The sequence below is a fragment of the Oncorhynchus mykiss genome, chromosome 20 (assembly GCF_057628025.1).
Source record: "Oncorhynchus mykiss isolate SJ-2025 chromosome 20, ASM5762802v1, whole genome shotgun sequence".
Lineage (NCBI taxonomy): Eukaryota > Metazoa > Chordata > Actinopteri > Salmoniformes > Salmonidae > Oncorhynchus > Oncorhynchus mykiss.
This window is the reverse complement of record NC_143041.1, coordinates 47974501-48118679: the sequence shown is the minus strand read 5'-3', so window position 1 is coordinate 48118679 and position 144179 is coordinate 47974501. Positions and strand designations below refer to the sequence as shown.

At 41.8% G+C, this 144179-nt stretch overlaps 3 protein-coding genes across 16 annotated transcripts in view; 2 read left to right on the top strand and 1 right to left on the bottom strand.

Moving 5' to 3' along the window:
• LOC110492809 (netrin receptor UNC5B-b) overlaps positions 1-4378 on the top strand; it is a 71819-nt gene extending 67441 nt beyond the window's left edge. The window contains exons 16-19 of the mRNA XM_090211984.1: positions 2324-2473; positions 2568-2732; positions 3466-3644; positions 4077-4378. Coding sequence (XP_090068110.1) covers positions 2324-2473; positions 2568-2732; positions 3466-3644; positions 4077-4242 — 660 coding nt within the window. The 3' untranslated portion in view covers positions 4243-4378. The remainder of the gene's footprint in view (positions 1-2323; positions 2474-2567; positions 2733-3465; positions 3645-4076) is intronic.
• A 22585-nt stretch (positions 4379-26963) lies between these two features.
• Positions 26964-45323, bottom strand: LOC110499505 (prosaposin). Of its 2 annotated transcripts, XR_016489529.1 has the most exons (15): positions 44528-45323; positions 40745-40878; positions 40333-40407; positions 39262-39387; positions 38088-38312; positions 37601-37744; positions 37361-37417; positions 36081-37108; positions 34870-35016; positions 34550-34642; positions 32369-32552; positions 32097-32260; positions 30273-30353; positions 29982-30089; positions 26964-28492 (listed from the first exon to the last, which is right to left on the bottom strand). XR_016489529.1 is itself a non-coding variant. In XM_036956406.2 (14 exons), the coding sequence occupies exons 1-14, from the start codon at positions 44559-44561 to the stop codon at positions 28457-28459; spliced, it is 1608 nt and encodes a 535-aa protein (XP_036812301.1). In that variant the 5' UTR covers positions 44562-45323; the 3' UTR covers positions 26964-28456. The 2 variants fall into 2 exon arrangements, 1 of the variants encoding a protein (XP_036812301.1); XM_036956406.2 differs by lacking the exon at positions 36081-37108.
• Positions 45324-51357: 6034 nt separating this feature from the next.
• LOC110499507 (uncharacterized) lies at positions 51358-78789 on the top strand. 13 transcript variants are annotated; one of them, XM_090213148.1, is made up of 16 exons: positions 51369-51535; positions 54066-54124; positions 54354-54508; positions 55536-55594; positions 55760-55916; positions 58669-58805; positions 59768-59900; positions 61873-61989; positions 62632-62721; positions 66944-67206; positions 67297-67363; positions 68044-69174; positions 71331-71570; positions 72966-73099; positions 74394-74474; positions 76968-78789. In XM_090213148.1, exons 1-16 carry the CDS (start codon positions 51425-51427, stop codon positions 77124-77126), a joined length of 3093 nt encoding a protein of 1030 aa, XP_090069274.1. In that variant the 5' UTR covers positions 51369-51424; the 3' UTR covers positions 77127-78789. The 13 variants fall into 13 exon arrangements, 11 of the variants coding, with proteins under 11 accessions (XP_090069278.1, XP_036812292.2, XP_090069277.1 ...); XR_016489527.1 differs by having other exon boundaries at positions 51358-51535; positions 66944-67363; positions 74419-74474; XR_016489528.1 differs by having other exon boundaries at positions 51358-51535; positions 66944-67363; positions 71358-71570; positions 74419-74474; positions 76968-78673.
• Positions 78790-144179: the final 65390 nt, after the last annotated feature.

Below are 144179 nucleotides of genomic sequence, written 5' to 3'. Positions count from 1 at the left end.
GGAGCTATATACAGGAAGTACCAGTACCAGATCAATGTGGAGCTATATACAGGGAGTACCAGTATCAGATCAATGTGGAGCTATATACAGGGAGTACCAGTATCAGATCAATGTGGAGCTATATACAGGGGGTACCAGATCAATGTGGAGCTATATACAGGAAGTACCAGTACCAGATCAATGTGGAGCTATATACAGGGAGTACCAGTATCAGATCAATGTGGAGCTATATACAGGAAGTACCAGTACCAGATCAATGTGGAGCTATATACAGGGAGTACCAGTATCAGATCAATGTGGAGCTATATACAGGGAGTACCAGTATCAGATCAATGTGGAGCTATATACAGGGAGTACCAGTATCAGATCAATGTGGAGCTATATACAGGGAGTACCAGTACCAGATCAATGTGGAGCTATATACAGGGGGTACCAGATCAATGTGGAGCTATATACAGGGAGTACCAGATCAATGTGGAGCTATATACAGGAAGTACCAGATCAATGTGGAGCTATATACAGGGAGTACCAGATCAATGTGGAGCTATATACAGGGAGTACCAGATCAATGTGGAGCTATATACAGGGAGTACCAGTATCAGATCAATGTGGAGCTATATACAGGGAGTACCAGTACCAGATCAATGTGGAGCTATATACAGGAAGTACCAGATCAATGTGGAGCTATATACAGGGAGTACCAGATCAATGTGGAGCTATATACTGGAAGTACCAGATCAATGTGGAGCTATATACAGGAAGTACCAGATCAATGTGGAGCTATATACAGGAAGTACCAGATCAATGTGGAGCTATATACAGGAAGTACCAGATCAATGTGGAGCTATATACAGGAAGTACCAGATCAATGTGGAGCTATATACAGGGAGTACCAGTATCAGATCAATGTGGAGCTATATACAGGGAGTACCAGATCAATGTGGAGTGGTATGAGGTATTTGAGGTAGATATGTACATGAAGGCAGGGTAAAGTGACTAGACATCAGGATAGATAATAATACGGTATTTGAGGTAGATATGTACATGAAGGCAGGGTAAAGTGACTAGGCATCAGGATAGATAATAATAAGGTATTTGAGGTAGATATGTACATGAAGGCAGGGTATAGTGTCCTGTTCTAGACAAGCGGTAACTATAGCCTTTATCCCGGAACATATCCCAGTCTGTACATAACAGTCTTGTTTCTGATTCATCGGAACCACTTTCATATTAAGCGCGTCGATGGTACTTCCTGTTTGAGCTTTTGTTTGTAAGCAGGAAGCAGGAAGATCGAGGCATGGTGTGATTTGCCAAAGGGAGGATGAGGGAGGGCCTTGTATGTGTCTCTATGGGTAGATTGAAAGTGGTCCAGAGTTTTAGCTCCTCCTGGTGGTGCAGCAGACGGATATTTGTAGAAGTAAGGACAGTTTTAAGTCTCCCCACTCGTCCCTGCTGGTCATCTCTGAACATTTGAACATCTTGGCCATGTTCTGTTATAATCTCCACCCGGCACAGCCAGAAGAGGACTGGCCACCCCACATAGCCTGGTTCCTCTCTAGGTTTCTTCCTAGGTTTTGGTCTTTCTAGGGAGTTTTTCCTAGCCACCGTGCTTCTACACCTGCATTGCTTGCTGTTTGGGGTTTTAGGCTGGGTTTCTGTACAGCACTTTGTGACATCAGCTGATGTAAGAAGGGCTTTATCAATACATTTGATTGATTGATTGATTAATGTCTCCATGCCTCTGGGTGAATGTTTGTTCATGGCCCCATGCAGTTTGTTTGAGTGCCAAGGTGGTGTTGGCTTTGTGGAGCGATGTAGACAGCCATGATAATTATGGATGAGAATTTTTCTTGGTACCATGAGGTATTCTATATCAAGAGGCACAACTCCCCCTTTGGACTTGCCTGAGGCTGCCGTTGTCCTGTTCTGTCTGTCTTGTTGGCTAACTAGCTATCTATCCACATTCTATCTTCAGTATTGGTCTCTCTCTCTCTCTCTCTCTGTCTCTCTCTCTCTCCCCCCCCCCTCTCTCTCTCTCTCTCTCTCTCTCTGTCTCTCTCTCTCTCTCTGTCTCTCTCTGTCTCTCTCTCTCTCTCTCTCTCTCTCTGTCTCTCTCTCTCTCTCTCTCTCTCTCTCTCTCTGTCTCTCTCTCTCTCTCTCTCTCTCTCTCTCTCTCTCTGTCTCTCTCTCTGTCTCTCTCTCTCTCTCTCTCTGTCTGTCTCTCTCTCTCTCTCTCTCTCTCTCTCTCCCTCTCTCTCTCTTTCTCTCTCTCTCTCTCTCTCTCCCCCTCCCTCTCTCTCTCTCTCTCTCTCTCTCTCTGTAGGAGGTGTTGGAATTGGAGAGGAGTCTAGGAGGGGTGTTGATGGAGGACCCTAAACCCCTGCTGTTTAAAGACAGTTACCACAACCTGCGTCTGTCCATCCATGACATCCCTCACTCACACTGGAGGAGCAAACTACTGGCCAAGTACCAGGTCAGACACACACACAAACTCTCTCACACACACACACACACACACGCTCTCACACACACACAGTAATCTAATCTAATACAATGTCTTCCCCCAGGAGATTCCGTTCCACCACATCTGGAGTGGTGGTCAAAGACTCCTCCACTGTACCTTCAGCCTAGAGAGAGGCAGCCTGGCCGTGTCTCAGCTCTCCTGTAAGATCTGTGTCAGACAGGTGGAAGGAGAGGGACAGATCTTCCAGCTGCACACTGACATACAGGAGGTAACAGGGGGAAGGGTTTCACTGTAACACACTGACATACAGGAGGTAACAGGGGGGAAGGGTTTCACTGTAACACACAGACAGGTGGAAGGAGAGGGACAGATCTTCCAGCTGCACACTGACATACAGGAGGTAACAGGAGGAAGGGTTTCACTATAACACACAGACAGGAAGTAACAGGGGGAAGGGTTTCACTGTAACACACAGACATACAGGAGGTAACAGGGGAAAGGGTTTAACTGTTACACAGAGACACACAGGAGGTAACGGGGGGAAGGGTTTCACTGTAACACACAGACATACAGGAGGTAACAGGGGAAAGGGTTTAACTGTTACACAGACACACAGGAGGAAGGGTTTAACCGTTACACAGAGACACACAGGATGTAACAGGGGGAAGGGTTTAACTGTTACACAGAGACACACAGGAAGTACCTGTTGCATTCAGACTGCACCATTCTAAAGTGGGAGGACACTGACCTTAGCCCAGGACTTCGCCTCGGGGACTTTTAGGAACTAGTCAGTCACTGACTTCCTGCTGTCACTTGTTTTGAATATTGTAGTGACCGTTGGTTTCAGTTAGCCTGGGGTTAACAGAAGCTAGCCTTGGGCTAGTATTAACCCAGGGTTGAGGATAGCTCAGGGCTTTGTACATGTCAAAGCCCTGAGTCAGCTTTGTCCCGGATCCTAACTGCTATTTCTCTCCATCCACCCATCCTGACTCTACCTCCAGACCCTCCCGCCCTGCTCCCCTATCCCCTCCGGGGGTACCTGCCTGCCCTCCTCCCAGGTGGGGCCCTATGCCTTCCGTCTGCCCACCACCATACGACAGAAGATCTGTGCCAGTCTGGATGCCCCCAGCGCCCGCGGCTGTGACTGGAGACTGCTGGCTCACAGCCTGGACTTCGACAGGTGAGAGAGAAAATGTGTGTTTATAATTACCTGTGTTAAGTAGATCAGAAATGTTATACTTCCCTGTTTGTTATTCTGTCCATATGTGCTGTTGTTAACTCTCTCTCTCTCTCTTTGTCCCCATTTCTCACTCTCTCTCTCTCTCTCTCCACCCCTCTCTCTCTCCCCCTTCTTCTCTGTCTCTCTCCTCCCCTCCCCACCCTCCCTCTCCACCCCCATCTCTCTCTCTGTCTCTCTCTCTCTCTCTCTCTCTCCCTCTCTCTCTCTCTCTCTCTCTCTCTTCCTCTCCATCTCTTTATCACTATCCTCTCCTCTCTCTCTCCCATCCCTCTCTCTCTCTCTCCCCCTTTTTCTCTGTCTCTCTCCTCCCATCCCCTCCCTCCCTCTCCACCCCATCTCTCTCTCTCTCTTCCTCCTCCCTTCATCCCTCAGGTATCTAAACTACTTTGCAACAAAGCCCAGCCCCACAGCTGTTCTGTTGGACCTATGGGAGGCCTGTCACCAAGGTGACGCGGACCTGGTGTCCCTGGCGACAGCTCTTGAGGAGATGGGCAAAAGTGAGGTGATGGTTGTCATGATGACAGACGGGGACTGCTGATTAGTCAAGGGAGGGGGGGGGGGGGGAGAAAAAAATAAGTAGGGAAAGAATCTAGAAAGAAAACTAAACCAATACTTGCCTATGGATATGCACAAGGACACATACCCAGTACACACCTTGTGGACAGATCTATCACTCACAGACTACTAGGATGAATGATCTCACCTCTGTCCCATGGCCCATCTCCACTCAGTGTCCCCCTTCATCAGCCTCCCTATGCCCAGCACACACACCCCATCCTGGGCTAGCTCTGCTACCCGCTGCCCAGGCTCACCTTGAGGCCTACCTCCCTCTGCTGAAGGTGTAAAGTATGAGGTGTTTATTTGTACATAAACCCCACACTGCTTGAAGACCTTCAAAAATAGAATGCCAAGCACTCATGCAATCACACACACACACACACACACACACACACACACACAGAGTGAGCGGCAGGCAGTGCGGATCTGTCTGTCTCAAACCCCTCAGGCTTCGGATACGCGGACAGATCACAGACACATCTACAGCCAGATCACAGACACATCTACAGCCAGACCACAGACACATCTACAGCCAGACCACAGACACATCTACAGCCAGATCACAGCCAGATTCACAGACACATCTACAGCCAGACCACAGCCAGACCACAGACACATCTACAGCCAGACCACAGACACATCTACAGCCAGACCACAGACACATCTACAGCCAGATCACAGACACATCTACAGCCAGACCACAGACACATCTACAGCCAGATCACAGCCAGATTCACAGACACATCTACAGCCAGACCACAGACACATCTACAGCCAGACCACAGCCAGACCACAGACACATCTACAGCCAGGGTCACAGACACATCTACAGCCAGACCACAGACACATCGACAGCTAGACCACAGACACATCTACAGCCAGACCACAGACACATCTACAGCCAGACCACAGACACATCTACAGCCAGACCACAGACACATCTACAGCCAGACCACAGACACATCTACAGCCAGAGTCACAGACACATCTACAGCCAGAGTCACAGACACATCTACAGTCAGAGTCACAGACACATCTACAGCCAGATCACAGCCAGATTCACAGACATATCTACAGCCAGACCACAGACACATCTACAGCCAGACCACAGACACATCTACAGCCAGAGTCACAGACACATCTACAGCCAGAGTCACAGACACATCTACAACCAGACCACAGACACATCTACAGCCAGACCACAGCCAGAGTCATAGACACATCTACAACCAGACCACTCCTCTCTCTCTCTGTCTCTCTCTCTCTCTCTCTCTCTCTGTCTCTCTCCTCTCTCCTCTCTCTCTCTCTCCTCTCTCTCTCTCTCTCTCTCTCTCTCTCTCTCTCTCCGTCTCTCTCTCTCTCTCCTCTCCCTCCTCTCTCTCTCTCCTCTCTCCTCTCTCTCCTCTCTCTCTCCTCTCTCTCCTCTCTCTCTCTCTCTCTCTGTCTCTCTCTCTCCTCTCTGTCTCTCTCTCTCTCTCCTCTCTCTCTCTCCTCTCTCTCTCTCTCTCTCTGTCTCTCTCCTCTCTCTCTCTCTCTCTGTCTCTCTCTCTCTCTCTCCTCTCTCCTCTCTGTCTCTCTGTCTCTCTCTCCTCTCTCTCTCTCTCTCTCTCTCTCTCTCTCTCTCTCTCTCTCTCTCTCCTCTCTCTCTCTCTCTGTCTCTCTCTCTCTCTGTCTCCCTCTCTCTCCTCTCTCTCTCTCTCTCTCTCTCTCTCTCTCTCTCTCTCTCTCTCTCTCTCCTCTGTCTCTCTCTCTCTCTCCTCTCTCTCTCTCCTCTCTCTCTCTTCTCTCTCTCTCTCTCTCCTCTCTCTCTCTCTCTCTCCTCTCTCCTCTCTGTCTCTCTGTCTCTCTCTCCTCTCTCTGTCTCTCTCTCTCTCCTCTCTCCTCTCTGTCTCTCTCTCTCCTCTCTCCTCTCTCTCTCTGCTCTCTCTCTCCTCTCTCTCTCTCTCCTCTCTCTCTCTCTCTCTCTCTCTCTCTCTCTCTCTCTCTCTCTCTCTCTCTCCTCTCTGTCTCTCTGTCTCTCTCTCCTCTCTCTCTCTCTCTCTCTCTCCTCTCTCTCTCTTCTCTCTCTCTCTCTCTCTCTCTCTCTCTCTCTCTCTCTCTCTCTCTCTCTCCTCTCTCTCTCTTCTCTCTCTCTCTCCTCTCTCTCTCTCTCTCTCTCTCTCTCTCTCTCTCTCCTCTCTCCTCTCTGTCTCTCTCTCCTCTCTCTCTCCTCTCTCTCTCCGTATATAAACAGCTGGAGAGGTGTGTGGTCAACCCTGTTATGTTTCCAATAGGGAACCCTTTATCCTTCTTATTAAGTTTTTATCCATATTTGTGGATTGTTCTTTTTTTTGTCATTCGTTGATGTCATTACCGTTATACGATGTCATCGCTGTTATGATGTCATGATCATTAGACTGTGTTTTCTCAGTTGTGTTTTATGATGATTACTGAGCTGTTTCTGTCGCTATACTGTACAATGGTAACACAGAGGAGACACAGTACAATACAGTGATATTGGTTATTGAGTTCCCTTTGGTTTTATTCTAGTAAAAGCCACAGTGGAGACATACAATACACTAGGGGCACAAAGGAGGAACCATCAATTGTGGACAACAAAACAAATTGTTTGCTTATATGATTGGTCATTTTCAATACTGTGTCTGTACTCTTCTCAAAGTGGTTGAAACTAATCTGTAAAACAAAAAACACACGTTTTGATTTGCTGTGTTGACATTCTACTTTGCTGTGTTGACATTCTACTTTGCTGTGATGACATTCTACTTTGCTGTGTTGACATTCTACTTTGCTGTGTTGACATTCTACGTTGCTGTGTTGACATTCTACTTTGCTGTGTTGACATTCTACTTTGCTGTGTTGACATTCTACTTTGCTGTGATGACATTCTACTTTGCTGTGTTGACATTCTACTTTGCTGTGATGACATTCTACTTTGCTGTGATGACATTCTACTTTGCTGTGATTGAGCAGAAGGGAGGGAGGCCTGTCTGTACTGGTATTGATGGGAGAAGGATTTAGCATATTTGCAGGTTAATGTGGCCTTGTATTGAACTACTGGCAGCAGTGGAGCAGAAACTTGACCTTCAGCTTTTCATGCCGTTTCCCTTTACTTGTTTCTGCCTTTCCATCTCTACCTGTCTGTTTGTTGACCTCTTTTAGTCATTCTCTTTCACTCTTTCCATCTCTACCTGTCTGTTTGTTGACCTCTTTTAGTCATTCTCTTTCACTCTTTCCATCTCTACCTGTCTGTTTGTTGACCTCTTTTAGTCATTCTCTTTCACTCTTTCCATCTCTACCTGTCTGTTTGTTGACCTCTTTTAGTCATTCTCTTTCACTCTTTCCATCTCTACCTGTCTGTTTGTTGACCTCTTTTAGCCATTCTCTTTCACTCTTTCCATCTCTACCTGTCTGTTTGTTGACCTCTTTTAGCCATTCTCTTTCACTCTTTCCATCTCTACCTGTCTGTTTGTTGACCTCTTTTAGCCATTCTCTTTCACTCTTTGATTTCTATCTGTCTCTCTGTCAACCTTCTTCTCTTTCTTCTTCTCTTTGTTCGTCTTCTTCTTCTTCTCTTTGTTCATCTTCTTCTCTTTCTTCTTCTCTTTGTTCATCTTCTTCTCTTTCTTCTTCTCTTTGTTCGTCTTCTTCTCTTTCTTCTTCTCTTTGTTCGTCTTCTTCTCTTTCTTCTTCTCTTTGTTCATCTTCTTCTCTTTCTTCTTCTCTTTGTTCGTCTTCTTCTCTTTCTTCTTCTCTTTGTTCGTCTTCTTCTCTTTCTTCTTCTCTTTGTTCGTCTTCTTCTCTTTCTTCTTCTCTTTGTTCGTCTTCTTCTTCTTCTCTTTGTTCGTCTTCTTCTCTTTCTTCTTCTCTTTGTTCGTCTTCTTCTCTTTCTTCTTCTCTTTGTTCATCTTCTTCTCTTTCTTCTTCTCTTTGTTCATCTTCTTCTCTTTCTTCTTCTCTTTGTTCATCTTCTTCTCTTTCTTCTTCTCTTTGTTCGTCTTCTTCTCTTTCTTCTTCTCTTTGTTCATCTTCTTCTCTTTCTTCTTCTCTTTGTTCATCTTCTTCTCTTTCTTCTTCTCTTTGTTCGTCTTCTTCTTCTTCTCTTTGTTCATCTTCTTCTCTTTCTTCTTCTCTTTGTTCGTCTTCTTCTCTTTCTTCTTCTCTTTGTTCGTCTTCTTCTCTTTCTTCTTCTCTTTGTTCGTCTTCTTCTCTTTCTTCTTCTCTTTGTTCGTCTTCTTCTTCTTCTCTTTGTTCTTCTTCTTCTGTCATTATACACGTGTTTTAACCATCTGCTTTCTGGTCAGGTTCTTCATGCTACTTCTTGCGTTGTCAGAATATTGTTGTTCCAATCATTACTGTCAAACACAGCAGGATGTCTGTGCTTATTGTTCAAATACTTTATATTTCTATCTACAGTACGTTAGGATTATTATCCCTAGAAGCCAAAAAGTATTCAAAAACTCTGAGGATGCATCCCAAATGGCACCCTATTCCCTTTATAGTGCACTACTTTGAGTCCTATGGGCCCTGGTCTAAAATAGTGCACTACTTTGGATGCTATGGGCCCTGGTCTAAAGTAGTGCACTACTTTGGGTCCTATGGGCCCTGGTCTAAAGTAGTGTACTATATAGGGAATAGGGTGCCATTTGGGATGCAGACTTTCTGAGACCACAGAAACCAAAACACAGGCACAGGTATATTCACTTTCTCTTCTCCAAGGAAATGATGAACCATTTCACTGTTGTTGTGCGAAATGAATGGACAGAAAATGATTGGTTGAACTCCGTCTGTCGGTGTGTGTCTCATGTCTCGACAGCTCTGTGTCATATCGCTGTACCTAAGCTACAGGACTATGCAAGTACAAACAAACAAAAAAACAGTGAATGTTTGGTTCCAATCCCTGAAATAGTATGTATATATATATTTTTATCTGTGAGAGTTCAGATCAAGGCATATAGACACACACAGGGGTGATGAGTTAAGTCCTCACTAAGGTGGTATATTCAATTAATGGGGCTTCCCTCTGTGGGAGTAACTATAGCTGACTGGATCAGAAGTGCTGACTATGGAATACAGAGCTACTAAGAAGAATAGAAAACAAGGATGAGGAGGAGGAGGATGACGATGAAGAGGAGGAGGAGGAGGACAATGATGATGACGAACATTTTGCTCTCCTTTAGGATCCTTTCCAACGGAAAAAGACATCTGAAACACAGACCGTGGAACCCTGAAGTACTACTGAAGTACTACTGAAGTACTACTGAAGTACTACTGAGTACTACAGAGTACTGTTCTCTCTCTCTCTCTCTCTCTCTCTCTCTCTCTCTCTCTCTCTCTCTCCTAAACCTTGAACTGTGTGATGCAGAGGTGAGGTTGGCTAGAAGTAGGGCTGCTCTTAGAGGCCGGTGTGCTATCTTCAGATCAGATGTCATGTTGTGCATCCACTGGTCCATTCTTTCCCCTGGGGGTGGGAGACAGCTGACGTTTGATGGAGCCCCCAAAAGGACTATATACCTAGAACTGCGTCTGCCTCCTCCACATTGCTGTCTGGTCAAAGAGAAAACAAGGAATACGCTTTTGATTATGACCTGAACCCCTGTCATTTTGTTACTAGAAAAACAGACAGACAGACATACATTTGTTTTCATTTAACTGTGTAAAACTGCCCATTGTGAATAAAGCATCTAGCCTTCTTAACCTGTAACTAAATATACTTTTTATGTAATAAATGATATTTCCTAGTTTAACGAGAACATCATTAATGTTGTCTGTAGTGGAGATTGAAAGTCAACATGTCAACTCAATCAGACACCCTTACATTTATATCACTCAGATACCATTACATTTATATCAATCAGATACCATTACATTTATATAAATCAGACACCAGTACATTTATATCAATCAGATACCATTACATTTATATAAATCAGACACCATTACATTTATATCAATCAGACACCATTACATTTATATCAATCAGATACCATTACATTTATATAACTCAATCAGACACCATTACATTTATATCAATCAGATACCATTACATTTATATCACTCAATCAGACACCATTACATTTATATCAATCAGATACCATTACATTTATATAACTCAATCAGACACCATTACATTTATATCAATCAGATACCATTACATTTATATCAATCAATCAGATACCATTACATTTATATCAATCAGATACCATTACATTTATACCACTCAATCAGATACCATTACATTTATATCAATCAGATACCATTACATTTATATCAATCAGACACCATTACATTTATATCAATCAGATACCATTACATTTATATCAATCAGATACCATTACATTTATATCAATCAGACACCCTTACATTTATATCAATCAGATACCATTACATTTATAGAAATCAGATACCATTACATTTATATCAATCAGATACCATTACATTTATATCACTCAATCAGACACCATTACATTTATATCAATCAGATACCATTACATTTATATAACTCAATCAGACACCATTACATTTATATCAATCAATCAGATACCATTACATTTATATCAATCAATCAGATACCATTACATTTATATCAATCAGACACCATTACATTTATATCAATCAGATACCATTACATTTATATCACTCAATCAGATACCATTACATTTATATCAATCAGATACCATTACATTTATATCAATCAGATACCATTACATTTATATCACTCAATCAGACACCATTACATTTATATCAATCAGATACCATTACATTTATATCACTCAATCAGATACCATTACATTTATATCAATCAGATACCATTACATTTATATCACTCAATCAGACACCATTACATTTATATCAATCAGATACCATTACATTTATATCACTCAATCAGATACCATTACATTTATATCAATCAGATACCATTACATTTATATCACTCAATCAGATACCATTACATTTATATCACTCAATCAGATACCATTACATTTATATCAATCAGATACCATTACATTTATATCAATCAGATACCATTACATTTATATCAATCAGACACCCTTACATTTATATCAATCAGATACCATTACATTTATATAAATCAGACACCATTACATTTATATCAATCAGACACCATTACATTTATATCAATCAGATACCATTACATTTATATCAATCAGATACCATTACATTTATATCAATCAGACACCATTACATTTATATCACTCAATCAGACACCATTACATTTATATCAATCAGATACCATTACATTTATATCAATCAGACACCATTACATTTATATCAATCAATCAGATACCATTACATTTATATCAATCAGACACCATTACATTTATATCAATCAGATACCATTACATTTATATCAATCAGATACCATTACATTTATATCATTCAATCAGATACCATTACATTTATATCAATCAGATACCATTGCATTTATATCACTCAATCAGATACCATTACATTTATATCAATCAGATACCATTACATTTATATCACTCAATCAGACACCATTACATTTATATCAATCAGATACCATTACATTTATATCACTCAATCAGATACCATTACATTTATATCAATCAGATACCATTACATTTATATCACTCAATCAGACACCATTACATTTATATCAATCAGATACCATTTCATTTATATCAATCAGATACCATTACATTTAAATCAATCAGATACCATTACATTTATATCAATCAGATAACATTACATTTATATCAATCAGATACCATTACATTTATATCAATCAGATACCATTACATTTATATCAATCAGACACCATTACATTTATATCAATCAGATACCATTACATTTATATCAATCAGATACCATTACATTTATATCAATCAGACACCATTACATTTATATCACACAATCACTAACACCGGGTGTTGGCCATGCATCTGGTTTGAGAGTGCTCCTACCCCCTGGTTTGAGAGTGCTCCCACCCCCTGGTTTGAGAGTGCTCCTACCCCCTGGTTTGAGAGTGCTCCTACCCCCTGGTTTGAGAGTGCTCCTACCCCCTGGTTTGAGAGTGCTCCCACCCCCTGGTTTGAGAGTGCTCCTACCCCTGGTTTGAGAGTGCTCCTACCCCCTGGTTTGAGAGTGCTCCCACCCCCTGGTTTGAGAGTGCTCCTACCCCCTGGTTTGAGAGTGCTCCCACCCCCTGGTTTGAGAGTGCTCCCACCCCCTGGTTTGAGAGTGCTCCCACCCCCTGGTTTGAGAATGCTCCTACCCCCTGGTTTGAGAGTGCTCCTACCCCCTGGTTTGAGAGTGCTCCTACCCCCTGGTTTGAGAGTGCTCCCACCCCCTGGTTTGAGAGTGCTCCTACCCCCTGGTTTGAGAGTGCTCCCACCCCCTGGTTTGAGAGTGCTCCCACCCCCTGGTTTGAGAGTGCTCCCACCCCCTGGTTTGAGAGTGCTCCTACCCCCTGGTTTGAGAGTGCTCCTACCCCCTGGTTTGAGAGTGCTCCCACCCCCTGGTTTGAGAGTGCTCCTACCCCCTGGTTTGAGAGTGCTCCCACCCCCTGGTTTGAGAGTGCTCCTACCCCCTGGTTTGAGAGTGCTCCCACCCCCTGGTTTGAGAGTGCATTCAGGAGGTGGCCGTTATTCATCCAGCAGCCAACAGATGAGATGTAAAGGTTATTATTGATTTGGTGTATTTTCAAAGTGTCTGATTGGGGGAGGGGGGGGGGAATGGAAAATAAAACCGTAATCTTTACGAATAAATGTTCTCCTGTTTAATGTCAACTCAGTGAATTTCCAGGTTTCTATCGCCAGGAGAGTGGTCGTGGGAAGAGGCTCCCCCGCCTGCATCAAAGGTTGTTGCTGCCGTTGCTACCAGATATGCACGCCTGCAGTATATTTTTTAATCCCTCGACCAACAGACCGAACCCCTAAACGATCGCAGGAGATTTGCCTGCTTGAAGCGGGGCTGGGAAACAGATCAATAACTATGGCTGGTGGATGGATGCCATTAAGAGGTGAATGTGATTTTTTTTAAGGGTATTTGTTTGTTGTTTGATACGGCTCGATTACATGCTGTTGTAATTATTGCTGCCAAGTCTGCGTCGAGCGGACCATGGCAGTCTGACTACATTTTGAACTAGTGAATTGAATGAGACCTCTAGTTTGGGGTGGGTAATCCCATAGTTTACCTTGATGTGTATGTTGTCTTCTCTTCAGTCTGTTAACCAGGACAGCATGTTGTCTTCTCTTCAGTCTGTTAACCAGGACAGCATGTTGTCTTCTCAGTCTGTTAACCATGACCGCATGTTGTCTTCTCAGTCTGTTAACTAGGACAGCATGTTGTCTTCGCAGTCTGTTGACAAGGACAGCATGTTGTCATCTCAGTCTGTTAACCAGGACAGCATGTTGTCATCTCTCCTCAGTCTGTTAACCAGGACAGCATGTTGTCTTCTCTTCAGTCTGTTAACCAGGAGAGCACGTTGTCTTCTCCTCAATCTGTTGACCAGGACAGCATGTTGTCATCTCTCCTCAGTCTGTTAACCAGGACAGCATGTTGTCTTCTCTTCAGTCTGTTAACCAGGACAGCATGTTGTCTTCTCTTCAGTCTGTTAACCAGGACAGCATGTTGTCTTCTCTTCAGTCTGTTAACCAGGACAGCATGTTGTCTTCTCTTCAGTCTGTTAACCAGGACATCATGTTGTCTTCTCTTCAGTCTGTTAACCAGGACAGCATGTTGTCTTCTCTTCAGTCTGTTAACCAAGACAGAATGTTGTCTTCTCTTCTCAGTCTGTTAACAATGACAGCATGTTGTCTTCTCAGTCTGTTAACCAGGACAGCATGTTGTCTTCTCAGTCTGTTAACCAGGACAGCATGTTGTCTTCTCAGTCTGTTAACCAGGACAGCATGTGTTCTTCTCAGTCTGTTGACAAGGACAGCATGTTGTCATCTCAGTCTGTTAACCAGGACAGCATGTTGTCATCTCTCCTCAGTCTGTTAACCAGCACAGCATGTTGTCTTCTCTTCAGTCTGTTAACCAGGACAGCATGTTGTCTCCTCTTCTGTCTGTTAACCAGGAAAGCACGTTGTCTTCTCCTCAATCTGTTGACCAGGACAGCATGTTGTCATCTCTCCTCAGTCTGTTAACCAGGACAGCATGTTGTCTTCTCTTCAGTCTGTTAACCAGGACAGCATGTTGTCTTCTCTTCAGTCTGTTAACCAGGACAGCATGTTGTCTTCTCTTCAGTCTGTTAACCAGGACATCATGTTGTCTTCTCTTCAGTCTGTTAACCAAGACAGCATGTTGTCTTCTCTTCAGTCTGTTAACCAAGACAGAATGTTGTCTTCTCTTCTCAGTCTGTTAACAATGACAGCATGTTGTCTTCTCTTCAGTCTGTTAACCAGGACAGCATGTTGTCTTCTCTTCAGTCTGTTAACCAGGACAGCATGTTGTCTTCTCAGTCTGTTAACCAGGACAGCATGTTGTCTTCTCAGTCTGTTAACCAGGACAGCATGTGTTCTTCTCAGTCTGTTGACAAGGACAGCATGTTGTCATCTCAGTCTGTTAACCAGGACAGCATGTTGTCTTCTCTTCAGTCTGTTAACCAGGACAGCATGTTGTCTTCTCTTCAGTCTGTTAACCAGGACAGCATGTTGTCTTCTCAGTCTGTTAACCAGGACAGCATGTTGTCTTCTCTTCAGTCTGTTAACCAGGACAGCATGTTGTCTTCTCTTCAGTCTGTTAACCACGGCATAATGTTGTCTTCTCTTCAGTCTGTTAATCAGGACAGCATGTTGTCTTCTCTTCTCAGTCTGTTAACCAGGACAGCATGTTGTCTTCTCTTCAGTCTGTTAACCAGGACAGCATGTTGTCTTCTCTTATCAGTTTGTTAACAATGGCAACATGTTGTCTTCTCTTCAGTCTGTTAACCAGGACAGCATGTTGTCTTCTCTTCAGTCTGTTAACCAAGACAGCATGTTGTCTTCTCTTCTCAGTCTGTTAACAATGACAGCATGTTGTCTTCTCTTCAGTCTGTTAACCAGGACAGCATGCTGTCTTCTCTTCTCAGTCTGTTAACAATGACAGCATGTTGTATTCTCTTCTCTGTCTGTTAACATTGACAGCATATTGTCTTCTCTTCTCAGTCTGTTAACCAGGACAGCATGTTGCATTCTCTTCTCTGTCTGTTAACAATGACAACATGTTGTCTTCTCTTCTCAGTCTGTTAACCAGGACAGCTTGTTGTCTTCTCTTCAGTCTGTTAACCAGGACAGCATGTTGTCTCCTCTTATCAGTTTGTTAACAATAACAACATGTTGTCTTCTCTTCAGTCTGTTAACCAGGACAGCATGTTGTCTTCTCTTCAGTCTGTTAACCAGGACATCATGTTGTCTTCTCTTCAGTCTGTTAACCAAGACAGCATGTTGTCTTCTCTTCAGTCTGTTAACCAAGACAGAATGTTGTCTTCTCTTCTCAGTCTGTTAACAATGACAGCATGTTGTCTTCTCTTCAGTCTGTTAACCAGGACAGCATGTTGTCTTCTCTTCAGTCTGTTAACCAGGACAGCATGTTGTCTTCTCAGTCTGTTAACCAGGACATTATGTTGTCTTCTCAGTCTGTTAACCAGGACAGCATGTTGTCTTCTCAGTCTGTTAACCAGGACAGCATGTTGTCTTCTCAGTCTGTTAACCAGGACAGCATGTGTTCTTCTCAGTCTGTTGACAAGGACAGCATGTTGTCATCTCAGTCTGTTAACCAGGACAGCATGTTGTCTTCTCTTCAGTCTGTTAACCAGGACAGCATGTTGTCTTCTCTTCAGTCTGTTAACCAGGACAGCATGTTGTCTTCTCTTCAGTCTGTTAACCAGGACAGCATGTTGTCTTCTCTTCAGTCTGTTAACCAAGACAGAATGTTGTCTTCTCTTCTCAGTCTGTTAACAATGACAGCATGTTGTCTTCTCTTCAGTCTGTTAACCAGGACAGCATGTTGTCTTCTCTTCAGTCTGTTAAACAGGACAGCATGTTATATTCTCTTCTCTGTCTGTTAACAATGACAACATGTCTTCTCTTCTCGGTCTGTTAACCAGGACCACATGTTGTATTCTCTTCTCTGTCTGTTAACAATGACAACATGTCTTCTCTTCTCAGTCTGTTAACCAGGACAGCATGTTGTCTTCTCTTCTCAGTCTGTTAACCAGGACAGCATGTTGTCTTCTCTTCTCAGTCTGTTAACAATGACAGCATGTTGTCTTCTCTTCAGTCCGTTAACCAGGACAGCATGTTGTCTTCTCAGTCTGTTAACCAGGACAGCATGTTGTCTTCTCTTCAGTCTGTTAACCAGGACAGCATGTTGTCTTCTCTTCAGTCTGTTAACCACGGCATAATGTTGTCTTCTCTTCAGTCTGTTAATCAGGACAGCATGTTGTCTTCTCTTCTCAGTCTGTTAACCAGGACAGCATGTTGTCTTCTCTTCAGTCTGTTAACCAGGACAGCATGTTGTCTTCTCTTATCAGTTTGTTAACAATGGCAACATGTTGTCTTCTCTTCAGTCTGTTAACCAGGACAGCATGTTGTCTTCTCTTCAGTCTGTTAACCAAGACAGCATGTTGTCTTCTCTTCTCAGTCTGTTAACAATGACAGCATGTTGTCTTCTCTTCAGTCTGTTAACCAGGACAGCATGCTGTCTTCTCTTCTCAGTCTGTTAACAATGACAGCATGTTGTATTCTCTTCTCTGTCTGTTAACATTGACAGCATATTGTCTTCTCTTCTCAGTCTGTTAACCAGGACAGCATGTTGCATTCTCTTCTCTGTCTGTTAACAATGACAACATGTTGTCTTCTCTTCTCAGTCTGTTAACCAGGACAGCTTGTTGTCTTCTCTTCAGTCTGTTAACCAGGACAGCATGTTGTCTCCTCTTATCAGTTTGTTAACAATAACAACATGTTGTCTTCTCTTCAGTCTGTTAACCAGGACAGCATGTTGTCTTCTCTTCAGTCTGTTAACCAGGACAGCATGTTGTATTCTCTTCTCAGTCTGTTAACAATGACAGCATGTTGTCTTCTCTTCTCTGTCTGTTAACCTGCCGCCCCTGCCGCTACCTGCCGCTCATGTTTTGCAACTACCAAGTAAAGAAGGGAGAGAACGTCCTCAACTCTTATCCTCTATATCAGGGCTCCCCAACCCTCTTCCTGGAGAGAGACCCTCCTGTAGGTTTTAACTCCAACCCTATTCCTGGAGAGATACCATCCTGTAGGTTTTAACTCCAACCCTGTTCCTGGAGAGATACCATCCTGTAGGTTTTAACCCCAACCCTATTCCTGGAGAGATACCATCCTGTAGGTTTTAACCCCAACCCTATTCCTGGAGAGATACCCTCCTGTAGGTTTTAACTCCAACCCTGTTCCTGTAGAGATACCTAGATATGTTGGAGAGCCCTGATGTAAACCTACATAAGGGTAACTCTCCAGTAACAGGGTTGGAGAGCCCTGATGTAAACCCACAGGAGGGTACCTCTCCAGTAACAAGGTTGGAGAGCCCTGATGTAAACCCACAGGAGGGTACCTCTCCAGTAACAAGGTTGGAGAGCCCTGATGTAAACCCACAGGAGGGTACCTCTCCAGTAACAGGGATGGAGAGCCCTGATGTAAACCTCCAGGAGGGTACCTCTCCAGTAACAAGGTTGGAGAGCCCTGATGTAAACCTCCAGGAGGGTACCTCTCCAGGAACAGGGATGGAGAGCCCTGATGTAAACCTACAGGAAGGTACCTCTCCAGGAACAGGGATGGACAGCCCTGATGTAAACCTCCAGGAGGGTACCTCTCCAGGAACAGGGATGGACAGCCCTGATATTAACCCACAGGAGGGTACCTCTCCAGTAACAGGGTTGGACAGCCCTGATGTAAACCTCCAGGAGGGTACCTCTCCAGGAACAGGGATGGAGAGCCCTGATGTAAACCTACAGGAAGGTACCTCTCCAGGAACAGGGATGGAGAGCCCTGATGTAAACCTCCAGGAGGGTACCTCTCCAGGAACAGGGATGGAGTGCCCTGATGTAAACCTCCAGGAGGGTACCTCTCCAGGAACAGGGATGGAGAGCCCTGATGTAAACCTACAGGAGGGTACCTCTCCAGGAACAGGGATGGACAGCCCTGATGTAAACCTCCAGGAGGGTACATCTCCAGGAACAGGGATGGACAGCCCTGATGTAAACCTCCAGGAGGGTTCCTCTCCAGGAACAGGGTTGGAGAGCCCTGATTTGGTGTAAATAAGTCAAAGCGCTCCTTGGAGCCAACAGTCGATTAGCCTGAGTGCCAGTCTGTTATCTGATGCCAACTCATCGTCATGTACGACTTGACAACGACGACGATGGATTTGGCAAAAGCACGCAAACAGATGTGGTCCCTCGATCACCACAAAGATTATTTTTAAAGGCCAGCACTCTCTTGACATTTTTCAATTCAAGTTTTTGTTTGAATGTTCCTCGTCTTATAGCAACGCGTCTTAAGTATTTTTTTGGTAACACTTGATATGAAGAAGAGCATACCTATAGTGCGTTATGACGTATTTTACAATGACGTTGACTGAGCATCTATTTCTTTCTCTGTAGCTACCAAGAAGATCAGCACTCACTTGAACATCAAATCAAATCAAATTTATTTATATAGCCCTTCGTACATCAGCTGATATCTCAAAGTGCTGTACAGAAACCCAGCCTAAAACCCCAAACAGCAAGCAAGCGTGTAGAAGCACGGTGGCTAGGAAAAACTCCCTAGAAAGGCCAAAACCTAGGAAGAAACCTAGAGAGGAACCAGGCTATGTGGGGTGGCCAGTCCTCTTCTGGCTGTGCCGGGTGGAGATTATAAACCTAGAGAGGAACCAGGCTCTGAGGGGTGGCCAGTCCTCTTCTGGCTGTGCCGGGTGGAGATTATAACAGAACATGGCCAAGATGTTCAAATGTTCATAAGTTGAAGCTTTGGTTTTTGTCCAGAATGGCACTCTATTCCCTATATATAGTCCACCATTTTTGACCAGGCTCCTCAATGTACCGAATAGGATCACATTTTAGACTTTGCAACCTTTAATTTCTATTATTTTGTATAGCAACAGGTCTTAATATTTTCTTTGTGTAACCTCCAGCCCAGAGACCACCTCCACATAGTCCTCTTCAGCCACGACCTCGCATCTCCTGGGTAGGATCTACGGGCCCAACGTGGTTCCACAAGACGACCTCGTGTCTCCTGGGTAGGATCTACGGGCCCAACATGGTGATCTCCTGGGTAGGATCTACGGGCCCAACGTGGTGGTCTCCTGGGTAGGATCTACGGGCCCAACGTGGTGGCACATGATGACCTCGTGTCTCCTGGGTAGGATCTACGGGCCCAACGTGGTGGTCTCCTGGGTAGGATCTACGGGCCCAATGTGGTTCCACAAGACGACCTCGTGTCTCCTGGGTAGGATCTACGGGCCCAACGTGGTGGTCTCCTGGGTAGGATCTACGGGCCCAACGTGGTGGTCTCCTGGGTAGGATCTACGGGCCCAACGTGGTGGCACAAGACGACCTCGTGTCTCCTGGGTAGGATCTACGGACCCAACGTGGTGGTCTCCTGGGTAGGATCTACGGGCCCAACGTGGTGGCACAAGACGACCTCGTGTCTCCTGGGTAGGATCTACGGGCCCAACGTGGTGCCACAAGACCTGGCGGAGCCCGTTGTCATGGTGATGAGCTTCTTCCAGACCTTAGGACTGGCTGTGGGCTCAGCTTTTCTCTCTGCTGACAGTACACTGTCTAAAGAGACGGGTGGAACTTGGAGACTGGCTGTGGGCTCGGCCACTACGGCATGTAATAAACTGACTTGACTGAAGACAGGATTTGAGACAGTGAGGAAGAGAACAAGTCCAGTTCAATTTCACCCCCCCCCCCCCCCCCCCCCCCCCCATGAAAAGATTGAACAAATATTATGGCTGAACTCAAAATGCTGGTTGATAAAATACCTGTATTTATGGGAAAGATGTTTGAAAAGGGTATTTTATTCCTAAATGATACTATAAATTGTAATAGTAGAGTTGTCTTTCATGGAGTTATCAGAATTGTATGGGAAGGTCTGCTCAATCCAAGAGTACAACCAATTGATTACCCCAAAACTGGATCAATACTGGAGGAGGCTGGTGGCAGCGGGAGGAGGTAGGGAACTGGTCTGTCTGCCCAATATAAAGGATCAATACTGGAGGAGGCAGGTGGCAGCGGGAGGAGGTAGGGAACTGGTCTGTCTGCCCAATATAAAGGATCAATACTGGAGGAGGCAGGTGGCAGCGGGAGGAGGTAGGGAACTGGTCTGTCTGCCCAATATAAAGGATCAATACTAGAGGAGGCAGGTGGCAGCGGGAGGAGGTAGGGAACTGGTCTGTCTGCCCAATATAAAGGATCAATACTGGAGGAGGCAGGTGGCAGCGGGAGGAGGTAGGGAACTGGTCTGTCTGCCCAACATAAAGGATCAATACTGGAGGAGGCAGGTGGCAGCGGGAGGAGGTAGGGAACTGGTCTGTCTGCCCAATATAAAGGATCAATACTGGAGGAGGCAGGTGGCAGCGGGAGGAGGTAGGGAACTGCTCTGTCTGCCCAATATAAAGGATCAATACTGGAGGAGGCAGGTGGCAGCGGGAGGAGGTAGGTGGCAGTGGGAGGAGGTAGGGAACTGGTCTGTCTGCCCAATATAAAGGATCAATACTGGAGGAGGCAGGTGGCAGCGGGAGGAGGTAGGGAACTGGTCTGTCTGCCCAATATAAAGGATCAAAACTGGAGGAGGCAGGTGGCAGCGGGAGGAACTGGTCTGTCTGCCCAATATAAAGGATCACAACCGGAGGAAGCAGGTTTTAAAATAGCATCAATAGGAAAGTATGTCAGCTTCATTTGAGGACCAGGATGTAGGCAACTGAGCCATACAGATTGCAAAATAGTTGGGAAGAGATTTTTGATGTACAGATTCCATGGTACAGGGTGTATGAGTTGATATATAAAACCATGCAAGATTCAAGACTTCGTGCTTTTCAGCTAAAATTATTATATGGAATTCTTGCCATGAACAAAATGTTGAATATTTGGGGCATAAAATCATCAAAGCTCTGCAGATTTTGTTGTGAGGATACAGGATCAATATACCATTTATTTTGGTATTGCCCTCAGGTAGTCTGTTTCTGGTCTCAGGTTCAGGAATGGCTGAAAATGCATCACATTGATCTAAAATTGACCCCAAAAATAGTACTGTTAGGAGATCTGGAGAGACCTGGTCAGTCAATTACTAATATACTAACACTCTTAGTAAAAGTATTTATCTTCAACTCGCAATCTGTGGATTCAATCCAATTGGATAGATTGAAATTGTACATTAAACATCATTGCAGAGTTGAAAGATATGTGCTGCGTAGAAACACGAAGAGGGTGGCCAGCAGAGATGGATGGGATGGGCTGAGGGAAGCTGAGGGTTGGGATGGGCTGAGGGAAGCTGAGGGTTGGGATGGGATGGGCTGAGGGAAGCTGAGGGTTGGGATGGGATGGGCTGAGGGAAGCTGAGGGTTGGGATGGGATGGGATGGGATGGGCTGAGGGAAGCTGAGGGTTGGGATGGGATGGGCTGAGGGAAGCTGAGGGTTGGGATGGGATGGGCTGAGGGAAGCTGTGGGTTGGGATGGGATGGGCTGAGGGAAGCTGAGGGTTGGGATGGGATGGGCTGAGGGAAGCTGAGGGTTGGGATGGGATGGGCTGAGGGAAGCTGAGGGTTGGGATGGGATGGGCTGAGGGAAGCTGAGGGTTGGGATGGGATGGGCTGAGGGTTGGGATGGGATGGGCTGAGGGAAGCTGTGGGTTGGGATGGGATGGGCTGAGGGAAGCTGAGGGTTGGGAGGGATGGGCTGAGGGAAGCTGAGGGTTGGGATGGGATGGGATGGGATGGGCTGAGGGAAGCTGAGGGTTGGGATGGGATGGGCTGAGGGAAGCTGTGGGTTGGGATGGGCTGAGGGAAGCTGAGGGTTGGGATGGGATGGGCTGAGGGAAGCTGAGGGTTGGGATGGGATGGGCTGAGGGAAGCTGAGGGTTGGGATGGGATGGGCTGAGGGAAGCTGGGGGTTGGGATGGGCTGAGGGAAGCTGAGGGTTGGGATGGGATGGGCTGAGGGAAGCTGAGGGTTGGGATGGGATAGGCTGAGGGAAGCTGAGGGTTGGGATGGGATGGGCTGAGGGAAGCTGAGGGTTGGGATGGGATGGGCTGAGGGAAGCTGAGGGTTGGGATGGGATGGGCTGAGGGTTGGGATGGGATGGGCTGAGGGAAGCTGTGGGTTGGGATGGGATGGGCTGAGGGAAGCTGAGAGTTGGGATGGGATGGGCTGAGGGAAGCTGAGGGTTGGGATGGGATGGGCTGAGGGAAGCTGTGGGTTGGGATGGGATGGGCTGAGGGAAGCTGAGGGTTGGGATGGGATGGGCTGAGGGAAGCTGAGGGTTGGGATGGGATGGGCTGAGGGAAGCTGAGGGTTGGGATGGGATGGGCTGAGGGAAGCTGAGGGTTGGGATGGGATGGGCTGAGGGAAGCTGAGGGTTGGGATGGGATGGGCTGAGGGAAGCTGAGGGTTGGGATGGGATGGGCTGAGGGTTGGGATGGGATGGGCTGAGGGAAGCTGTGGGTTGGGATGGGATGGGCTGAGGGAAGCTGATGGTTGGGATGGGATGGGCTGAGGGTTGGGACGTGATGGGCTGAGGGAAGCTGTGGGTTGGGATGGGATGGGCTGAGGGAAGCTGATGGTTGGGATGGGATGGGCTGAGGGTTGGGACGTGATGGGCTGAGGGAAGCTGAGGGTTGGGATGGGATGGGCTGAGGGAAGCTGGGGGTTGGGATGGGCTGAGGGAAGCTGAGGGTTGGGATGGGATGGACTGAGGGAAGCTGAGGGTTGGGATGGGATGGGCTGAGGGAAGCTGAGGGTTGGGATGGGATGGGCTGAGGGAAGCTGAGGGTTGGGATGGGATGGGCTGAGGGTTGGGATGGGATGGGCTGAGGGAAGCTGTGGGTTGGGATGGGATGGGCTGAGGGAAGCTGAGGGTTGGGATGGGATGGGCTGAGGGTTGGGATGTGATGGGCTGAGGGAAGCTGAGGGTTGGGATGGGATGGGCTGAGGGAAGCTGGGGGTTGGGATGGGCTGAGGGAAGCTGAGGGTTGGGATGGGATGGGCTGAGGGAAGCTGAGGTTTGGGATGGGATGGGCTTAGGGAAGCTGAGGGTTGGGATGGGATGGGCTGAGGGAAGCTGAGGGTTGGGATGGGCTGAGGGAAGCTGAGGGTTGGGATGGGATGGGCTGAGGGAAGCTGAGGGTTGGTATGGGATGGGCTGAGGGAAGCTGAGGGTTGGGTTGGGATGGGCTGAGGGAAGCTGTGGGTTGGGATGGGCTGAGGGAAAATGAGGGTTGGGATGGGCTAAGGGAAGCTGAGGGTTGGGATGGGATGGGCTGAGGGAAGCTGAAGGTTGGGATGGGCTGAGGGAATCTGAGGGTTGGGAAGGGATGGGCTGAGGGAAGCTGAGGGTTGGGATGGGCTGAGGGAAGCTGAGGGTTGGGATGGGCTGAGGGAAGCTGAGGGTTGGGATGGGATGGGCTGAGGGAAGCTGAAGGTTGGGATGGGATGGGCTGAGGGAAGCTGAGGGTTGGGATGGGATGGGCTGGGGGAAGCTGAGGGTTGGGATGGGCTGAGGGAAGCTGAGGGTTGGGATGGGATGGGCTGAGGGAAGCTGAAGGTTGGGATGGGATGGGCTGAGGGAAGCTGAGGGTTGGGATGGGATGGGCTGAGGGAAGCTGAAGGTTGGGATGTGATGGGCTGAGGGAAGCTGAGGGTTAGGATGGTCTGAGGGAAGCTGAGGGTTGGGATGGGATGGGCTGAGGGAAGCTGAGGGTTGGGATGGGATGGGCTGAGGGAAGCTGAGGGTTGGTATGGGATGGGCTGAGGGAAGCTGAGGGTTGGGATGGGATGGGCTGAGGGACACTGAGGGTTGGGATGGTATGGGCTGAGGGAAGCTGAGGGTTGGGATGGGAGGGGCTGAGGGTTGGGATGGGATGGGCTGAGGGACACTGAGGGTTGGGATGGGAGGGGCTGAGGGTTGGGATGGGATGGGCTGAGGGAAGCTGAGGGTTGGGATATGGAATTGGAGACAAGTGAGAGTGGAGTTGCTGTGTGGGAGATAGAATGATCGTCAAAGTTAAGTCGTTTTTTTTAAAGCTAAAATAAAACATAATAAAAAAGTACATTTGAAGGACACAAATGTCTTGTTAACAAACTATAGTTTTGGCAAGTCAGTTAGGACATCTACTTCGTGCGTGACACAAGTCATTTTTTCAACAATTGTTTACAGATTATTTTACTTAATCACAATTCCAGTGGGTCTGACGTTTACATACACTAAGTTGACTGTGCCTTTAAACAGCTTGGAAAATTCCAGAAAATAATGTCATGGCTTTAGAAGCTTCTGATTAGCTAATTGACATAATTTGAGTGAATTGGAGGTGTACCTGTGGATGTATTTCAAGGCCTACCTTCAAGCTCAGTGCCTCTTTGCTTTACCTCCTGGGAAAATCAAAAGAAATCAGCCAACACCTCAGAAAATCATTGTAGACCTCCACAAGTCTGGTTCATCCTTGGGAGCAATTTCCAAACGCCTGAAGGTACCACGTTCATCTGTACAAACAATAGTACGCAAGTATAAACACCATGGGACCATGCAGCCGTCATACCGCTCAGGAAGGAGACGCGTTCTGTCTCCTAGAGATGAACGTACTTTGGTGCGAAAAGTGCAAATCAATCCCAGAAAATGTCCTCTGGTCTGATGAAACAAAAATAGAACTGTTTGGTAATAATGACCATCGTTATGTTTGGAGAAAAAAGGGGGAGGGCCTGCAAGCTGAAGAACACCATCCCAACCATGAAGCACGGGGGCGGCAGCATCATGTTGTGGGGGTGCTTTGCTGCAGGAGGGACTGGTGCACTTCACAAAATAGATGGCATCATGAGGAAAGAAAGGTATGTGGATATATTGAAGCAACATCTCAAGACATCAGTCAGGAAGTTAAAGCTTGGTCGCAAATGTGTCTTCCAAATGGACAATGACCCCAAGCATACTTCCAAAGTCGTGGCAAAATGGCTTAAGGACAACGAAGTCAAGGTATTGGAGTGGCCATCACAAAGCCCTGACCTCAATCCTATAGAACATTTGTGGGCAGAACTGAAAAGGCGTGTTTGAGCAAGGAGGCCTACAAACCTGACTCAGTTACACCAGCTCTGTCAGGAGGAAGGGGACAAAATTCACCCAACTTATTTTGGGGAGCTTGTGGAAGGCTACCTGAAATGTTTGACCCAAGTTAAACAATTTAAAGGCAATGCTACCAAATACTAATTGAGTATATGTAAACTTCTGACCCACTGGGAATGTGATGAAAGAAATGAAAGCTGAAATAAATAATTCTCTCTACTATTATTCTGACATTTCACATTCTTAAAATTAAGTGGCGATCCTAACTGACCTGAGACAGGTAATTGTTACTAGGATTAAAAGTCAGGAATTGTGAAAAACTGAGTTGAAATGTATTTGGCTAAGGTTTATGTAAACTTCCGACTTCAACTGTACATGTAATAGTGCCAGACATGCACACAAACATATACAGTTGGCATTGCTGTTATGATTTTAGGAGTTAGTCCTGTTTCTTTGTGTATTTTATGTTAGCCGTTTTCCCCAGTCTTTTCCTTTTTTCTCTTAAGTTCATTCTCTTGGTTATTGGTGCATTGGGAGGGGGGGGGGGTGGAATTGTATTTTCCTTCGTGGGGTGGGGGTCTTCGGGGTTGGTGTTTATGTTTTTTTTTTGGTCTGGTGGGAGATGTCTGTCAACGTGCCCTTGAGCAGGGCATTGAACCTGGATGCATCTGTGTGTCGATCTGCTGGATGACGGGTATGAATGATGTAGCTGATGTAGCGGCTTCACTGCAAGTATAATCGTATGATTTGGATATTCAATAATAAGTCCAGTTCAAAACGTCAGCTATATAAAAAGGCCGAGGCTCAACCTATACTTGATACTATACTCCTATAGACAGTAATGTTACGCGTGGGGCCTTTTGAGCAGCAAACACCAATGTGTTCCATGATACTGCAGCAGGACCACGGAAACTTGATTCTCTCCCTACTGGAGCATTGGCACAATACGACATAGGATCTCTGCTGTTAGGAATCTCTGCTTAGCCGGTACACTGAGCTGAAAAGACATCTTCAATTTGGACAAGATAATAAAAGTGTTAGGAATCTCTGCTTTTTCACCACATGAGGATTGTCATCCTGGTTGTGATTAGTATCAGGCTAAAATAAGCAGGCAACACACCCGGTTCTCCCCATGGCATCTACATTCCCTCATTGTAAAAAAATAAATAAATCCAACCATCATTGGTAATTCTGCTCACACTGCCATCTAGTGGTGTCCAGCACTAATTACTCTAGAGGCTATAGGATATGTTTATTCATCCCCCCCCCTCCAAAGTACTGGTAGAGTTAATCATACAATCACATTTTCATTAGCTAAAACAATCTCAGTTCTTACGAAATAGGAAACCAAAACAGGGAAGAACTGCCTGAGCTTGACCAATAAGAAAACAGATTGTGGAAACATTTCACACTAATGAATACCACACATTAGATAACCACGTGGATTTGGGATCATTTTATTTCAGTTAAAATTGACCGATCGATTAGTTTCAGGCTGAACAGCGAGGCCGTCAGCCATTGATTATTGATCACAACAAGCTCTCCATCGTTACATTAGAAACATTGATTAGCATAAACAGGGTGAGGTCAGTCAGCACATTGGTTGGCTGAGTGGGACACTGCAAAACAGGCTTGACGGGGTGGGGGGGGGGCACACGAGCATGTTGCTAGAGATGTCTCCGTCCCACATGGCACCTCGTTCCCTCTATAGTGCACTCCTTTTGACCAGAGGGCATAGGGACCAAGGTGCCATTAGGGGGACAGGGCAGTGAGTCACATTTTAGACCACACCCCTTGGTGCTACAGTGGATTCGTCACCCACGGCAACGGACGAGCCAACAAAAATGTACACAGGTCGTGACTAAAAAAAAAAAAAAAAAAAAAAAAAACTGGCACCTTACTCCCTCTATCAAATGCACTACTTTAGGGACAAAGGTGCCATTTCAGAACCACCCAATTTAATAATAAAACTAAAGTATTCTACACAATTCAACAGTTTCTACAAACTAGAGATTTAAATTTGCTTTAAGGAGATGAGACTTTGTTAAACAGAAAACATCCCAGAAAGGTAAGATATATACCGTCACAGCAAGGGATGGTGGTAGGTAGGGCAACGAGTAGGCTAGAGGCTAGAGGGATGGTGGTAGGTAGGGCAACGAGTAGGCTAGAGGGATGGTGGTAGGTAGGGCAACGAGTAGGCTAGAGGGATGGTGGTAGGTAGGGCAACGAGTAGGCTAGAGGGATGGTGGTAGGTAGGGCAACGAGTAGGCTAGAGGGCAAAAGGTAGGTAGGGCAACGAGTAGGCTAGAGGGCAAAAGGTAGGTAGGGCAACGAGTAGGCTAGAGGGCAAAAGGTAGGTAGGGCAACGAGTAGGCTAGAGGGCAAAAGGTAGGTAGGGCAACGAGTAGGCTAGAGGGCAAAAGGACCCACTAAGACTCAACTGGAAGAATCCAAGCACTCTTTCACACAGACACAGCAGTATTTATCTTCTCGCCCGTCTGCTTCACGTACTTGAAATGGGCCAGTTTCTTGAACTAAGGAAGCAAGCCGTGCTTTTCAGTCCAGGACAAGGCTTAAACATGTGAAAATCGAAATCTTTACACAAACCAGGAATAGTAAAATAATCAGTACAGTATCGCTTTGGAGGTTTGTCCCAGTAACTAAAACAGTCAGGCAGGTAGATTCCCTCTCGAAGCCCCAAAAACCACCTCTTCCCCCACATGAACTGAAAAGGCGTCAACTCCCTCCTCTCAAACCTGCCTGGTAAATTAATTTAGACAAGAGCAAAAAAAAACATTAAATTCCACATGTTTTAAAAAAAAGAAGAAAAGTTTTATTTGATTTAAAAGTTAAGCAGCGCTAGTGTTTCTCCTTAATTTCCTAAAGGGTCCGAACGTTCAGGGAGGTCTTCTTCTCCACTTCTTCTCCTCCACTCTATTCCCACACGTGACGCCTGCAGTGTGCCACCGCCTGGGAGAGGAAAGACCAACAGGTTAGAGACCGCCTTTCCCTACGGAATAGTTCCTCCTTTAGTTTATGCATCTGCTGTGATAATAAATGTTTTAGACAAGAAAAATAAGATCTGGATGAGCAGTGCTTCCCAGCTAATCATAAATTAATAAAAGTTTCAGATAGGCATTTATCAAGGCAACCCTGGAATGAAACATTGATCACTGCTGTGAAGGAAATTATTTTTTTCTTTGTAAAAATCCCCAAAATAACTTCACAGATCTTCATTGTAAAGGGTTTAAACACTGTTTCCCATGCTTGTTCAATGAACCATAAACAATTAATGAACATACACCTGTGGAACGGTTGTTAAGACACTAACAGCTTACAGACGTTAGGCAATTAAAGGTCACAGTTATGAAAACTTAGGACACTAAAGAGGCCTTTCTACTGACTCTGAAAAACACCAAAAGAAAGATGCCCAGGGTCCCTGCTCATCTGCGTGAACGTGCCTTAGGCATGCTGCAAGGAGGCATGACTGCAGATGTGGCCAGGGCAATAAATTGCAATGTCCGTACTGAGACGCTGTTGTAAGGCAGACATCACCGACAACAAAAATCGCAACAAAATCGCCTATGGGCACAAACCCACCGTCTCTGGACCAGACAGGACTGGCAAAAAGTGCTCTTCACTGACGAGTCGCGGTTTTGTCTCACCGGGGGTGATGGTCGGATTCGCGTTTATGGTCGAAGGAATGAGCGTTACACCGAGGCCTGTACGCTGGACCAGGATCGATTTGGAGGTGGAGGGTCCATCATGGTCTGGGGCGGTGTGTCACAGCATCAAGCGGACTGAGCTTGTCGTCATTGCAGGCAATCTCAACGCTGTGCGTTACAGGGAAGATCTCCTCCTCCCTCATGTGGTACCCTTCCTGCAGGCTCATCCTGACATGACCCTCCAGCATGACAATGCCACCAGCCATACTGCTCGTTCTGTGCGTGATTTCCTGCAGACAGGAATGTCAGTATTCTGCCATGGCCAGCGAAGAGCCCGGATCTCAATTCCATTGAGCACGTCTGGGACCTGTTGTATCGGAGGGTGAGGGCTAGGGCCATTCCCCCCAGAAATGTCCGGGAATTTGCAGGTGCCTTGGAAGAGTGGGGTAACATCTCACAGCAAGAACTGGAAAATCTGGTGCAGTCCATGAGGAGGAGATGCACTACAGCACTTAATGCAGCTGGTGGCCACACCAGATACTGACTGTTACTTTTGATTTTGACCCTCCCCCTTTGTTCAGGGACACATTATTCCATTTCTGTTAGTCACATGTCTGTGGAACTTGTTCAGTTTATGTCTCAGTTGTTGAATCTTATGTTCATACAAATATTTACACACGTTAAGTTTGCTGAAAATAAACACAGTTGACAGTGAGACAAAGTTTATTTTTTTGCTGAGTTTGAGACAGCCAGTGAGCACATGAATAGTTCATGTTGCCTGTGTATTGACTCACGTTGCAGCGTTTCGCGGAGTCCATGTCCTTGCACCAGAAGGCGGGTCCCCAGCTACACTGCTCCATACCCAGAAGCCTTTGCACTGCCTCAGGACAGACCCCCAACTTCTGTAACCAGGGACAACCACACAGAGCGCACTGTTAGACAAGCATTCATAACCTTTGATGAATTCAACCAGGCAAGTCCTTTTTTAACCAACTCCGAGACAATAGATGTTATTCTAGAGTGTCCCCCTCATAACTTTACTCATCCCACACCTATATTAAAAGATATTGAATTCCAGTGCTCACCATGCAGACAAAGTCAGGGTCCAACATCTGCAGGAGGAGCTGAACCAGCATGGGCTCATACTGCTCAACCAGCTGGTCACACTGGAGGAGATAGACAGTGGTTAACACCAATGATAGAGAGAGAGATCTATACACACACCCAGTCAAGTTGACACACCTACTCATTACGGGGATTTTTGAGTTTTACATTTTAGAATAATAGTGAAGACATCAAAACTATGAAATCATGTAGTAACCAAAATATTTTATACTTGAGATTCTTCAAAAAGTAGCTACCCTTTGCCTTGATGATAGCTTTGCACTCGTGGCATTCTCTCAACCAGCTTCGTGAGGTAGTCACATGGAATGCATTTCAAATTAACAGGTGAGCCATGTTAAATTCATGTGGAATTTGTTTCCTTCTTAATGCATTTGAGCCAATCAGTTGTGTTGTGACAAGGTAGGGGTGGTATACAGAAGATAGCCCTATTTGGTAAAAGACCAAGTCCATATTATGGCAAGAACAGCTCTAATAAGCAAAGAGAAACAACAGTCCATCATTACTTTAAGACTTGAAGTTCAGTCAATAAGGAACATTTCAAGAACTTTTCTTCAAGTGCTGACGCAAAAACCATCAAGCGCTGTGATGAAACTGGCTCTCATGAGGACCGCCACAAGAAAGGAAGACCCTGAGTTACCTCTGCTGCAGAGGATAAGGTCATTAGTGAACTACAACTCAGAATGCAGCACAAATAAATGCAGTTCAAGACATTAACATCAACTGTTCAGAGACTGTGAATCAGGCCTTCATGGTCAAATTGCTGTGAAGAAACCACTGCTGAAGGACACTAAAACAAGGAGACTCACATGGACCAAGAAACACGAGAAATTGACACTTGACCAGATGAATCTCAAATGAGATTCTTCGTTCCAACCGCTCTTTGTGAGACGCAGAACAGGCTGATCTCTGCACGTGGTTCCCACCGTGAAGCATGGAGGTGGAGGTGTGATGGTGATTTAACTCAAGGAAGACTTAACCAACATGGCTACCATTCTGCAGCGATACACCATCCCATCTGGTTTATGCTTAGTGGGACGATCATTTGTTTTTCAACAGGACAATGACCCAACACACCTCCGGGCTGTGTAAGGGCTATTTGACCAAGAAAGAGTGCTGCATCAGATGACCTGGCCTCCACAATCACCCGACCTCAACCCAATTGAGATGGTTCGGGATGGGTTGGACCGCAGAGTGAAGGAAAAGCAGCCAACAAATGCTCAGCATATGTGGGAACACCTTTGAGACTGTTGGAAAAGCATTCCAGGTGAAGCTGGTTGAGAGAATGCCAAGAGTGTGCAAAGCTGTCATCAAGACCAAGGGTGGTTACTTTGAAGAATAAAATATATTTGAAAGTTGTTACTAAATTATTCCATACGTGTCATTTCAGAGTTTGCCTCCAATATTATTCTTCAATGTAGAAAACAGTAAAAATATAGAAAAACCCTTGTACTGGTAGTGTGTGTGTGTGTACACACACACACACACTAGATGACCGATAGGGGCACTGTGTTGAAGCCACCATGTCTCCATCTTAGAAGCTGTAGAAAACCCTTCATTAAGGCTTTACATTCATGCCAATATGGCCGACTGGTAGCGTCAAAGTATCAGTAATCCAGGGTTTGTTTGTGTGTATATACACACACACAAGCCATTGGATAACACACTGGAGGACAATAGACTATCGTGTCCAGGAAACACTTAACTGACAGATCGATCCCCCCATCGCTGTGACAAGCAGATACAATGGTCTCTTATTTAACCAGGATGGAGTCTCCCCAACTCACCTCGCTCCTCACGGTCTCCGGGACAAAGCTGCAGACTTTCCTGACTGCGTCTTCGATCTGTGCCTCTGTGGCATTCTGTTCCAGGATGCCGTCGATGTACTGCACAGCCACCTTACACACCTCACAGAACCCACCCGCCTCCACCCGGGCCATGTTCAGCACCGCTGAGAGACGGGGACAGAGTTAACTAACTTAATCTGGGCCATGTTCAGAAATGACACTTGCGTCTCGTTGTACCCCACATTCACTTCCTTTTAATGAACACTACTCACGGATGAAGGCGCGGCTGGCGTCCTTGCAGAGCCCCAACACGGTGCAGATCGTCTTCGGGTCGGCCTCCTGCACCAGCAGCTCAATGATGGCCTGGCCGTAGGCCTCAATCAGGTCCTTACACTGAACAGACAGGGAGGAGGGCAGCACAGCGCACACCTTCTCCACAGCACGCACCACATCTTGCTGAGAAGAGAGAGGGAAGGAGAGAGGGAAGGAGAGAGGGAAGGAGAGAGCACAAGGGTGAGACATGAACCCTACCATTTCATTTTACTTTTTTTCCTAATCAACCAATCCTATTCTGGCTCAACCAGTAGAGGACTTGGCCACCACTGGGACTAGTTGCCCCAGGTTCCTGTCTTTCTAGGGAGTCCCCCCGCCCCCCCCAAACAACACATCTGCATTGCTTGTCTTCAGGAGTAGGCCGGGTTTTTAATAAAAGCACTTCATGACAACGACCGTTGGAATAAGGGTTTCTATATAAAATAAATACATTTGATAATTCCGTTCATCTCCTAGTTTAAGTTATTGACTACACACTATTTATATACCGCTGACAGAATTCTGATAAGACAACAGCTTGGCTACCAAAATAGCTAACTAGACACAACGAGGTGTGTCACAGTCAACACTTCCCTCTGCTACAAACATCCTGCCATCTGTCAGAGTGACGTCGGTACAAAGACATTATTACAATAATAACATTGTTATTCCTGCGTGTCAAGGACTAACAAACACTTTGGTTCTGAGGGAAGTTTATGAAGACAAAATAAAAAACATTTAGGGTTGTGAGTGACTCACTTAAAATAAAGCAAATACATTCTGGCTGCACATTGCAGACAATAGTCTCTCCGTTCTGTTTTAGCACCATGGGGACTTTCTTTAAGTCACCTGCTAGGATTACTCTCTAATCGGATAGAAGTCAAAAGTTTTCCTCAAAACTGAAAGATGAGACGGATCCTTCAGATCGGGATATGGTGATCAAATCTCCCCTTTAAATAAGGATGAACATTTTTGTTGTTGTTGCATTGTTCAAAACTCGAAGGAAGGAAGGAAGGCAGAGACTAGCTGAAGAGCAGATCAACAAGTGCCCGGGCTCACAGAAAAATGCATTTGCTGACTTCAAGCACGCAAGTGCCTTGCTCAAGGGCACAACGGCAGTAGGTAGTATACAGGATATTGAATCTGGTAACCCTCTAGCTGCAGCCTAATCCCTGCAGAATTTCCCAGCAGGCAGCTCAGGGGGATTGAACCAGCAAACCTCCAGTTATCAAACCGATCCTGGAGTGTAAGGATTACAGAATCCAGATCATTTAATTTAAAAAAAATGTTTTAAAGTTGCCAAACTGACGAGACGCAAACGGATCAGAGTCATGATCAGCAGCGTCACAGGTCTTCATCATCCAGAATACCAATCAGAGTCATGATCAGCAGCGTCACAGGTCTTCATCATCCAGAATACCAATCAGAGTCATGGTCAGCAGCGTCACAGGTCTTCATCATCCAGAATACCAATCAGAGTCATGGTCAGCAGCGTCACAGGTCTTCATCATCCAGAATACCAATCAGAGTCATGATCAGCAGCGTCACAGGTCTTCGTCATCCAGAATACCAATCAGAGTCATGATCAGCAGCGTCACAGGTCTTCATCATCCAGAATACCAATCAGAGTCATGGTCAGCAGCGTCCCAGGTCTTCATCATCCAGAATACCAATCAGAGTCATGGTCAGCAGCGTCCCAGGTCTTCATCATCCAGAATACCAATCAGAGTCATGATCAGCAGCGTCACAGGTCTTCATCATCCAGAATACCAATCAGAGTCATGATCAGCAGCGTCACAGGTCTTCATCATCCAGAATACCAATCAGAGTCATGATCAGCAGCGTCACAGGTCTTCATCATCCAGAATACCAATCAGAGTCATGATCAGCAGCGTCACAGGTCTTCATCATCCAGAATACCAATCAGAGTCATGATCAGCAGCGTCACAGGTCTTCATCATCCAGAATACCACAAGCACATTTATAATACAGATCTCATAACTATCATTTATTTATTTTTTAAAAACAGTGTCTACTCCGGTTTGAACAGGAAACCCCTCCAGTACTTACACCAGTTTGCACCAGTCAGTGTTCTATAGCAGGTCAATGACTCGTGTGCCACACGGCAGGTAAAAACCTACCTCCGTTTTCTCATCCTGCAGCATGCTCTCCAACTCCTTCATCATGAACTCACACATGGCACATTGAGGGGAGTCACGGGCACGCACCATGTCCTATAGAAGAGACTAGTTAGTATAGCAATACCCAGTACCACATGAGCCAGACAATCGAGCTTCTTGGAAAGAGGAACACCCTTTACAGAAAATGGTCACTGGTGAACAGAGTACCTGCAATGTAACAGTGTCTTTGGCATAACGTGTTCGGTTCATACAAGTTTTCAAATAATCTGTGAGTATACAAACTGGCCAGTATCCTGACTAGTATCAGGAGGTTAACCTACCGTGGCAGGCTTGACAGCCTCCATCTTAGTGGCAGGAACCAGTTTGACAGCGGGGATGGTTTTGGCAGCCACCAGCTTCATCATGGGGACAGAGCTCTTCACATCAGCAGAGCAGAAGCCAGCAAAGGTACAGACATCCTTGGGTTGCTGGGGGGGAGGGGGGGGGAGAGAACGTCAGAATGGACACATTCATACCACAGAGAATACCCTGTTCCATAGGCCACGCTAGCTAGAACCCCTTCCACCAGTCCCCTGTTCCATAGGCCACGCTAGCTAGAACCCCTTCCACCAGTCCCCTGTTCCATAGGCCACGCTAGCTAGAACCCCTTCCACCAGTCCCCTGTTCCATAGGCCACGCTAGCTAGAACCCCTTCCACCAGTCCCCTGTTCCATAGGCCACGCTAGCTAGAACCCCTTCTACCAGTCCCCTGTTCCATAGGCCACGCTAGCTAGAACCCCTTCCACCAGTCCCCTGTTCCATAGGCCACGCTAGCTAGAACCCCTTCTACCAGTCCTAGGCCACGCTAGCTAGAACCCCTTCCACCAGTCCCCTGTTCCATAGGCCACTCTAGAACCCCTTCCACCAGTCCCCTGTTCCATAGGCCACTCTAGAACCCCTTCCACCAGTCCCCTGTTCCATAGGCCACGTTAGCTAGAACCCCTTCCACCAGTCCCCTGTTCCATGGGCCACACTACGTTCTAGAAACAGAGGCATGCATAGGGCAACATGCACCCAGATCAGATGGTTCCAGACACTAATGACGCAATAAGACACTGACAAACATGTTTGTGGCATGAAAAATAAAAAATAAAGTAGCAACAGCGCCATCTGCAGTCCAGCATGAAGACATGCACATCAAATACATTTCTAAAAGAAGACTGACAGCTTGCGACCTAAAATAATATTTACATCCGCCACAACTAAACAGACAAACACAGATGCAGATCTAGAGCAGTGGAGGTGAGTCTGAAGTAAGCAGCACTAATACACAGCCAGTGCAGGAAGCAGATGCTAAAGCTGTGGCCAGACAGATGGGAGTTATCCGTTGACATGTGTTTTTTGGGGGGGGGCGGGGGCAAATCTTCATGAATATGCAACTTGACCTTTCGCCAGAGAATGAATCCATAATACAAATTTTCATCCAAGTCACTGTGTGGCCACAGCCTCAAGGGTGAGAGACTCAAAGCTGAACACAGAGAGAGACACCTACCTGTTCCTAGAGACCAGCAGCAACCAGAAAAACCCCAGAGGGGGGTGGGGGGGGGGAAAGAGAGCAGAAAGGCAAATAAATGGATGGAGGAGGGGATGAGGAGAGGAAAGAATCTGTATATATAATTTATTATTATTATTATTTTTTAAATCAGCAGGCTAGGAGCTGTATGGGCTCAATGTATCTATTGTGCTGAACCAAATCACATGATCCTCCACCCCCCTGTTTCCCTTTCCTGTAACTACATCTCGGCCCAGTAGTGGGAAAAGTTTGCTCTTGCTCCATTTCACCCTGCAGTCTGTTTATTATCGGTCATGTGATATTCAGTGGTGAAGAAAATACCGGTCATACCAGAGTCATTTTCTATTATTAAATGGCTCAAGTAAGTCTCCCAGTAAAATACTACTTGAGTAAAAGTCTAAAAAAAAGTATTTGGTTTTAAATTTACTGAAGAATCAAAAGGCAAAGTAATTGCTAAAAAAAGATATACTTAAGTATGAATCATGAATCACGACATTCCAACACCGTTTACAGACTAAGCATTTGTGTTGTTCTCTGTTTAGTGAGTCCTCCAGATCAGAGGCAGTAGGGATGACCAGGGATGTTCTCTGTTTTAGTGAGTCCTCCAGATCAGAGGCAGTAGAGATGACCAGGGATGTTCTCTGTTTAGTGAGTCCTCCAGATCAGAGGCAGTAGGGATGACCAGGGATGTTCTCTGTTTTAGTGAGTCCTCCAGATCAGAGCCAGTAGGGATGACCAGGGATGTTCTCTGTTTAGTGAGTCCTCCAGATCAGAGGCAGTAGGGATGACCAGGGATGTTCTCTGTTTTAGTGAGTCCTCCAGATCAGAGCCAGTAGGGATGACCAGGGATGTTCTCTGTTTAGTGAGTCCTCCAGATCAGAGGCAGTAGGGATGACCAGGGATGTTCTCTGTTTTAGTGAGTCCTCCAGATCAGAGCCAGTAGGGATGACCAGGGATGCTCTCTTGATAAGTGTGCGAATCAGAACATTTTACTGTCCTGCTAAGCACTGTTGGGTGAATGGAGTAAAAAGTACATTTCCTTCTCTACATTCCTAAAGAAAATAAAAGTCTTCAAATATATAAATAGTAAAGTCAAATACAGATACCGCCAAAAAAAACACTAGTAATATTATGCAGATCTCCCGGCTAAATGAGGCCTAGTTATTAGTGCTAACTGTGGAACGTAACAGATCTCCCGGCTAAATGAGGCCTAGTTATTAGTGCTAACTGTGGAACGTAACAGTAGAAGAGTTACTCACCATGGACATCAGCTGCTGGACGATTAGAGGGGCATACTGGCTGACGTACTGCTTGCACTGAAACAAGAGGACAGGAAGTGGTACAACAAACGTGCTCTGCTAGCATCACAGATTAAAAGTAATGGGGGGGCGGGGGGTTGTATTTTGCTGTGCCCCTTGTTATAGAAACCAGTCCTCTAACCGGGTCAGAGACCACACTGGTTCTGGATCTGCAACTAACTAGATAACAAGGCCTCTCACCAGGTCAGAGATACCAGGCCCCAGCAGGTCACACTGGTCCTGGATCTGCTCGATCAGAGAGTTGACAAAAGTAGAGTTGCTCTTCGCCTCCTCCTGAGTGTCTGTGATGAACTTCACACAGTCCTCACACACGTCTCCAGACTCCTACAAGGAGACAGAAAACATTCACTAGGGAAATAAGGAATAGCAGTTACATCAACACGCACCCCAGTATGAATCAGTAGTAGTTTAAAGTTGCTACTGTGTTAGTGTTCAGTAGGGGGGAAATGTTTTGAAAACAGGGATGTACAGACAGAAATTGTCCAATGACAAAAACAGATTTCAGTTTCCTGTTGCGAAACAATTTGGTACTTTGTGCCCTACTGAACACAACCCAGATGCATCTAGATTTAGTATAATAGGAAGTCAAAGGCAGAATCACATGTTTCTCTCTCTCTCCCCCCCCCCCCCCAAGCCCTTTTAGGCACACAAGAACATGACCATGTACCTGTGCCGCGGCAGGTTCCTGCTTGGTGTTATCCTGCGCCTGAGGGTAGAGGAGCCCAGGGACGTTGAGGAGGAAGGGGGCGACCCTCTGGGCTAGGTCTACCTGGGGGATCTCATTGGACGTGAGCTGGGGGATCTCATTGGACATGAGCTTAGCCAGCCTGGCCAGAGCTGCCTGCTGGGAGTCACACAGCCCCATGGCACCACAAGCCACCTGAGGATCCTCCTGGGAAACAACAATCACCGTCCACTTTAGGTCAACAACGAGCTGCATCTCACTACACAGCATAAATAGACCCCTGGATCCTCACACTGCTACTGAGGGGGATGACGGCTCATAATAAAATGGTATCAAACATAGAAACTATGCATTTGATGCCTTTCAATTGGTTTTATTTCCAGCCATTATCGTGAGCCCATCCGCTCCAATTAAGGTGTAACCAACCTTCTGTGACAAAACAATTTAACTCCGGGTCAGTTGTCCCACTCCAGACCCAGAATAGGCCAACTCCTACATTAAAAAACAATCTACACTGAAAGGGTGTTTGTCCAGGAACTATCGATATGTATTGTTGTCCATCTGGTGCTGAAGCCATGGCAGGTTGAACTGAGAGGGATGAGGCCTTTTGGCCCGTTAGTCACAGGAAGCAGTCGAGGCCCACAAAGAACCGTCTGTCTGTGTGACCAGAGATCCAGCCAGCATCCTAAATGCCTCTCATTCAACTAGTCCCCCAGCCCACACAGACACTCTACTGTGTGGCCCCTTGAGTTTACAAACAGAGTCTGATAAGGAGAGAGTAATACATTTACTTTTCTACAGAGAGAGATCAACTCTGAATGCAAATCTAATGCCTAAGATGGCCCCTATGAAAGGCTAAAATCCATTAAGTGCATAGGATTGCATAGTGGGTCAATGCTGCATAGCGGGCCACAAGGTTGCTCTACCTCAGTCAAAACGTGAACCTTTATCCCACTCTAATTCATTCAGTAACAGATCTCTGTCCACGGACCAGACTGTATTAAAGTCATTTGAGAAGACGATATGGTAGACCCAGACATTCAGTCCACTTTTACACATCAGTTCAGCTGTCTACCATCTTAACACTAATAAGCATTAAAAATCACCACTTCATTCTTTATTTAACTAATGTTATTATATGGTGTTTGGTACGTACCAGTTCTCCAGTGATGATACCCATAAGGATAGGGTAGTAGCTGTCTACCAGCTCCTTACACTCTGCAGACAGATTCTTGTCAGGAACCAAGGCACAGGCCTTCTCCAGGTAGCCCAGGATCTCGCCCTGGAAACACACAGATCTCAGAGCCTCAGGAGACGTTGTTGTTGTTGTTGTCTGGCCTAACGTCTCCTCTGGGAGAACAACTACGACACCCTACTCAGAGGACTGTTGTGAACAATGGTAGCTATGGCCGGGGTATCTTACGAACTGGAAAACGGTTCTGGCATAAATGCACCGATAGTTTACGCTGGTTGGAAGAATGGTCAAATAAAAACAGATTAGTCAGTTAACAACAAATTCTTATAAACAATGACGACCTACCAGGGAACAGTGGGTTAAACTGCCTTGTTCAGGGGAACAGTGGGTTAAATTGCCTTGTTCAGGGGGCAGAACGACAGATGTTTGTTTACCTTGTCAGCTCTGGGATTTGATCCAACCACCAGGCTACCCCGCCTCCAACCACCAGGCTACCCCGCCTCCCACCACCAGGCTACCCCGCCTCCCACCACCAGGCTACCCCGCCTCCCACCACCAGGCTACCCCGCCTCCCACCACCAGGCTACCCCGCCTCCCACCACCAGGCTACCCCGCCTCCCACCACCAGGCTACCCCGCCTCCCACCACCAGGCTACCCCGCCTCCCACCACCAGGCTACCCCGCCTCCCACCACCAGGCTACCCCGCCTCCAACCACCAGGCTACCCCGCCTCCAACCACCAGGCTACCCCGCCTCCAACCACCAGGCTACCCCGCCTCCAACCACCAGGCTACCCCGCCTCCAACCACCAGGCTACCCCGCCTCCAACCACCAGGCTACCCCGCCTCCAACCACCAGGCTACCCCGCCTCCAACCACCAGGCTACCCCGCCTCCAACCACCAGGCTACCCCGCCTCCAACCACCAGGCTACCCCGCCTCCAACCACCAGGCTACCCCGCCTCCCATGGTAGAGCATGAATTTGTTTTCAGCGGCAAAAGTTGTGGAACAATCTTCATCCCCCATGACGCACCTCAGTAGCGTTGTCTTTCAGCAGCTGGTCCACCACAATCAACACCTCCTTACACAGGTCACACGGCACAGATTTCTGAAACGGAAGGAGGGGGAGATGATTAGAGTAACAAAACCCCAAGGCCAGGTTAAACAATGCCCACCTGTTGAGCCATTTACACAGTGAAAGACAAGGGCTTAGAGCAGCATTTACCCAAACTCTGTCGTCGTCCCCCCTGGGTGCACCAACGTTACCAAAACTGTCCTGCTCCCCCCCGGGTGCACCCTGGGGGAGGGGCCCAGGACAAAGCTTGGGTAACGGTGGTGCACGCTGGGGGAGGGGCCCAGGACAAAGCTTGGGTAACGTTGGTCAAGACCTTCTCTGCTCCTTCAGTAGCCAATAACTTGCTAGATACAGCAGGCTAGAATCTCACCATCTGGGGTTGGTTCCATACGTTCTGTTGGCAGTGGACCACGGCGCCACAGATAGAGGCAGTCTTCACATTGTGGCACCAGTAGGGAGGACCACGGGCACACTGTTCAGTACCCAACAGAGGGGTGGCAACGGCTATGAGGACAGAAAAAAAAAATCTAGCTGTTTATTTCAACGCATACCCATCTAACCACACTGTTGTCAGTGTGTTACACAATACTAGAAAAGTCACTGCCCCATTCTAGAATAAAACTGGGTCACATTTGACACATTGTCACTTAGCTCTTATCCAGAGTGACTTACAGTAGGCAACGAGAGCATAGATTTCCGTCCCGGTCCCCCGTGGGAATTGAACCCACAACCCTAGTGTAGGAAGCACCATGCTCTACAAGCTGAGCAAGTCATTTGTTTAGAAGTAAAACCTACAGTAAAACGGCAATAAACCTCAATGAATTTAGCCTTCACTGCTATAGGGGGAAAAAAACAGCAAAACAGTCTAAATAAATCCTAAGGAATAAGGTCTTGAAGTGTCCTATAGCTAGGAGACAAAGATCAAATATATTTTTAGCACATATTTACACCTTTTGTGTGTGTGTGTATGTGTGTGTGTGTGTGTGTGGGGGGGGGGGGGGTTACCTTAAGAAAACATCCATAAAAACAGTTTAAACCAGTAGCAGGTGACTTTCAGACAAGTCCTGTAACAACTTGGGGTTGTAGAAAAACAAAAAGTCACCTCTGTGCATAGAGTGGTCAAATTATTTTGCATAAGGGCGTCCCGAGTGGTGCAGCGGTCTAAAGCACTGCATCGTAAGGGCTCGGGGCGTCACAACAGCCCCGGGTTCTGTTGTCAAATAAACCAGCACCGTGATAGATGGTTAATCATGTGACAACAATTTCAGCAGACAATGACACAGATCACCTAGTGCTGCTGGAGCAATAGTCTACATACTGAGGCTGGACCCGTATTGAGTGGGTCATTGTGATAACAGCCTAAAGATAGATTGTAGATAGGACACAGCATGTGTTTAGTGAGCACAAAACATTCAGAAAGGGGGGGGGGGGCACTATCTGTACTTGTCCAATGAGAAACGCTAATTTTCCGTTGCAAAACCTTATCTACAGTACACCCTAGGAATCTAAGGCATTAGGAAACACGACTGAAACACTCCGTCATGTTCACATGATGATAATACCCACCCACCCACCCCTCCCTCTTCTCCTCAGCGGTCAGGTCACATGACTAGGCAGATAAAAACAAGCCATTGCTCAATATGATGTAATGGGCCTAGGCATCACAAGGACATGTTTCAGCGTTGTCGAACTCCCCAAAGAGCAAAGTCTTTAAGCTACAGTTTCAGTGAGTCAGCATAGATAACGTATAATTAAACAATAAGGCCCAATGGGTATGGTATATAAAACCCTACCCCCCCTGACAGCAGGCCTACTGAATAGCCTATGATGAACATCTTGTCTACAGAGCAAGAATGACTCCTAATGACGTAGGAGTGTCAAATCGCTATTCTCATAGTGAATGGAATTGTTGTGCTGTTAGCTTTGCAAACTGGGTGCTCTAAAACATTTCCCCAAAAACCAAAGGGGAACGAACACAAGAGCAGATGTATTGCAGAAATGGAAAATATGAGTAAGCATGTGACAAAAACAATTTAATGCTTAGTAAACAGGTGTAGATCAACACTAAAATGCTTACTTATGGGCCATTGTAATAAAGACCTTGTTCTTCTGACTTGCCCAGTTAAATTAAGGTTAAAAAAATATATATACACACACACGTGGTACCAGGATTAAATCAATGTGTAGGGGTCAAGGTAATTGAGGTAGCTATGTACATATAGGTCAGGATAAAGTGAGGAGGCAACAGGATATATAAACAGTAGCAGCAGAGGAGTCATAAGAGTTCCTGCAACAACAACAACAAAAGGGTCAACGCAGATAGAGGCTGAAGAGTAATCATATAACTGGCCGTGTCGTAAAGATAAGTGGATCGTCTACTAGACGGTCTTTATGTCAGTGTGATCCAATTCCAAAATACAACACAAGGAGTCAAGGAGGAAGAAGCTAGAAAAAGGATTAGCCATCGTCACACACAGCAACAATAAGCAACTCTCGATCTACTGACCAAACCAGGACGGACACAAAATGGAACTAGCTTGTGCACGTTTATTACAACAAAGCCCTTGTAACAATACTAGCCTATAGGCCTATACGGAAGTGAGTTTTGCTTCTCTAGAACCCAGTTTGTGTAAGGGGTTCTATAGGGGACGTGACAGACTGCATGATTGATTTATTGAATGTGTTCGGCAGTAATCAGCAAAAAAAAAAAAGACTCAAAGCGCTGGGCGATTAGTGCTTTTCTAGGTCAGACTGGTTTGATTTAAAAAAGAATAATAAGTGTAACAGTTTCGATTTCTTTGAACTTTAAATGCATTATGCAATAATGACCAATTGGAGCTTTTTCATGGAAATTCCAAAACCAAGGTTAATGAACATTCAAATGACAAAACATAGAAAATATTCCATTAGCTAGCCGGTCCACATTGGGTAGACATCAATAGAACAGTACATTAGACGGAGAGCATCCTGGCCCGTTACAGCACCGCCTGGTGTGGCAACTGGTCAGGCATCTGACCAGAGGGTCATGCATATTATTTAGTAATAAAAATTTAAAAAAAACTATATTTCTTGAACTGGATAGTTGGTTAAGGGCTTTGTAGGTAAGCAGTTCACTAAGGTCTATCTATACCTGTTGTATTCAGCGCATGTGACAAATACAATTAGATAGGACTGCATTTGTTTAGATGATAAACCCACCTTTTTCCACACACCTGTTCAAAACTGTTTCAGTTGTGGATGGATTACATCAAGAGTAGACCCTAGTCTTGTAAATGATTCTATTTTCTCTGCATTGTTGGGAACGGCCCGTAAGTACTGTTAGCACAAGATATAAATAAAAGACGGTGAATAGGAGAGCAAGTTAGAGGGAGTGTGATTGTGTAAGACAACAGAATCACACTTTGGTTTTTCCCATAAAGAATATGTGCATAAGAAAAGTGCAGACTCACTGTACACTTATGTTTGTTTACATAAATGGTGATATAACAGTTGTGCCATCCCTGCCATTTACCTGCGCAAACGGGTGTTAATGATTTAGTTATTTTCTAAAACAGGTTAGGTGAAAAGGAAAAACATTTGGCAGGGCTAGCTACTCTGCTTAGATAGCTAATGCGTCACACCAATGTCTGAGCTATAAAAATCTAAATAAAGTAGCTATCATGAGTTGCTTTGATATTATATATCGTGGCTTTATTTTTATTTTTTAAATTACTTTAACATTGTGTCCTTTGGCTAAAAGTTAAATCAACCGGACCACAGCTAACCTTGCCAGAGTACCTTGCTGGCTAATAACTCCCTGGTCAAATATCTAGTTAGTTAGCTATAGCAGCTAACAGGAAGTTACCTAACAGTACACTAGGTTACAGTGAAGTTAGCTCCGATTCATAACGTAGAAATAAGACAAGTTATCTAGTACAATTATCTAGTTACACATCTTGAATGTTCAGAAAGTGACGTTTTTGATCATTGGACGAAAATGTATTTAACCGTTGGTTGCTACAGTAACGTTAGCTAGTTAGCTGGCTAAGCTAACCTCGATACGTATTCTCTATACTACATATTTATCTATGATACAACAACAACAAAAAAATACAACTATGTACCTAGTTAACGTTACACTAATCAAGTCGTTTACCAATGTGTATCGTATTACCTGCGGAGATGAAAAACAAAGCGAGGTACAGCATGACTGCGCTGTTTATGTCCGGTTGAAAGCTGTTCTTGTTCTGGCGACTGTGTGAATTTGAATGGCGACTGTTCGGTTTTGAGCACTGCAATGCAGGGTGGAGGAGGAGGAGGAGCCTGTCCAGGGTCTGAGCACTGCACTGCAGGGTGGAGGAGGAGTAGGAGGAGCCTGTCCAGGGTCTGAGCACTGCACTGCAGGGTGGAGGAGGAGTAGGAGGAGCCTGTCCAGGGTCTGATCACTGCAATGCAGGGTGGAGGAGGAGGAGGAGCCTGTCCAGGGTCTGAGGACTGCACTGCAGGGTGGAGGAGGAGTAGGAGGAGCCTGTCCAGGGTCTGAGCACTGCACTGCAGGGTGGAGGAGGAGTAGGAGGAGCCTGTCCAGGGTCTGAGCACTGCACTGCAGGGTGGAGGAGGAGTAGGAGGAGCCTGTCCAGGGTCTGATCACTGCAATGCAGGGTGGAGGAGGAGGAGGAGCCTGTCCAGGGTCTGAGCACTGCACTGCAGGGTGGAGGAGGAGTAGGAGGAGCCTGTCCAGGGTCTGAGCACTGCACTGCAGGGTGGAGGAGGAGGAGGAGGAGCCTGTCCAGGGTCTGATCACTGCAATGCAGGGTGGAGGAGTAGTAGGAGGAGCCTGTCCAGGGTCTGAGCACTGCACTGCAGGGTGGAGGAGGAGGAGGAGCCTGTCCAGGGTCTGAGCACTGCAATGCAGGGTGGAGGAGGAGGAGGAGGAGCCTGTCCAGGGTCTGAGCAATGCAATGCAGGGTGGAGGAGGAGTAGGAGGAACCTGTCCAGGGTCTGAGCACTGCAATGCTGGGTGGAGGAGGAGGAGGAGCCTGTCCAGGGTCTGAGCACTGCACTGTAGGGTGGAGGAGGAGCCTGTCCAGGGTCTGAGCACTGCACTACAGGGTGGAGGAGGAGGGGCCTGTCCAGGGTCTGAGCACTGCACTACAGGGTGGAGGAGGAGCCTGTCCAGAGTCTGAGCACTGCACTACAGGGTGGAGGAGGAGGAGGAGCCTGTCCAGGGTCTGAGCACTGCAATGCAGGGTGGAGGAGGAGTAGGAGGAGCCTGTCCAGGGTCTGAGCAGTGCAATGCAGGGTGGAGGAGGAGGGGCCTGTCCAGGGTCTGAGCACTGCACTACAGGGTGGAGGAGGAGCCTGTCCAGAGTCTGAGCACTGCACTACAGGGTGGAGTGGGAGGGCTGCACTGGGTTTATAGCATGCCTCATAGTCAGGTGACTTCTGAGCCCGGACATGTGACGGTCTTGTCTGGGTCTATTTGATTGATCAGCGTTTACCTCAACAAATAAACATGTACTGTTCTCTTTTTTTTTTTGCCTTTGAAAAAATAGTTAGTAGATCACTATGTAAGGTATCATTATTGTAGTTATATGTAGACAAACATAGCCTACTCATTATTCACCCCCCCCCCCCCCCCCCCCACACACACACACACACACACACACACACACACACACACGACTAAAAAGGTCGCAGTTGTAAATGAGAACTTGTTCTCAACTGGCCTACCCGGTTAAATTAAGTTGAAATAAAAAATCAATCAAAAGGCTATAAGGTCTTTATTTCTCCACACATTGCCTGGATTGATACAAATTAGTAGCCTATGATAATTAAGAGTGCAATTAAAGCACATGATAAGATCACCGAGTCCTGTGGGTGATCACTGTATTCAAATATTTAACTGATCTAATGAAACTTGATTTGATTTCTACTGAGTGTTGGTACTCAATTTAGTGAATTTACATGCAAATAATCCAATTTTAACATACAGAGGAGTTTAGTTTAATCTTTGCATAGCCTTCCCCATCCTCTCCCCAGGGAATATGTAGGCCTACTACTGTAATGTATTTCTCCAAGGCTCTACATTTATTTTATGTGATTACGTTTTACAGGATGGATTGTGAGAGAGAGAACAGACACATTTCCTCAAATACAGTGCCTTGCGAAAGTATTCGGCCCCCTTGAACTTTGCGACCTTTTGCCACATTTCAGGCTTCAAACATAAAGATATAAAACTGTATTTTTTTGTGAAGAATCAACAACAAGTGGGACACAATCATGAAGTGGAACGACATTTATTGGATATTTCAAACTTTTTTAACAAATCAAAAACTGAACAATTGGGCGTGCAAAATTATTCAGCCCCCTTAAGTTAATACTTTGTAGCGCCACCTTTTGCTGCGATTACAGCTGTAAGTCGCTTGGGGTATGTCTCTATCAGTTTTGCACATCGAGAGACTGAATTTTTTTCCCATTCCTCCTTGCAAAACAGCTCGAGCTCAGTGAGGTTGGATGGAGAGCATTTGTGAACAGCAGTTTTCAGTTCTTTCCACAGATTCTCGATTGGATTCAGGTCTGGACTTTGACTTGGCCATTCTAACACCTGGATATGTTTATTTTTGAACCATTCCATTGTAGATTTTGCTTTATGTTTTGGATCATTGTCTTGTTGGAAGACAAATCTCCGTCCCAGTCTCAGGTCTTTTGCAGACTCCATCAGGTTTTCTTCCAGAATGGTCCTGTATTTGGCTCCATCCATCTTCCCATCAATTTTAACTATCTTCCTGTCCCTGCTGAAGAAAAGCAGGCCCAAACCATGATGCTGCCACCACCATGTTTGACAGTGGGGATGGTGTGTTCAGCTGTGTTGCTTTTACGCCAAACATAACGTTTTGCATTGTTGCCAAAAAGTTCAATTTTGGTTTCATCTGACCAGAGCACCTTCTTCCACATGTTTGGTGTGTCTCCCAGGTGGCTTGTGGCAAACTTTAAACGACACTTTTTATGGATATCTTTAAGAAATGGCTTTCTTCTTGCCACTCTTCCATAAAGGACAGATTTGTGTAATATACGACTGATTGTTGTCCTATGGACAGAGTCTCCCACCTCAGCTGTAGATCTCTGCAGTTCATCCAGAGTGATCATGGGCCTCTTGGCTGCATCTCTGAACAGTCTTCTCCTTGTATGTGCTGAAAGTTTAGAGGGACGGCCAGGTCTTGATAGATTTGCAGTGTTCTGATACTCCTTCCATTTCAATATTATCGCTTGCACAGTGCTCCTTGGGATGTTTAAAGCTTGGGAAATCTTTTTGTATCCAAATCCGGCTTTAAACCTCTTCACAACAGTATCTCGGACCTGCCTGGTGTGTTCCTTGTTCTTCATGATGCTCTCTGCGCTTTTAACGGACCTCTGAGACTATCACAGTGCAGGTGCATTTATACGGAGACTTGATTACACACAGGTGGATTGTATTTATCATCATTAGTCATTTAGGTCAACATTGGATCATTCAGAGATCCTCACTGAACTTCTGGAGAGAGTTTGCTGCACTGAAAGTAAAGGGGCTGAATAATTTTGCACGCCCAATTTTTCAGTTTTTGATTTGTTAAAAAAGTTTGAAATATCCAATAAATGTCGTTCCACTTCATGATTGTGTCCCACTTGTTGTTGATTCTTCACAAAAAAATACAGTTTTATATCTTTATGTTTGAAGCCTGAAATGTGGCAAAAGGTCGCAAAGTTCAAGGGGGCCGAATACTTTCGCAAGGCACTGTATAAGCCTACATCTGCTGACTGGGTGGTGTAAGCCTACATCTGCGTGCAGACTGGGTGTTGTAAGCCTACATCTGCGTGCTGACTGGGTGGTGTAAGCCTACATCTGCGTGCAGACTGGGTGTTGTAAGCCTACATCTGCGTGCTGACTGGGTGGTGTAAGCCTACATCTGTGTGCAGACTGGGTGGTGTAAGCCTACATCTGCATGCTGACTGGGTGGTGTAAGCCTACATCTGTGTGCAGACTGGGTGGTGTAAGCCTACATCTGCATGCAGACTGGGTGGTGTAAGCCTACATCTGCGTGCTGACTGGGTGGTGTAAGCCTACATCTGTGTGCAGACTGGGTGGTGTAAGCCTACATCTGCATGCTGACTGGGTGGTGTAAGCCTACATCTGCATGCAGACTGGGTGGTGTAAGCCTACATCTGTGTGCAGACTGGGTGGTGTAAGCCTACATCTGTGTGCAGACTGGGTGGTGTAAGCCTACATCTGCGTGCAGACTGGGTGTTGTAAGCCTACATCTGCGTGCTGACTGGGTGGTGTAAGCCTACATCTGTGTGCAGACTGGGTGGTGTAAGCCTACATCTGCATGCAGACCGGGTGGTGTAAGCCTACATCTGTGTGCAGACTGGGTAGTGTAAGCCTACATCTGTGTGCAGACTGGGTGGTGTAAGCCTACATCTGCATGCAGACTGGGTGGTGTAAGCCTACATCTGCGTGCTGACTGTGTGGTGTAAGCCTACATCTGCGTGCAGACTGGGTGTTGTAAACCTACATCTGCGTGCTGACTGGGTGGTGTAAGCCTACATCTGCGTGCAGACTGGGTGTTGTAAGCCTACATCTGCGTGCTGACTGGGTGGTGTAAGCCTACATCTGTGTGCAGACTGGGTGGTGTAAGCCTACATCTGCATGCTGACTGGGTGGTGTAAGCCTACATCTGTGTGCAGACTGGGTGGTGTAAGCCTACATCTGCATGCAGACTGGGTGGTGTAAGCCTACATCTGCGTGCTGACTGGGTGGTGTAAGCCTACATCTGTGTGCAGACTGGGTGGTGTAAGCCTACATCTGCATGCTGACTGGGTGGTGTAAGCCTACATCTGCATGCAGACTGGGTGGTGTAAGCCTACATCTGTGTGCAGACTGGGTGGTGTAAGCCTACATCTGTGTGCAGACTGGGTGGTGTAAGCCTACATCTGCGTGCAGACTGGGTGTTGTAAGCCTACATCTGCGTGCTGACTGGGTGGTGTAAGCCTACATCTGTGTGCAGACTGGGTGGTGTAAGCCTACATCTGCATGCAGACCGGGTGGTGTAAGCCTACATCTGTGTGCAGACTGGGTAGTGTAAGCCTACATCTGTGTGCAGACTGGGTGGTGTAAGCCTACATCTGCATGCAGACTGGGTGGTGTAAGCCTACATCTGCGTGCAGACTGGGTGGTGTAAGCCTACATCTGTGTGCAGACTGGGTAGTGTAAGCCTACATCTGCGTGCAGACTGGGTGGTGTAAGCCTACATCTGCATGCTGACTGGGTGGTGTAAGCCTACATCTGTGTGCAGACTGGGTGGTGTAAGCCTACATCTGCATGCTGACTGAGTGGTGTAAGCCTACATCTGTGTGCAGACTGGGTGGTGTAAGCCTACATCTGCATGCTGACTGGGTGGTGTAAGCCTACATCTGTGTGCAGACTGGGTGGTGTAAGCCTACATCTGCGTGCAGACTGGGTGGTGTAAGCCTACATCTGCATGCTGACTGGGTGGTGTAAGCCTACATCTGTGTGCAGACTGGGTGGTGTAAGCCTACATCTGTGTGCAGACTGGGTGGTGTAAGCCTACATCTGTGTGCAGACTGGGTGGTGTAAGCCTACATCTGCGTGCAGACTGGGTGCTGTAAGCCTACATCTGTGTGCAGACTGGGTGGTGTAAGCCTACATCTGCGTGCAGACCGGGTGGTGTAAGCCTACATCTGCATGCAGACTGGGTGGTGTAAGCCTACATCTGCATGCTGACTGGGTGGTGTAAGCCTACATCTGCATGCAGACTGGGTGGTGTAAGCCTACATCTGCATGCAGACTGGGTGGTGTAAGCCTACATCTGCGTGCAGACTGGGTGGTGTAAGCCTACATCTGCGTGCTGACTGGGTGGTGTAAGCCTACATCTGCGTGCAGACTGGGTGGTGTAAGCCTACTTCTATGCGTAATCAGGTGCACATCCTTACTCAACGTTGACAGGAGCGCTCCAAATAAAACGCAATTAATATTGACCAGGAATGGTCTTGTTTTGATTCATTGTATTTCTGAAGAACAGAGGAAAAGATTGCAGTGAGCCTCAAAAGAATCCGGACAACAGAAGTTTTCTGTTTTGAACTTTGGAGTAGAGCACCAGTCAAAGGAGTCATCTCAGGGGTAACGACAGATGTTCAGGTTGAATCCCTGACGAGAATTCCTGGTGTGATTAGTGCCCGGCGTCTGACCCCGCTTGGTGAATGGAGAAAAAAGATAAATAGCAAATACCTACATATGTGAACCTTGGTTAGGTAAGATACGCTGTAAGAGCTTTCGTCCCCAAACTATTACAGTGTAAGAATTGTAAAGGATTTGTCCATGTAACAAGTGTGTGCAGACAGACGGAGTATAATTGAAGAACGGTGTGTAGAAGGACGACAGTGTGGCAATTTTGGTGTGGATCATGATCCCGAGTTCCTGGAGTGCCCTGTAACAGTAAAGGAGATTGAGGTGGCAGAAGTTAGAGCGATGAATCAACTCTCCTATGTGGAGGTGATTCAAATAATTGAGAAAACAAGTGATGCTAGGGAAGATATGGTAGTGGGCGCACAACAGCCTGTGGTAAATGTTTGCTGCCAGGCAAAAGATACCCCGTTGTGTTAAAAAGGTGGATTTTGTGGCGTTCATTTCCACAGTTATAAACTGTACCACACAAGTCTCAAGGGGATTGACGAAACCGGACATTATTGTGGCCACGGTAGAAAAGTTTTTGGGACTGAAGGATTTTTACATCTGATGACTTGCAAGGGGTACTGGTGCCGGAAGACCCGCCCTCCCGGGTTCCCCTTGAGCTTGTTTACGGATCCGATCTGTTTTATTTTTATATTTTTTACATCATTTAAAAAAAATAAAAGTTTATTTTATTTATTTTTGGTATTTTGTTCCATTTTTGGGAATCCTGTTTCCATCCCGAACAGTAGGTGGCAGTACGCACATTAAATTGTGCGCTCGCCATCATACCATAGAAGAAGAAGACTTCCGCGTTTCTGTTCAGCACACAGGCGTGGTAAAAAAATGGCAGAACAAAATTCAGTGCCGAGTGATCTTTACAAGCATGTATATTCATTTCTACTGGAGAACAAGTTTACCAAGGCTGCTCAACACTTCATCAAACAAGCTAAAGTGGTAGGCGCCATATCCTGTATCTCTATTTAACGGTTGTTTTTGTTTACCGTTTAAGCTAGCTAGGTGAGCTAACGAGCTACGCAGGAGGTACACGCCGTGGCGTTAACACGTGTGACGCCAACCCACCAAGTTTGAATGAGAATGCACTTTTTTTATATATATTTTTAATGTTTGACGAGTGACGGGTGTATTTTTTTCTTTAAATGTTTGCTTTTTATCAATTGCTCTCGTTGAATTATTGGACCAACTACATAGTTAGTTAACGAACGTTGACATATTGAAATAAAATGTCTCTGGCTAGCCCGCAGGCTAAGAAATGCATTGATTCCTGCCCCGAAGAGCCTTGGTTTACAGACGACTTCTATAGCGTCCTTGATCAACCAAATCTAAACTAGTCGTCTGTAAACAATGGCTCGTTGAAGGACGAAGCAAAGAAATGGTTTGTAGTGATGTACAGGTTAACTCATAACCTGCGTGGGTTTAGGGTCATGACGTATTGTGTGGATTAAGGGTGGGCGTGCTGATTTAACGATACACACACAAATCCACAAATGTATCTTTCTTGTGGAATTTATATCTATACACTACATTTTGAATTTGTCTTGACTTATTTTTAGGCTGTATGGCATTAGTGCTGTAAACTTACACGCCAATCACTAAATACTTTGAGGAATTTGCGAACAATTAAGGACAATGTCTGAGTTTAATTCTGTAACAGAAAAACTGCGACATGGAAAGTTGAAGAGGGACAGAGAAGTAATGTTTGGGAAAGATTTAGTTAAGTGCTAAATGAGGACGATAGCCGTGAATGTTATGTATTTCGACAGTCACAAGAGAGGGACTTAAAATCGGCCTATGGCAAGTTCAGGGAACTTTAGTTTACTGTTCAGATGTGATAAATGGAAATCTGGACACTGACTGTAGGTCTTTAACCTCTCACCTTAATATTAACGCCTGTAGAATTAAACATTACTTGCAGTAAAATGATTCACCAAATGTAGGCAACATTTCAAATCAAATCCATTTTGACTCGGGAACAGGAGTGAAAAAAGTGTGATTTATTTCATCTTAAGAGAATGCACAGTTAGGGACCGTCTGTAAACGTGCTTTCTTTATCAGCATCATAAAAGCTGATAGTATTTAAACGTCATAAAATATTGCATCCAAGCCAAACTGAAATCTTATCAGAAACATGTCTGGTTGTTTTTACAGCTTTCTATTTCCTAACAACCGTTCACACTGATGATGTTTGGACATTTTGCACAGAAAATCTTTACTGTTTTTAGTTATTGCATTTTATCCCCAGTCCCTGAATGTCTCCTTGAAAGAAGCAGAGATGACAGAGAACTTTACCGATGTCAAATAGATTGAAGCATTCGTTTCGTTCTATTAGATTTTTTACATTATTGTGAGGAAAAGAGGTTGATTTTAGTCTTTTGGGGCAACATATCTAGTTTTTGACAAGTTGACTATCCAATAGCATCAAAAATGTCTGAAATTATAAGCAGAAACGTATCTAAATTGGCTCCCTCAAATCCTGCACCCCCTGTCATAAAATCCTTCTGCCGTCTCTGACTGGAGCCTACAGCGGATTTTCTACATCAAATCCAATTTTATTGGTCACATACACATGGTTAGCAGATGTTACTGGTCACATACACACGGTTAGCAGATGTTACTGGTCACATACACACGGTTAGCAGATGTTACTGGTCACATACACACGGTTAGCAGATGTTACTGGTCACATACACACGGTTAGCAGATGTTAATGGTCACATACACACGGTTAGCAGATGTTAATGGTCACATATACATGGTTAGCAGATGTTAATGGTCACATACACATGGTTAGCAGATGTTAATGGTCACATACACATGGTTAGCAGATGTTAATGGTCACATACACATGGTTAGCAGATGTTAATGCGAGTGTAGTGAAATGCTTGTGCTTCTAGTTCCGACAGTGCAGTAATATCTAACAAGTAATCTAACATTCCCCCAACAACTACCTAATACACAGGAAACCTAAAGGGGAGAATGAGAATATTTACATATAAATATATGGATGAGCGATGGCCGAGCGGCATAGGCAAGGTGTAATAGATGGTATAAAATACAGCATATGATATGTAAACATTATTAAAGTGGCGTTGTTAGCGGGTAATAGGATCGGATAGGGGCTTGAGATTTTCACCATCACATATAGCCAGGCGGTTGGGTTATTAGTGACTGGGTGAATAAATATCCCACACAACTAGTTTGTTGCTATCCAGATGAACTGAACGTGTCTGCCCTGGCATTGCTTGTTTTATGGATAGATTTGGATTGTAGTTGGAACATTGATAACATGACTTAATGGAAAACTTGACTAGTTGCGTTATGCCGGTCGATGTGTCTTCCATGCACGAGAAACTTGTTTGTAGCTAAAACATTGTTCAGCGTTTCTTCCTGTATCATGCAACACGATGGCTAGAAACCCGCAAATAGAATCAACTGATTTTGTTAACGATTCTTCCTTTTACAACAGCCACCCCAGAATGAGAAACAAGATGCCGGTCTGCTTGACATATTCAACTTCTGGGTGAAGTAAGTAGTTCGTACATCTAATTTCATTCCTTCAGTGTATTGTCCCCCACTTGGCGGGAATGACAACCTGTATATTACAATCCTCCATTTTTCCCAGAGTTCCTGGGGGCTAAACCATGAACCTCACGTACCTTTGTGTAATTTAGTGTAAATGGATCAGGTGGTTTTCTTTTTGTGGCTAGTTTTGAATGCCACTCACTGCTCTTGTTTGTGCCGTTCTCATTTTCAGGTCTCCTGAATCTAAGAAACGGAAGGCGCTGCCCAACGGTCCTGGAACAAGTGACAGGCCGTCTGCTAAGAAGGCAAAGACTGCGGAGAGATCCAGTGAGGAGTCGAGCAGTGATGAGGAGGAAGCTGCGGCGCCTGCCAAGGCCACACCCACAGGTTTGCGCTCGTCCTTTAAGTATATCCCATTTAGCAGACACTTTTATCCAAAGCAACTTAGGGTAGTGCGTGTGTAAAGTACATACGGTCTTTGGTATTATTGTCCGTAGCGACGTTTGCTAGTTAGGAAGCCAGCCCATTGAGAGAACATTGCATTGTGGGTTTTGTAGTCTTGAGCTGCAACAGATTTGCACAAAGATTATCCATGTTGCTAACCAACCTTATTATAACAAAAAAAAACATTGTTCTCACATATTAGTGTTATTAAACACTGTAGATTAAAGGAATGAGTGGTTTTGTTTGTTCGATTTGCTTAACGGAAACAATCTGGCCAGGTTATCAAGTTTTGAATGAGTTAACATGGCACAGGTTTGTCGTGATAATCGTAACACTATTGCACATGCAAATTATGTGACTTGTTAATAAGCACATTTGTACTCCACGTATTTAGGCCATAACAAAGGGGTTGAATACTTATTGACAAGATATTTCATCTTTTCATTTTGTATTTTTATTAATTTGTAATCATTTCTAGAAACATAATTCCATTTTGACATTATGGGGTGTTGTGTGTGTGTGTGTTGTGGGCCAGTGACACAAAATCTACATTGAATCGATTTTAAATTCCGACTGTAACAAGAAAATGTTTTCGAAAAAGTCAAAGGGCTGTGAATAGACCAGTGTTTCTCTAAATCATGTCCAAACAATTGAATTAGCCACAACTTGGATTCCAAGTTGGTGTTACACCTCAAGGATGATCCACAGGTGGATTCCAAGTTGGTGTTACACCTCAAGGATGATCCACAGGTGGATTCCAAGTTGGTGTTACACCTCAAGGATGATCCACAGGTGGATTCCAAGTTGGTGTTACACCTCAAGGATGATCCACAGGTGGATTCCAAGTTGGTGTTACACCTCAAGGATGATCCACAGGTGGATTCCAAGTTGGTGTTGGCGTGTCAGTGATGGGGGGGCAGAGTTGCCTTTTTTTGTTCTGTTCCATGATGAGGTTTTGTATCGTTACCAGCTACGGCGGCCGAGTCCAGCAGCAGCGACGAGTCCAGCGACGAGGAGGCCGCAGCGAAGGTACAGGAGCGCTGTGATGTCTTAACGACAACGTCACGTTAAAGGCCGATGCTGTTTACAGAGCTGTAGGAGGACGAAGGAACAAAATATTTGTGTGCCCCTCTGATGAAGGCATCTTGTTGTTGAAACATTAGTTTGAAATCTGCTCCTCTTCTCTGCTAACAGAAGCCTGCAGCAGCCAAAGCCTCAGTGAAGACCCCTGTCGCTGCAGCAGCCAAAGCCCCTGTGAAGACCCCTGTCGCTGCAGCAGCCAGGAAAAAGGACTCCAGCTCGAGCAGTGAGTCATCTGAAGATGAGGCTCCAGCTAAATCCCCTGTGGCTAGTGAGTACATTTAACCTAGCTAGTGAGTACATTAAACCTTTGTTTAACCATCTTTACGACAGGGTTTCTCAAACTTCTTCGGCCTGGGAGCCAAAATGAGAAATTCAGTGTTTTCCTGGGACCCACGCTCATGAAAACATAACCCCCTTTAGTGGGACATTAGTGAGACCCCCTCTTGACGGGGGGGATAGACATTTTTAGTTTTATTAAAGTTAATTTCCTGAAAAGATAAACAACGTGCTCGACTCCACCTAACATAAACTTAAATTGGGTGCTGGTGTATATAATCCAAAGAACAGAAGTAGCACAGCACTCCGGTAAATAAACTTAAATTGACATATTTTTATTGCCTCACGAACGTTTGGGGTTTGAGTCCTTCCTGAGCTAGGCCGTGGCAGTCAATGTCACAACAACACACAGGTAGGCTTCATGATACATTCCAATCAAGAGATCCCAACAGTTTAATTTCCTACAATTCTACCCATTTTGCCACGGAGCGGAGAGATTTTCTCTCTGCCACGGCTTAGCTGAAGAAAGACTCACACCCCAAACGCTGCAGTTTTTTTTACAGATAACTTATGCCGTGTTAATGATATCTGAGTGAGAGTGAATAACAAAATCAACGGGGGTCCCAAGAGGATCAGGGCCCCTGGACACAACCAAATTTCGAAATTGCAGCTTGTCTATTCTACTATTCTAAAGCAACAGTAAATTGAGGCCCTTTCCCCACTACGAGAGACGGAGTCTGAGGAGCGGCGTGGCGCACGATTTCTACTTTTCAATTGACATTAAAACTTGGATGGAAAATTACTGAGGACAATAGTGGATTGTATTGCTGCTCCTTTTTGGCATGTTTCCAATTTAAGCCTACTAGAAAGTGTTTGCCTTCAGGCTTGGAGGGTCAAAGGTCATTCCGCTACCCAAGAATAGTAAAGCTCCCTTTACTGGCTCCAATATGCGATCAATCAGCCTGTTACCAACTCTTAGTAAACTTTTGAAAGAAATTGTTTGACCAGATACAATGTTGTTTTACTGTTATCAAAAAGACTTTCAGCATGCTTATAGGGAAGGACGTTCAACAAGCACAGCACTTACACAAACGACTGCTTAATGGCTGAGAGAAATAGCGTGGGAGCTGTTTTGTTAGACTTTTGACATTATCAATCATAGTTTGATGCTGGGAAAAAATGGTTTTATACCGGCTGCGATATTGTGGCTAGAGAGTGACCTGTCTAACAGACCAGAGGGTGTTCTTTAATGGGAGCCTCTACAACATAATCCAGGCAGAATCAGGAATTCCTCAGGGCAGCTGCCTGGGCCCCTAACTTTTCTCAATCTTTACTAATGACATGCCACTGGCCTTGAGTAAAGCCAGTGTCGCTATGTAAAGTTGAAGTCGGAAGTTTACATGCACTTAGGTTGAAACTCATTTTTCAACCACTCCACAAATTTCTTGTTAAGAAACTATAGTTTTGGCAAGTCAGTTAGGACATCTACTTTGTGCATGACACAAGTCATTTTTCCAACAATTTACATACAGATTATTTCACTGTATCCCAATTCCAGCGGGTCAGAAGTTTACATGCGCTACGTTGACTGTGCCTTTAATAAACAGCTTGGAAAATTCCAGAAAATTCTGACAAAATTATGACATGGCTTTAGAAGCTTCTGATAGGCTAATTGACATAATTTGAGTCAATTGGAGGTGTACCTGTGGATCTATTTCAAGGCCTACCTTCAAACTCAGTGCCCCTTTGCTTGACATCATGGGAAAATCTAAAGAAATCAGCCAAAATTGTATAACTCCACAAGTCTGGTTCATCCTTGGGAGCAATTTCCAAATGCCTGAAGGTACCACGTTCATCTGTACAAACAATAGTACCTAAGTATAAACACCATGGGACCACGCAGCTGTCATACTGCTCAGGAAGGAGATGTGTTCTGTCTCCTAGAGATGAACGTACTTTGGTGCGAAAAGTGCAAATCAATCCCAGAACAAGAGCAAAGGACCTTGTGAAGATGCTGTAGGAAACAGGTACAAAAGTATCTATATCCACAGTAGAACGAGTCCTATATCGACAACCTGAAAGACAGCTCAGCAAGGAAGAAGCCACTGCTCCAAAACCACCATAAAAAAGCCAGACTACGGTTTGCAACTGCACATGGGGACACAGATTGTACTTTTTGCAGAAATGTCCTTTGGACTGTTTGGCCATAATGACCATCGTTATGTTTGGAGGAAAAAAGGGGAGGCTTGCAAGCTGAAGAACACCATCCCAACCGTGAAGCACGGGGGTGGCAGCATCATGTTGTGGGGGTGTTTTGCTGCAGGAGGGACTGGTGCACTTCACAAAACAGATGGCATCACGAGGAAGGAAAAGTATGTGGATATATTGAAGCAACATCAAGACATCAGTCAGGAAGTGGACAACCACATGGACAATGACCCTAAGTATACTTCCAAAGTTGTGGCAAAATGGTGTTGTCATCCAGAGTTCCATTTATTGTCTTAGCTGTAGCACGCTATTTGACTTACAGCAGGTTTTTAAAGGACTGAAGAATTAGGTCTGCTTTGTTTTCATTTTTGCAATGGCAAAAAAAATGATATGCTTGTACTGTCACAACCGTACTTGGGTCCGTGACCCATACTTTTTAAGAAATGCTGCTTTACGACAGGATCACAATTTTATAAGCATCTTTTCAATCAGTTCAGCTTCTTACTGTCTTACTGACTGTTCTTCTTGCTCTGTAGAAGGAAAAGCTGCAGCCGCGACCCCTAAGGCAGCCGCGACCCCTAAGGCAGGGACGACCGCCAAAGCAGCAGCTCAGAAGAAGGCTGAGACCAGCAGCAGTGAGGACAGCTCCAGTGAAGACGAAGCTCCCGCTAAGGTACTGAAACTGATCCACAACACACCACCACCTCACCTGAGGTGTATTCATTAGTTACACACCGTTGCAAAACATTTTGCACCGGAAACAGGAGTCTCTGTTGGAGAAATTGATGTAGGTCCCTGTTTCATTTCGTCTTCCGTTTGCATCCTAGTGGATACATCCCAGCACAGCTTTCTGTTTGGTTGTGTTTGCTTCCTAGTGGATACACCCCAGGACAGCTTTCTGTTTGGTTGCGTATGCATCCTAGTGGATACATCCCAGCACAGCTTTCTGTTTGGTTGCGTATGCATCCTAGTGGATACACCCCAGGACAGCTTTCTGTTTGGTTGTGTTTGCTTCCTAGTGGATACACCCCAGGACAGCTTTCTGTTTGGTTTCGTATGCATCCTAGTGGATACACCCCAGGACAGCTTTCTGTTTGGTTGCGTATGCATCCTAGTGAATACACCCCAGGACAGCTTTCTGTTTGGTTGCTTATGCATCCTAGTGGATACACCCCAGGGCAGGTGTTCAAGTTACCATGGGAGCTGTGTTGCCAGTTTCCATCCCTTCTTGTGGCTCAGTATCTCCTTGATCTGTCAAACCAGCCTTGTGTGCCGTGGTCATTCGATGCAGAAAGGGACTATATATTGTGGAGTGAATGTTGAATATTTTAGGGGGAAATGGAAGAAGGAAAAAAAAAAAAAAAAACTAGAACCGACTTCAACCGTGAAACTCATTCATAAAATATGTACATTGTAGATATTTTATGAAGATGTGTAATTACAAAAAAAAAAACTAAAATCTACCACTGCACTCTTCATATTTGGTTTGAGTTAAAATTCCTTCATTATTTTGTCACAACGGCATTTAAAACCACACATTTACGCCTTTCGGCTGCTATGCTTTCTTCAGTGTCTTCAAAGTCACCAGATAAGGGAAAGCTTTGCTTCCACTACTGACCCAGTCTCTCCTAACAGACCCCTCCGGCTAAGACCCCTGGTCCCGTCAAGACCCCTCCAGCTAAGACCCCTGCTAAGGCAGCCGAGTCTAGCAGCGATGACTCTTCTTCAGATGAAGAGGAGACTCCTCCCAGCAAGAAGGCCAAACCAGGTGTGTGTTCATGTCTAGTAGTATAAAACTGTGTGTTAATTATCTATCTGTATCTCTATATGCCTGATCACAGGTTATTAGGAGAGTGATTAGACCGAGGCTTATGACCAATAAGTAGGCTTATTGTTCGGCTTTGGAGCCGTTTACCCGCCTTGTTCTGCCGTGTACCCGCCTTGTTCTGCCGTGAAGCCGCCTTGTTCTGCCGTGAAGCCGCCTTGTTCTGCCGTGAAGCCGCCTTGTTCTGCCGTGAAGCCGCCTTGTTCTGCCGTGTACCCGCCTTGTTCTGTCGTGAAGCCGTGTACCCACCTTTTTTTACAGTTGAACCACATTCAGAAAGTATTCAGACCCATCGGCTTTTCCCACATTTTTACGTTACAGCCTTTTTCTAAAATGGATTGAGAATTATTTATTTATTCTACACACACTACCCCATAATGCAAAGCAAAAACAGTTTTAAAAAAAAAATTTTGCAAATGTATTAATAAATAGAAATACCTTATTTACAGAAGTATTCAGACACTTTGCTATAAGACTCAACATTGAGCTCAGGTCCATCCTGTTTCCATTGATCATCATTGAGATGTTTCTACAACTTGATTGGAGTTCATCTGTGGTATATTCAATTGATTGGACATGATCTGGAAAGACACACACCTGTCTATATAAGGTCCCACAGTTGACAGTGCAGGTCAGAGCGAAAACCAAGCCATGAGATCGAAGGAATTGTCCATAGAGCTCAGAGACAGGATTGTGTCGAGGCACAGATCTGGGGAAGGGTACCAAACCATTTCTGCAGCATTGAAGAACCAAGAACACAGTGGCCTCCATCATTCTTAAATGGAAGAAGTTTGGAACCACCAAGACTCTTCTTTGAGCTGGCCGCCTGGACTAACTGAGCAATCTGGGGAGAAGGGCCTTGGTCAGGGAAGTGACCAAGAACCCGATGGTCACTCTGACAGAGTTCCTTTGTAGAGATGGGAGAAACTTCCAGAAGGACAACCATCTCTGCAGCTCTCCACCAATCAGGCCTTTATGGTAGAGTGGCCAGGCGGAAGCCACTCCTCAGTAAAAGGCACATGACAGCCCGCTTGGAGTTTGCCAAAAGGCACCGAAAGACCATAAACACGATTCTCTGGTCTGATGATAGGTTGACAAGCGTCACATCTGGAGGAAACCTGGCACCATCCCTACGGTGAGGCGTGGTGGCAGCATCACGCTGTGGGGATGTTTTTCAGAGGCAGGGACTGGGAGACTAGTCAGGATCGAGGGGAAAGATGAATGGATCAAAGAACCTTGATGAAAACCTGCTCCAGAGCGCTCAGGACCTCAGACTGTGGTGAAGGTTCACCTTCCAACAGGACAACGACCCTAAGCACACAGCCATGACAATGCAGCAGTAGCTTTTGGACAAGTCTTTGAGTGGCCCAGCCAGAGCCCGGACTTGAACCCGATCAAACATCTCTGAAGAGACCTGAAAATAGCTGTGCAGCAACGCTCCCCATCCAACCTGGCAGAGCTTGAGAGGACCTACAGAGAAGAATGGGAGAAACTCCCCAAATACAGGTGTGCCAAGCTTGTAGTGTCATACCCAAGGAGACTCAAGGCTGTAATTACTATTTCATTTTTTTTGTTTATATTTCCTAAAACTTCTAAACCCGTTTTTGCTTTGTCATTATGGGGTATTGTGATGTCATTATGGGGTATTGTGATGTCATTATGGGGTATTGTGATGTCATTATGGGGTATTGTGTGTAGATTGATGTGGGGGGAGAATCATTTCATCCATTTTTAGAATAAGGCTGTAATGTAACAAGGTGGATTAAGTCATGTGGTCTGCATACTTAAGGTACTGTATTGATATAACACCAACTATTTCCTGCATTAGTTGAACCCCATGATTTACCAACAGCACACACACACTATTTGTTTTTAGCGCTCTGTTCATGCTGATGCCTCGTGTGTGTGTGTGTAGGTGAATACAGTGCAGTTCCACCCCCTGGAGCTGCCGTAAAGAAGGCCTTGGCTCCTACAGTGGCCAGCAAGGCCAAAAAGGACCGCTCCTCAGACAGCAGGGAGGAGGAAGTGTCAGGTAACAACTACTGAACCCCTGGGACGTGTCAGAATACCCATACTTGCTTTTTGGATATATACAAAAATAGTTTTTAGAGTTGTGAAAATTATTTTTGACTTTTCATCGAGTAGAGTTCCTGGCGTACTGTTGAGGAAGAGAATCGTCTTTTCTCCCTTATGACAACAGCTTATAATCAGGATAAGGGAAGCTATACTTCTATACCGAGAAGGTGTCATCTACACATGGGTAGTATGCTGATATTTGTTGCTTACTACTTGTGTTTTTAGTAAACAGTGCATTCTATGTAGTACTATTAGTAGTAGGTTTAGTAAGTGGTGGTGGCGGTTGTAGTGAGTTGCGGCTGTTTTAGTAGCAGGAGTCAAGACAGATTTTGGACAGTTCCCTCGTCTCCTTTTCTAAATGGTGATCCTGTCTGAACATTGAGTGCTCTGTGTCTTTACTAATGCAAAGCAGAACGTAACATTAGACAGCTTTACATGTGATACATGACTGTCTACCTACTTTCCTTTAGTTGAATGCACCGAATGCTAGTCTCTCTGGATTAGAGTCTTCTAAATGTCTAATGTCCGCTTTTATCATCAATAGCTAAAGCATCCCGATGAGCGATCTCTGACACTATGTTATTCTCCTCCGTTAAAGCGGTCCCTGTGAAGTCTACCCCAGCAAAGACTGTGACCCCTAAACCTGCTGCTGCTGCTAAGAAGGCCGAGTCCAGCTCTGAGAGCTCAGGTGGGTTCTGGACGTAGATTCTAAAGGTTCTAGACCTTGTTTTTAAAGGCTGTGGATTGTAATTGGCCTAGACCTAGGTTCTAAAGGTTCTAGAGCAGGGTTTCCCACCTTCAGTCCTCCAGGGCCTGGTTGCGTAAAACATCCTGTGTATTCCTTAACTCTTAGAACTACCCCTCCCGGATCCGGGAGAATTGTCATCAACTGACACTAATTAGCATAACGCAACGGACAAAAATATTACTAGAAAATATTCATGAAATCACAAGTGAAATATAGTGGAACACAGCTTAGCCTTTTGTTAAGGGTTTACCTTAAGGAATAATTTCCCCTTACCTCAGGAAATTGTTTAATTAAGGATGTTGCATAGAGCTGCTCAGAAATGTCTTTAGGATCATTTAAGGGTTTTATTGTAGTTTGAAGGAATGTACGGCAGATAGTCTCTGGTTGCCACGCAGTCGGGCTGTCCCCGATAAAAATAAAATCTTTGTCTAAAAAAAAATAATGTTAAAATGCAAATTTTTCCATATATTGACATATCCTATTTATTCTAATCAAATCAACTATATTCACTGAGCTTGTCTGATGCTTTAAGCACACTGTTTGGTTACTTAAGACACAAAAATGTTCTAGAGGGAGTCCGAGCAGCAACTGATTTGTGCCGGGCCGGACTCAGACTTCCTGCACCGTACAAAAACAAGTTTCCCGGAGAGCGGCTGACCACGACTAGTGCCCGTTGTCTCTCCTCACTGCTGCAGCGACCACCACAGAACATCAGAGTGTTTATCGCACAGCCTCCGTGTTGCTGACTCTGCAACATCATCACAGACAGTTCTATACTGAAAACGTCTGTTTACCAAAATCCGTCATTTGTTTAGGAGAAACATTCCCTCAACCCTCGCTCTCTTTACGTGACACATGTTCGTCGCACACACTTGACCAAAGACCTACTCACACGGGACCGGTATTGCTAGAGAACGTTGGTTACGTAATTTACTCCAGAATGTCTGTTATTCCGGAGGACGATTCCCGGCGGGATTACTTTTTCCCCTAGCTGCCCCCTGTAGTTATTAACCCCAGTACATGTACAGTTTTAAAGGAAGCCTGGAGGTTTTTACTCTTGGTGTGAAGATGCAGTACTTCCACATGTCCAGGTGATGGGGCCACACTGATAACTCCAGCTTGGTTCTCAAGTTTCCAAACCATACTAAACCTTAATTCCTTCAGTGTCTCCATAATATTTGAATTGATGAAGTGTGGATGAATCATTAGGATATTTTGGCGATCCGCAATAGATCCTAAATGCCATCAGATGGGAGCTCAACAGTAGATCCTAAATGCCGTCAGATGGGAGCTCAACAGTAGATCCTAAATGCCATCAGATGGGAGCTCAACAGCAGATCCTAAATGCCATCAGATGGGAGCTCAACAGTAGATCCTAAATGCCGTCCGATGGGAGCTCAACAGTAGATCCTAAATGCCGTCCGATGGGAGCTCAACAGTAGATCCTAAATGCCATCAGATGGGAGCTCAACAGCACAACTGCGCGTGGGATGCGTTTTAAGACTGAATGAGGAAGTTAACTTATAATTTTCTAAACCTTTAGGTCAGTTGTGTGCTGCTGCTGTTTTGCCATCTATGAACCGCAGGAATTGTATTAAATAAACATTCAATTCATACGCACAAAACATATTTACGAAAGCATTCGCTGTGTCGATTTGTCACATGTGGGCCAGGGTGCCACCAACTGGCGGACCACAAGCAATATTATTTGGCACTCCAAATTCATTATGAATATAAAAAAATAAAAATAAGGAAGTTACCCTACCTTTTAAAAATAAGGAAGTTACCCTACCTTTTAAAAATAAGGAAGTTACCCTACCTTTTAAAAATAAGGCAAAAGTTAAATTTTTATTTCATTCCTGAGACACCTTGCAACCGCAGTGCAATAGGAAGGGAACAGCATCTGGTGTTAAATATACCTCCCTTATGTCTGGCACAGCAACAGACAGAGAAAACCTATACTAATCGGAGTAATTGATTTAAACAATAGTCTTCATATTAATTTGACTTTACAAACAAACGAGGGCTTAATTGAAGTCTTTCTTCAGAGTCTTAAGGCCTTTATAAAATAACTGAACTGGCTGAAGTAGGCAATGAAGATTAACAGCATCTTTCACTATACAAATATATGGCCTAATAGAAGTGATTTGTTTTTATTAGACCTACTTACAATTAACTGGCTAAAAATGTAGCATCCAACATAAAACAATAATTTAAAAGGAAAAAAAAGGCGAGGTCTGAATGTTTATTGCCGTTATCAACAGAACAAACAGAAAATACTGTCGGCTTGAGACCTAAATATCCCTGGATAAACACTCACAATAATGTTAGTATTTACTAACTACAGTCGTATAGGAATATAAATGATTTCCCTGACTGTGTGTATAGCTTGTGGTTAACGCTCCAATGTTTCGGCGTCGGCCTTCTGTCTCGGGGCTGGAAGCCATTTTGAAAGTTCCAAGGTTTATAATGACGTCTGACATGGAATTATTTGTAAACTGCGACATTTTCCTTGCAAATAAGACAGTGGCTTGGGAAAAGATGGTACATCTCTCTTCCCTGACACTTTGATTTCCTTTGGTCAATTGTTTTTTTGAGAGCGACATTTTTCTGTTGCTAAACGTTCTGAACGAATGTTGACGGTGAAAAAGTAGTCTACGTAGACCTGTTTCCCCCACCACCAATCAACGCGCAGAGAAATGGACCAAATTTGCAAACACCTGTCAATCTCAGACATTTGTCTCAAAACACAGGGATGTCGATTAAAACAGGACTAGTATTATCAGAGGGGAAAAAACATTTTAGGTTATTATGGCTGGAATTGTTACTGTCCTGCCATGTAAAAAAAGATTCAAATGGAACAAAAATTACTGATGTGGTGTTTGGTGCTCGTGAGCATAATTACATTACCCGACCAAACAAATCCAGTCCGAATAGGGATCAGTAGGGCCTGACCTGGCCTGACAGTAGGGCATAACACATAACATTAAAAAAACTAACACATGCGACAGCAAAAAATAGATGCAGAGGATGGTAACAAACGAACTTGAAACGGGGAATATTTACAGGTTGCTCAGGAGGTAAAGGGAATGTTTGTGTGGAAAGTAAAACAAGAAGTGCTGAGTGCATATAATGTGCTGTATAGATTACAATATAATATTTCTGACCGTATGAAACAATGTAAACAACACAAATAAATTATAAGCATACCAGAAAATCTGTAATGTGTTTTTTTTAGTCTTTATTACAGCAAAGACTAAGAACAATTCTCCTTCTTTCGTGACGACCCGATTCACTGACTGAACATCTCTCATCAGAGACAACTTCTACATTGAAGACCAGGAGAAACGCATTGATTCAGAAGAACATAAGACATGTTTACTATAGTTACCAATGTGTCTGTATTACTTTCTAGCACGTCAAGCTAGCTGACAGAGTAGGTCTGTAGCCATTGTTTAGCTACATAGCTAGCTAGCTGATGAATGTTTTCCTTTTGAAACCAGGCCAGAGGAAAGCAACATTCACCTCCACAAATGCTATTTACAGTGATATTCATACTAAATGAAGCACTTAAGGGACCTAATGGGCCTTAACTTTTTCACTTAATTCACCATAAAATTCACCATAAAATGTTTTGTTCAACTGACTTAAAGTTGAGGTAAAAGATAAGTAGAATATTGACTTAAGATGTTTCATGCAACTGACCCAGTACCCCCGAGAGCCACCTCGGTACCCTCAATAGCACACATTTGTTGTCGTCCCGGACAAACGCACCTGATGCAACTCCATTGAGGGCTTGATGATTATTTGTTGAGTCAGGTGTGCATGTCTGCTGGTCTGCTGTTGGGGTTACTGGGGAAACTGTTCGTTTTAAAAAAGTTTTCCACATCTGGTTTGAATAACTAGACACAATCGTCAAGTACCTGGGGCGTATTCATTACACAGATTTTTTTTTTGTTTTTTTTTGCTTCCATTTGAGAAAAGTTTTGCAAAAGGAATGAAACGGCAGGAACCTAGTTGAATTTGTCCAATATAAATGTTCCTTCTAGTTGCGAAACGTTCTGTTTGGACTATTACAGCCCTGAGTTTGCATAACATTGGAGTTTTATTTTAAAGTTGAAGTTAACATCAGTCTAAATTCTTCTCTTGTTCCTCTCTTAAGACTCTACCTCTGAAGATGAAGAAGCAAAAAAGGCCCCGGCTAAGGCTGCCCCGGCTAAGGCTGCCCCGGCTAAGGCTGCCCCGGCAGAAGATTCTTCCTCGGACTCGAGCTCAGAGGATGAAGAAGAGGTGACAGTGAAAGTGGCACCAGCTAAGGCGACTCCTACGGGGACCCCAGGCAAGGCTGCAGAATCCTCCTCTGACTCAAGCTCAGAAGATGAGAAAGAAGCTAAGAAGCCTGTTGCCAAGGCCACTCCTGCCAAGGCCACTCCTGCCAAGGCCACTCCTGCCAAGGCCACTCCTGCCAAGGCCACTCCTGCCAAGGCCACTCCTGCCAAGGCCACTCCTGCCAAGGCCATTCCTGCCAAGGCCACTCCTGCCAAGGCCGCCCCTGCTAAGAAAGCTGACTCGTCAAGCTCAGGTAAAATAGACTAAATAGGACTCATTTTCAGAACTGACTACTAGAGAAGACTAAGTTCCAGACTCTTAACTCCTGTGTCATTGTCACGCCAATGAGTTGTGGTAAGACAACACAGAAAGATCTGGAACTCAAGCTGGGGAAGAACATGCTTGGCTTATTTCAATATCAACAGGATTTAAACAATGCAGTATGTTGCTAAACATACTCACCTTTTGGACGTCTGGATCTCCAGCTTCTCTGCGGTCTTGCGCAGGGCTTCTCTGCGGTCTTGCGCAGGGCTTCTCTGCGGTCTTGCGCAGGGCTTCTCTGCGGTCTTGCGCAGGGCTTCTCTGCGGTCTTGCGCAGGGCTTCTCTGCGGTCTTGCGCAGGGCTTCTCTGCGGTCTTGCGCAGGGCTAGTAGTTGGCTAGATAGACGTCACAAACACGAGAACTGTCAGACCTGACATCCATGTTGCTTTTATTCTCACCCTGTTTTAAGATGGTAAACTAAGCTGGAAGTTCACTTACCTTGTATGTAAAACATTGAGTTCTTTAACCACGGTTTTGTTGGCTGTTCTTGGTTCTTTTGTCATCTATATTTAGAGAAACACCGTGAAGCTTTTATATTATTAAAGTGTCTGGGATTGTAATATCAGACCTACGGACTAACTGATTCTGACATGTTCCCCTCGGTCCTGTAGACTCTGACAGCAGCTCTGAGGACGAGGCCCCTGCCAAACCTGCCACAGCTACCAAGAAACCTGCCACAGCTACCAAGAAACCTGCAGCAGCTACCAATAAACCTGCCACAGCTACCAAGAAACCTGCAGCGACCCCCAAGGTCCCAGCCAAGGCTGCTGCAGCTACCAAGAAACATGCAGCGACCCCCAAGGTCCCAGCCAAGGCTGCTGCAGAAAGCAGCTCGGACTCCGACTCTTCATCTGAAGATGAGGCTCCAGCTAAGAAGGCTACCCCGGCCCCTGTTACTAAACCAGCCTCCAAACCAGCCTCCCCAGTTGTTAAACCAGCTGCTGCAGAAAGCAGCTCGGACTCCGACTCTTCTGAAGATGAGGCTCCAGCTAAGAAGGCTACCCCGGCCCCTGTTTCTAAACCAGCCTCTAAACCAGCTTCCAAACCAGCCTCCAAACCAGCCTCCCCAGTTGTTAAACCAGCTGCTGCAGAAAGCAGCTCGGACTCCGACTCTTCATCTGAAGATGAGGCTCCAGCTAAGAAGGCTACCCCGGCCCCTGTTTCTAAACCAGCTTCCAAACCAGCCTCCAAACCAGCCACCCCAGTTGTTAAACCAGCTGCTGCAGAAAGCAGCTCGGACTCCGACTCTTCTGAAGATGAGGCTCCAGCTAAGAAGGCTACCCCGGCCCCTGTTTCTAAACCAGCCTCTAAACCAGCTTCCAAACCAGCCTCCCCAGTTGTTAAACCAGCTGCTGCAGAAAGCAGCTCGGACTCCGACTCTTCTGAAGATGAGGCTCCAGCTAAGAAGGCTACCCCGGCCCCTGTTACTAAACCAGCCTCTAAACCAGCCTCTAAACCAGCCTCCAAACCAGCCACCCCCGTGGTGAACAAACTAGCCCCAACCAAGGCCGTAGCCGAGAGCAGCTCCGATTCTGACAGCGACAGCTCGGAGGACGAGGTCGCTGCAGCCAAGAAGACAACCAAACCTACAGCCGCAGCCAAGACTCCTGCTTCAGCCAAGACTCCTGCTTCAGCCAAGACTCCTGCTTCAGCCAAGACTCCTGCTTCAGCCAAGACTCCTGCTTCAGCCAAAGCTGCAGAGTCCAGCAGCAGTGATGACAGCTCTAGTGATGAGGAAGAGGGTAAAGGAGTTTACATACTTCCCATTCGAAACAGTTTGTTCATATATTATGACGTTTTGTGACGTTTTTATCTTCGGCAAGTGTTTTTTAAAAATGTTTCTCGACATCTAGGCAAGCTGAAGTGGGTAGCCAAATTCTACGCTAGAGTCATTCACGGGTCCAAAAAGTTGTTCCAACGTGGAACTGGGGCTTTCCCCACCCGTACCTGATATGCATGAATACATAAAAAAAAAAAGATATACAGACCTGTTCCGAACAGACCCGAGGACAGCTAGATCCGTTCCGTATAGACCTGGTCGGACCAGTCCGATCCGAGGACAGCTAGATCCGTTCCGTATAGACCTGGTCGGACCAGTCCGATCCGAGGACAGCTAGATCCGTTCCGTATAGACCTGGTCGGACCGATCCGAGGACAGCTAGATCCGTTCCGTATAGACCTGGTCGGACCGATCCGAGGACAGCTAGATCCGTTCCGTATAGACCTGGTCGGACAGACCCGAGGACAGCTAGATCCGTTCCGTATAGACCTGGTCGGACCAGTCCGATCCGAGGACAGCTAGATCCGTTCCGTATAGACCTGGTCGGACCAGTCCGATCCGAGGACAGCTAGATCCGTTCCGTATAGACCTGGTCGGACCAGTCCGATCCGAGGACAGCTAGATCCGTTCCGTATAGACCTGGTCGGACCAGTCCGATCCGAGGACAGCTAGATCCTTTCCGTATAGACCTGGTCGGACCAGTCCGATCCGAGGACAGCTAGATCCGTTCCGTATAGACCTGGTTGGACCAGTCCGATCCGAGGACAGCTAGATCCGTTCCGTATAGACCTGGTCGGACCAGTCCGATCCGAGGACAGCTAGATCCGTTCCGTATAGACCTGGTCGGACCAGTCCGATCCGAGGACAGCTAGATCCGTTCCGTATAGACCTGGTCGGACCAGTCCGATCCGAGGACAGCTAGATCCGTTCCGTATAGACCTGGTCGGACCAGTCCGATCCGAGGACAGCTAGATCCGTTCCGTATAGACCTGGTCGGACCAGTCCGATCCGAGGACAGCTAGATTCGTTCCGTATAGACCTGGTCGGACCGGTCTGATCCGAGAGATGGACGCAGAAAAGTCGAAGCTACTTTATTAACCGGAGATGAGAAACCGTGAGGGAGCCTCTAGCTGACCACTGACGCAATGTTGTCGTTCAAAATTAACACATTAGGGAAGCCATAGAAAAAGGAATCTGGTTGAGATCTCATTCACTGCTCAATAGGGACGCATAGGAATGCAGAGCTTTCTAATTAAGTGTCCCTTCCTGATTGGATTTTTCTCAGGCTTTCACCTGCAATATCAGTTCTGTTATACTCACAGACAATATGTCTAAGCTGTCAATTATATGCATATTCTATTATCTGGTCCTGACAAAATAGCCTGTTTATTTTGGGAACGTTATTTTTCCAAGTGGAGGTAGAGAGGTGACGCACTAGCAGGGGTCGTACTGTGTAGCCTAACTTTTGCCACACAGAGGCTTTTGAGGCTCTACGACTAGCCTATTGCTGATTTGATGACCATATGATTGGCCAACTACAACAAGCAACACGTGCTACTCAAGTCAGTTGAAATTACATATTGACATCACCCGTGATAATCATATCAGATCTGACTTAGACTTGTGATAGGATTTTGATTTCTGGATCTGTATCTGCTCGGGTCCCGGATTGGGTTTTGGGGGACAGGTGGCTCCGTGAAGATCTCTAGTCTACGCCCCTTCGTCGTTGATTAGTCAACAGTAGGGAATTCTTCGTTTAACTGTTTGTCATCGAGAGACTACTCCTTTCTCAAAAACGTCAAACTTAATGATCGATTTCTTGAGTTCTTATTAATTCTGACTACTTTGAGGAAGTGTATACTGGCTACGGCGATATGGACAAGCGAAGGTCTTATAAGCGAGTATGCCAGCTAGACGCTGGCTGAACTGAAGCTGATGCTTTCAGAAGGCAGACTCTTTCTCATGGTGCCTCTTCACTGTGACTTAGTCCTACATGTATTTAATATATGTACTGTGTAGGCCTATCATAGCTATTTTATATTTTGAGGTTGATTTGTTAGTAAGCATTTCATTGCATTTGTATACGTATCATCAATTGAACCTTGAACCTTACAACAGCCTCGACTAAGAAGGCAGCTACCCCAGCCTCGACTAAGAAGGCAGCTACCCCAGCCTCGACTAAGAAGGCAGCTACCCCAGCCTCAACTAAGAAGGCAGCTACACCTAAAGCCTCCTCCACCCCTGCTGCCAAGGCAACAACACCGGCTAAGGCTGCCGAGTCGTCATCGTCCCAGGACAGTAGCTCTGAGGAAGAGGAGGCGAAAGCACCGGCAGCAGTCACCACTCCCATCACTAACGGTGAGCTTTGAACTCTAGAAGGTTCGGTCTGGAACCTGGGAATCTGGTCAATGGTCATTTCAATTCCTGATATTTACCCACCGATTCTTAAAGAATATAACTTATCAATTAGTGATGAGGGGGTCGATAGTTACATACTGGGATATTATTTTTAATGTATCGTTTTGACATTGCAATATTGTTTTTGTCCTAGTTAGCCTGCAGCAAATCTCGTGTTTATTTCTCCTTCGTTCATTTAAAAAAAAAAAAATGGGGAGCCAATTTGTTTCCAACACTAATTTCCACGACTAAACTTTGTTTTCTCTCTTGAAGATGTATTGTGAGCAAAATGTTTAAAACATCGAAACACAATAAAATCACAGTATCGAATCCCAGCACACATACAGTCGAAGTCGGAAGTTTACATTCACTTAGGTTGGAGTCATTAAAACCCGTTTTTCAACCAATCCACAAATTTCTAGATTACAAACTATAGTTTTGGCAAGTCCGTTAGGACATCTACTTTGTGCATGACACAAGTCATTTTTCCAACAATAGTTTTCAAAATAGAAGCCACTTCCTGGTTTGATTTTCCTCAGGGTTTCGCCTGCAATATCAGTTCTGTTATACTCAGACAATATTTTGACAGTTTTGGAGACTTTAGTGTTTTCTATCCAATACTAATATATATTAGCAACTGAGACTGAGGAGCTGGCCGTTTACAATGGGCACCTTTTCATCCAAGCTACTCAATACTGCCCCTGCAGCCATAAAAAGTTAAAGGCAATGCTACCAAATACACTCAATTAGTATGTAAACTTCTGACCCACTGGGATTGTGATGCTGAAATAAATAATTCTCTCTACTATTATTCTGACATTTCACATTCTTAAAATAAGTGGTGATCCTAACTGACCTAAAACAGGACATTTTTACTAGGAATACATGTCAGGAATTGTGAAAAACTGAGTTTAAATGTATTTGGCTAAGTTGTATGTAAACTTCCGACTTCAACTGTAGAATTGTGAGAGTCCCAATACATATCGTATCAGCACCCAAGTACGATGGTGATGTCCTATTGTGAAGTCCCAGCCCTACTACCAATGTCTTGTGAGTTTTTAGTATAGTTGTCTAATGTGTTGAGTGTCAGTTTACAAGGTCAAGGGAAATATATTTTACAATCATTTAACCAAGAGGGGTAAAATTGACTGATCTTGTTTTTGTGTCGCAGTAGCTCACCAGTGTCTTGTCTGGGCTGTTGAATCCTGCTGGGCTTTTTAGTTCTCCTTTTTAAATGGGGGGAAATCAGTAAACATTTCAGAATTCCTTCTCATGTCATCCTCACTAAGGTTTGAATTATTTTAGAAACAAAGGTTGATTATTTACAAGGACAGTTTCCTCAATGTCCCTCCCCAGGCAAGAGAAAGGGGGATGGAGAAGACTCGTCTTCTGAGAGCGAGGAGGAGGAGGAAGAGGAGGAGGAAGTAACGACGCCTAAAAACCAGAAAGTATTACCAGCACCACAGACTTACCCCAAAGTCTCTAAGAAGGTGAGACCCCGTCACACTGACTGGGGGTTCAGAGCTTGGATTGGCTGGCTGGCTGACGGCTGGCTGACTGGCTGGCTGGCTGGCCGGCTGGCTGACTGGCTGACTGGCTGACTGGCTGACTGGCCGACTGGCTGGCTGACTGCTGACTTGGCTGGCTGGCTGGCTGCTGACTTGGCTGGCTGGCTGGCTGCTGACTTGGCTGGCTGGCTGGCTGCTGACTTGGCTGGCTGCTGACTTGGCTGGCTGCTGACTTGGCTGGCTGGCTGGCTGCTGACTTGGCTGGCTGGCTGGCTGCTGACTTGGCTGGCTGGCTGGCTGCTGACTTGGCTGGCTGGCTGGCTGCTGACTTGGCTGGCTGGCTGGCTGCTGACTTGGCTGGCTGGCTGGCTGCTGACTTGGCTGGCTGGCTGCTGACTTGGCTGGCTGGCTGACTTGGCTGGCTGGCTGGCTGCTGACTTGGCTGGCTGGCTGGCTGCTGACTTGGCTGGCTGGCTGGCTGCTGACTTGGCTGGCTGGCTGGCTGCTGACTTGGCTGGCTGGCTGGCTGCTGACTTGGCTGGCTGGCTGGCTGCTGACTTGGCTGGCTGGCTGGCTGCTGACTTGGCTGGCTGGCTGCTGACTTGGCTGGCTGACTTGGCTGGCTGCTGGCTGGCTTGGCTGGCTGCTGACTTGGCTGGCTGCTTGACTGGCTGCTGGCTGGCTTGGCTGGCTGCTGACTTGGCTGGCTGATTGACTGGCTGCTGGCTGGCTTGGCTGGCTGCTGACTTGGCTGGCTGCTTGACTGGCTGCTGGCTGGCTTGGCTGGCTGCTGACTTGGCTGGCTGCTTGACTGACTTGGCTGCTTGACTGACTTGGCTGCTTGACTGACTTGGCTGCTTGACTGACTTGGCTGCTGACTGGCTGGCTGACTGACTGCTGGGTTTTTTGGTTCAATGTATTTGTTATGATGGCGTAGTCTCAGTATTCAGAAATGGGCCCTGACCTTGATGGCTCTGTAGCGCTACATGTTGGAGATGGATATATATATATATATATATATAGCCAACAACATCTATTGATGCCAGAACTACCATGCCAGCAGAATCAATGTTTGGGCCCATTTCTGAATGAATATATATTCACACTCACACGTGTGTTTGTAAATAAATGCTTTGGGCTGTAGAACAGAGGTGCATTGTGGTACTAACCGGTGTGGGGCGTTGTCAGATGCGGACTGAACTAAACCCCTCATTCTCTCTGTGACCATCTGTCTCACCGTCTGTGTGTCCCCCGTCTGTGTGTCCCTCCTCTAAAGATCAATGTACCTTTCCGTAGAATAGTAGAGGAGGAAATTGAAGTGGACAACCGTCTGGCCGACAACTCCTTCGATGCCAAGGTGAGTTTATCTACACTCCTCTGTCCCTCTGCCGTGTCCACGCCCCTCTGCCGTGTCCACGCCCCTCTGCCGTGTCCACGCCCCTCTGCCGTGTCCACGCCCCTCTGCCGTGTCCACGCCCCTCTGGCGTGTCTACATGAATCCAGCACTCACTTGATTCAGTTGTAATTTGTAAGGCTATTCTCTTGTACAGGATGTTGTAACACGTTGCTGCTCTGTGTGCTAAGCCCCTCATCCGAACGCCCATTACAGCTCTGCCAAGCGGTGAAACCTAGAGAGTTAACCATCTGTTTCTGTTTACGTTGTGTGCGGTCAGGTATGTGGATCAGAGCCACACCTGTACTGGAGAAATCTCAATATAATACAAGATGAGAAGCGGTTAGTTTAAAAAAATTGGATATCACATTTTTTTTTTTTGTGATATCCAATTGGTAGTTAGTCTTGTCCCATCGCTGCAACTCCCGTACAGACTCTGGAGAGGCGAAGGTCGAGAGCCGTGCGTCCCCCGAAACACGACCCACACCAAGCCGCACTGCTTCTTGACACAACGCCCGCTTAACCCAGAAAGCCAGACGCACCAAGGTGTCAGAGGAAACACACCATACACCCGGTGACCATGTGCCCGGCCCGCCAACAGTCGCCAGTGCGCCGTCCCATGGGTCTCCCGGTCGCGGCCGGCTGAAACGGAGCCTGGACTATAGAACCCAGAATCAGCTAACACTGTGATGCAGTGTCTTAGACCACTGCTCCAGTCGGGATGCCTTGTGGGTTAGTTTTATTTAACTGTCGCCATCTTGGTTGTTTGAACGATGGGCTAGATGGAGCTGCTCTAAAGTTGGATGTTAATGCAGAGGATCACTGAATGGCTGAAACAACATGTCACATCTCTGTCGTTTCAGGGCTAGAAAGTATATTTGTGTTGCTCGATCTTTACGCGAGGATGTCCCACCGGACACACAGTTCTGGGAGTCGGTCAGAAGACCTGTCAGTCAAAGGGCACACTTATGAATATTTGTCTCTCTGCCCACTCAGCCTTACTGATAGTTAGAGAATTAGCATTTCCCTGCCCACTCAGCCTTACTGTTAGAGAATTAGCATTTCCCTGCCCACTCAGCCTTACTGTTAGAGAATTAGCATTTCCCTGCCCACTCAGCCTTACTGTTAGAGAATTAGCATTTCCCTGCCCACTCAGCCTTACTGTTAGAGAATTAGCATTTCCCTGCCCACTCAGCCTTACTGTTAGAGAATTAGCATTTCCCTGCCCACTCAGCCTTACTGTTAGAGAATTAGCATTTCCCTGCCCACTCAGCCTTACTGTTAGAGAATTAGCATTTCCCTGCCCACTCAGCCTTACTGATAGAGAATTAGCATTTCCCTGCCCACTCAGCCTTACTGTTAGAGAATTAGCATTTCCCTGCCCACTCAGCCTTACTGTTAGAGAATTAGCATTTCCCTGCCCACTCAGCCTTACTGATAGAGAATTAGCATTTCCCTGCCCACTCAGCCTTACTGTTAGAGAATTAGCATTTCCCTGCCCACTCAGCCTTTCTGATAGTTAGAGAATTAGCATTTCCCTGCCCACTCAGCCTTACTGATAGTTAGAGAATTAGCATTTCCCCGCCCACTCAGCCTTTCTGATAGTTAGAGAATTAGCATTTCCCTGCCCACTCAGCCTTTCTGATAGTTAGAGAATTAGCATTTTCCCTGCCCACTCAGCCTTTCTGATAGTTAGAGAATTAGCATTTCCCTGCCCGCTCAGCCTTACTGATAGTTAGAGAATTAGCATTTCCCTGCCCACTCAGCCTTACTGATAGTTAGAGAATTAGCATTTCCCTGCCCACTCAGCCTTACTGATAGTTAGAGAATTAGCATTTCCCTGCCCACTCAGCCTTACTGATAGTTAGAGAATTAGCATTTTACATAGGATATTTAGAGGTACTGCAATGTCATCCTTAGTAAAAGAGCTCCAATATAAATTGTCGGTATTGTATTGATCCAGGGATGTGATCATGTCATTATGGGTATTGTATTGATCCAGGGATGTGATCATGTCATTATGGGTATTGTATTGATCCAGGGATGTGATCATGTCATCATGGGTATTGTATTGATCCAGGGATGTGATCATGTCATTATGGGTATTGTATTGATCCAGGGATGTGATCATGTCATTATGGGTATTGTATTGATCCAGGGATGTGATCATGTCATCATGGGTATTGTATTGATCCAGGGATGTGATCATGTCATTATGGGTATTGTATTGATCCAGGGATGTGATCATGTCATCATGGGTATTGTATTGATCCAGGGATGTGATCATGTCATTATGGGTATTGTATTGATCCAGGGATGTGATCATGTCATTATGGGTATTGTATTGATCCAGGGATGTGATCATGTCATCATGGGTATTGTGTTGATCCAGGGATGTGATCATGTCATCATGGTGCTCTTCGTGTTTTGACTCTTGTCTCTCTCTGTTCACCTCAGCGCGGGTCGGATGGAGACTGGGGCCAGAGGGCCAATGACGTGCTCCGCTTCACCAAGGGGAAGTCCTTCCGTCACGAGAAGACCAAGAAGAAGAGGGGAAGCTACCGCGGAGGTGCCATCTCCCAGTCCGTCAACTCCATCAGGTTCGACAGCGACTGAGAAACTAGTCATCATCATCATCATCACCCCCCTCCGACCTGATTGAGCCGAAACATCAACTGAACTACCTACAGCTGTGTTGACAAGACGGCCACACTGACAGCTGGCTACCTAGTGATTTTAGTTCATAAGTCTGTTAATCCTTTTTTTAACGGCTTTTTTATGGGGTAGAAGACGACACAAGTGGTCCTGAAAGGGCACCTTATTTGCTTTGTAGTGCTGTTGATCTGATCTAGAGCAGTGCACTACATAGGTAGTAGTGTGCTATTTAGGATGCTGTCTCGTGGGTCAAGGCTGCAGGGGGAGTGGTCTGTCTCTGTGCTTTAAACGTTGTACAGATTACTAAAGGGTTAATGTCCTTAGGCTGCATTTACAACCTATAGCCACCGGGTGGCGGTAGTAAGCCACCAATTCTGTTAAATATCCATTTAAAAGTGTAAACGGTTCTCAATTTTTTATTTTTTTTGCTTTTTCTCTCAGCCATTAATCTGTTGCTTGTTGTAGTATCGTCAGCGCGGTATCTTCCCCCTTCTGTCCAGTGTCTCCTCAGTATCAACATTTTGAAATGCTCTGTTGTTGTTTTATCGCGGTTTGGAGGAGGAGGGTTACTTGATTTTTAATGCAGACAAGGCCTTTTGAATGATGCCGTCCCCTACCAGATCTCACAACACCTGGATAAGTGTTAAACCACTGCCATGTGAACGGTCTGGAACGTGTCCGTCCTATAACATCCTCTGCAGTCTCACGGAGACCCATCACGGTTTAGATATGAAGGTTTTATGTACGTGTTTCACTCGTTGTAAGCCGGAGATCATCCAACTGTTGTTACGAGCTCTATAGTGTTGAAGGAACTCCCTGGGTCATGTTCAGTATACAAAACGTTTGGAAACAGGAGAACACACTTGTTGTACAAGTCCATGCAGTACCTTTTTCACTCAGTTATAAAACATTCCCCCCCCCCCCTCTACTGAACAGGATCTGGGTGTATCTGAAATGGTGCACTATATAGGGAATAGGGTTCCATAGGGCTCTGGTCTAAAGTAGTGCACTATATAGGGAATAGGTTTCTATAGGGCTCTGGTCTAAAGTAGTGCACTATAGGGCTCGGGTCTAAAGTAGTGCACTATATAGGGAATAGGGTTCCATAGGGCTCTGGTCTAAAGTAGTGCACTATGTAGGGAATAGGGTGCCATTTCGGGCGTCATCCTGGGGTTAATTTCTGCTGATGTGAGACTGCCCCCTGTCGGTCTGGTAGACTGCCCCCTGTCGGTCTGGTAGACTGCCCCCTGTCGGTCTGGTAGACTGCCCCCTGTCGGTCTGGTAGACTGCCCCCTGTCGGTCTGGTAGACTGCCCCCTGTCGGTCTGGTAGGTGGTTCATCATTGGCAGCTGAGGTACTTCTCTTGGCCCAGCAGCTTGATTGACAGCCGGAACAGCTAACCTCGAGGTTATAATTTTGTGAATTTAAATTTCCTGTTTCTACTCGAATGTAACCCCTTTCTTATTGAGTCTTGTTTATTATTGGAATAAAATACGTTTGTGTCCCAATTTCCTTCCTCCCTGCACATTTAGCAGTCATTTCCTTTTGACTTGTGAAGTTGAGCAACTCTTTGGAGCTCAATGAAATTAAATTAAAGGTTTGTTTAAAAATACAACCAACATAACCCTGAGAGTTGCCTCTGTTCTGTTCTCTGCCTCTGTTCTGTTCTCTGCCTCTGTTCTGTTCTCTGCCTCTGTTCTATATTCTCTGTTCTGTTCTATATTTTCTGTTCTGTTCTCTGTTCTGTTCTCTGCCTCTGTTCTATATTCTCTGTTCTCTGCCTCTGTTCTGTTCTCTGCCTCTGTTCTGTTCTCTGCCTCTGTTCTATATTCTCTGTTCTCTGTTCTGTTCTATATTCTCTGTTCTGTTCTCTGCCTCTGTTCTATATTCTCTGTTCTCTGCCTCTGTTCTATATTCTCTGTTCTCTGTTCTCTGCTTTTGTTCTCTGTCTCTGTTCCCTGCACCTTGGTTGGAGAGCGAGGTAGCGGCAGTGAATCCACCCTCAACGTTTGACCAGGACCATAACTTGGGGACAAAAGTCCACTCTAAAATGGGCAGTTTTGTCAAACAACACAGATGTTTCAAGTTGAGGAAGCGTGCAAAAAAACACATCAAGAAGCTGATTAAACAGCATGATCATTACGCAGGTGCACCTTGTGCTGGGGACAAGTCCTCTCTAAAAATGGGCAGTTTTGTCAAACGACACAATATCACAGATGTTTCAAGTTGAGGGAGCTGACTGCAGGGATGTCCTGCAGCTGCCTCCAACGTTGTTTGAGAATTTGTCACAACCGCAGCCCTCGGGTAACCAGTGTAACCACGCCAACCCAGGACCTCCACATCTGGCTTCTTCACCTGCGGGATCATCTGAGACCAGATACCCGGACAGCTGAGGAAACTGGGTTTGCACAACCAAAGAATATCTGCACAAACTCAGAAACCGTCTGAGGGAAGCTCGTCTGCGGCCCGTCGTCCTCATCAGGGTCTTGACCTGACTGCAGTTTGGCGTCGTAACTGATTTCAGTGTGCAAATGCTCACCTTCTATGGCCACTGACACGCTGGAGAAGTCTGCTCTTCACGGATGAATCCTGGTTTCAACTGTACCTGGCAGATGGCAGACCGCGTGTATGGCGTCGTGTGGGTGAACGGTTTGCTGATGTCAACGTTGTGAACATAGAGCCCCAAGGTGGTGGTGGGGTTAGGCTATGGGCAGGCATAAGCTACGGACAACGAACACAATTGGATTTTATCAGTGGGAATTTGAATGCACAGAGTTACCGTGATGAGATCCTGAGGTCCATTGTCGTACCATTCATCCTCCGCCATCACCTCATGTTTCAGCATGATAATGAACAGCCCCATGTCACAAGGATCTGTACACCATTCCTGGAAGCTGAACATGTCCCAGTTTTTCCATGACCTGCATATTCACCAGACCTGTCACTAATTGAGCATGTTTGGGATGCTCTGGATCGATGTGTACGACAGCATGTTCCAGTTCCCGCCAATAACCAGCAACTTCACACAGCCGTTGAAGAGGAGTGGGACAACATTCCACTTTTCTGATCCACATTTTTTTCATTTTTTTCTCAGGGGCATGTGGGGAGAAGCCACCTTCTTCTCCCCACATGCCCCTGAGAGAAATTAGTTCTGATTTGTATAACATCTCAAAATGCAATTGCAGCTTTGAAAGCTTCGTCCCTGTCGAGGAGAGGAGGGTCTCAGCTTTCTGTTTTGCGTTTTTATTTCTCAATATTCAGCTCAATAGCAACTATTTTACTACGAAGATATTTGATATGGCTTTGCGATATCGCGCGGCACACCGGCCATTGTGATGCCATAGATTTCACTGGTCTTCAACTGCAATGTTTGTTTTTTGTTGTTTTTTGTTGGATGAATTCTACTAGTCGTGGGTAGTATTGCTAGTTAATGTGTTTTGAGTTTCCACTTCCTGTTAAACCCCAAATTAATTGTTCTATGATATTAGTTAGTGCACATAAACATGTAATTAATATTTGTTGGAACAAAACAAACATCTGGAAATTCTAGAGTCCTATTTTGACAGTAAAATGCAACCAACATTTAGTCTTTTATAGTTGTCAACCCAAAAATTAATGACAATCACTGGATTAGGTAGAAAAAATATATTGAGTCCTGCTTGGATGTGTAAGAAATTAAATGAAAACAACTTATGTGAATCCAGTCTATTGTAGCTCTTAACAGAACACTTTCAGATGGTCACCGACCAAGTCATTGGTTGGTACCTCCAACTACAAGGCTTAGACAGACAGACAGCCCCGACTGACTAGGAGTTAATGTAAGGTGGGATGTTCTAGGAGTTAATGTAAGGGAAGGATGTCCTAGGAGTCTGTAAGGTGGGATGTCCTAGGAATGTCAATATTAAGTCCTAGGAGCTAATGTAAGGTGGGGTGTCCTAGGTGTTAATGTAAGGTGGGATGTCCATTTTAAGTCCTAGGAGTCAATGTAAGGTGGGATGTCCTAGGAGTCAATGTAAGGCGGGATGTCAATTTTAAGTCCTAGGAATCTGTGTTAGGCGGGATGTCCTAGGAGTCTGTGTTAGGTGGGGTGTCATATATTAAGTCCTAGGAGTTAATGTAAGATGGATGTCCTAGGAGTCTGTTTTAGGTGGGGTGTCATATATTAAGTCCTAGGTGTTAATGTAAGGTGGGGTGTCAATATTAAGTCCTAGGTGTTAATGTAAGGTGGGATGTCCTAGGAGTCAATGTAAGGCAGGATGTCCTAGGTGTTAATGTAAGGTGGGATGTCCTAGGAGTTAATGTAAGGTGGGATGTCCTAGGAGTCAATGTAAGGCGGGATGTCCTTATTAAGTCAACAATCACGTTCGCCCTTTAGCCAAAGGAAGCAAATCAGGATAACTTAGCATTGGTTTATTAAAGTTAGACTCAGCGGTCTGATGCAGACAGTAAACAGCATAGGGTGTCAATTTCCACTAAGCGCGTTGAAGCGCTCGACTTCTCCGCTGTCTTGGTCCCGTGGCTCCTACCACATTGTCACAGCGTGAAGCACACCTGTGACCATGAGCACAGACATTGTGTGTGAAAGTGAATTATTGGATCTACCTTCAGCCAATTCAAACTAGTTGTTGAAATCGAGCAATGATAAGATGGGCTAAAATCATAGACCTGTAAAAAAAAAAATATGGATGAAGCCATCCCCCCCGTTGTTTCCTATATGAAGTCCCAGTGGCTCGAAGATCAGGAAGTGCTGTCTATGCGTGTCGTGACGCTGCAGGCTAGCTCAGTGCTGCCCTCTCATTGGGTAGCTCAAGTTGAAGGCCGACCGGGGTCCTGCGAGCTGCCATTAGAAACAACATTATCCTTATAAGGTGGTCTGTGTGTGTCAGGAGAATTCTATACTCCTGTTCATTTACCAATTAAATTAGGTTACCCTCAGTCTGTTATATCAGGATTTGTAAGATACTGATAGAAACGAAAACAGACAGAGGCCCAGTCTACCAAAGTTAAATGTTTATTCACGGGAGCGTTCTGACGTGTACAAGTACAGGACCTTCAATTTATAGCGACACACAAATCTGCCCGCCAATAGAGCCTAGGGGAGTACGTGAGAATAGTGTCTTCCTACCCTCCCCTAAGATAGGGAGAGACCTGGGACTGGAAAGTGTCCCAGCCAAGGTCTCCCCGGATCTGGCTCAGACAGATAGTCTGTTCTCAAAACACTAGAGACATTGTTCCCAAAATGTTGATTCTGACTAAATCCACACACAGTATTATAATATAATCATCGAATGAGTCTAACCCTTACACACATGTATTATAATAATCTAATGATTCAAATTAATTTCATACAAAAACATGGTATCAGACCTATGGTTTCATACGATCACATGGTATCAGACCTATGGTTTCATACGATCACATGGTATCAGACCTATGGTTTCATACGATCACATGGTATCAGACCTATGGTTTCATACGATCACATGGTATCAGACCAATGGTTTCATACGATCACATGGTATCAGACCAATGGTTTCATACGATCACATGGTGTCAGACCTATGGTTTCATACGATCACATGGTGTCAGACCTATGGTTTCATACGATCACATGGTATCAGACCTATGGTATCATACGATCACATGGTATCAGACCTATGGTTTCATACGATCACATGGTATCAGACCTATGGTTTCATACGATCACATGGTATCAGACCTATGGTTTCATACGATCACATGGTGTCAGACCTATGGTTTCATACGATCACATGGTATCAGACCTATGGTTTCATACGATCACATGGTATCAGACCTATGGTTTCATACGATCACATGGTATCAGACCTATGGTTTCATACGATCACATGGTATCAGACCTATGGTTTCAGGACTGTAAACATTCTAATAATTTATTAAACCCCATTTCCTTCTCAGTGTGTTACTGCTTTGTTTTATCTTCTCAACCTGATGAAGGTGATCAATGTAATCGGTTCAGAAAGTTTCCCTCCACTTTTCCCACATCCAAACGTGGGATTAAAATGGATTTAATTGTCCATTTTCCTCCACTCCACTCCACTTTCCTCAACAACTCCCGTGTTGTTGTCTGTGTCGCACTGCTTTGTTGTATCTTCTAAACTGGCCGACCTGGTTAAATAAAACAAATGGTAAGGCAATAAATAGGCCATAGTAGCGAAGTAATTACAATTTAGCAGAGTAACACTGGAGAGATAGATGAGCAGATGACGATGTGCAAGTAGTGATACTGGTGTGTAAATAGTGATACTGGTGTGTAAATAGTGATACTGGTGTGTAAATAGTGATACTGGTGTGCAAAAAAAGAGCAGCGAAAGTTTGTCCTGTGTAGCTGCATGCCTTTCTCTGTTAGCTGTAATTCATACTTTTTTCAATAAACGGTAATCAAATACAACCACTGACTGTTTGCTTGTTTCTGTTTCTCCAAGATGGCAACCAAACGACCTAGGCCTATATCATCGGAGATTAATTAGTGCGGAAATGTCATTTTTAGTTTCGAGGTTGCCAATTAAAAAAAAAAAAAAACATCAGTTAATTCTCAGGGGAGAAATCACTCAAGCTGTCTAAAGCTGGTACACCAGAGGCTTCGTGGTGAGAAACTGTATGTGTGGGAGATGATTGGTTGGTAGATTAAGCAGATTAGCCTATTGCGACGTTACATTCTCCCCTTCTTTCTATTTGCTAACGGAGGCCAAGTTTGACCTAAAAAAAAAAAATAGCTTTCCAACTAGTTTTAGTCTTGAGGTAAGAAAACAATTAACTTCCTGCAATCCGATACCATTTATTTACGTAATGTCATCACTTTTGTGTTTACTTGTGATGTTAAACAAATTAGTGAATGTTTTGGAGTAGCTTCCATCAATGTAATTGTCTTCCAATCCCCCATATACAGTGGGGCAAAAAGTATTTAGTCAGCCACCAATTGTGCAAGTTCTCCCACTTAAAAAGATGAGGCCTGTAATTGTCATCATAGGTACACTTCAACTATGACAGACACAATGAGGGGAAAAAATCCAGAAAATCACATTGTAGGATTTTTAATGAATTTATTTGCAAATTATGGTGATAAATAAGTTTTTGGTCAATAACAAAAGTTTATCTCAATACTTTATCTGTCTACTATATTATGACAGACCAGCTACATCTACTGTCTCTCTTATAATATGATAGACCAGCTAGATTTACTGTCTCTATTATATTATGACAGACATGCTAGATCTACTGTCTCTATTATAATATGACAGACCAGCTAGATCTACGGTCTTTAATATATTATGACAGACCAGCTACATCTACTGTCTCTCTTATAATATGATAGACCAGCTAGATTTACTGTCTCTATTATATTATGACAGACATGCTAGATCTACTGTCTCTATTATAATATGACAGACCAGCTAGATCTACGGTCTTTAATATATTATGACAGACCAGCTAGGTCTACTGTCTCTATTATATTATGACAGACCAGCTACATCTACTGTCTCTATTATATTATGACAGACCAGCTAGATCTACTGTCTCTATTATATTGTGACAGACCAGCTAGATCTACTGTCTCTATGGCTCTATTATATTATGACAGACCAGCTAGATCTACTGTCTCTATTATAATATGACAGACTAGCTAGTGACAGACCAGCTAGATCTACTCTGTCTATTATATTATGACAGACCAGCTACATCTACTGTCTCTATTATATTATGACAGACCAGCTAGATCTACTGTCTCTCTTATAATATGACAGACCAGCTAGATCTACTGTCTCTATTATATTATGACAAACCAGCTAGATCTACTGTCTCTATCATATTGTGACAGACCAGCTAGATCTACTGTCTCTATTATATTATGACAGACCAGCTACATCTACTGTCTCTATTATATTTTGACAGACCAGCTACATCTACTGTCTCTATTATATTATGACAGACCAGCTAGATCTACTGTCTCTATTATATTATGACAGACCAGCTAGATCTACTGTCTCTATTATATTATGACAGACCAGCTAGATCTACTGTCGCTATTATAATATGACAGACCAGCTAGATCTACTGTCTCTATTATATTATGACAGACCAGGTCGATCTACTGTCTCTATTATATTATGACAGACCAGCTAGATCTACTGTCTCTATTATATTATGACAGACCAGCTAGATCTACGGTCTTTAATATATTATGACAGACCAGCTAGGTCTACTGTCTCTATATTATGACAGACCAGCTACATCTACTGTCTCTATTATATTATGAAAGACCAGCTAGATCTACTGTCTCTATTATATTGTGACAGACCAGCTAGATCTACTGTCTCTATTATAATATGACAGACTAGCTAAATCTACTGTCACTATTATATAGTGACAGACCAGCTAGATCTACTCTGTCTATTATATTATGACAGACCAGCTACATCTACTGTCTCTATTATATTATGACAGACCAGCTAGATCTACTGTCTCTCTTATAATATGACAGACCAGCTAGATCTACTGTCTCTATTATATTATGACAAACCAGCTAGATCTACTGTCTCTATTATATTGTGACAGACCAGCTAGATCTACTGTCTCTATTATATTATGACAGACCAGGTCGATCTACTGTCTCTATTATATTATGACAGACCAGCTAGATCTACTGTCTCTATTATATTATGACAGACCAGCTAGATCTACTGTCTCTATTATAATATGACAGACCAGCTAGGTCTACTGTCTCTTTTATATTATGACAGACCAGCTAGATCTACTGTCTCTATTATATTATGACAGACCAGCTAGATCTACTGTCTCTATTATATTATGACAGACCAGCTAGATCTACTGTCGCTATTATAATATGACAGACCAGCTAGGTCTACTGTCTCTTTTATATTATGACAGACCAGCTAGATCTACTGTCTCTATTATATTATGACAGACCAGCTAGATCTACTGTCGCTATTATAATATGACAGACCAGCTAGATCTACTGTCTCTATTATATTATGACAGACCAGCTAGATCTACTGTCGCTATTATAATATGACAGACCAGCTAGGTCTACTGTCTCTATTATAATATGACAGACCAGCTAGGTCTACTGTCTCTATTATAATATGACAGACCAGCTAGGTCTACTGTCTCTATTATAATATGACAGACCAGCTAGGTCTACTGTCTCTATTATAATATGACAGACCAGCTAGGTCTACTGTCTCTATTATATTATGACAGACCAGCTAGGTCTACTGTCTCTATTATAATATGACAGACCAGCTAGATCTACTGTCTCTATTATAATATGACAGACCAGCTAGGTCTACTGTCTCTATTATAATATGACAGACCAGCTAGATCTACTGTCTCTATTATATTATGACAGACCAGCTATATCTACTGTCTCTATTATAATATGACAGACCAGCTAGGTCTACTATCTCTATTATATTATGACAGACCAGCTAGATCTACTGTCTCTATTATATTATGACAGACCAGCTAGATCTACTGTCGCTATTATAATATGACAGACTAGCTAGATCTACTGTCTCTATTATAATATGACAGACCAGCTAGGTCTACTGTCTCTATTATAATATGACAGACCAGCTAGATCTACTGTCTCTATTATATTATGACAGACCAGCTAGACCTACTGTCTGTATTATAATATGACAGACCAGCTAGGTCTACTGTGTCTATTATAATATGACAGACCAGCTAGGTCTACTGTCTCTATTATAATATGACAGACCAGCTAGGTCTACTGTCTCTATTATAATATGACAGACCAGATAGATCTACTGTCTCTATTATATTATGACAGACCAGCTAGGTCTACTGTCTCTTTTATATTATGACAGACCAGCTAGATCTACTGTCGCTATTATATTATGACAGACCAGCTAGATCTACTGTCTCTCTTATAATATGACAGACCAGCTAGATCTACTGTCTCTATTATATTATGACAAACCAGCTAGATCTACTGTCTCTATTACATTGTGACAGACCAGCTAGATCTACTGTCTCTATTATATTATGACAGACCAGCTACATCTACTGTCTCTATTATATTTTGACAGACCAGCTACATCTACTGTCTCTATTATATTATGACAGACCAGCTAGATCTACTGTCTCTATTATATTATGACAGACCAGCTAGATCTACTGTCTCTATTATATTATGACAGACCAGCTAGATCTATTGTCGCTATTATAATATGACAGACCAGCTAGATCTACTGTCTCTATTATATTATGACAGACCAGCTCGATCTACTGTCTCTATTATATTATGACAGACCAGCTAGATCTACTGTCTCTATTATATTATGACAGACCAGCTAGATCTACTGTCTCTATTATATTATGACAGACCAGCTAGGTCTACTGTCTCTTTTATATTATGACAGACCAGCTAGATCTACTGTCTATTATATTATGACAGACCAGCTAGATCTACTGTCTCTATTATATTATGACAGACCAGCTAGATCTACTGTCTCTATTATATTATGACAAACCAGCTAGATCTACTGTCTCTATTATATTGTGACAGACCAGCTAGATCTACTGTCTCTATTATATTATGACAGACCAGCTACATCTACTGTCTCTATTATATTTTGACAGACCAGCTACATCTACTGTCTCTATTATATTATGACAGACCAGCTAGATCTACTGTCTCTATTATATTATGACAGACCAGCTAGATCTACTGTCTCTATTATATTATGACAGACCAGCTAGATCTACTGTCGCTATTATAATATGACAGACCAGCTAGATCTACTGTCTCTATTATATTATGACAGACCAGGTCGATCTACTGTCTCTATTATATTATGACAGACCAGCTAGATCTACTGTCTCTATTATATTATGACAGACCAGCTAGATCTACTGTCTCTATTATAATATGACAGACCAGCTAGGTCTACTGTCTCTTTTATATTATGACAGACCAGCTAGATCTACTGTCTCTATTATATTATGACAGACCAGCTAGATCTACGGTCTTTAATATATTATGACAGACCAGCTAGGTCTACTGTCTCTATATTATGACAGACCAGCTACATCTACTGTCTCTATTATATTATGAAAGACCAGCTAGATCTACTGTCTCTATTATATTGTGACAGACCAGCTAGATCTACTGTCTCTATTATAATATGACAGACTAGCTAAATCTACTGTCACTATTATATAGTGACAGACCAGCTAGATCTACTCTGTCTATTATATTATGACAGACCAGCTACATCTACTGTCTCTATTATATTATGACAGACCAGCTAGATCTACTGTCTCTCTTATAATATGACAGACCAGCTAGATCTACTGTCTCTATTATATTATGACAAACCAGCTAGATCTACTGTCTCTATTATATTGTGACAGACCAGCTAGATCTACTGTCTCTATTATATTATGACAGACCAGGTCGATCTACTGTCTCTATTATATTATGACAGACCAGCTAGATCTACTGTCTCTATTTTATTATGACAGACCAGCTAGATCTACTGTCTCTATTATAATATGACAGACCAGCTAGGTCTACTGTCTCTTTTATATTATGACAGACCAGCTAGATCTACTGTCTCTATTATATTATGACAGACCAGCTAGATCTACTGTCTCTATTATATTATGACAGACCAGCTAGATCTACTGTCGCTATTATAATATGACAGACCAGCTAGGTCTACTGTCTCTTTTATATTATGACAGACCAGCTAGATCTACTGTCTCTATTATATTATGACAGACCAGCTAGATCTACTGTCGCTATTATAATATGACAGACCAGCTAGATCTACTGTCTCTATTATATTATGACAGACCAGCTAGATCTACTGTCGCTATTATAATATGACAGACCAGCTAGGTCTACTGTCTCTATTATAATATGACAGACCAGCTAGGTCTACTGTCTCTATTATAATATGACAGACCAGCTAGGTCTACTGTCTCTATTATAATATGACAGACCAGCTAGGTCTACTGTCTCTATTATAATATGACAGACCAGCTAGGTCTACTGTCTCTATTATATTATGACAGACCAGCTAGGTCTACTGTCTCTATTATAATATGACAGACCAGCTAGATCTACTGTCTCTATTATAATATGACAGACCAGCTAGGTCTACTGTCTCTATTATAATATGACAGACCAGCTAGATCTACTGTCTCTATTATATTATGACAGACCAGCTATATCTACTGTCTCTATTATAATATGACAGACCAGCTAGGTCTACTATCTCTATTATATTATGACAGACCAGCTAGATCTACTGTCTCTATTATATTATGACAGACCAGCTAGATCTACTGTCGCTATTATAATATGACAGACCAGCTAGGTCTACTGTCTCTATTATAATATGACAGACCAGCTAGATCTACTGTGTCTATTATAATATGACAGACCAGCTAGGTCTACTGTCTCTATTATAATATGACAGACCAGCTAGGTCTACTGTCTCTATTATAATATGACAGACCAGATAGATCTACTGTCTCTATTATATTATGACAGACCAGCTAGGTCTACTGTCTCTTTTATATTATGACAGACCAGCTAGATCTACTGTCGCTATTATATTATGACAGACCAGCTAGATCTACTGTCTCTCTTATAATATGACAGACCAGCTAGATCTACTGTCTCTATTATATTATGACAAACCAGCTAGATCTACTGTCTCTATTACATTGTGACAGACCAGCTAGATCTACTGTCTCTATTATATTATGACAGACCAGCTACATCTACTGTCTCTATTATATTTTGACAGACCAGCTACATCTACTGTCTCTATTATATTATGACAGACCAGCTAGATCTACTGTCTCTATTATATTATGACAGACCAGCTAGATCTACTGTCTCTATTATATTATGACAGACCAGCTAGATCTATTGTCGCTATTATAATATGACAGACCAGCTAGATCTACTGTCTCTATTATATTATGACAGACCAGCTCGATCTACTGTCTCTATTATATTATGACAGACCAGCTAGATCTACTGTCTCTATTATATTATGACAGACCAGCTAGATCTACTGTCTCTATTATATTATGACAGACCAGCTAGGTCTACTGTCTCTTTTATATTATGACAGACCAGCTAGATCTACTGTCTATTATATTATGACAGACCAGCTAGATCTACTGTCTCTATTATATTATGACAGACCAGCTAGATCTACTGTCGCTATTATAATATGACAGACCAGCTAGTTCTACTGTCTCTTTTATATTATGACAGACCAGCTAGATCTACTGTCTCTATTATATTATGACAGACCAGCTAGATCTACTGTCGCTATTATAATATGACAGACCTGCTAGGTCTACTGTCTCTTTTATACTATGACAGACCAGCTAGATCTACTGTCTCTATTATATTATGACAGACCAGCTAGATCTACTGTCGCTATTATAATATGACAGACCAGCTAGGTCTACTGTCTCTATTATAATATGACAGACCAGCTAGGTCTACTGTCTCTATTATAATATGACAGACCAGCTAGATCTACTGTCTCTATTATAATATGACAGACCAGCTAGGTCTACTGTCTCTATTATAATATGACAGACCAGCTAGATCTACTGTCTCTATTATATTATGACAGACCAGCTAGATCTACTGTCGCTATTATAATATGACAGACCAGCTAGATCTACTGTCTCTATTATATTATGACAGACCAGCTCGATCTACTGTCTCTATTATATTATGACAGACCAGCTAGATCTACTGTCTCTATTATATTATGACAGACCAGCTAGATCTACTGTCTCTATTATAATATGACAGACCAGCTAGGTCTACTGTCTCTTTTATATCATGACAGACCAGCTAGATCTACTGTCTCTATTATATTATGACAGACCAGCTAGATCTACTGTCTCTATTATATTATGACAGACCAGCTAGATCTACTGTCGCTATTATAATATGACAGACCAGCTAGGTCTACTGTCTCTTTGATATTATGACAGACCAGCTAGATCTACTGTCTCTATTATATTATGACAGACCAGCTAGATCGACTGTCACTATTATAATATGACAGACCTGCTAGGTCTACTGTCTCTTTTATACTATGACAGACCAGCTAGATCTACTGTCTCTATTATATTATGACAGAACAGCTAGATCTACTGTTGCTATTATAATATGACAGACCAGCTAGGTCTACTGTCTCTATTATAATATGACAGACCAGCTAGATCTACTGTCTCTATTATAATATGACAGACCAGCTAGGTCTACTGTCTCTATTATAATATGACAGACCAGCTAGGTCTACTGTCTCTATTATAATATGACAGACCAGCTAGATCTACTGTCTCTATTATATTATGACAGACCAGCTCGATCTACTGTCTCTATTATATTATGACAGACCAGCTAGATCTACTGTCTCTATTATATTATGACAGACCAGCTAGATCTACTGTCTCTATTATAATATGACAGACCAGCTAGGTCTACTGTCTCTTTTATATTATGACAGACCAGATAGATCTACTGTCTCTATTATATTATGACAGACCAGCTAGATCTACTGTCTCTATTATATTATGACAGACCAGCTAGATCTACTGTCGCTATTATAATATGACAGACCAGCTAGTTCTACTGTCTCTTTTATATTATGACAGACCAGCTAGATCTACTGTCTCTATTATATTATGACAGACCAGCTAGATCTACTGTCGCTATTATAATATGACAGACCTGCTAGGTCTACTGTCTCTTTTATACTATGACAGACCAGCTAGATCTACTGTCTCTATTATATTATGACAGACCAGCTAGATCTACTGTCGCTATTATAATATGACAGACCAGCTAGGTCTACTGTCTCTATTATAATATGACAGACCAGCTAGGTCTACTGTCTCTATTATAATATGACAGACCAGCTAGATCTACTGTCTCTATTATAATATGACAGACCAGCTAGGTCTACTGTCTCTATTATAATATGACAGACCAGCTAGGTCTACTGTCTCTATTATAATATGACAGACCAGCTAGGTCTACTGTCTCTATTATAATATGACAGACCAGCTAGATCTACTGTCTCTATTATATTATGACAGACCAGCTAGGTCTACTGTCTCTTTTATATTATGACAGACCAGCTAGATCTACTGTCGCTATTATATTATGACAGACCAGCTAGATCTACTGTCTCTCTTATAATATGACAGACCAGCTAGATCTACTGTCTCTATTATATTATGACAAACCAGCTAGATCTACTGTCTCTATTATATTGTGACAGACCAGCTAGATCTACTGTCTCTATTATATTATGACAGACCAGCTACATCTACTGTCTCTATTATATTTTGACAGACCAGCTACATCTACTGTCTCTATTATATTATGACAGACCAGCTAGATCTACTGTCTCTATTATATTATGACAGACCAGCTAGATCTACTGTCTCTATTATATTATGACAGACCAGCTAGATCTACTGTCGCTATTATAATATGACAGACCAGCTAGATCTACTGTCTCTATTATATTATGACAGACCAGCTCGATCTACTGTCTCTATTATATTATGACAGACCAGCTAGATCTAATGTCTCTATTATATTATGACAGACCAGCTAGATCTACTGTCTCTATTATAATATGACAGACCAGCTACATCTACTGTCTCTTTTATATTATGACAGACCAGCTAGATCTACTGTCTCTATTATATTATGACAGACCAGCTAGATCTACTGTCTCTATTATATTATGACAGACCAGCTAGATCTACTGTCGCTATTATAATATGACAGACCAGCTAGGTCTACTGTCTCTTTGATATTATGACAGACCAGCTAGATCTACTGTCTCTATTATATTATGACAGACCAGCTAGATCTACTGTCGCTATTATAATATGACAGACCTGCTAGGTCTACTGTCTCTTTTATACTATGACAGACCAGCTAGATCTACTGTCTCTATTATATTATGACAGACCAGCTAGATCTACTGTTGCTATTATAATATGACAGACCAGCTAGGTCTACTGTCTCTATTATAATATGACAGACCAGCTAGATCTACTGTCTCTATTATAATATGACAGACCAGCTAGGTCTACTGTCTCTATTATAATATGACAGACCAGCTAGGTCTACTGTCTCTATTATAATATGACAGACCAGCTAGATCTACTGTCTCTATTATATTATGACAGACCAGCTCGATCTACTGTCTCTATTATATTATGACAGACCAGCTAGATCTACTGTCTCTATTATATTATGACAGACCAGCTAGATCTACTGTCTCTATTATAATATGACAGACCAGCTAGGTCTACTGTCTCTTTTATATTATGACAGACCAGCTAGATCTACTGTCTCTATTATATTATGACAGACCAGCTAGATCTACTGTCTCTATTATATTATGACAGACCAGCTAGATCTACTGTCGCTATTATAATATGACAGACCAGCTAGTTCTACTGTCTCTTTTATATTATGACAGACCAGCTAGATCTACTGTCTCTATTATATTATGACAGACCAGCTAGATCTACTGTCGCTATTATAATATGACAGACCTGCTAGGTCTACTGTCTCTTTTATACTATGACAGACCAGCTAGATCTACTGTCTCTATTATATTATGACAGACCAGCTAGATCTACTGTCGCTATTATAATATGACAGACCAGCTAGGTCTACTGTCTCTATTATAATATGACAGACCAGCTAGGTCTACTGTCTCTATTATAATATGACAGACCAGCTAGATCTACTTTCTCTATTATAATATGACAGACCAGCTAGGTCTACTGTCTCTATTATAATATGACAGACCAGCTAGGTCTACTGTCTCTATTATAATATGACAGACCAGCTAGGTCTACTGTCTCTATTATAATATGACAGACCAGCTAGATCTACTGTCTCTATTATATTATGACAGACCAGCTAGGTCTACTGTCTCTTTTATATTATGACAGACCAGCTAGATCTACTGTCGCTATTATATTATGACAGACCAGCTAGATCTACTGTCTCTCTTATAATATGACAGACCAGCTAGATCTACTGTCTCTATTATATTATGACAAACCAGCTAGATCTAATGTCTCTATTATATTGTGACAGACCAGCTAGATCTACTGTCTCTATTATATTATGACAGACCAGCTACATCTACTGTCTCTATTATATTATGACAGACCAGCTAGATCTACTGTCTCTATTATATTATGACAGACCAGCTAGATCTACTGTCGCTATTATAATATGACAGACCAGCTAGATCTACTGTCTCTATTATATTATGACAGACCTGCTCGATCTACTGTCTCTATTATATTATGACAGACCAGCTAGATCTACTGTCTCTATTATATTATGACAGACCAGCTAGATCTACTGTCTCTATTATAATATGACAGACCAGCTAGGTCTACTGTCTCTTTTATATTATGACAGACGAGCTAGATCTACTGTCTCTATTATATTATGACAGACCAGCTAGATCTACTGTCGCTATTATAATTTGACAGACCAGCTAGGTCTACTGTCTCTTTGATATTATGACAGACCAGCTAGATCTACTGTCTCTATTATATTATGACAGACCAGCTAGATCTACTGTCGCTATTATAATATGACAGACCTGCTAGGTCTACTGTCTCTTTTATACTATGACAGACCAGCTAGATCTACTGTCTCTATTATATTATGACAGACCAGCTAGATCTACTGTCGCTATTATAATATGACAGACCAGCTAGGTCTACTGTCTCTATTATAATATGACAGACCAGCTAGATCTACTGTCTCTATTATAATATGACAGACCAGCTAGGTCTACTGTCTCTATTATAATATGACAGACCAGCTAGGTCTACTGTCTCTATTATAATATGACAGACCAGCTAGATCTACTGTCTCTATTATATTATGACAGACAAGCTAGGTCTACTGTCTCTTTTATATTATGACAGACCAGCTAGATCTACTGTCTCTATTATAATATGACAGACCAGCTAGGTCTACTGTCTCTTTTATATTATGACAGACCAGCTAGATCTACTGTCTCTATTATATTATGACAGACCAGCTAGATCTACTGTCTCTATTATATTATGACAGACCAGCTAGATCTACTGTCGCTATTATAATATGACAGACCAGCTAGTTCTACTGTCTCTTTTATATTATGACAGACCAGCTAGATCTACTGTCTCTATTATATTATGACAGACCAGCTAGATCTACTGTCGCTATTATAATATGACAGACCTGCTAGGTCTACTGTCTCTTTTATACTATGACAGACCAGCTAGATCTACTGTCGCTATTATAATATGACAGACCAGCTAGATCTACTGTCTCTATTATAATATGACAGACCAGCTAGGTCTACTGTCTCTATTATAATATGACAGACCAGCTAGGTCTACTGTCTCTATTATAATATGACAGACCAGCTAGGTCTACTGTCTCTATTATAATATGACAGACCAGCTAGATCTACTGTCTCTATTATATTATGACAGACCAGCTAGATCTACTGTCTCTATTATATTATGACAGACAAGCTAGGTCTACTGTCTCTTTTATATTATGACAGACCAGCTAGATCTACTGTCGCTATTATAATATGACAGACCAGCTAGATCTACTGTCTCTATTATAATATGACAGACCAGCTAGGTCTACTGTCTCTATTATAATATGACAGACCAGCTAGGTCTACTGTCTCTATTATAATATGACAGACCAGCTAGATCTACTGTCTCTATTATATTATGACAGAACAGCTAGGTCTACTGTCTCTATTATAATATGACAGACCAGCTAGGTCTACTGTCTCTCTTATATTATGACAGACCAGCTAGATCTACTGTCTTTATTATAATATGACAGACCAGCTAGGTCTACTGTCTCTATTATATTATGACAGACCAGCTAGGTCTACTGTCTCTATTATATTATGACAGACCAGCTAGGTCTACTGTCTCTATTATAATATGACAGACCAGCTAGGTCTACTGTCTCTATTATAATATGACAGACCAGCTAGGTCTACTGTCTCTATTATAATATGACAGACCAGCTAGATCTGCTGTCTCTATTATATTATGACAGACCAGCTAGGTCTACTGTCTCTATTATAATATGACAGACCAGCTAGATCTACTGTCTCTATTATAGTATGACAGACCAGCTAGGTCTACTGTCTCTATTATATTATGACAGACCAGCTAGATCTACTGTCTCTATTATATTATGACAGACCAGCTAGATCTACTGTCGCTATTATAATATGACAGACAAGCTAGGTCTACTGTCTCTATTATAATATGACAGACCAGCTAGGTCTACTGTCTCTATTATAATATGACAGACCAGCTAGATCTACTGTCTCTATTATAATATGACAGACCAGCTAGGTCTACTGTCTCTATTATAATATGACAGACCAGCTAGGTCTACTGTCTCTATTATAATATGACAGACCAGCTAGATCTACTGTCTCTATTATATTATGACAGACCAGCTACATCTACTGTCTCTATTATATTTTGACAGACCAGCTACATCTACTGTCTCTATTATATTATGACAGACCAGCTAGATCTACTGTCTCTATTATATTATGACAGACCAGCTAGATCTACTGTCTCTATTATATTATGACAGACCAGCTAGATCTACTGTCGCTATTATAATATGACAGACCAGCTAGATCTACTGTCTCTATTATATTATGACAGACCAGCTCGATCTACTGTCTCTATTATATTATGACAGACCAGCTAGATCTACTGTCTCTATTATATTATGACAGACCAGCTAGATCTACTGTCTCTATTATAATATGACAGACCAGCTAGGTCTACTGTCCCTTTTATATTATGACAGACCAGCTAGATCTACTGTCTCTATTATATTATGACAGACCAGCTAGATCTACTGTCTCTATTATATTATGACAGACCAGCTAGATCTACTGTCGCTATTATAATATGACAGACCAGCTAGGTATACTGTCTCTTTGATATTATGACAGACCAGCTAGATCTACTGTCTCTATTATATTATGACAGACCAGCTAGATCTACTGTCGCTATTATAATATGACAGACCTGCTAGGTCTACTGTCTCTTTTATACTATGACAGACCAGCTAGATCTACTGTCTCTATTATATTATGACAGACCAGCTAGATCTACTGTTGCTATTATAATATGACAGACCAGCTAGGTCTACTGTCTCTATTATAATATGACAGACCAGCTAGATCTACTGTCTCTATTATAATATGACAGACCAGCTAGGTCTACTGTCTCTATTATAATATGACAGACCAGCTAGGTCTACTGTCTCTATTATAATATGACAGACCAGCTAGATCTACTGTCTCTATTATATTATGACAGACCAGCTCGATCTACTGTCTCTATTATATTATGACAGACCAGCTAGATCTACTGTCTCTATTATATTATGACAGACCAGCTAGATCTACTGTCTCTATTATAATATGACAGACCAGCTAGGTCTACTGTCTCTTTTATATTATGACAGACCAGCTAGATCTACTGTCTCTATTATATTATGACAGACCAGCTAGATCTACTGTCTCTATTATATTATGACAGACCAGCTAGATCTACTGTCGCTATTATAATATGACAGACCAGCTAGTTCTACTGTCTCTTTTATATTATGACAGACCAGCTAGATCTACTGTCTCTATTATATTATGACAGACCAGCTAGATCTACTGTCGCTATTATAATATGACAGACCTGCTAGGTCTACTGTCTCTTTTATACTATGACAGACCAGCTAGATCTACTGTCTCTATTATATTATGACAGACCAGCTAGATCTACTGTCGCTATTATAATATGACAGACCAGCTAGGTCTACTGTCTCTATTATAATATGACAGACCAGCTAGATCTACTGTCTCTATTATATTATGACAGACCAGCTACATCTACTGTCTCTATTATATTTTGACAGACCAGCTACATCTACTGTCTCTATTATATTATGACAGACCAGCTAGATCTACTGTCTCTATTATATTATGACAGACCAGCTAGATCTACTGTCTCTATTATATTATGACAGACCAGCTAGATCTACTGTCGCTATTATAATATGACAGACCAGCTAGATCTACTGTCTCGATTATATTATGACAGACCAGCTCGATCTACTGTCTCTATTATATTATGACAGACCAGCTAGATCTACTGTCTCTATTATATTATGACAGACCAGCTAGATCTACTGTCTCTATTATAATATGACAGACCAGCTAGGTCTACTGTCCCTTTTATATTATGACAGACCAGCTAGATCTACTGTCTCTATTATATTATGACAGACCAGCTAGATCTACTGTCTCTATTATATTATGACAGACCAGCTAGATCTACTGTCGCTATTATAATATGACAGACCAGCTAGGTATACTGTCTCTTTGATATTATGACAGACCAGCTAGATCTACTGTCTCTATTATATTATGACAGACCAGCTAGATCTACTGTCGCTATTATAATATGACAGACCTGCTAGGTCTACTGTCTCTTTTATACTATGACAGACCAGCTAGATCTACTGTCTCTATTATATTATGACAGACCAGCTAGATCTACTGTTGCTATTATAATATGACAGACCAGCTAGGTCTACTGTCTCTATTATAATATGACAGACCAGCTAGGTCTACTGTCTCTATTATAATATGACAGACCAGCTAGATCTACTGTCTCTATTATATTATGACAGACCAGCTCGATCTACTGTCTCTATTATATTATGACAGACCAGCTAGATCTACTGTCTCTATTATATTATGACAGACCAGCTAGATCTACTGTCTCTATTATAATATGACAGACCAGCTAGGTCTACTGTCTCTTTTATATTATGACAGACCAGCTAGATCTACTGTCTCTATTATATTATGACAGACTAGCTAGATCTACTGTCTCTATTATATTATGACAGACCAGCTAGATCTACTGTCGCTATTATAATATGACAGACCAGCTAGTTCTACTGTCTCTTTTATATTATGACAGACCAGCTAGATCTACTGTCTCTATTATATTATGACAGACCAGCTAGATCTACTGTCGCTATTATAATATGACAGACCTGCTAGGTCTACTGTCTCTTTTATACTATGACAGACCAGCTAGATCTACTGTCTCTATTATATTATGACAGACCAGCTAGATCTACTGTCGCTATTATAATATGACAGACCAGCTAGGTCTACTGTCTCTATTATAATATGACAGACCAGCTAGGTCTACTGTCTCTATTATAATATGACAGACCAGCTAGATCTACTGTCTCTATTATAATATGACAGACCAGCTAGGTCTACTGTCTCTATTATAATATGACAGACCAGCTAGGTCTACTGTCTCTATTATAATATGACAGACCAGCTAGATCTACTGTCTCTATTATAATATGACAGACCAGCTAGGTCTACTGTCTCTATTATATTATGACAGACCAGCTAGGTCTACTGTCTCTTTTATATTATGACAGACCAGCTAGATCTACTGTCGCTATTATATTATGACAGACCAGCTAGATCTACTGTCTCTCTTATAATATGACAGACCAGCTAGATCTACTGTCTCTATTATATTATGACAAACCAGCTAGATCTAATGTCTCTATTATATTGTGACAGACCAGCTAGATCTACTGTCTCTATTATATTATGACAGACCAGCTAGATCTACTGTCGCTATTATAATATGACAGACCAGCTAGGTCTACTGTCTCTTTGATATTATGACAGACCAGCTAGATCTACTGTCTCTATTATATTATGACAGACCAGCTAGATCTACTGTCGCTATTATAATATGACAGACCTGCTAGGTCTACTGTCTCTTTTATACTATGACAGACCAGCTAGATCTACTGTCTCTATTATATTATGACAGACCAGCTAGATCTACTGTCGCTATTATAATATGACAGACCAGCTAGGTCTACTGTCTCTATTATAATATGACAGACCAGCTAGATCTACTGTCTCTATTATAATATGACAGACAAGCTAGGTCTACTGTGTCTATTATAATATGACAGACCAGCTAGGTCTACTGTCTCTATTATAATATGACAGACCAGCTAGATCTACTGTCTCTATTATATTATGACAGACAAGCTAGGTCTACTGTCTCTTTTATATTATGACAGACCAGCTAGATCTACTGTCTCTATTATAATATGACAGACCAGCTAGGTCTACTGTCTCTTTTATATTATGACAGACCAGCTAGATCTACTGTCTCTATTATATTATGACAGACCAGCTAGATCTACTGTCTCTATTATATTATGACAGACCAGCTAGATCTACTGTCGCTATTATAATATGACAGACCAGCTAGTTCTACTGTCTCTTTTATATTATGACAGACCAGCTAGATCTACTGTCTCTATTATATTATGACAGACCAGCTAGATCTACTGTCGCTATTATAATATGACAGACCTGCTAGGTCTACTGTCTCTTTTATACTATGACAGACCAGCTAGATCTACTGTCGCTATTATAATATGACAGACCAGCTAGATCTACTGTCTCTATTATAATATGACAGACCAGCTAGGTCTACTGTCTCTATTATAATATGACAGACCAGCTAGGTCTACTGTCTCTATTATAATATGACAGACCAGCTAGGTCTACTGTCTCTATTATAATATGACAGACCAGCTAGATCTACTGTCTCTCTTATAATATGACAGACCAGCTAGATCTACTGTCTCTATTATATTATGACAAACCAGCTAGATCTACTGTCTCTATTATATTGTGACAGACCAGCTAGATCTACTGTCTCTATTATATTATGACAGACCAGCTACATCTACTGTCTCTATTATATTATGACAGACCAGTTAGATCTACTGTCTCTATTATATTATGACAGACCAGCTAGATCTACTGTCGCTATTATAATATGACAGACCAGCTAGATCTACTGTCTCTATTATATTATGACAGACCAGCTCGATCTACTGTCTCTATTATATTATGACAGACCAGCTAGATCTACTGTCTCTATTATATTATGACAGACCAGCTAGATCTACTGTCTCTATTATAATATGACAGACCAGCTAGGTCTACTGTCTCTTTTATATTATGACAGACGAGCTAGATCTACTGTCTCTATTATATTATGACAGACCAGCTAGATCTACTGTCGCTATTATAATATGACAGACCAGCTAGGTCTACTGTCTCTTTGATATTATGACAGACCAGCTAGATCTACTGTCGCTATTATAATATGACAGACCAGCTAGGTCTACTGTCTCTTTGATATTATGACAGACCAGCTAGGTCTACTGTCTCTATTATAATATGACAGACCAGCTAGATCTACTGTCTCTATTATAATATGACAGACCAGCTAGGTCTACTGTCTCTATTATAATATGACAGACCAGCTAGGTCTACTGTCTCTTTGATATTATGACAGACCAGCTAGATCTACTGTCTCTATTATATTATGACAGACCAGCTAGATCTACTGTCGCTATTATAATATGACAGACCTGCTAGGTCTACTGTCTCTTTTATACTATGACAGACCAGCTAGATCTACTGTCTCTATTATATTATGACAGACCAGCTAGATCTACTGTCGCTATTATAATATGACAGACCAGCTAGGTCTACTGTCTCTATTATAATATGACAGACCAGCTAGATCTACTGTCTCTATTATAATATGACAGACCAGCTAGGTCTACTGTCTCTATTATAATATGACAGACCAGCTAGGTCTACTGTCTCTATTATAATATGACAGACCAGCTAGGTCTACTGTCTCTATTATACTATGACAGACCAGCTAGATCTACTGTCTCTATTATATTATGACAGACAAGCTAGGTCTACTGTATCTTTTATATTATGACAGACCAGCTAGATCTACTGTCGCTATTATAATATGACAGACCAGCTAGATCTACTGTCTCTATTATATTATGACAGACCAGCTCGATCTACTGTCTCTATTATATTATGACAGACCAGCTAGATCTACTGTCTCTATTATATTGTGACAGACCAGCTAGATCTACTGTCTCTATTATATTATGACAGACCAGCTACATCTACTGTCTCTATTATATTATGACAGACCAGTTAGATCTACTGTCTCTATTATATTATGACAGACCAGCTAGATCTACTGTCGCTATTATAATATGACAGACCAGCTAGATCTACTGTCTCTATTATATTATGACAGACCAGCTCGATCTACTGTCTCTATTATATTATGACAGACCAGCTAGATCTACTGTCTCTATTATATTATGACAGACCAGCTAGATCTACTGTCTCTATTATAATATGACAGACCAGCTAGGTCTACTGTCTCTTTTATATTATGACAGACGAGCTAGATCTACTGTCTCTATTATATTATGACAGACCAGCTAGATCTACTGTCGCTATTATAATATGACAGACCAGCTAGGTCTACTGTCTCTTTGATATTATGACAGACCAGCTAGATCTACTGTCGCTATTATAATATGACAGACCAGCTAGGTCTACTGTCTCTTTGATATTATGACAGACCAGCTAGGTCTACTGTCTCTATTATAATATGACAGACCAGCTAGATCTACTGTCTCTATTATAATATGACAGACCAGCTAGGTCTACTGTCTCTATTATAATATGACAGACCAGCTAGGTCTACTGTCTCTTTGATATTATGACAGACCAGCTAGATCTACTGTCTCTATTATATTATGACAGACCAGCTAGATCTACTGTCGCTATTATAATATGACAGACCTGCTAGGTCTACTGTCTCTTTTATACTATGACAGACCAGCTAGATCTACTGTCTCTATTATATTATGACAGACCAGCTAGATCTACTGTCGCTATTATAATATGACAGACCAGCTAGGTCTACTGTCTCTATTATAATATGACAGACCAGCTAGATCTACTGTCTCTATTATAATATGACAGACCAGCTAGGTCTACTGTCTCTATTATAATATGACAGACCAGCTAGGTCTACTGTCTCTATTATAATATGACAGACCAGCTAGGTCTACTGTCTCTATTATAATATGACAGACCAGCTAGATCTACTGTCTCTATTATATTATGACAGACAAGCTAGGTCTACTGTATCTTTTATATTATGACAGACCAGCTAGATCTACTGTCGCTATTATAATATGACAGACCAGCTAGGTCTACTGTCTCTATTATAATATGACAGACCAGCTAGATCTACTGTCTCTATTATAATATGACAGACCAGCTAGGTCTACTGTCTCTATTATAATATGACAGACCAGCTAGGTCTACTGTCTCTATTATAATATGACAGACCAGCTAGATCTACTGTCTCTATTATATTATGACAGAACAGCTAGGTCTACTGTCTCTATTATAATATGACAGACCAGCTAGGTCTACTGTCTCTCTTATATTATGACAGACCAGCTAGATCTACTGTCTCTATTATAATATGACAGACCAGCTGGGTCTACTGTCTCTATTATATTATGACAGACCAGCTAGGTCTACTGTCTCTATTATATTATGACAGACCAGCTAGGTCTACTGTCTCTATTATAATATGACAGACCAGCTAGGTCTACTGTCTCTATTATAATATGACAGACCAGCTAGGTCTACTGTCTCTATTATAATATGACAGACCAGCTAGGTCTACTGTCTCTATTATAATATGACAGACCAGCTAGATCTGCTGTCTCTATTATATTATGACAGACCAGCTAGGTCTACTGTGTCTATTATAATATGACAGACCAGCTAGATCTACTGTCTCTATTATATTATGACAGACCAGCTACATCTACTGTCTCTATTATATTATGACAGACCAGTTAGATCTACTGTCTCTATTATATTATGACAGACCAGCTAGATCTACTGTCGCTATTATAATATGACAGACCAGCTAGATCTACTGTCTCTATTATATTATGACAGACCAGCTCGATCTACTGTCTCTATTATATTATGACAGACCAGCTAGATCTACTGTCTCTATTATATTATGACAGACCAGCTAGATCTACTGTCTCTATTATAATATGACAGACCAGCTAGGTCTACTGTCTCTTTTATATTATGACAGACGAGCTAGATCTACTGTCTCTATTATATTATGACAGACCAGCTAGATCTACTGTCGCTATTATAATATGACAGACCAGCTAGGTCTACTGTCTCTTTGATATTATGACAGACCAGCTAGATCTACTGTCGCTATTATAATATGACAGACCAGCTAGGTCTACTGTCTCTTTGATATTATGACAGACCAGCTAGGTCTACTGTCTCTATTATAATATGACAGACCAGCTAGATCTACTGTCTCTATTATAATATGACAGACCAGCTAGGTCTACTGTCTCTATTATAATATGACAGACCAGCTAGGTCTACTGTCTCTTTGATATTATGACAGACCAGCTAGATCTACTGTCTCTATTATATTATGACAGACCAGCTAGATCTACTGTCGCTATTATAATATGACAGACCTGCTAGGTCTACTGTCTCTTTTATACTATGACAGACCAGCTAGATCTACTGTCTCTATTATATTATGACAGACCAGCTAGATCTACTGTCGCTATTATAATATGACAGACCAGCTAGGTCTACTGTCTCTATTATAATATGACAGACCAGCTAGATCTACTGTCTCTATTATAATATGACAGACCAGCTAGGTCTACTGTCTCTATAATAATATGACAGACCAGCTAGGTCTACTGTCTCTATTATAATATGACAGACCAGCTAGGTCTACTGTCTCTATTATAATATGACAGACCAGCTAGATCTACTGTCTCTATTATATTATGACAGACAAGCTAGGTCTACTGTATCTTTTATATTATGACAGACCAGCTAGATCTACTGTCGCTATTATAATATGACAGACCAGCTAGGTCTACTGTCTCTATTATAATATGACAGACCAGCTAGATCTACTGTCTCTATTATAATATGACAGACCAGCTAGGTCTACTGTCTCTATTATAATATGACAGACCAGCTAGGTCTACTGTCTCTATTATAATATGACAGACCAGCTAGATCTACTGTCTCTATTATATTATGACAGAACAGCTAGGTCTACTGTCTCTATTATAATATGACAGACCAGCTAGGTCTACTGTCTCTCTTATATTATGACAGACCAGCTAGATCTACTGTCTCTATTATAATATGACAGACCAGCTGGGTCTACTGTCTCTATTATATTATGACAGACCAGCTAGGTCTACTGTCTCTATTATATTATGACAGACCAGCTAGGTCTACTGTCTCTATTATAATATGACAGACCAGCTAGGTCTACTGTCTCTATTATAATATGACAGACCAGCTAGGTCTACTGTCTCTATTATAATATGACAGACCAGCTAGGTCTACTGTCTCTATTATAATATGACAGACCAGCTAGATCTGCTGTCTCTATTATATTATGACAGACCAGCTAGGTCTACTGTGTCTATTATAATATGACAGACCAGCTAGATCTACTGTCTCTATTATAGTATGACAGACCAGCTAGGTCTACTGTCTCTATTATATTATGACAGACCAGCTAGATCTACTGTCTCTATTATATTATGACAGACCAGCTAGATCTACTGTCTCTATTATAATATGACAGACCAGCTAGGTCTACTGTCTCTTTTATATTATGACAGACCAGCTAGATCTACTGTCTCTATTATATTATGACAGACCAGCTAGATCTACTGTCTCTATTATATTATGACAGACCAGCTAGATCTACTGTCGCTATTATAATATGACAGACCAGCTAGGTCTACTGTCTCTTTTATATTATGACAGACCAGCTAGATCTACTGTCTCTATTATATTATGACAGACCAGCTAGATCTACTGTCGCTATTATAATATGACAGACCAGCTAGGTCTACTGTCTCTTTTATATTATGACAGACCAGCTAGATCTACTGTCTCTATTATATTATGACAGAACAGCTAGATCTACTGTCGCTATTATAATATGACAGACCAGCTAGGTCTACTGTCTCTATTATAATATGACAGACCAGCTAGATCTACTTTCTCTATTATGTTATGACAGACCAGCTAGGTCTACTGTCTCTATTATGTTATGACAGACCAGCTAGGTCTACTGTCTCTTTTATATTATGACAGACCAGCTAGATCTACTGTCTCTATTATAATATGACAGACCAGCTAGATCTACTGTCTCTATTATAATATGACAGACCAGCTAGGTCTACTGTCTCTATTATAATATGACAGACCAGCTAGATCTACTGTCTCTATTATATTATGACAGACCAGCTAGATCTACTGTCTCTATTATAATATGACAGACCAGCTAGGTCTACTGTCTCTATTATATTATGACAGACCAGCTAGATCTACTGTCTCTATTATATTATGACAGACCAGCTAGGTTTTCTGTCTCTATTATAATATGACAGACCAGCTAGATCTACTGTCTCTATTATATTATGACAGACCAGCTAGGTCTACTGTCTCTTTTATATTATGACAGACCAGCTAGATCTACTGTCGCTATTATATTATGACAGACCAGCTAGATCTACTGTCTCTCTTATAATATGACAGACCAGCTAGATCTACTGTCTCTATTATAATATGACAGACCAGCTAGGTCTACTGTCTCTCTTATATTATGACAGACCAGCTAGATCTACTGTCTCTATTATAATATGACAGACCAGCTAGGTCTACTGTCTCTATTATATTATGACAGACCAGCTAGGTCTACTGTCTCTATTATATTATGACAGACCAGCTAGGTCTACTGTCTCTATTATAATATGACAGACCAGCTAGGTCTACTGTCTCTAGTATAATATGACAGACCAGCTAGGTCTACTGTCTCTATTATAATATGACAGACCAGCTAGGTCTACTGTCTCCATTATAATATGACAGACCAGCTAGATCTGCTGTCTCTATTATATTATGACAGACCAGCTGGGTCTACTGTGTCTATTATAATATGACAGACCAGCTAGATCTACTGTCTCTATTATAGTATGACAGACCAGCTAGGTCTACTGTCTCTATTATATTATGACAGACCAGCTAGATCTACTGTCTCTATTATATTATGACAGACCAGCTAGATCTACTGTCTCTATTATAATATGACAGACCAGCTAGGTCTACTGTCTCTTTTATATTATGACAGACCAGCTAGATCTACTGTCTCTATTATATTATGACAGACCAGCTAGATCTACTGTCTCTATTATATTATGACAGACCAGCTAGATCTACTGTCGCTATTATAATATGACAGACCAGCTAGGTCTACTGTCTCTTTTATATTATGACAGACCAGCTAGATCTACTGTCTCTATTATATTATGACAGACCAGCTAGATCTACTGTCGCTATTATAATATGACAGACCAGCTAGGTCTACTGTCTCTTTTATATTATGACATGACAGACCAGCTAGGTCTACTGTCTCTTTTATATTATGACAGACCAGCTAGATCTACTGTCTCTATTATATTATGACAGAACAGCTAGATCTACTGTCGCTATTATAATATGACAGACCAGCTAGGTCTACTGTCTCTATTATAATATGACAGACCAGCTAGATCTACTTTCTCTATTATATTATGACAGACCAGCTAGGTCTACTGTCTCTATTATGTTATGACAGACCAGCTAGATCTACTGTCTCTCTTATAATATGACAGACCAGCTAGATCTACTGTCTCTATTATATTATGACAAACCAGCTAGATCTACTGTCTCTATTATATTGTGACAGACCAGCTAGATCTAATGTCTCTATTATATTATGACAGACCAGCTACATCTACTGTCTCTATTATATTTTGACAGACCAGCTACATCTACTGTCTCTATTATATTATGACAGACCAGCTAGATCTACTGTCGCTATTATAATATGACAGACCAGCTAGGTCTACTGTCTCTATTATAATATGACAGACCAGCTAGATCTACTGTCTCTATTATAATATGACAGACCAGCTAGGTCTACTGTCTCTATTATAATATGACAGACCAGCTAGATCTACTGTCTCTATTATATTATGACAGACCAGCTAGGTCTACTGTCTCTTTTATATTATGACAGACCAGCTAGATCTACTGTCGCTATTATAATATGACAGACCAGCTACGTCTACTGTCGCTATTATAATATGACAGACTAGCTAGATCTACTGTCTCTATTATAATATGACAGACCAGCTAGGTCTACTGTCTCTATTATAATATGACAGACCAGCTAGATCTACTGTCTCTATTATATTATGACAGACCAGCTAGACCTACTTTCTCTATTATAATATGACAGACCAGCTAGGTCTACTGTCTCTATTATATTATGACAGACCAGCTAGATCTACTGTCTCTATTATATTATGACAGACCAGCTAGATCTACTGTCGCTATTATAATATGACAGACCAGCTAGGTCTACTGTCTCTATTATAATATGACAGACCAGCTAGGTCTACTGTCTCTATTATAATATGACAGACCAGCTAGATCTGCTGTCTCTATTATATTATGACAGACCAGCTAGGTCTACTGTCTCTATTATAATATGACAGACCAGCTAGATCTACTGTCTCTATTATAGTATGACAGACCAGCTAGGTCTACTGTCTCTATTATATTATGACAGACCAGCTAGATCTACTGTCTCTATTATATTATGACAGACCAGCTAGATCTACTGTCTCTATTATAATATGACAGACCAGCTAGGTCTACTGTCTCTTTTATATTATGACAGACCAGCTAGATCTACTGTCTCCATTATATTATGACAGACCAGCTAGATCTACTGTCTCTATTATATTATGACAGACCAGCCAGATCTACTGTCGCTATTATAATATGACAGACCAGCTAGGTCTACTGTCTCTTTTATATTATGACAGACCAGCTAGATCTACTGTCTCTATTATATTATGACAGACCAGCTAGATCTACTGTCACTATTATAATATGACAGACCATCTAGGTCTACTGTCTCTATTATAATATGACAGACCAGCTAGATCTACTGTCTCTATTATAATATGACAGACCAGCTAGGTCTACTGTCTCTATAATAATATGACAGACCAGCTAGGTCTACTGTCTCTATTATAATATGACAGACCAGCTAGGTCTACTGTCTCTATTATAATATGACAGACCAGCTAGATCTACTGTCTCTATTATATTATGACAGACAAGCTAGGTCTACTGTATCTTTTATATTATGACAGACCAGCTAGATCTACTGTCGCTATTATAATATGACAGACCAGCTAGGTCTACTGTCTCTATTATAATATGACAGACCAGCTAGATCTACTGTCTCTATTATAATATGACAGACCAGCTAGGTCTACTGTCTCTATTATAATATGACAGACCAGCTAGGTCTACTGTCTCTATTATAATATGACAGACCAGCTAGATCTACTGTCTCTATTATATTATGACAGAACAGCTAGGTCTACTGTCTCTATTATAATATGACAGACCAGCTAGGTCTACTGTCTCTCTTATATTATGACAGACCAGCTAGATCTACTGTCTCTATTATAATATGACAGACCAGCTGGGTCTACTGTCTCTATTATATTATGACAGACCAGCTAGGTCTACTGTCTCTATTATATTATGACAGACCAGCTAGGTCTACTGTCTCTATTATAATATGACAGACCAGCTAGGTCTACTGTCTCTATTATAATATGACAGACCAGCTAGGTCTACTGTCTCTATTATAATATGACAGACCAGCTAGGTCTACTGTCTCTATTATAATATGACAGACCAGCTAGATCTGCTGTCTCTATTATATTATGACAGACCAGCTAGGTCTACTGTGTCTATTATAATATGACAGACCAGCTAGATCTACTGTCTCTATTATAGTATGACAGACCAGCTAGGTCTACTGTCTCTATTATATTATGACAGACCAGCTAGATCTACTGTCTCTATTATATTATGACAGACCAGCTAGATCTACTGTCTCTATTATAATATGACAGACCAGCTAGGTCTACTGTCTCTTTTATATTATGACAGACCAGCTAGATCTACTGTCTCTATTATATTATGACAGACCAGCTAGATCTACTGTCTCTATTATATTATGACAGACCAGCTAGATCTACTGTCGCTATTATAATATGACAGACCAGCTAGGTCTACTGTCTCTTTTATATTATGACAGACCAGCTAGATCTACTGTCTCTATTATATTATGACAGACCAGCTAGATCTACTGTCGCTATTATAATATGACAGACCAGCTAGGTCTACTGTCTCTTTTATATTATGACAGACCAGCTAGATCTACTGTCTCTATTATATTATGACAGAACAGCTAGATCTACTGTCGCTATTATAATATGACAGACCAGCTAGGTCTACTGTCTCTATTATAATATGACAGACCAGCTAGATCTACTTTCTCTATTATGTTATGACAGACCAGCTAGGTCTACTGTCTCTATTATGTTATGACAGACCAGCTAGGTCTACTGTCTCTTTTATATTATGACAGACCAGCTAGATCTACTGTCTCTATTATAATATGACAGACCAGCTAGATCTACTGTCTCTATTATAATATGACAGACCAGCTAGGTCTACTGTCTCTATTATAATATGACAGACCAGCTAGATCTACTGTCTCTATTATATTATGACAGACCAGCTAGATCTACTGTCTCTATTATAATATGACAGACCAGCTAGGTCTACTGTCTCTATTATATTATGACAGACCAGCTAGATCTACTGTCTCTATTATATTATGACAGACCAGCTAGGTTTTCTGTCTCTATTATAATATGACAGACCAGCTAGATCTACTGTCTCTATTATATTATGACAGACCAGCTAGGTCTACTGTCTCTTTTATATTATGACAGACCAGCTAGATCTACTGTCGCTATTATATTATGACAGACCAGCTAGATCTACTGTCTCTCTTATAATATGACAGACCAGCTAGATCTACTGTCTCTATTATAATATGACAGACCAGCTAGGTCTACTGTCTCTCTTATATTATGACAGACCAGCTAGATCTACTGTCTCTATTATAATATGACAGACCAGCTAGGTCTACTGTCTCTATTATATTATGACAGACCAGCTAGGTCTACTGTCTCTATTATATTATGACAGACCAGCTAGGTCTACTGTCTCTATTATAATATGACAGACCAGCTAGGTCTACTGTCTCTAGTATAATATGACAGACCAGCTAGGTCTACTGTCTCTATTATAATATGACAGACCAGCTAGGTCTACTGTCTCCATTATAATATGACAGACCAGCTAGATCTGCTGTCTCTATTATATTATGACAGACCAGCTGGGTCTACTGTGTCTATTATAATATGACAGACCAGCTAGATCTACTGTCTCTATTATAGTATGACAGACCAGCTAGGTCTACTGTCTCTATTATATTATGACAGACCAGCTAGATCTACTGTCTCTATTATATTATGACAGACCAGCTAGATCTACTGTCTCTATTATAATATGACAGACCAGCTAGGTCTACTGTCTCTTTTATATTATGACAGACCAGCTAGATCTACTGTCTCTATTATATTATGACAGACCAGCTAGATCTACTGTCTCTATTATATTATGACAGACCAGCTAGATCTACTGTCGCTATTATAATATGACAGACCAGCTAGGTCTACTGTCTCTTTTATATTATGACAGACCAGCTAGATCTACTGTCTCTATTATATTATGACAGACCAGCTAGATCTACTGTCGCTATTATAATATGACAGACCAGCTAGGTCTACTGTCTCTTTTATATTATGACATGACAGACCAGCTAGGTCTACTGTCTCTTTTATATTATGACAGACCAGCTAGATCTACTGTCTCTATTATATTATGACAGAACAGCTAGATCTACTGTCGCTATTATAATATGACAGACCAGCTAGGTCTACTGTCTCTATTATAATATGACAGACCAGCTAGATCTACTTTCTCTATTATATTATGACAGACCAGCTAGGTCTACTGTCTCTATTATGTTATGACAGACCAGCTAGATCTACTGTCTCTCTTATAATATGACAGACCAGCTAGATCTACTGTCTCTATTATATTATGACAAACCAGCTAGATCTACTGTCTCTATTATATTGTGACAGACCAGCTAGATCTAATGTCTCTATTATATTATGACAGACCAGCTACATCTACTGTCTCTATTATATTTTGACAGACCAGCTACATCTACTGTCTCTATTATATTATGACAGACCAGCTAGATCTACTGTCGCTATTATAATATGACAGACCAGCTAGGTCTACTGTCTCTATTATAATATGACAGACCAGCTAGATCTACTGTCTCTATTATAATATGACAGACCAGCTAGGTCTACTGTCTCTATTATAATATGACAGACCAGCTAGATCTACTGTCTCTATTATATTATGACAGACCAGCTAGGTCTACTGTCTCTTTTATATTATGACAGACCAGCTAGATCTACTGTCGCTATTATAATATGACAGACCAGCTACGTCTACTGTCGCTATTATAATATGACAGACTAGCTAGATCTACTGTCTCTATTATAATATGACAGACCAGCTAGGTCTACTGTCTCTATTATAATATGACAGACCAGCTAGATCTACTGTCTCTATTATATTATGACAGACCAGCTAGACCTACTTTCTCTATTATAATATGACAGACCAGCTAGGTCTACTGTCTCTATTATATTATGACAGACCAGCTAGATCTACTGTCTCTATTATATTATGACAGACCAGCTAGATCTACTGTCGCTATTATAATATGACAGACCAGCTAGGTCTACTGTCTCTATTATAATATGACAGACCAGCTAGGTCTACTGTCTCTATTATAATATGACAGACCAGCTAGATCTGCTGTCTCTATTATATTATGACAGACCAGCTAGGTCTACTGTCTCTATTATAATATGACAGACCAGCTAGATCTACTGTCTCTATTATAGTATGACAGACCAGCTAGGTCTACTGTCTCTATTATATTATGACAGACCAGCTAGATCTACTGTCTCTATTATATTATGACAGACCAGCTAGATCTACTGTCTCTATTATAATATGACAGACCAGCTAGGTCTACTGTCTCTTTTATATTATGACAGACCAGCTAGATCTACTGTCTCCATTATATTATGACAGACCAGCTAGATCTACTGTCTCTATTATATTATGACAGACCAGCCAGATCTACTGTCGCTATTATAATATGACAGACCAGCTAGGTCTACTGTCTCTTTTATATTATGACAGACCAGCTAGATCTACTGTCTCTATTATATTATGACAGACCAGCTAGATCTACTGTCACTATTATAATATGACAGACCATCTAGGTCTACTGTCTCTTTTATATTATGACAGACCAGCTAGATCTACTGTCTCTATTATATTATGACAGAACAGCTAGATCTACTGTCTCTATTATAATATGACAGACCAGCTAGGTCTACTGTCTCTATTATAATATGACAGACCAGCTAGATCTACTGTCTCTATTATAATATGACAGACCAGCTAGGTCTACTGTCTCTATTATAATATGACAGACCAGCTAGGTCTACTGTCTCTATTATAATATGACAGACCAGCTAGATCTACTGTCTCTATTATATTATGACAGACCAGCTAGGTCTACTGTCTCTTTTATATTATGACAGACCAGCTAGATCTACTGTCGCTATTATAATATGACAGACTAGCTAGATCTACTGTCTCTATTATAATATGACAGACCAGCTAGGTCTACTGTCTCTATTATAATATGACAGACCAGCTAGATCTACTGTCTCTATTATATTATGACAGACCAGCTAGACCTACTGTCTCTATTATAATATGACAGACCAGCTAGGTCTACTGTCTCTATTATATTATGACAGACCAGCTAGATCTACTGTCTCTATTATATTATGACAGACCAGCTAGATCTACTGTCGCTATTATAATATGACAGACCAGCTAGGTCTACTGTCTCTATTATAATATGACAGACCAGCTAGATCTACTGTCTCTATTATATTATGACAGACCAGCTAGATCTACTGTCTCTATTATAATATGACAGACCAGCTAGGTCTACTGTCTCTATTATAATATGACAGACCAGCTAGATCTACTGTCTCTATTATAATATGACAGACCAGCTAGGTCTACTGTCTCTATTATATTATGACAGAACAGCTAGATCTACTGTCTCTATTATAATATGACAGACCAGCTAGGTCTACTGTCTCTATTATAATATGACAGACCAGCTAGATCTACTGTCTCTATTATAATATGACAGACCAGCTAGGTCTACTGTCTCTATTATAATATGACAGACCAGCTAGGTCTACTGTCTCTATTATAATATGACAGACCAGCTAGATCTACTGTCTCTATTATATTATGACAGACCAGCTAGGTCTACTGTCTCTTTTATATTATGACAGACCAGCTAGATCTACTGTCGCTATTATAATATGACAGACTAGCTAGATCTACTGTCTCTATTATAATATGACAGACCAGCTAGGTCTACTGTCTCTATTATAATATGACAGACCAGCTAGATCTACTGTCTCTATTATATTATGACAGACCAGCTAGACCTACTGTCTGTATTATAATATGACAGACCAGCTAGGTCTACTGTCTCTATTATATTATGACAGACCAGCTAGATCTACTGTCTCTATTATATTATGACAGACCAGCTAGATCTACTGTCGCTATTATAATATGACAGACCAGCTAGGTCTACTGTCTCTATTATAATATGACAGACCAGCTAGATCTACTGTCTCTATTATATTATGACAGACCAGCTAGATCTACTGTCTCTATTATAATATGACAGACCAGCTAGGTCTACTGTCTCTATTATAATATGACAGACCAGCTAGATCTACTGTCTCTATTATAATATGACAGACCAGCTAGGTCTACTGTCTCTATTATATTATGACAGACCAGCTAGATCTACTGTCTCTATTATAATATGACAGACCAGCTAGGTCTACTGTCTCTATTATATTATGACAGACCAGCTAGATCTACTGTCTCTATTATATTATGACAGACCAGCTAGGTTTTCTGTCTCTATTATAATATGACAGACCAGCTAGATCTACTGTCTCTATTATATTATGACAGACCAGCTAGGTCTACTGTCTCTTTTATATTATGACAGACCAGCTAGATCTACTGTCGCTATTATATTATGACAGACCAGCTAGATCTACTGTCTCTCTTATAATATGACAGACCAGCTAGATCTACTGTCTCTATTATATTATGACAAACCAGCTAGATCTACTGTCTCTATTATATTGTGACAGACCAGCTAGATCTACTGTCTCTATTATATTATGACAGACCAGCTACATCTACTGTCTCTATTATATTTTGACAGACCAGCTACATCTACTGTCTCTATTATATTATGACAGACCAGCTAGATCTACTGTCGCTATTATAATATGACAGACCAGCTAGGTCTACTGTCTCTATTATAATATGACAGACCAGCTAGATCTACTGTCTCTATTATAATATGACAGACCAGCTAGGTCTACTGTCTCTATTATAATATGACAGACCAGCTAGATCTACTGTCTCTATTATAATATGACAGACCAGCTAGGTCTACTGTCTCTATTATAATATGACAGACCAGCTAGATCTACTGTCTCTATTATATTATGACAGACCAGCTAGACCTACTGTCTCTATTATAATATGACAGACCAGCTAGACCTACTGTCTCTATTATATTATGACAGACCAGCTAGATCTACTGTCTCTATTATATTATGACAGACCAGCTAGATCTACTGTCGCTATTATAATATGACAGACCAGCTAGGTCTACTGTCTCTATTATAATATGACAGACCAGCTAGGTCTACTGTCTCTATTATAATATGACAGACCAGCTAGGTCTACTGTCTCTATTATAATATGACAGACCAGCTAGGTCTACTGTCTCTATTATAATATGACAGACCAGCTAGATCTGCTGTCTCTATTATATTATGACAGACCAGCTAGGTCTGTCTCTATTATAATATGACAGACCAGCTAGATCTACTGTCTCTATTATAGTATGACAGACCAGCTAGGTCTACTGTCTCTATTATATTATGACAGACCAGCTAGATCTACTGTCTCTATTATATTATGACAGACCAGCTAGATCTACTGTCTCTATTATAATATGACAGACCAGCTAGGTCTACTGTCTCTTTTATATTATGACAGACCAGCTAGATCTACTGTCTCTATTATATTATGACAGACCAGCTAGATCTACTGTCTCTATTATATTATGACAGACCAGCCAGATCTACTGTCGCTATTATAATATGACAGACCAGCTAGGTCTACTGTCTCTTTTATATTATGACAGACCAGCTAGATCTACTGTCTCTATTATATTATGACAGACCAGCTAGATCTACTGTCGCTATTATAATATGACAGACCATCTAGGTCTACTGTCTCTTTTATATTATGACAGACCAGCTAGATCTACTGTCTCTATTATATTATGACAGAACAGCTAGATCTACTGTCGCTATTATAATATGACAGACCAGCTAGGTCTACTGTCTCTATTATAATATGACAGACCAACTAGATCTACTGTCTCTATTATAATATGACAGACCAGCTAGGTCTACTGTCTCTTTTATATTATGACAGACCAGCTAGATCTACTGTCGCTATTATAATATGACAGACCAGCTACGTCTACTGTCTCTATTATAATATGACAGACTAGCTAGATCTACTGTCTCTATTATAATATGACAGACCAGCTAGGTCTACTGTCTCTATTATAATATGACAGACAAGCTAGATCTACTGTCTCTATTATATTATGACAGACCAGCTAGACCTACTGTCTCTATTATAATATGACAGACCAGCTAGGTCTACTGTCTCTATTATATTATGACAGACCAGCTAGATCTACTGTCTCTATTGTATTATGACAGACCAGCTAGATCTACTGTCGCTATTATAATATGACAGACCAGCTAGGTCTACTGTCTCTATTATAATATGACAGACCAGCTAGATCTACTGTCTCTATTATAATATGACAGACCAGCTAGGTCTACTGTCTCTATTATAATATGACAGACCAGCTAGGTTTTCTGTCTCTATTATAATATGACAGACCAGCTAGATCTACTGTCTCTCTTATAATATGACAGACCAGCTAGATCTACTGTCTCTATTATATTATGACAAACCAGCTAGATCTACTGTCTCTATTATAATATGACAGACCAGCTAGGTCTACTGTCTCTATTATATTATGACAGACCAGCTAGATCTACTGTCGCTATTATATTATGACAGACCAGCTAGATCTACTGTCTCTCTTATAATATGACAGACCAGCTAGATCTACTGTCTCTATTATATTATGACAGACCAGCTAGATCTACTGTCTCTATTATATTATGACAGACCAGCTAGATCTACTGTCTCTATTATAATATGACAGACCAGCTAGGTCTACTGTCTCTATTATATTATGACAGACCAGCTAGATCTACTGTCGCTATTATAATATGACAGACCAGCTAGGTCTACTGTCTCTATTATAATATGACAGACCAGCTAGATCTACTGTCTCTATTATAATATGACAGACCAGCTAGGTCTACTGTCTCTATTATAATATGACAGACCAGCTAGATCTACTGTCTCTATTATAATATGACAGACCAGCTAGGTCTACTGTCACTATTATATTATGACAGACCAGCTAGATCTACTGTCGCTATTATAATATGACAGACCAGCTAGGTCTACTGTCTCTATTATAATATGACAGACCAGCTAGATCTATTGTCTCTATTATAATATGACAGACCAGCTAGATCTACTGTCTCTATTATATTATGACAGACCAGCTAGATCTACTGTCTCTATTATAATATGACAGACCAGCTAGGTCTACTGTCTCTTTTATATTATGACAGACCAGCTAGATCTACTGTCTCTATTATATTATGACAGACCAGCTAGATCTACTGTCTCTATTATATTATGACAGACCAGCCAGATCTACTGTCGCTATTATAATATGACAGACCAGCTAGGTCTACTGTCTCTTTTATATTATGACAGACCAGCTAGATCTACTGTCTCTATTATATTATGACAGACCAGCTAGATCTACTGTCGCTATTATAATATGACAGACCATCTAGGTCTACTGTCTCTTTTATATTATGACAGACCAGCTAGATCTACTGTCTCTATTATATTATGACAGAACAGCTAGATCTACTGTCGCTATTATAATATGACAGACCAGCTAGGTCTACTGTCTCTATTATAATATGACAGACCAACTAGATCTACTGTCTCTATTATAATATGACAGACCAGCTAGGTCTACTGTCTCTTTTATATTATGACAGACCAGCTAGATCTACTGTCGCTATTATAATATGACAGACCAGCTACGTCTACTGTCTCTATTATAATATGACAGACTAGCTAGATCTACTGTCTCTATTATAATATGACAGACCAGCTAGGTCTACTGTCTCTATTATAATATGACAGACCAGCTAGATCTACTGTCTCTATTATATTATGACAGACCAGCTAGACCTACTGTCTCTATTATAATATGACAGACCAGCTAGGTCTACTGTCTCTATTATATTATGACAGACCAGCTAGATCTACTGTCTCTATTGTATTATGACAGACCAGCTAGATCTACTGTCGCTATTATAATATGACAGACCAGCTAGGTCTACTGTCTCTATTATAATATGACAGACCAGCTAGATCTACTGTCTCTATTATATTATGACAGACCAGCTAGATCTACTGTCTCTATTATATTATGACAGACCAGCTAGATCTACTGTCTCTATTATAATATGACAGACCAGCTAGATCTACTGTCTCTATTATATTATGACAGACCAGCTAGATCTACTGTCTCTATTATATTATGACAGACCAGCTAGATCTACTGTCGCTATTATAATATGACAGACCAGCTAGGTCTACTGTCTCTTTTATATTATGACAGACCAGCTAGATCTACTGTCTCTATTATATTATGACAGACCAGCTAGATCTACTGTCGCTATTATAATATGACAGACCAGCTAGGTCTACTGTCTCTTTTATATTATGACATGACAGACCAGCTAGGTCTACTGTCTCTTTTATATTATGACAGACCAGCTAGATCTACTGTCTCTATTATATTATGACAGAACAGCTAGATCTACTGTCGCTATTATAATATGACAGACCAGCTAGGTCTACTGTCTCTATTATAATATGACAGACCAGCTAGATCTACTTTCTCTATTATATTATGACAGACCAGCTAGGTCTACTGTCTCTATTATGTTATGACAGACCAGCTAGATCTACTGTCTCTCTTATAATATGACAGACCAGCTAGATCTACTGTCTCTATTATATTATGACAAACCAGCTAGATCTACTGTCTCTATTATATTGTGACAGACCAGCTAGATCTAATGTCTCTATTATATTATGACAGACCAGCTACATCTACTGTCTCTATTATATTTTGACAGACCAGCTACATCTACTGTCTCTATTATATTATGACAGACCAGCTAGATCTACTGTCGCTATTATAATATGACAGACCAGCTAGGTCTACTGTCTCTATTATAATATGACAGACCAGCTAGATCTACTGTCTCTATTATAATATGACAGACCAGCTAGGTCTACTGTCTCTATTATAATATGACAGACCAGCTAGATCTACTGTCTCTATTATATTATGACAGACCAGCTAGGTCTACTGTCTCTTTTATATTATGACAGACCAGCTAGATCTACTGTCGCTATTATAATATGACAGACCAGCTACGTCTACTGTCGCTATTATAATATGACAGACTAGCTAGATCTACTGTCTCTATTATAATATGACAGACCAGCTAGGTCTACTGTCTCTATTATAATATGACAGACCAGCTAGATCTACTGTCTCTATTATATTATGACAGACCAGCTAGACCTACTGTCTCTATTATAATATGACAGACCAGCTAGGTCTACTGTCTCTATTATATTATGACAGACCAGCTAGATCTACTGTCTCTATTATATTATGACAGACCAGCTAGATCTACTGTCGCTATTATAATATGACAGACCAGCTAGGTCTACTGTCTCTATTATAATATGACAGACCAGCTAGGTCTACTGTCTCTATTATAATATGACAGACCAGCTAGATCTGCTGTCTCTATTATATTATGACAGACCAGCTAGGTCTACTGTCTCTATTATAATATGACAGACCAGCTAGATCTACTGTCTCTATTATAGTATGACAGACCAGCTAGGTCTACTGTCTCTATTATATTATGACAGACCAGCTAGATCTACTGTCTCTATTATATTATGACAGACCAGCTAGATCTACTGTCTCTATTATAATATGACAGGCCAGCTAGGTCTACTGTCTCTTTTATATTATGACAGACCAGCTAGATCTACTGTCTCTATTATATTATGACAGACCAGCTAGATCTACTGTCTCTATTATATTATGACAGACCAGCCAGATCTACTGTCGCTATTATAATATGACAGACCAGCTAGGTCTACTGTCTCTTTTATATTATGACAGACCAGCTAGATCTACTGTCTCTATTATATTATGACAGACCAGCTAGATCTACTGTCACTATTATAATATGACAGACCATCTAGGTCTACTGTCTCTTTTATATTATGACAGACCAGCTAGATCTACTGTCTCTATTATATTATGACAGAACAGCTAGATCTACTGTCTCTATTATAATATGACAGACCAGCTAGGTCTACTGTCTCTATTATAATATGACAGACCAGCTAGATCTACTGTCTCTATTATAATATGACAGACCAGCTAGGTCTACTGTCTCTATTATAATATGACAGACCAGCTAGGTCTACTGTCTCTATTATAATATGAAAGACCAGCTAGATCTACTGTCTCTATTATATTATGACAGACCAGCTAGGTCTACTGTCTCTTTTATATTATGACAGACCAGCTAGATCTACTGTCGCTATTATAATATGACAGACTAGCTAGATCTACTGTCTCTATTATAATATGACAGACCAGCTAGGTCTACTGTCTCTATTATAATATGACAGACCAGCTAGATCTACTGTCTCTATTATATTATGACAGACCAGCTAGACCTACTGTCTGTATTATAATATGACAGACCAGCTAGGTCTACTGTCTCTATTATATTATGACAGACCAGCTAGATCTACTGTCTCTATTATATTATGACAGACCAGCTAGATCTACTGTCGCTATTATAATATGACAGACCAGCTAGGTCTACTGTCTCTATTATAATATGACAGACCAGCTAGATCTACTGTCTCTATTATATTATGACAGACCAGCTAGATCTACTGTCTCTATTATAATATGACAGACCAGCTAGGTCTACTGTCTCTATTATAATATGACAGACCAGCTAGATCTACTGTCTCTATTATAATATGACAGACCAGCTAGGTCTACTGTCTCTATTATATTATGACAGAACAGCTAGATCTACTGTCTCTATTATAATATGACAGACCAGCTAGGTCTACTGTCTCTATTATAATATGACAGACCAGCTAGATCTACTGTCTCTATTATAATATGACAGACCAGCTAGGTCTACTGTCTCTATTATAATATGACAGACCAGCTAGGTCTACTGTCTCTATTATAATATGACAGACCAGCTAGATCTACTGTCTCTATTATATTATGACAGACCAGCTAGGTCTACTGTCTCTTTTATATTATGACAGACCAGCTAGATCTACTGTCGCTATTATAATATGACAGACTAGCTAGATCTACTGTCTCTATTATAATATGACAGACCAGCTAGGTCTACTGTCTCTATTATAATATGACAGACCAGCTAGATCTACTGTCTCTATTATATTATGACAGACCAGCTAGACCTACTGTCTGTATTATAATATGACAGACCAGCTAGGTCTACTGTCTCTATTATATTATGACAGACCAGCTAGATCTACTGTCTCTATTATATTATGACAGACCAGCTAGATCTACTGTCGCTATTATAATATGACAGACCAGCTAGGTCTACTGTCTCTATTATAATATGACAGACCAGCTAGATCTACTGTCTCTATTATATTATGACAGACCAGCTAGATCTACTGTCTCTATTATAATATGACAGACCAGCTAGGTCTACTGTCTCTATTATAATATGACAGACCAGCTAGATCTACTGTCTCTATTATAATATGACAGACCAGCTAGGTCTACTGTCTCTATTATATTATGACAGACCAGCTAGATCTACTGTCTCTATTATAATATGACAGACCAGCTAGGTCTACTGTCTCTATTATATTATGACAGACCAGCTAGATCTACTGTCTCTATTATATTATGACAGACCAGCTAGGTTTTCTGTCACTATTATAATATGACAGACCATCTAGGTCTACTGTCTCTTTTATATTATGACAGACCAGCTAGATCTACTGTCTCTATTATATTATGACAGAACAGCTAGATCTACTGTCTCTATTATAATATGACAGACCAGCTAGGTCTACTGTCTCTATTATAATATGACAGACCAGCTAGATCTACTGTCTCTATTATAATATGACAGACCAGCTAGGTCTACTGTCTCTATTATAATATGACAGACCAGCTAGGTCTACTGTCTCTATTATAATATGACAGACCAGCTAGATCTACTGTCTCTATTATATTATGACAGACCAGCTAGGTCTACTGTCTCTTTTATATTATGACAGACCAGCTAGATCTACTGTCGCTATTATAATATGACAGACTAGCTAGATCTACTGTCTCTATTATAATATGACAGACCAGCTAGGTCTACTGTCTCTATTATAATATGACAGACCAGCTAGATCTACTGTCTCTATTATATTATGACAGACCAGCTAGACCTACTGTCTGTATTATAATATGACAGACCAGCTAGGTCTACTGTCTCTATTATATTATGACAGACCAGCTAGATCTACTGTCTCTATTATATTATGACAGACCAGCTAGATCTACTGTCGCTATTATAATATGACAGACCAGCTAGGTCTACCGTCTCTATTATAATATGACAGACCAGCTAGATCTACTGTCTCTATTATATTATGACAGACCAGCTAGATCTACTGTCTCTATTATAATATGACAGACCAGCTAGGTCTACTGTCTCTATTATAATATGACAGACCAGCTAGATCTACTGTCTCTATTATAATATGACAGACCAGCTAGGTCTACTGTCTCTATTATATTATGACAGAACAGCTAGATCTACTGTCTCTATTATAATATGACAGACCAGCTAGGTCTACTGTCTCTATTATAATATGACAGACCAGCTAGATCTACTGTCTCTATTATAATATGACAGACCAGCTAGGTCTACTGTCTCTATTATAATATGACAGACCAGCTAGGTCTACTGTCTCTATTATAATATGACAGACCAGCTAGATCTACTGTCTCTATTATATTATGACAGACCAGCTAGGTCTACTGTCTCTTTTATATTATGACAGACCAGCTAGATCTACTGTCGCTATTATAATATGACAGACTAGCTAGATCTACTGTCTCTATTATAATATGACAGACCAGCTAGGTCTACTGTCTCTATTATAATATGACAGACCAGCTAGATCTACTGTCTCTATTATATTATGACAGACCAGCTAGACCTACTGTCTGTATTATAATATGACAGACCAGCTAGGTCTACTGTCTCTATTATATTATGACAGACCAGCTAGATCTACTGTCTCTATTATATTATGACAGACCAGCTAGATCTACTGTCGCTATTATAATATGACAGACCAGCTAGGTCTACTGTCTCTATTATAATATGACAGACCAGCTAGATCTACTGTCTCTATTATATTATGACAGACCAGCTAGATCTACTGTCTCTATTATAATATGACAGACCAGCTAGGTCTACTGTCTCTATTATAATATGACAGACCAGCTAGATCTACTGTCTCTATTATAATATGACAGACCAGCTAGGTCTACTGTCTCTATTATATTATGACAGACCAGCTAGATCTACTGTCTCTATTATAATATGACAGACCAGCTAGGTCTACTGTCTCTATTATATTATGACAGACCAGCTAGATCTACTGTCTCTATTATATTATGACAGACCAGCTAGGTTTTCTGTCTCTATTATAATATGACAGACCAGCTAGATCTACTGTCTCTATTATATTATGACAGACCAGCTAGGTCTACTGTCTCTTTTATATTATGACAGACCAGCTAGATCTACTGTCGCTATTATATTATGACAGACCAGCTAGATCTACTGTCTCTCTTATAATATGACAGACCAGCTAGATCTACTGTCTCTATTATATTATGACAAACCAGCTAGATCTACTGTCTCTATTATATTGTGACAGACCAGCTAGATCTACTGTCTCTATTATATTATGACAGACCAGCTACATCTACTGTCTCTATTATATTTTGACAGACCAGCTACATCTACTGTCTCTATTATATTATGACAGACCAGCTAGATCTACTGTCGCTATTATAATATGACAGACCAGCTAGGTCTACTGTCTCTATTATAATATGACAGACCAGCTAGATCTACTGTCTCTATTATAATATGACAGACCAGCTAGGTCTACTGTCTCTATTATAATATGACAGACCAGCTAGATCTACTGTCTCTATTATAATATGACAGACCAGCTAGGTCTACTGTCTCTATTATAATATGACAGACCAGCTAGGTCTACTGTCTCTATTATATTATGACAGAACAGCTAGATCTACTGTCTCTATTATAATATGACAGACCAGCTAGGTCTACTGTCTCTATTATAATATGACAGACCAGCTAGATCTACTGTCTCTATTATAATATGACAGACCAGCTAGGTCTACTGTCTCTATTATAATATGACAGACCAGCTAGGTCTACTGTCTCTATTATAATATGACAGACCAGCTAGATCTACTGTCTCTATTATATTATGACAGACCAGCTAGGTCTACTGTCTCTTTTATATTATGACAGACCAGCTAGATCTACTGTCGCTATTATAATATGACAGACTAGCTAGATCTACTGTCTCTATTATAATATGACAGACCAGCTAGGTCTACTGTCTCTATTATAATATGACAGACCAGCTAGATCTACTGTCTCTATTATATTATGACAGACCAGCTAGACCTACTGTCTGTATTATAATATGACAGACCAGCTAGGTCTACTGTCTCTATTATATTATGACAGACCAGCTAGATCTACTGTCTCTATTATATTATGACAGACCAGCTAGATCTACTGTCGCTATTATAATATGACAGACCAGCTAGGTCTACTGTCTCTATTATAATATGACAGACCAGCTAGATCTACTGTCTCTATTATATTATGACAGACCAGCTAGATCTACTGTCTCTATTATAATATGACAGACCAGCTAGGTCTACTGTCTCTATTATAATATGACAGACCAGCTAGATCTACTGTCTCTATTATAATATGACAGACCAGCTAGGTCTACTGTCTCTATTATATTATGACAGACCAGCTAGATCTACTGTCTCTATTATAATATGACAGACCAGCTAGGTCTACTGTCTCTATTATATTATGACAGACCAGCTAGATCTACTGTCTCTATTATATTATGACAGACCAGCTAGGTTTTCTGTCTCTATTATAATATGACAGACCAGCTAGATCTACTGTCTCTATTATATTATGACAGACCAGCTAGGTCTACTGTCTCTTTTATATTATGACAGACCAGCTAGATCTACTGTCGCTATTATATTATGACAGACCAGCTAGATCTACTGTCTCTCTTATAATATGACAGACCAGCTAGATCTACTGTCTCTATTATATTATGACAAACCAGCTAGATCTACTGTCTCTATTATATTGTGACAGACCAGCTAGATCTACTGTCTCTATTATATTATGACAGACCAGCTACATCTACTGTCTCTATTATATTTTGACAGACCAGCTACATCTACTGTCTCTATTATATTATGACAGACCAGCTAGATCTACTGTCGCTATTATAATATGACAGACCAGCTAGGTCTACTGTCTCTATTATAATATGACAGACCAGCTAGATCTACTGTCTCTATTATAATATGACAGACCAGCTAGGTCTACTGTCTCTATTATAATATGGCAGACCAGCTAGATCTACTGTCTCTATTATAATATGACAGACCAGCTAGGTCTACTGTCTCTATTATAATATGACAGACCAGCTAGATCTACTGTCTCTATTATATTATGACAGACCAGCTAGACCTACTGTCTCTATTATAATATGACAGACCAGCTAGACCTACTGTCTCTATTATATTATGACAGACCAGCTAGATCTACTGTCTCTATTATATTATGACAGACCAGCTAGATCTACTGTCGCTATTATAATATGACAGACCAGCTAGGTCTACTGTCTCTATTATAATATGACAGACCAGCTAGGTCTACTGTCTCTATTATAATATGACAGACCAGCTAGGTCTACTGTCTCTATTATAATATGACAGACCAGCTAGATCTGCTGTCTCTATTATATTATGACAGACCAGCTAGGTCTGTCTCTATTATAATATGACAGACCAGCTAGATCTACTGTCTCTATTATAGTATGACAGACCAGCTAGGTCTACTGTCTCTATTATATTATGACAGACCAGCTAGATCTACTGTCTCTATTATATTATGACAGACCAGCTAGATCTACTGTCTCTATTATAATATGACAGACCAGCTAGGTCTACTGTCTCTTTTATATTATGACAGACCAGCTAGATCTACTGTCTCTATTATATTATGACAGACCAGCTAGATCTACTGTCTCTATTATATTATGACAGACCAGCCAGATCTACTGTCGCTATTATAATATGACAGACCAGCTAGGTCTACTGTCTCTTTTATATTATGACAGACCAGCTAGATCTACTGTCTCTATTATATTATGACAGACCAGCTAGATCTACTGTCGCTATTATAATATGACAGACCATCTAGGTCTACTGTCTCTTTTATATTATGACAGACCAGCTAGATCTACTGTCTCTATTATATTATGACAGAACAGCTAGATCTACTGTCGCTATTATAATATGACAGACCAGCTAGGTCTACTGTCTCTATTATAATATGACAGACCAACTAGATCTACTGTCTCTATTATAATATGACAGACCAGCTAGGTCTACTGTCTCTTTTATATTATGACAGACCAGCTAGATCTACTGTCGCTATTATAATATGACAGACCAGCTACGTCTACTGTCTCTATTATAATATGACAGACTAGCTAGATCTACTGTCTCTATTATAATATGACAGACCAGCTAGGTCTACTGTCTCTATTATAATATGACAGACCAGCTAGATCTACTGTCTCTATTATATTATGACAGACCAGCTAGACCTACTGTCTCTATTATAATATGACAGACCAGCTAGGTCTACTGTCTCTATTATATTATGACAGACCAGCTAGATCTACTGTCTCTATTGTATTATGACAGACCAGCTAGATCTACTGTCGCTATTATAATATGACAGACCAGCTAGGTCTACTGTCTCTATTATAATATGACAGACCAGCTAGATCTACTGTCTCTATTATAATATGACAGACCAGCTAGGTCTACTGTCTCTATTATAATATGACAGACCAGCTAGGTTTTCTGTCTCTATTATAATATGACAGACCAGCTAGATCTACTGTCTCTCTTATAATATGACAGACCAGCTAGATCTACTGTCTCTATTATATTATGACAAACCAGCTAGATCTACTGTCTCTATTATAATATGACAGACCAGCTAGGTCTACTGTCTCTATTATATTATGACAGACCAGCTAGATCTACTGTCGCTATTATATTATGACAGACCAGCTAGATCTACTGTCTCTCTTATAATATGACAGACCAGCTAGATCTACTGTCTCTATTATATTATGACAGACCAGCTAGATCTACTGTCTCTATTATATTATGACAGACCAGCTAGATCTACTGTCTCTATTATAATATGACAGACCAGCTAGGTCTACTGTCTCTATTATATTATGACAGACCAGCTAGATCTACTGTCGCTATTATAATATGACAGACCAGCTAGGTCTACTGTCTCTATTATAATATGACAGACCAGCTAGATCTACTGTCTCTATTATAATATGACAGACCAGCTAGGTCTACTGTCTCTATTATAATATGACAGACCAGCTAGATCTACTGTCTCTATTATAATATGACAGACCAGCTAGGTCTACTGTCACTATTATATTATGACAGACCAGCTAGATCTACTGTCGCTATTATAATATGACAGACCAGCTAGGTCTACTGTCTCTATTATAATATGACAGACCAGCTAGATCTATTGTCTCTATTATAATATGACAGACCAGCTAGGTCTACTGTCTCTATTATAATATGACAGACCAGCTAGATCTACTGTCTCTATTATATTATGACAGACCAGCTAGATCTACTGTCTCTATTATAATATGACAGACCAGCTAGATCTACTGTCTCTATTATATTATGACAGACCAGCTAGGTTTTCTGTCTCTATTATAATATGACAGACCAGCTAGATCTACTGTCTCTATTATATTATGACAGACCAGCTAGGTCTACTGTCTCCTTTATATTATGACAGACCAGCTAGATCTACTGTCGCTATTATATTATGACAGACCAGCTAGATCTACTGTCTCTATTATATTTTGACAGACCAGCTACATCTACTGTCTCTATTATATTATGACAGACCAGCTAGATCTACTGTCGCTATTATAATATGACAGACCAGCTAGGTCTACTGTCTCTATTATATTATGACAGACCAGCTAGATCTACTGTCGCTATTATATTATGACAGACCAGCTAGATCTACTGTCTCTCTTATAATATGACAGACCAGCTAGATCTACTGTCTCTATTATATTATGACAGACCAGCTAGATCTACTGTCTCTATTATATTATGACAGACCAGCTAGATCTACTGTCTCTATTATAATATGACAGACCAGCTAGGTCTACTGTCTCTATTATATTATGACAGACCAGCTAGATCTACTGTCGCTATTATAATATGACAGACCAGCTAGGTCTACTGTCTCTATTATAATATGACAGACCAGCTAGATCTACTGTCTCTATTATAATATGACAGACCAGCTAGGTCTACTGTCTCTATTATAATATGACAGACCAGCTAGATCTACTGTCTCTATTATAATATGACAGACCAGCTAGGTCTACTGTCTCTATTATATTATGACAGACCAGCTAGATCTACTGTCGCTATTATAATATGACAGACCAGCTAGGTCTACTGTCTCTATTATAATATGACAGACCAGCTAGATCTATTGTCTCTATTATAATATGACAGACCAGCTAGATCTACTGTCTCTATTATAATATGACAGACCAGCTAGATCTACTGTCTCTATTATATTATGACAGACCAGCTAGATCTACTGTCTCTATTATAATATGACAGACCAGCTAGATCTACTGTCTCTATTATATTATGACAGACCAGCTAGGTTTTCTGTCTCTATTATAATATGACAGACCAGCTAGATCTACTGTCTCTATTATATTATGACAGACCAGCTAGGTCTACTGTCTCTTTTATATTATGACAGACCAGCTAGATCTACTGTCGCTATTATATTATGACAGACCAGCTAGATCTACTGTCTCTCTTATAATATGACAGACCAGCTAGATCTACTGTCTCTATTATATTATGACAAACCAGCTAGATCTACTGTCTCTATTATATTATGACAGACCAGCTAGATCTACTGTCGCTATTATAATATGACAGACCAGCTAGATCTACTGTCGCTATTATAATATGACAGACCAGCTAGGTCTACTGTCTCTATTATAATATGACAGACCAGCTAGATCTACTGTCTCTATTATAATATGACAGACCAGCTAGGTCTACTGTCTCTATTATAATATGACAGACCAGCTAGGTCTACTGTCTCTATTATAATATGACAGACCAGCTAGATCTACTGTCTCTATTATATTATGACAGACCAGCTAGATCTACTGTCTCTATTATAATATGACAGACCAGCTAGATCTACTGTCGCTATTATAATATGACAGACCAGCTAGGTCTACTGTCTCTATTATAATATGACAGACCAGCTAGATCTACTGTCTCTATTATAATATGACAGACCAGCTAGATCTACTGTCTCTATTATAATATGACAGACCAGCTAGGTCTACTGTCTCTATTATATTATGACAGACCAGCTAGATCTACTGTCGCTATTATAATATGACAGACCAGCTAGGTCTACTGTCTCTATTATAATATGACAGACCAGCTAGATCTACTGTCTCTATTATAATATGACAGACCAGCTAGGTCTACTGTCTCTATTATAATATGACAGACCAGCTAGGTTTTCTGTCTCTATTATGATATGACAGACCAGCTAGATCTACTGTCTCTCTTATAATATGACAGACCAGCTAGATCTACTGTCTCTATTATATTATGACAAACCAGCTAGATCTACTGTCTCTATTATAATATGACAGACCAGCTAGGTCTACTGTCTCTATGATATTATGACAGACCAGCTAGATCTACTGTCGCTATTATATTATGACAGACCAGCTAGATCTACTGTCTCTCTTATAATATGACAGACCAGCTAGATCTACTGTCTCTATTATATTATGACAGACCAGCTAGATCTACTGTCTCTATTATATTATGACAGACCAGCTAGATCTACTGTCTCTATTATAATATGACAGACCAGCTAGGTCTACTGTCTCTATTATATTATGACAGACCAGCTAGATCTACTGTCGCTATTATAATATGACAGACCAGCTAGGTCTACTGTCTCTATTATAATATGACAGACCAGCTAGATCTACTGTCTCTATTATAATATGACAGACCAGCTAGGTCTACTGTCTCTATTATAATATGACAGACCAGCTAGGTCTACTGTCTCTATTATAATATGACAGACCAGCTAGATCTACTGTCTCTATTATATTATGACAGACCAGCTAGATCTACTGTCTCTATTATAATATGACAGACCAGCTTGGTCTGCTGTCTCTATTATATTATGACAGACCAGCTAGATCTACTGTCGCTATTATAATATGACAGACCAGCTAGGTCTACTGTCTCTATTATAATATGACAGACCAGCTAGATCTACTGTCTCTATTATATTATGACAGACCAGCTAGATCTACTGTCTCTATTATAATATGACAGACCAGCTAGGTCTACTGTCTCTATTATATTATGACAGACCAGCTAGATCTACTGTCGCTATTATAATATGACAGACCAGCTAGGTCTACTGTCTCTATTATAATATGACAGACCAGCTAGATCTACTGTCTCTATTATATTATGACAGACCAGCTAGATCTACTGTCTCTATTATAATATGACAGACCAGCTAGGTCTACTGTCTCTATTATATTATGACAGACCAGCTAGATCTACTGTCGCTATTATAATATGACAGACCAGCTAGGCCTACTGTCTCTATGATATTATGACAGACCAGCTAGATCTACTGTCGCTATTATATTATGACAGACCAGCTAGATCTACTGTCTCTCTTATAATATGACAGACCAGCTAGATCTACTGTCTCTATTATATTATGACAGACCAGCTAGATCTACTGTCTCTATTATATTATGACAGACCAGCTAGATCTACTGTCTCTATTATAATATGACAGACCAGCTAGGTCTACTGTCTCTATTATATTATGACAGACCAGCTAGATCTACTGTCGCTATTATAATATGACAGACCAGCTAGGTCTACTGTCTCTATTATAATATGACAGACCAGCTAGATCTACTGTCTCTATTATAATATGACAGACCAGCTAGGTCTACTGTCTCTATTATAATATGACAGACCAGCTAGGTCTACTGTCTCTATTATAATATGACAGACCAGCTAGATCTACTGTCTCTATTATATTATGACAGACCAGCTAGATCTACTGTCTCTATTATAATATGACAGACCAGCTTGGTCTGCTGTCTCTATTATATTATGACAGACCAGCTAGATCTACTGTCGCTATTATAATATGACAGACCAGCTAGGTCTACTGTCTCTATTATAATATGACAGACCAGCTAGATCTACTGTCTCTATTATATTATGACAGACCAGCTAGATCTACTGTCTCTATTATAATATGACAGACCAGCTAGGTCTACTGTCTCTATTATATTATGACAGACCAGCTAGATCTACTGTCGCTATTATAATATGACAGACCAGCTAGGCCTACTGTCTCTATTATAATATGACAGACCAGCTAGATCTACTGTCTCTATTATAATATGACAGACCAGCTAGGTCTACTGTCTCTATTATAATATGACAGACCAGCTAGATCTACTGTCTCTATTATAATATGACAGACCAGCTAGGTCTACTGTCTCTATTATATTATGACAGACCAGCTAGATCTACTGTCGCTATTATAATATGACAGACCAGCTAGGTCTACTGTCTCTATTATAATATGACAGACCAGCTAGATCTATTGTCTCTATTATAATATGACAGACCAGCTAGGTCTACTGTCTCTATTATAATATGACAGACCAGCTAGATCTACTGTCTCTATTATAATATGACAGACCAGCTAGGTCTACTGTCTCTATTATATTATGACAGACCAGCTAGATCTACTGTCGCTATTATAATATGACAGACCAGCTAGGTCTACTGTCTCTATTATAATATGACAGACCAGCTAGATCTACTGTCTCTATTATAATATGACAGACCAGCTAGGTCTACTGTCTCTATTATAATATGACAGACCAGCTAGGTTTTCTGTCTCTATTATAATATGACAGACCAGCTAGATCTACTGTCTCTCTTATAATATGACAGACCAGCTAGATCTACGGTCTCTATTATATTATGACAAACCAGCTAGATCTACTGTCTCTATTATAATATGACAGACCAGCTAGGTCTACTGTCTCTATTATATTATGACAGACCAGCTAAATCTACTGTCGCTATTATATTATGACAGACCAGCTAGATCTACTGTCTCTCTTATAATATGACAGACCAGCTAGATCTACTGTCTCTATTATATTATGACAGACCAGCTAGATCTACTGTCTCTATTATATTATGACAGACCAGCTAGAACTACTGTCTCTATTATAATATGACAGACCAGCTAGGTCTACTGTCTCTATTATAATATGACAGACCAGCTAGATCTACTGTCTCTATTATAATATGACAGACCAGCTAGGTCTACTGTCTCTATTATAATATGACAGACCAGCTAGGTTTTCTGTCTCTATTATAATATGACAGACCAGCTAGATCTACTGTCTCTCTTATAATATGACAGACCAGCTAGATCTACTGTCTCTATTATATTATGACAAACCAGCTAGATCTACTGTCTCTATTATAATATGACAGACCAGCTAGGTCTACTGTCTCTATTATATTATGACAGACCAGCTAGATCTACTGTCGCTATTATATTATGACAGACCAGCTAGATCTACTGTCTCTCTTATAATATGACAGACCAGCTAGATCTACTGTCTCTATTATATTATGACAGACCAGCTAGATCTACTGTCTCTATTATATTATGACAGACCAGCTAGAACTACTGTCTCTATTATAATATGACAGATCAGCTAGGTCTACTGTCTCTATTATAATATGACAGACCAGCTAGGTCTACTGTCTCTATTATAATATGACAGACCAGCTAGATCTACTGTCTCTATTATAATATGACAGACCAGCTAGGTCTACTGTCTCTATTATATTATGACAGACCAGCTAGATCTACTGTCGCTATTATAATATGACAGACCAGCTAGGTCTACTGTCTCTATTATAATATGACAGACCAGCTAGATCTACTGTCTCTATTATAATATGACAGACCAGCTAGGTCTACTGTCTCTATTATAATATGACAGACCAGCTAGATCTACTGTCTCTATTATAATATGACAGACCAGCTAGGTCTACTGTCTCTATTATATTATGACAGACCAGCTAGATCTACTGTCGCTATTATAATATGACAGACCAGCTAGGTCTACTGTCTCTATTATAATATGACAGACCAGCTAGATCTATTGTCTCTATTATAATATGACAGACCAGCTAGGTCTACTGTCTCTATTATAATATGACAGACCAGCTAGATCTACTGTCTCTATTATAATATGACAGACCAGCTAGATCTACTGTCTCTATTATAATATGACAGACCAGCTAGGTCTACTGTCTCTATTATATTATGACAGACCAGCTAGGTCTACTGTCTCTATTATATTATGACAGACCAGCTAGATCTACTGTCGCTATTATAATATGACAGACCAGCTAGGTCTACTGTCTCTATTATAATATGACAGACCAGCTAGGTCTACTGTCTCTATTATAATATGACAGACCAGCTAGATCTACTGTCTCTATTATATTATGACAGACCAGCTAGATCTACTGTCTCTATTATAATATGACAGACCAGCTAGGTCTACTGTCTCTATTATATTATGACAGACCAGCTAGATCTACAGTCGCTATTATAATATGACAGACCAGCTAGGTCTACTGTCTCTATTATAATATGACAGACCAGCTAGATCTACTGTCTCTATTATAATATGACAGACCAGCTAGATCTACTGTCTCTATTATAATATGACAGACCAGCTAGGTCTACTGTCTCTATTATATTATGACAGACCAGCTAGATCTACTGTCGCTATTATAATATGACAGACCAGCTAGGTCTACTGTCTCTATTATAATATGACAGACCAGCTAGATCTACTGTCTCTATTATAATATGACAGACCAGCTAGGTCTACTGTCTCTATTATAATATGACAGACCAGCTAGGTTTTCTGTCTCTATTATAATATGACAGACCAGCTAGATCTACTGTCTCTCTTATAATATGACAGACCAGCTAGATCTACTGTCTCTATTATATTATGACAAACCAGCTAGATCTACTGTCTCTATTATAATATGACAGACCAGCTAGGTCTACTGTCTCTATTATATTATGACAGACCAGCTAGATCTACTGTCGCTATTATATTATGACAGACCAGCTAGATCTACTGTCTCTCTTATAATATGACAGACCAGCTAGATCTACTGTCTCTATTATATTATGACAGACCAGCTAGATCTACTGTCTCTATTATATTATGACAGACCAGCTAGATCTACTGTCTCTATTATAATATGACAGACCAGCTAGGTCTACTGTCTCTATTATATTATGACAGACCAGCTAGATCTACTGTCGCTATTATAATATGACAGACCAGCTAGGTCTACTGTCTCTATTATAATATGACAGACCAGCTAGATCTACTGTCTCTATTATAATATGACAGACCAGCTTGGTCTACTGTCTCTATTATAATATGACAGACCAGCTAGGTCTACTGTCTCTATTATAATATGACAGACCAGCTAGATCTACTGTCTCTATTATATTATGACAGACCAGCTAGATCTACTGTCTCTATTATAATATGACAGACCAGCTTGGTCTACTGTCTCTATTATATTATGACAGACCAGCTAGATCTACTGTCGCTATTATAATATGACAGACCAGCTAGGTCTACTGTCTCTATTATAATATGACAGACCAGCTAGATCTACTGTCTCTATTATAATATGACAGACCAGCTAGATCTACTGTCTCTATTATAATATGACAGACCAGCTAGGTCTACTGTCTCTATTATATTATGACAGACCAGCTAGATCTACTGTCGCTATTATAATATGACAGACCAGCTAGGTCTACTGTCTCTATTATAATATGACAGACCAGCTAGATCTACTGTCTCTATTATAATATGACAGACCAGCTAGGTCTACTGTCTCTATTATAATATGACAGACCAGCTAGGTTTTCTGTCTCTATTATAATATGACAGACCAGCTAGATCTACTGTCTCTCTTATAATATGACAGACCAGCTAGATCTACTGTCTCTATTATATTATGACAAACCAGCTAGATCTACTGTCTCTATTATAATATGACAGACCAGCTAGGTCTACTGTCTCTATTATATTATGACAGACCAGCTAGATCTACTGTCGCTATTATATTATGACAGACCAGCTAGATCTACTGTCTCTCTTATAATATGACAGACCAGCTAGATCTACTGTCTCTATTATATTATGACAGACCAGCTAGATCTACTGTCTCTATTATATTATGACAGACCAGCTAGATCTACTGTCTCTATTATAATATGACAGACCAGCTAGGTCTACTGTCTCTATTATATTATGACAGACCAGCTAGATCTACTGTCGCTATTATAATATGACAGACCAGCTAGGTCTACTGTCTCTATTATAATATGACAGACCAGCTAGATCTACTGTCTCTATTATAATATGACAGACCAGCTAGGTCTACTGTCTCTATTATAATATGACAGACCAGCTAGGTCTACTGTCTCTATTATAATATGACAGACCAGCTAGATCTACTGTCTCTATTATAATATGACAGACCAGCTAGGTCTACTGTCTCTATTATATTATGACAGACCAGCTAGATCTACTGTCGCTATTATATTATGACAGACCAGCTAGATCTACTGTCTCTCTTATAATATGACAGACCAGCTAGATCTACTGTCTCTATTATATTATGACAGACCAGCTAGATCTACTGTCTCTATTATATTATGACAGACCAGCTAGATCTACTGTCTCTATTATAATATGACAGACCAGCTAGGTCTACTGTCTCTATTATATTATGACAGACCAGCTAGATCTACTGTCGCTATTATAATATGACAGACCAGCTAGGTCTACTGTCTCTATTATAATATGACAGACCAGCTAGATCTACTGTCTCTATTATAATATGACAGACCAGCTTGGTCTACTGTCTCTATTATAATATGACAGACCAGCTAGGTCTACTGTCTCTATTATAATATGACAGACCAGCTAGATCTACTGTCTCTATTATATTATGACAGACCAGCTAGATCTACTGTCTCTATTATAATATGACAGACCAGCTTGGTCTACTGTCTCTATTATATTATGACAGACCAGCTAGATCTACTGTCGCTATTATAATATGACAGACCAGCTAGGTCTACTGTCTCTATTATAATATGACAGACCAGCTAGATCTACTGTCTCTATTATAATATGACAGACCAGCTAGATCTACTGTCTCTATTATAATATGACAGACCAGCTAGGTCTACTGTCTCTATTATATTATGACAGACCAGCTAGATCTACTGTCGCTATTATAATATGACAGACCAGCTAGGTCTACTGTCTCTATTATAATATGACAGACCAGCTAGATCTACTGTCTCTATTATAATATGACAGACCAGCTAGGTCTACTGTCTCTATTATATTATGACAGACCAGCTAGATCTACTGTCGCTATTATAATATGACAGACCAGCTAGGTCTACTGTCTCTATTATAATATGACAGACCAGCTAGATCTATTGTCTCTATTATAATATGACAGACCAGCTAGGTCTACTGTCTCTATTATATTATGACAGACCAGCTAGATCTACTGTCGCTATTATAATATGACAGACCAGCTAGGTCTACTGTCTCTATTATAATATGACAGACCAGCTAGATCTACTGTCTCTATTATAATATGACAGACCAGCTAGGTCTACTGTCTCTATTATAATATGACAGACCAGCTAGGTTTTCTGTCTCTATTATAATATGACAGACCAGCTAGATCTACTGTCTCTCTTATAATATGACAGACCAGCTAGATCTACTGTCTCTATTATATTATGACAAACCAGCTAGATCTACTGTCTCTATTATAATATGACAGACCAGCTAGGTCTACTGTCTCTATTATATTATGACAGACCAGCTAGATCTACTGTCGCTATTATATTATGACAGACCAGCTAGATCTACTGTCTCTCTTATAATATGACAGACCAGCTAGATCTACTGTCTCTATTATATTATGACAGACCAGCTAGATCTACTGTCTCTATTATATTATGACAGACCAGCTAGAACTACTGTCTCTATTATAATATGACAGACCAGCTAGGTCCACTGTCTCTATTATATTATGACAGACCAGCTAGATCTACTGTCGCTATTATAATATGACAGACCAGCTAGGTCTACTGTCTCTATTATAATATGACAGACCAGCTAGATCTACTGTCTCTATTATAATATGACAGACCAGCTAGGTCTACTGTCTCTATTATAATATGACAGACCAGCTAGATCTACTGTCTCTATTATAATATGACAGACCAGCTAGGTCTACTGTCTCTATTATATTATGACAGACCAGCTAGATCTACTGTCGCTATTATAATATGACAGACCAGCTAGGTCTACTGTCTCTATTATAATATGACAGACCAGCTAGATCTATTGTCTCTATTATAATATGACAGACCAGCTAGGTCTACTGTCTCTATTATAATATGACAGACCAGCTAGATCTACTGTCTCTATTATAATATGACAGACCAGCTAGATCTACTGTCTCTATTATAATATGACAGACCAGCTAGGTCTACTGTCTCTATTATATTATGACAGACCAGCTAGGTCTACTGTCTCTATTATATTATGACAGACCAGCTAGATCTACTGTCGCTATTATAATATGACAGACCAGCTAGGTCTACTGTCTCTATTATAATATGACAGACCAGCTAGATCTATTGTCTCTATTATAATATGACAGACCAGCTAGGTCTACTGTCTCTATTATAATATGACAGACCAGCTAGATCTACTGTCTCTATTATAATATGACAGACCAGCTAGATCTACTGTCTCTATTATAATATGACAGACCAGCTAGGTCTACTGTCTCTATTATATTATGACAGACCAGCTAGATCTACTGTCTCTATTATATTATGACAGACCAGCTAGGTTTTCTGTCTCTATTATAATATGACAGACCAGCTAGATCTACTGTCTCTATTATATTATGACAGACCAGCTAGGTTTACTGTCTCTTTTATATTATGACAGACCAGCTAGATCTACTGTCGCTATTATAATATGACAGACCAGCTAGGTCTACTGTCTCTATTATAATATGACAGACCAGCTAGATCTATTGTCTCTATTATAATATGACAGACCAGCTAGGTCTACTGTCTCTATTATATTATGACAGACCAGCTAGATCTACTGTCGCTATTATAATATGACAGACCAGCTAGGTCTACTGTCTCTATTATAATATGACAGACCAGCTAGATCTACTGTCTCTATTATAATATGACAGACCAGCTAGGTCTACTGTCTCTATTATAATATGACAGACCAGCTAGGTTTTCTGTCTCTATTATAATATGACAGACCAGCTAGATCTACTGTCTCTCTTATAATATGACAGACCAGCTAGATCTACTGTCTCTATTATATTATGACAAACCAGCTAGATCTACTGTCTCTATTATAATATGACAGACCAGCTAGGTCTACTGTCTCTATTATATTATGACAGACCAGCTAGATCTACTGTCGCTATTATATTATGACAGACCAGCTAGATCTACTGTCTCTCTTATAATATGACAGACCAGCTAGATCTACTGTCTCTATTATATTATGACAGACCAGCTAGATCTACTGTCTCTATTATATTATGACAGACCAGCTAGAACTACTGTCTCTATTATAATATGACAGACCAGCTAGGTCCACTGTCTCTATTATATTATGACAGACCAGCTAGATCTACTGTCGCTATTATAATATGACAGACCAGCTAGGTCTCCTGTCTCTATTATAATATGACAGACCAGCTAGATCTACTGTCTCTATTATAATATGACAGACCAGCTAGGTCTACTGTCTCTATTATAATATGACAGACCAGCTAGATCTACTGTCTCTATTATAATATGACAGACCAGCTAGGTCTACTGTCTCTATTATATTATGACAGACCAGCTAGATCTACTGTCGCTATTATAATATGACAGACCAGCTAGGTCTACTGTCTCTATTATAATATGACAGACCAGCTAGATCTATTGTCTCTATTATAATATGACAGACCAGCTAGGTCTACTGTCTCTATTATAATATGACAGACCAGCTAGATCTACTGTCTCTATTATAATATGACAGACCAGCTAGATCTACTGTCTCTATTATAATATGACAGACCAGCTAGGTCTACTGTCTCTATTATATTATGACAGACCAGCTAGGTCTACTGTCTCTATTATATTATGACAGACCAGCTAGATCTACTGTCGCTATTATAATATGACAGACCAGCTAGGTCTACTGTCTCTATTATAATATGACAGACCAGCTAGATCTATTGTCTCTATTATAATATGACAGACCAGCTAGGTCTACTGTCTCTATTATAATATGACAGACCAGCTAGATCTACTGTCTCTATTATAATATGACAGACCAGCTAGATCTACTGTCTCTATTATAATATGACAGACCAGCTAGGTCTACTGTCTCTATTATATTATGACAGACCAGCTAGATCTACTGTCTCTATTATATTATGACAGACCAGCTAGGTTTTCTGTCTCTATTATAATATGACAGACCAGCTAGATCTACTGTCTCTATTATATTATGACAGACCAGCTAGGTTTACTGTCTCTTTTATATTATGACAGACCAGCTAGATCTACTGTCACTATTATATTATGACAGACCAGCTAGATCTACTGTCTCTCTTATAATATGACAGACCAGCTAGATCTACTGTCTCTATTATATTATGACAAACCAGCTAGATCTACTGTCTCTATTATATTGTGACAGACCAGCTAGATCTACTGTCTCTATTATATTATGACAGACCAGCTACATCTACTGTCTCTATTATATTTTGACAGACCAGCTACATCTACTGTCTCTATTATATTATGACAGACCAGCTAGATCTACTGTCGCTATTATAATATGACAGACCAGCTAGGTCTACTGTCTCTATTATAATATGACAGACCAGCTAGATCTATTGTCTCTATTATAATATGACAGACCAGCTAGGTCTACTGTCTCTATTATAATATGACAGACCAGCTAGGTCTACTGTCTCTATTATAATATGACAGACCAGCTAGATCTACTGTCTCTATTATATTATGACAGACCAGCTAGATCTACTGTCTCTATTATAATATGACAGACCAGCTAGGTCTACTGTCTCTATTATATTATGACAGACCAGCTAGATCTACTGTCGCTATTATAATATGACAGACCAGCTAGGTCTACTGTCTCTATTATAATATGACAGACCAGCTAGATCTACTGTCTCTATTATAATATGACAGACCAGCTAGATCTACTGTCTCTATTATAATATGACAGACCAGCTAGGTCTACTGTCTCTATTATATTATGACAGACCAGCTAGATCTACTGTCGCTATTATAATATGACAGACCAGCTAGGTCTACTGTCTCTATTATAATATGACAGACCAGCTAGATCTACTGTCTCTATTATAATATGACAGACCAGCTAGGTCTACTGTCTCTATTATAATATGACAGACCAGCTAGATCTACTGTCTCTATTATAATATGACAGACCAGCTAGATCTACTGTCTCTATTATAATATGACAGACCAGCTAGGTCTACTGTCTCTATTATAATATGACAGACCAGCTAGGTCTACTGTCTCTATTATAATATGACAGACCAGCTAGATCTACTGTCTCTATTATATTATGACAGACCAGCTAGGTCTACTGTCACTATTATAATATGACAGACCAGCTAGGTCTACTGTCGCTATTATAATATGACAGACCAGCTAGGTCTACTGTCTCTTTATAATATGACAGACCAGCTAGATCTACTGTCTCTATTATATTATGACAGACCAGCTAGATCTACTGTCGCTATTATAATATGACAGACCAGCTAGGTCTACTGTCTCTATTATAATATGACAGACCAGCTAGATCTACTGTCTCTATTATAATATGACAGACCAGCTAGGTCTACTGTCTCTATTATAATATGACAGACCAGCTAGATCTACTGTCTCTATTATATTATGACAGACCAGCTAGATCTACTGTCTCTATTATAATATGACAGACCAGCTAGGTCTACTGTCTCTATTATATTATGACACACCAGCTAGATCTACTGTCTCTATTATATTATGACAGACCAGCTAGGTTTTCTGTCTCTATAATATGACAGACCAGCTAGATCTACTGTCTCTATTATATTATGACAGACCAGCTAGGTCTACTGTCTCTTTTATATTATGACAGACCAGCTAGATCTACTGTCGCTATTATATTATGACAGACCCGCTAGATCTACTGTCTCTCTTATAATATGACAGACCAGCTAGATCTACTGTCTCTATTATATTATGACAAACCAGCTAGATCTACTGTCTCTATTATATTGTGACAGACCAGCTAGATCTACTGTCTCTATTATATTATGACAGACCAGCTAGATCTACTGTCTCTATTATATTTTGACAGACCAGCTACATCTACTGTCTCTATTATATCATGACAGACCAGCTAGATCTACTGTCGCTATTATAATATGACAGACCAGCTAGGTCTACTGTCTCTATTATAATATGACAGACCAGCTAGATCTACTGTCTCTATTATAATATGACAGACCAGCTAGGTCTACTGTCTCTATTATAATATGACAGACCAGCTAGGTCTACTGTCTCTATTATAATATGACAGACCAGCTAGATCTACTGTCTCTCTTATAATATGACAGACCAGCTAGATCTACTGTCTCTATTATATTATGACAAACCAGCTAGATCTACTGTCTCTATTATAATATGACAGACCAGCTAGGTCTACTGTCTCTATTTTATTATGACAGACCAGCTAGATCTACTGTCGCTATTATATTATGACAGACCAGCTAGATCTACTGTCTCTCTTATAATATGACAGACCAGCTAGATCTACTGTCTCTATTATATTATGACAGACCAGCTAGATCTACTGTCTCTATTATATTATGACAGACCAGCTAGATCTACTGTCTCTATTATAATATGACAGACCAGCTAGGTCTACTGTCTCTATTATATTATGACAGACCAGCTAGATCTACTGTCGCTATTATAATATGACAGACCAGCTAGGTCTACTGTCTCTATTATAATATGACAGACCAGCTAGATCTACTGTCTCTATTATATTATGACAAACCAGCTAGATCTACTGTCTCTATTATAATATGACAGACCAGCTAGGTCTACTGTCTCTATTATATTATGACAGACCAGCTAGATCTACTGTCGCTATTATATTATGACAGACCAGCTAGATCTACTGTCTCTCTTATAATATGACAGACCAGCTAGATCTACTGTCTCTTATATTATGACAGACCAGCTAGATCTACTGTCTCTATTATATTATGACAGACCAGCTAGATCTACTGTCTCTATTATAATATGACAGACCAGCTAGGTCTACTGTCTCTATTATATTATGACAG

Excerpts from the sequence above, each read along its gene's own strand:
- LOC110499505 (XM_036956406.2), bottom strand. The coding sequence starts at position 44,561 with ATGCTGTACCTCGCTTTGTTTTTCATCTCCGCAG. Across the intron at positions 37,418-37,600 it reads GGCCTGGTATCTCTGACCTG|TGCAAGCAGTACGTCAGCCA; the intron begins GTGAGAGGCCTT and ends CTCTTGTTTCAG. Across the intron at positions 30,354-32,096 it reads CGGAGACCGTGAGGAGCGAG|TGTGACCAGCTGGTTGAGCA; the intron begins GTGAGTTGGGGA and ends TATCTCCTCCAG.
- LOC110499507 (XM_036956390.2), top strand. The coding sequence starts at position 51,425 with ATGGCAGAACAAAATTCAGTGCCGAGTGATCTTTACAAGCATGTATAT. Across the intron at positions 59,901-61,872 it reads CAGCAAGAAGGCCAAACCAG|GTGAATACAGTGCAGTTCCA; the intron begins GTGTGTGTTCAT and ends GTGTGTGTGTAG. Across the intron at positions 67,364-68,043 it reads AGCTGACTCGTCAAGCTCAG|ACTCTGACAGCAGCTCTGAG; the intron begins GTAAAATAGACT and ends TCGGTCCTGTAG.